The sequence below is a fragment of the Harmonia axyridis genome, chromosome 4 (assembly GCF_914767665.1).
Source record: "Harmonia axyridis chromosome 4, icHarAxyr1.1, whole genome shotgun sequence".
Lineage (NCBI taxonomy): Eukaryota > Metazoa > Arthropoda > Insecta > Coleoptera > Coccinellidae > Harmonia > Harmonia axyridis.
Genome location: NC_059504.1, coordinates 47,467,948 through 47,612,126, shown reverse-complemented (window position 1 = coordinate 47,612,126; position 144,179 = coordinate 47,467,948). Strand labels below are relative to the sequence as shown.

The following is a 144,179-nucleotide window of genomic DNA, read 5'->3' as shown; positions in this document are numbered from 1 at the left end:
AAATCTCTCATGCCCTTTTTCTTATGCGGCGCCGTTTCTGTGCATTGTATATCTATTATCAGATAGTTTTTGACAATGTATTGAAGTCAAGATGTTCTATTTTCTTTTCGCATAAAAACGGCATCCCATACGACAAAAAAGCAAAATACTTTTTTATCACAAACGATTAATTCAAACATTATCATTACTTTGAAATAGCGTACTTATTTACTTGGAAAAAATTGGGTCCCATAACTAAATTTCAAGTTTAAAAAAAAACCCTTACACCCTTTATTTCCCAATAGAAAGCATTTGCGAACAAAAAGTCGTAAATAGGAAAATATCATTACTTTGCATTGTAGAATCACCCCCTGAAGTTGGTCGCACTATTTCACTAACCCCCTGTATATTATGTGCTACTACACCTTTTGTTGGTTGTGGGGATTAGTAAACACTACACTGTCCTTCAATTACAACTAAACTATAGCATGCACAGGAATATAACTGTAGTTGAAGGAAAAAACTTCAAACAGGTAGGTTGTCTACACTTTGTTCGATGCACGTTTTGTCATAATTAGTTTATATATTTTTCGTTCATAAATAAATAACCCTAATTAAATTATCAAATAGTAAATTTAAAATAATCTCCCTAAAGATAGAAGGGAAATTAGGTCTATCGTACCTAATAAAATTCCAATTCACATAACAAATTCTCTTCTCTAATTCTGTGGTTATTCCGTTCATTCTTCCACATCTTGTAGAATAAAATCGTGCGAGAATATATTAGAAACGCACAGTTTTCATGGTTATATTTAATTATTATATGTTGGTACTCCGAACTTTCCACCACGGCTTTATCTGTCAATTCATCAATTTGCCTTAAAGAAATCAGTTCTGCCAACCAACATATTTCAATGCAAAAATCACTAAATGATATTTATGGAAATATTTCTTTAATTTCAATAAATATGCAATGAATTAGAGAAAATAATGTATAATACTCGTACAGAAGGCTCATTCTACCACTCGTTCATTTAAAAACTCGTGGAAGAATATCATTGCCTTCTGCACTTGTATTATAAATAACTATTTTAGTGCTATACGATTGTGCAACGAACAGTGTAGCAATTAAAATTAACAAAGATATCGCATATTACACTTACGGCACACTTGTAGGTCAGTGTAGTAGAATGAAACATATATTAAATGCATTTATCGAAGATGGGGATAAGCTGAATTCAGTTTCCTTTTCATTTGTCAAGGGACTAACGAGATGCTGAAACTCTTGCTGTCAAGGTAATATCTGCACTTTGTCATCCTACACTTCGAGTGCTCGCATCACGATATTTCTTGAAGATTGTTAATCTGCAACTTCCTCCCGTTGCTCCTAATTATCCAAAAAAGATTACCTTTCAACGTGTTTTCGGTAAGGGGACTTAATCTTCGCCGATAATCTGAAGTCGGCAGAAATAATCCTCACACAACCAGGAAGGCCAGGGGATTGGACATGTCGCTCCATCCTTCTCTATCTTTGAGGCCGCCAACTAGTCTGGCGTTGGAATTGAAAAATTCTTCGGGGTATTTCTCGGAATTTCGATTTAAAATGTAAGTTTTACGACATACTTGCTACAGTTGAGCACATTTTATGATCTACCTGAAACGACCCAGAGGAGGGGGGTGGTGCTGGGAAGAACTCTGCTCGCACACAGGATTTAGAAATGTCTAATGTCGAAGGTCTTCTGGACCATTACATTTTTTTGCCCTAATTCTCGGCAGGTGATTTATGGTGTGCTCAGTCACACACGTGTACCAAAATGATTTAAGGTGCCCACTCGAAATTTTATATAGCATCATTATCCGATGGGGTACAGTATTGGCAAAACAATAATAGTGAAAAAAAACCGCTGTAAATTTCACGCAATAAATAGTTTATTTTATTTTCTCCTTTCACGCAGTGCAGTTCCAGTTTGGATTACTAGCACGGAATATCTCTACTCTACTTATATGAACACAAAATATCATGTTTTAACTTTGAAGCTTTGTTCTGAAAGTCAAGTCAAATTTACAATATTACAAAACTTGGGATACTTAACTAAGTCGGAGATTAGAGTCTTTCAATAACAAATAGACTTAAATTAATCATTAAAATGATTGAAATTTCATTAATACATGTTTTTAGTTCAGTGAAAAATTACGGTGTCAAATATTTCGCTATATCTTGGTTTCTGTTCGAGATATTAAAAAAATTCTAAAACGTTTTTATTTCAGTAATTTTTATGGTTGATATGTTACCCATAACAGATCATAGAAATAAATGATCGTTTTAGAAATGTAGAGGAGAGTTGGTGTTTTTTTTAAATATCTACCATAACCTATATATAACTTGATTAAAATTATACAATGGGAATGGACACAAAATGAATTAATTACCGAAATAAATGAAAAATATTTATATATCATATGTCGCATCAAAAAAATGAAGTCGAAAAAATAAATATCTTTGAAACGGATGAGATTTTTGAGAAATCGGGAGAAAGGTGATGCTTTCCGATAAATCTGCGGCTAAAAAACTGCGTTGGAAAATATATGTTTTCCCATTTAAGAAACACCAACTCTTCTCTATATCTCAGAAACGGTAATCAATTTATATGATTATAAGTATTATATAAATAATAAAGCTAGATACTTAAAACAAATTGTCGAGATGCTTCCAGTGAGCATCGAATTTGGAACACCCAGCACAGGTTGTCCTCAGCCTTTGTCTTTGGGCTGTTACCAAGGTATGAGCTTTCGATTGTCATAAAATTATCTCATCTATTATCAATGCCACATAGGGCTATTACTACTGAAAATGAACTTATTTGCACGATAGAACGACTTTTGTTAGTTACCGAGGTTGTTGCTAGATCGGTAGATTATTTTTACTGGTTGCTAAGATCAACAGAACAGTACTTAAGTGAATCACTTACCGTTCGGCGTAAGTGATGATGAATAAATATTCATTGGAATCATGAAATAATTCATAAACAATTTGAATTTAATTTATTTAATTCATCGAACGAAATAAGCAGGCAATTCATTGATTTTGCTGCGTTTTCTCGGAATTCATTTCTTGAAAGTCTTGTATGTACACCCTCGTATAAGGAAGTTTCGATTTCTTACATAACTGCATAACAGCCAATTTCCCAGGCTTTTTGAATTCCTTTTTCTCCAGAAGATTCGATATCGCTCATTTTTCAATTACATTATAAGTAAGTTTTTCTCACATTATAGATACGAGTAAACAATGTTTTTTCGATTACACCCCCTAAGAAAAAAAAAAGATCTACGACCTTGACACTAAAGCCCCGAATGAAAATTTTAATTTTTTGGATAATTAAATTTTAGTTTGATAAATTAACTCCAATGTTAAAATGTCATATACCTGGAAATGTTATTGTCACTTTGACATCGACAAAAAAGGTGCATCCTTTTTTATCGGATAAAAACTTCTCTTCCTCAATATCTAGTACAATTGTCAGATTTTTTAATTTTAAACATATAGTTCTTTTATTTTGAATCGGTGTGGTAATTCTTCAACTTTGAATATTCCACATGTGTGAATACCACAGAAGAAAATTTTCAAATCAGTACACCAAAGCAAACAATTTATAACAGTCTTGTATTCAATAATTGTACTTTCAAATAATCGAATTTTATTGTATTATCATTGTTGTTGTTCATCCATATATTCTGTCGTTAATTTATCTTGCCGAAAAACACTCGAGCATTTTTTTTATCAGATGAATTTCCCTTTAACTCAAAGTTTTGCCAATCACTAAATTTGCTCGAAAAACTGATATTAGATAAAATCGCTCCACCTTCGGTGTCGCGATTTTATTATGTCAGTTTTTCTCGTAAAATTAGTGATTGGCAAAACTGTTTCGTTGAAAAGAGAAATTTATCCGATAAAAAAAAGCTCTTGTGTTTTTACTGTTGATTGAAAAGTGTGTCTATCGTGAAAAAATCTCGAAATTTAACTATTGTCTTCGATTGGTAAAATGTCCTTATCATTCTCGATATTTAATATATTATTTATGGTTACGATATGAGTTAACGATCTCTTCGGGGAATGACCGCTCAAAAAATATTATTTATTTCCTATGATTATTTATATCCTTTGATTCGACCGCCCTTGATTCCCCTCGCAACGCGAAATAAAAGTTGACCGGCCTCATTTTCGTAATCCTGGGAAAAATCAGATCGCACACTCGGTGGCCGGTCAGTCAAGGTACGCGTAGCAATAAGAGGGTGTGCACTAACTGTGCAAGGGGTGATTTCGTACGAACCCGTCTCCTGTGTGTGTGGACGTATGTGATTTTTACCGTGGGAATGCCGACTGTCGCATGTTTCTGCCTTGCCACCTGTGTGTTTTAGGTGGATGTATCAGTGCAGGAAACAACGTGCCGTACAGATTTGCCGTGCATGTGAAAATATGAAATGTAGAAATTGTTTTACACGACCGGGAGGGTCGCGTGGTACAATTTTCGTGGCGGACCTTGTAATTACTGGTTCGGCCGAAATGGTAAAGTTGTGGGAAACAATCGCTACTAAACTTGGTCTACGGGTCAGTGGCGTAGAAGAGCTTAAACGCTATTTTATTTAATCGATTGGTTTCCATTCGGTTAGATGAAGTTATAATGCTATGAGATTCATTAAGATCGTCCAGCTCCTTGCCTTTTACAAATAATGCTGGTTTCCGTGGTACCGGATTTTGACTTTCGCAATAATTTTTCATGTTTCAATTATGTCTATTTTAAAAATGGAAATATACACGAATTACTAGGAAAAAAATGCTTTGTTACTCTAAACAACACCAAGTGAAACTAGCGCCAATATTCAAAAAAATTATTGGAAAAGTAGAACTTTTTTAGTGGTGTAAAATTCTGCGAAAAGTTGCTGAAACAAACACCATATAAATCTTATTTATAAATTTTTTTTTTAATTCCAACATTTTGAATCGAGTTAGATTTATGGGGGGCACTATAGTTAGAACTTATACAGGGTGTTTTAAATTAAGTCGGCACCTATGCTAACTCCGTTATTATTGATGCTACGATGTCGGTTGAATGGGCAAAATAGGAGCATTTTTAGTGGTCTTCTCGATGCCGAAAACAAACAAAAAATTGACAGTCGCGTTTTTTGTACTTATACGAATGACAATATTTTGTTAATAATAGCAAAATAAGACAGTAAAAAGAAAAAAGTGCGATGGGATGTGAACTCGTGGAACCTGTGATCATCATGTAGCACCACTCAATCGACACCACCAAGCTATTTGATATCAATAGACAAAACGATAATTTCCATCTTAAAGCCATTCCGCTAGCCGCATTCATTTTGTGAATCAATAGTGTCAATAGAAGGGCTCAAATATGTGTTCAACAAGAAGGCAGTGTTTTTGACCATTTACTCGATATTTTATAGCGCATTATCAAATCCGTTTGTTATAAATGTTTCCTATTAATACAATTGTTTTATTTTCACCTTTACGAAAATAAGTCAAATGAGCTTTGTTGTTGAAAATGTTATTACGAATCGAAATGCATGAAAAAATATAGGGTGTGCCATTGAAAAAGATATCATTTTATGAAATATTTTGACAACGCGACAGTCAATTTTTGTTTTGTTTTCGGCATCGAGAAGACCACTAAAAATGCTACTAGTTTGCCCTGTTAACCGACATCGTAGCATCAATAATAACGGAGTTAGCAATGTTGCCGACTTAATTTGAAACACCCTGTATATTCTCTGGTTCTGGTTAAGTAAGAAATTAGACACGAAGCTTGAAATTCTCATTCTATATTCAAATGTGAATTTTCACCTCCATCGAACACTGAACCCATATTTCGGTATTCAAGATCCAAACCTGCAAATTTCAAGTTATATATCATGTATAAGAACAGAATCGAATCTGAGGACAAATTCGTTATTGCTATCAGCGAATTTTCGATCATTCCCTCTAAATTTCTTCCTAGCGAGCATTCTTTTGAGGTCTAAGAGCAGGAAAAATTCGCTGGGGGCCAGATCTGGCGAATACGGTGGATGCAAAAGCAATTCGAAGCAAAATTCATGCAATTTTGCCATTGTTTTCATTGATTTGTGACATGGCGCATTGTCTTGATGAAACAGCACCTTTTCTTTCTTCAAATGGGGCCGTTTTTTATCGATTTCATGCTTTAAACGATCCAATAACACTATATAATAATCGCTGTTGTTGGTCTGGCCCTTTTGAAGGTAAAGAATGAATGATATAACTTGCGCATCCCAGAATACTATTGCCATAACCTTGCCAGCTAATTGTTGTGTTTTTCCTCGCTTTGGATTCGGTTCATCGTGTGCAGTCCACTCAGCTGACTGTCGATTGGACTTCGGAGTGAAATGATGGTCGGACTGCTGTCAAATTTTGACACGTATCGTTTGAAGGTTGGTACCAACTAAAAATCATATGGATTTAATACTAACAGCCATATGTGAATCAGACCGGGGACTTTTCAATTGGCCTAATATCCGTGTAGTGTCCAGTACTTTTTCACATAGCAATAATTTACAACAACCCTGGAGATTCTGCAGTGATGAAATTCAAATCTTCGTTCGATCGATCGCAAAACAAACCAAAAATTTAGGTTCGAATTTTCAGCGGACCCTCCATTCAACCTTACTAAGACTCCAAAACGAAAAGAAAAACAGCGAAAAGTTTCGCCACCATTAAAATAAATTAGACCTACCCACCCGACTGCAGCAGCACACCAAACAACGATTCATCAACCGATCGAAGCAATCTTTTTTCCGCCACCTTCCCCATCAGCAGGATCGATCGCCTCGTGGAAGCCAGAACTTACAAAGTAAATTGACTTGATTTAACAAGGTGACAGGGTGGAAATTGAATCGGAACAGAGAGAAACGAACAGGTGGCGGGTTAATATATCTATACGCGACGTTCTCGCGTTATCATCGAGTCATTAGATTATATGTCTGATGCTATTTTACGCTTTATTTAACGCACCCCCGAGACGATGGATTCTTCGGTTTGCGAGGGGTGGTGGAAGGGGGAGACGACGTCACCAGGTGCGAAGATTTCGGTCTGCTTTATCGCGGGTCTTTTGTACCGTGGCTTGAGGAGGAAACAGCTCGTGTTTATCGGAGCTTTCATACTACGCGAGATCAATTTCTTGGAAATGTTGGCTTGGATTGAGGAGGAGTTTACAGTTGTGGCTTCAGATGTAGGGGTTCATCAAGTCAAGTAGCTTGATATTTAAACCAACTACTCGACTCGACTCGAATCAATTTCGTGACAAGTTACATTCTTGACTTGACTTGATTTGGGATATTTATTGCTTGACTTGATATCAAGCTACTTGATATTACTTGTCGCACGGCATATATTTCTGCATTTTCGTAGGTGCTTAGTCAAAATAATCATCTTCGAAGGATGAAAGTTTGACATCAACCTCCTGAGTTCATTTAAAACATGTCCAGTACCTAAATCGAGCAAATGAAATGGCTTGGCGTTATGAAACAGATAAATTCCTGATTGAAGCACTTGCTGACAGTTCTCAAGATATTCGAATGGTGGAAGAGACAGGAAAATGTTTTTCCAAACTTGACCAAAAGGGCCGAAGATTGTTTTTATCAACGCCAGCATCTTCAGCTCCCGTTGAAAGACAATTTTCCAAGGTTAGTCTCAAGGGCATAAAAATGAGGGGGTACTGGGGGTAGTGACCAGCATCCCCTCCCCCTCCCAAAGATTTCCACAATATTAAATTGCAGTATTCTCGCAAAGACGAAGAATGAACATTTATACATAAAATGAACCAATAATCATTTTACTTTCCTTTGGAATCCACACGGCAGTAAAGAATCGGTTTATTATAGCTTTCAAGATGAGTACTTCTATTGCACTACGTCTATGTCTATTATTTTCTTTATCTATCCGCCTTCTTGGCATCGCCCCTTATTTGCCATCTGTGATTTTTGCATTCCTCATCGGTATACACTCACCCGTTTTCGGTTTTTTGTATCATTCTCGTCACAAATGTAGTTATCAAAAAACTGAACTGAGTAATTCGCATAGAAAAATTGTCTAGAACGTATTGTATGATTTATTGTGTTTTATTCAAATTGCAATTTATTTGTGAAGACATCAGTTTTGAATTGACTATATCGGAGTTGCTCAATTAAAGGTATAAGTGAAAAATGACAGATTTCTGGAACCATTTTAGGAAAAAAAGTCCTATAATATGAGTCCTCAAACACTTGGTTTCTGAGACACAGGTGTTAAAGTTTGAGTTTTTTTCTAATGGAATCTTCCCTTCACAAGATATTTAATTCGAATTGGCCATAGATATTCCAATTCAAAAACTTCATCATGTGATATGCTAATTTTGAATGCAAATCTGCAGGGAGATATTTTTTCTGCAAGAGTGACTGCTTCTTTCCTCCAACACTAATTTTAGGTGAACCACTGGTAGTTTGGAAAAATGTGAAAAGAAACTCTGGTCCAATGCTACTCTTTTTGATTTGTTATAATTTAGTCGTATCTGCTATGGATTTCGAAAAGATTATTTCAAAGAGCTCTATAGTAATCCTCAGGAAAATCCAAATTATTATAAAGATCCAGCTAGTAGGCTGTAATGAATGAACTAATTATAAGTTTAAGAACTTATTTTCTCTAATTCTGTGGTTATTCCGTTCATTCTTCCACATCTTGTAGAACAAAATCGTGCGAGAATATATCAGAAACGCACAGTTCTCATGGTTATATTTTATTATTCTATGTTGGTTCTCTGAACTTTCCGCCACGGCTTTATCTGTCAATTCATCAATTTGCCTTAAAGAAATCAGTTCTGCCAACCAACATTTTTCAATACAAAAATCACTAAATTATATTTATGGAAATATTTCATTAATTTCAATGAAAATGCAATGAATTAGAGAAAATAATGTATAATACTCGTACAGAAGGCTCATTCTACCACTCGTTCATTCCAAATTGAATTTTGAACTCGTGGAAGAATATCAATGCCTTCTGCACTTGTATTATAAATAACGATACTCATTCTGTAGCGAAGATTAATAAAGATTTGATAAACTGTATCTCGAAAATAAAGTATTTGCGGGCTCATATTCATAGGACTTTTTATTCTTAAAATTAGCCAAGGAATCTCTAATTTTCCTCCATAACTTCAATTGAGGAACACCCAGTATAAGGTAAGAACAACCGAATAAGTTATAAAAAAAATATTTCGAGAATTTGGTTCATAATCAAACTTCTTTTTCTCACATTACAGATATCAGTACCTAAACGTTGTCATCAAAAAATTTTTTTCGATTTCCCCCTCCAAGAAAGAAAAATATCTACGCCCTTGGTTACACTGAGTGTTACAAAAACCCGCAATAGATTAGTAGAAAAATGACGCATATTGCTAAGATCCTGACTGGGAAATGTAAACAAACATTGCTTCATAGTGATTTTATTTGTGTTTCCATCTAAAAAAAGTTGTTATTTTTGGTTCTTTCTACAATAAGTTTCATAAATAAAAATGTTTTATTTAAGGCTTCTTTTCATTTCATCATTTTTTCATTGATATGCACAGTGCACAATAAAACAGCATAAAATCAAAAAGCTTGATTTTTCAAGTACTCTGCACCACTAAACACAACACATCTGAATAGAGATTCACGGATTGACTTACATTCCAGCTATTTGACTTGGCTTGACTTTTTATCGAATTAAGTAATAGTTTTTCAGTGTCAAGTGAAATAGCTTGAATATCAAGTCAATCCGTGAATCATTATTTCAGATGTATTTAGTGGTGCGAAGAGGTGTTTGCGATCGCCTATATGAAACTTGTAAACCTTATACAATTATGAGCGATTTCAAGCGAATAACTACTAACTACTAATCATTTTTATTATTCAGTTATTATTTACCAAAAACTTTCATCATCCACGCATAAAAAATATTTCTATCATGAAAATAAAAACCTTCAACACCACAATTCCTCATATGAAATCCCCTAGTGTGAAAAACCACAGGCACATAAGAGGAACATCCACCCTCTGCTCAAATTACATGTTTTATTCCATTAAACCACCGTAAACATGACGTTATGCAAGCTCTTAAACAGGTAGGGGAAAAAAAGATAAACTATCAAAGGTCTCTGGCCAGATATATCTGTTTGCCTGATTGCTTGCCACACGCGATCCTAATGGCCTTAAAAAGTATATTAGGGAATAAATTCTCTTCTTTATTGATTTTGTTGTCTGCTCATCAATGCAGAAGTGAAATCAATTAGTTGATACATCAGACATGGGTTTGGCGAAAAAAGTCAATAAGTGAAAGTTTCGGTGATACCTCTGAGTAATAAACATAGATTGAGGGAGCATATATGTCATTTTCAGTAGGCAAATTTCGTCCTCAACATGAATTATCAAATTTGACATGAAACGCGCGGAAATGAAAACATATCAGTTATACGATATTTCTCTCAATTCGCGAGTTTCTCCACAAAGAACGCACTTCTTATGTCCCATAGTAAATGAACGTTTCATATTAACTCAAAATATATTGAAATAAATACCTAAATAAAGAGTGTTTTTTTTTTATTTATCCATAAGATAATCTTGTGGCATTACATTTTAAATATGACATATGATCGCCAGTCGCCACGGCTGGCTCGGATGTAGTCCAATCTGGACGTCCAATTTTCGATGACTTTTTCCAACATTTGTGGCCGTATATCGCCAATAACACGGCGAATGTTGTCTTCCAAATGGTCAAGGGTTTGTGGCTTATCCGCATAGACCAATGACTTTACATAGCCACACAGAAAGTAGTCTAGCGGTGTTAAAGCACAAGATCTTGGAGGCCAATTCACAGGTCCAAAACGTGAAATTAGGCGGTCACCAAACGTGTCTTTCAATAAATCGATTGTGGCACGAGCTGTGTGACATGTTGCGCCGTCTTGTTGAAACCACAGCTCCTGGACATCATGGTTGTTCAATTCAGGAATGAAAATGTTAGTAATCATGGCTCTATACCGATCACCATTGACTGCAACGTTCTGGCCATCATCGTTTTTGAAGAAGTTTGAACCAATGATTCCACCAGCCCATAAAGCGCACCAAACAGTCAGTTTTTCTGGATGTAACGGTGTTTCGACATACACTTGAGGATTAGCTTCACTCCAAATGCGGCAGTTTTGTTTGTTGACGTAGCCATTCAACCAGAAGTGTCGACGATAAAATGGACGTAGTGCGCGATACGTATTCCGCACAAAACCATTATTTTCGAAATAAAATTGCACTATTTGCAAGCGTTGTTCAGGCGTGAGCCTATTCATGATGAATTGCCAAACCAAACTAAGAATAAATCACTTGACAGCTGTTAAATGGGTCGCCATCTTCAATAGTAATGCCAACTTAAAGTTATATACCTCAAGAAAAAACACCCTTTATATCAGAAATTCAGAAAACAAACTTCAAGCGCGCCGAACGACTTGAAACAACCGATGACACTAGGAGAGAAAAGTTGCCAAAACTTGGATTTCAGCTGGTAGAAACAGAAAATAATAAATATTCTACTTATTACAAATTCGACAATTAGGAAAACTATCGGAATATTCAAATTTCATATTCAATCAGGAATCACTCAAATAAATATATTTCATTCGATATAATATACATTCATAATGATATAGAAAAATTGTGGATTTGAAAATATATCACTGTCCGACAACGTACTCTAACCATGTTGGGAACATGTAAAAATTGCGCTTACTTCCTGTATCTATGTTTATTGCTCTATGGATGATACATATGTATTCTACAGAGCTGGAATAAAATGAATTCTTTCAATAATAAGGAAAATAGTTTTCAATAATGTTTTTTTTTAGAACAAGACCAGCGGTGGGAGTAGTTAATATGTGGATAGGTGACCGTATAATGCATATGTCATGAAATCACGTAGTAGTTGATAACAACCTACCAAGTAAATATGCATTCACGTACAATTTTATTACATCTGGCTGCTGCTATTTTCCAATTTCATCTCAGATATCTACCTTGAGCTGATATCTTCGAGTATTTCAGTGATTAATTCAATTTTTTTTCTAGCCTCAGGCTCGACAGATACCTCTCAACTATCTGTGATGAATCAATAGTAACAGATACAACGTTTTGAAATAGGTTAGAAGAAGTTTCTCTCAACACTAACATATTGGAAGATATTTATTTACAAGGCAAAAACCTCCAATTTTTTTTCAACCGTAATTACAGATAATTTCGTTCAATTCATCGGTAATAATCTTCTGAAAATGCCGCACCATCCTATCGTAGATTACACACACTTTCGAAGATTTTCTTCAATACCCGATTCCTAATTGAATTTTATTAGAAATGATTTGTTTCAAGAACTTACCTAGTCATTGTTTTAAACAATCTAACATTTCGAACGGTTTCGTTTCATGATCGAATTTCGAAGAAGGAAAAGGTTAGGCGAACTTTTCTGATTTAATCATGTGAATTTCTCGAAGATTCGAATGAAAATTGGAGCTCTAACAAAATTATTTCTCAACTGGTAGAAATGATTAGAACCGTTGGAATCACCAGATAAAATAATTGCGAGAGAGGAACCAATTTTTTCGATATTCTTGATTTATTACACTCTTGATGGGTTTCGCATTACTTTCATTGCGGTGACGGACAAAATAATATAATAACAGTGTTCAATTTCAGTTGATTTTTTGTTTCATCATAGATTCCTAATTAAAATCTGAGAGTGAATGTTTTATGAAATCCACAGTAGGTTCAAAGATATCAATACATACATGGAAAATTGTAATTGTAAATGTAATATTCATAGTGGAAATACCTAATTCAGAATTTCGTAACGTCTATACTGATATGTTCTAAAATTGATATTTATCAAATTATATGACAGGGATATAGGCTACAAGCATTTATAAATCCTCAATGTCTTCGTTTGTCGAAATTAAAAAAAAATAAAAAGCAATGAGAATTGTACATTTCATGAGTATTCAATGAATACTTTTCTATTCATGAATAATAATCAGTGAATGGTTGGGTATTCATTGAATAGTTGAATATTCAATGACTAGTTTCCGATTCATGAATAATTATAATAATATTTGAGTATTCATTGATTATTCAGTGAATAGTTTTTTATTCATTGAGCAGTTGAATTTTTATGAATATTTGTTACTATTCATAAATATCCACTGGTGATGAGTAGTTATTTGAGTAATTAATCATTCGTGAAGTTACGAATGAAAGTTTGAATGATCGCTTAATTCACTATTCAGGAATAATTAAAACAAGGTTTTGTAATTTGATATAGACAAATCGTTTTATTAATATCGAAAGTACTGGAATTACATGTATTGAAATTGAGGGATACAATTGAATTCAAATTATTCATTTAATAGTAGAGACTGGTATTCATCCAAAGAAACATGAATAAAATTGGAATTTTATGAATGAAAAAAAAAATGGATATAAGATTCTAACGTATGAATTTAGCGATAAAGAGTTCTAATAATAATAGTTTAAGATTCAACGGATGGAAAATACATTCAGAAAGATAAATATGATGGGTACTTAGGTTTTTTCATTGAAATAATTTCTACGAAATTAAGAAAGATAAGGGAAAATGAAAAGAAATAGAATATATCTGTAAAGCTTTGATGGATTTATATACCTGTAATGGGTCCATGTAGATTGTAGTATCCCAGAGGTTTTACCATAGTATGAGGAATTCCTTATACTATGGTTTTACTACGTCTATTTAAGGATCTGTTGTATTTTGTACGTTGTCATGTAATAAAAATAATTGCTGGATTTTCGAAATTTGATTATAAAAATATGATAATTTTTTCGGTAAAACCAGGGTACTGCCGAATTACGAACGCTTTTACATTTATGCATCAGATAACATTGAACTGTGTTCAGTATTTCCTGTTCGTTAAATAGATCTGTTAAATAATTATGCATATTTTTTGCTAGGTTTTTTGAGTAGTATATTCGAATAAGTATTGACTGAATAATCATTGAATACTTACTAAATATTAATTGAAAAATCAGTTATAATATCATAAGAGCATAGACAATATTCGATTATACACCGAGTCACGAGAGCGCAATTCGAGTGGTGTTTCGCGAAATACGTCGAGGTTCGTATAATCGAAATATATCGTCTACACTCGAATTTGTATTCGTTACGATTATATCAGGAATAAAATTTTCAATTTCTTAGTTATTAATAGCTCAACTTTTTTTTTGACGAACGTCAAAGTACGTTACTATGGAAATAATCATAATATGGCAGGAGGCGAAACACCAAAACGATTATACCACGTCGACAAGGATATATTATTCACTTATCAATACGACGTAACCATGGGAAATTTAAGGATTCTATTGGTTCATCAAAACATGAGTTTAATCACTGAATATTCATTGAATAATCACTGAATACTTATTGAATATTCGGCCACTGATATTTTCGGGTTAAGGTTAGGAATGCCAGTTTAATTCCGACTTGGGGTTCTGTGAATAAGGTAGTTTAGTGGGTATTTTGTTTTCCTGCTAATTTCAAAACTACGTATAAGATCGAGATATTTTATAATTATAGATACAAAAGTTTTTACAAGTAAAAGTCACTTGAATGTTTATCCCAAATTGTTAGGGGATCTTTTCATCAGAAATTTTGATTCAGATAATTTTACCTACCATAATGAAATAATAAGAAATCACATGTTCTTCATATGGAAATTTTCATTATTAATACACGAACTGAATTCTTATCAAAAACACGATCTAATATTTTACAGATTTTAGAATCTTCAAAATAAATGTTGCTAGATTGCTAAAGTTACTCAGGCGAAATTAAACCCAAATTTCTTAGCAATTATCCGAAAAATGATATATAGAGATGTTTGTTACTTTAACAATGAAGAAGTTGACTTGGAGACTTAAACCTGAATGAAATCAGGAAGTCAAAATAGATATTTATTGAAATTTATTGTAGTCATTATGAGGCTATATGTCATTTATTGGAATTTATTGTACTCATTATAATGCTATAGAAGGATTATTTTAACAATGGAAAGAATAACTTGGACACTGGAACTTAAAATCAGGTCAAAATAGCCATAAAATTTTTGCGTTCAATATGTTCGTTTTAGCCATACCTAATTTGCGAGGTTTGAATAAACACCTCAAATTTTAAACCTTGGTTCATTAGTTGCTGAGAAATATGTCATTCAGTAACATAGTAGAAATATAAATGACCAATTTAATGGTATTGTATTGTTCCGAGAAATAATACACTCACCCGTTGTTTTTGATTTTCGGTCTTTGTATCATTTTCGTCACAAAATTTTAATACTGCAGTTATCACAGAACTGAACTGAGTTATTTGCATCGAAAAATTGTCTATGCTGTGTTTTAAAATTTAATGTGTTTCATTCAAATTGCAATTTGTTTGAGAAGACACCATTTTTCAATTGACTGTACAGGATGTTCCTAAATTGGAGGTACAAACGAATATGATTCTTCGGATCATTTTAAGAAATGAAGTCCTACCTATAACATGGGTCCGCAAACGAGTTAATTTTTATCCCTCATAGCACCTTCACTTCGCTAGACATTCAACTTAAATTTTGCGTAGATATTCCAATTCAAAGTTTTCATCATGTAATTTGCTTATTTTTAATGAAAATCTACAGGGTGATATTTCATCTGGAATAGTGCTCGCTTCTTTCCACCAAAACCTTTTTTTCGGTGAACAACTGGTAGTTCATAAAAATGTGAAAAGAAACTCTGGTCCAGTACAACACTTTTTGGATTCTTGTCGGTTCTTGTCACAGAATTCTTCAGTAATCCTTAGGAAAATTTCAATTATTATAAGATCCAGTAAGCTGCGATGAATGAATTAATTATAAGTTTAGGTAGTTATATACCCAATATGCAGAAAATATCAATAATATCACCCTGTATTTCGAAAATAAAGCTTTTGCGGGCCCATGCATAGGACATTTTATTCCTCAAAATATTCAAGGAATCTCTCATATTTCTTAGTACTTCCAATTTAGGAACACCCTGTATAAGGTAAAAAGAATCGAATTGGTAATAAAAAAAATGCTTTTATTTCGAGTATTTTTGCTTCAAAATTCGTTATCAAACCTTTCTTTTTCACACTACAGATATGAGTAAATGTTGTCGTCGAAAAGTTGTTTCGATTACCCCCCGAAAAAAAGGATCTACGTCCTTTTCACTTGTCTGTCTGCTCTAAATTCATGAATCATTTTTCCTGACTAAGAGGATAAGGGCGGTAAAACTACCAATTTTTTGATAAAATTTCATTTGAATAATAATCTGCAAGAAGATCTCTGTGCCAAAAGAAGAAACAGTTGAAGATTGATGAATTTGGAAAAAAATTAATCAATAAAACAAAAAAACCAGGATTATAGATGAGTAATCAAGAAAATGTGTTGAGAGAAACTTGTGTTTATGACCATGAATAAACCTATTTTGCTTGCTGGTATCCCCAAATACTTTTCAATTACCCTTTTATTATGAATTTCTGAAGATATTTGCGGCATCACTTGAAACTGTTCCTACATCATAATTGCTACCCATAAACATGTCCATTGTATTGTCTGAGATGAAAAAGGACAGAGTGAAAGATAACTGATAAGTTGAAATCAGAACTAAATAGTAATTTACGTAACAAGTCCGGAAAATAGGGTTTTTTTGGACGAATAGACAAAATTCCAGGACGAGCGTAAGCGAGTCCTGGAAGTCTGTGAGTCCAAAAAAACCATTTTCGGGCGTGTTGCGTACAATATTTTTTCGGCAACCATGTAAAATAACACTATCACTGCTGCTTTCCATATTTTATTGCGATTGCGATAAAAAAATATGCAAATTTTTGACAACTAATTTCATATGAACTGTCAGCCGTTATCTCGGTTGCTATGGATTCTATGATGCTTTTCCGGCCTAGTCCGGGAAGTACGTACTTTCCGGACTAGGCCGGGAAATGCCACTTTCTCAGAGAAAAAGCGTCCGGGAAGTGCTCACTTCCCGGACGGTTGCCGAAAAAAGTACATTACAGACCTTCACTTTTTATTATATTTCTTGGAATTCATAAATTGGATTATTTGAAAGACCTTAGTAACCTAGTTTTAGTAGCAGTAGACAACCGATCATGTGAGATCCGAAAATGTATTGAAGATTTTTTGAAATAATGAAGATATCTTTTCTATATCCCATTTAAACATTATACTATGAAAATTTTACTTCAATAATAGTGGTCTCACTTTTGATATCAGTGTATTTTCACTAATATTGAATTGTGCATCTTGTTAATTTACTCTGCATAATTAGACTACTGTTGAGTTGAGATTCTGGTTCTCTATGAGGATCACCTGAAAAAAAAAAGAAAAAGGGTGCTACATCTCAAGTAGATAAAGAACAGACTTCTCCATACTACAGGTATGGAACGAATTTCTTAGCAACTATCCGAAAAATGATTTTTATAGCAGTTATTTCAACAATGTGAATATTTTCTTTGGATATTAGATATCTAAACCTAAATGAAATCAGGAAGCCTAAGTATCAATTGAATTTGTTGTGGTCATTATGTTTGCTCTACCCTAAGCTGTTCTGCAAGGTTTCTTAGTCCACCTGGATAATTTAATTATTTGTTGAATTTTTTACAAACACCATCTAGACAGTAATTTTAGTTATTAAATGTCAAGATAGAAGTTAGAAAAATATATAAAAGAAATGTACCGACTGCGCTTTGAACGATGACAAATTTTTTTCATTCAAAATATTCCTAGGCAGGAGGCTATAGAATTTTGGGCCGTAATAAAAAATGTTTCTCTGAGCGAAATTGGTTCTACAAAAAGAAACCGCCGGAAGATTTGCTTTTCTTGTTGGTCCGGGAAATTAACCGTCTATAAGAAAATAATATATAAAGAAAGAAAATAAATAATAAGAAAGAATATAAACCTGTATAAATAAATCTTTCTTAAAGTGAAAACTTTAGCTTAAGATGTTTTTTCGTCAAAATAATTATTCAGAATATTACTTCATTCATTGCTAAATTTGCATCGTTTAAAAGTGTGCCTATATCGTAATTGCTATTTCCAAACATGTCTATTGTATTGTCTGAGATGAAAAAAGGTAGGCTTAAGGATATCTGATAAGGGTAAATCAGAATTAGAAAGCACTACTACCTGTACTACTTTACAATGAATAATAATTCCTGGAATTTACAAATTGAAATTGTCTTAATTGATTTATGATTACGTTTTAGTAACCCCAGTTGTATTTTTCTCAAGAATTAAGATCTCTTTCTACTATAGGTATTTTTTTTGTACGTTAAAAGGAATTTTTCTTCAATAAAATGATATGCTCTTACTTCTGATATCAGTGATGTGTATTTTCTGCATATTCTGCATAAATTTTTGCATCTTGCAGAATGTGACCATTATTGGGATTCTGGTGCTCTTTGAAGATCACCTGAAAAAGAAGAGGGTATTTGAATATAATAGCACTCGTTGTTTTTCTTTTAAAAACAATGAAATTTTCTTCAATAATTCTGTCCGTCCGCAACTTAGGAACCTAGAAATGTTCAAGGAGAATTCGGATCCCGTGTGCCGCGGTTAAGTTTGTTAATAGGCGTAATCCTACTAGGAGTTTTATGAATCAGTACGTCCGAAATTTCGTTTGTCTGGTAATTGCAAACCAAATTTTTCATATTTGGCAAGCAAATTAAGAACAACGGTTTCGAGGTGGGTATCTTATTATTTGTCGATCACATTAGAACCACGAAATATTCAACGAGATTATTGAAAAAAAATTAATATTTCAACTGTTGTACCATAAATTCCATGTTATTCGCAATAGAGCCAAAAAGAAAGTCGAGCAAAATATTAGAACATATTCCTACTATGTCTGTAACAATAGATCTGACTAGGTTGAAATTTTTCATCAAGATGAACTATTCCACAACAATCACATCTCATACCTATATAAGTAGTTTTATCTAATTTCTTTAGAAGCAGTCAACTGGTCGTTGACATAAAATCCATAATTACAACAAATAGTTTCATATTTATAAAAATCATCATTGTTTGCAAGTATTCAATGAATAGTGAAATGTGATATCTATTCTTCTTTAAATCTCAAGTAGGTAAATAATAGACTTCTACGTACTATTCAGCTATGGAACAAATTTCTTAGCAACTATATGAAAAATGAATAAATAGAAGTGTTATGTCGACAATGAAAATTTTGACTTTGATACTTCAATCTCAATAGAATCAGGAATCCTGAACATCTATAGAGATTGTTGTCTTCATTATGTTATGTTCTGTGAGGTTTCTAAGGCTAGGAGCATAGTGAAGCGACCAAGAGGAGCGAAGAGGATAGTAGAGAGGATAGAGGCGAATTCAAACGAATATATTCTAATAGGGTAGCACATAGTGCAGCGATCCCGAATGCGGTTGCGCGAGGCGGTTAAGCGAGGATAGAGGCGAGATCGGGGAAGTTTGATTTCTTTGATCGCCGCGCAGCTGCGCAAGTAATAAATAAAATTGGAAAAGGAGGCATTCATAAGTTCGATATTTGTGAAAAGTAATTTGTGGAATCAGAGAGATACTCAACATCATAATTGATATATTTTGGACAAGTTATAGGATGCTGTAGCGGATGAAATGAAACAAACAAGTAATTAATCCGTGGGAGTGATAGGGTCGCGAATGAAATTAGTCCAGTTTTTCATTAATTAAGATTCAATTTTTTCCAGAATGTAGTTGTTGCAATATTCATACGGAAATATAAAAGAAATTTCTCTGGATGATCATGTAATTCTTTATACAAGTGATGAAATTCACCATGTACTTTCCTAGATTTATTAATTTCGTGAATACTATAAGTTCTTCTATTTTCATCATTTTTCATTACATACCGGAGTTTCAATAACGAATTTTCTAACAGTATAAATCCATTTTTCGGAAACGCGCCTCCTCTATAATAATCAAACTCGACTATCGCCTTGATTTCTTGTTCACCTCACTATGAGATGACACCTCGTCATCGCCGCTACTCTTGGGAACCGCTATCCTCTCTGCTATCCTCTTCGCACCTCTTGGTCGCTTCACTATGTTCCTAGCCTTAGTCCTCCTGGAGAATGTGAATAAATAGAATAATAGAATTAAGATTTTAATAATGAAAAGAATTTCTTCTGCTACTGGTGTGAAAAATGGCCTTGAAATTATCATTTACCTGTATTCTGATCGAATATTCTGCATGCTATGTGCAAAAATCATTCAGTATTAGAATGAACGGTTGAATCCGTGCAAAATCATCTCACACATTTTATCTTGTACATAGTGATTATTCACAGTAGCAGATCAATAATAATAGCCTTTTCAAAACTTGAAGCTATGGAATTGTAAGAAATACAAACTTCCAACTTAGGCTTCTTTTGAATAAATCGATTTGACTTAAGCGTTTGTATTTTTTTTATACTAGCTCTAAACAATCGTAGAAAAAAGTATAACGTGCAATAAGTGTGAAAAAAACTATTCCACCTTGTTCATCTACTCTTGCATTAAATGGCAATTGTTGAGATTTCTACTGTTATATTCCTTTTGAAACACAATTAATTTTTCGGCAATATCATCAATCACAACAATGAATTCAATAAAAATATAAAAAACTGAATCTCTGGAACAATAATTCCTCAATATGCTCCTTAATTTGTTGATGTTGATCTAAATGCAGTATTTTATTTCGATGTAATACTTAGTTTTCGATAGGAAGTTTGCTCTTTAACGAACTCAACTACATTATTCTAGATCAGAACCAACCCTGAAAATTTCAGATTTCTAGGTTCTAGGATAGAAAGTTTTAAATATAAGGTCAACCTTATATTAAATCTTTTACCTTATATTTATTACACAGAAGCTATAAATCCATCATTTTCGAAAGTTTTAAAGTTTACGCCGAGAAGAAATGAATCACTAATGACGAATGCGTCCTAAGTAAATCAAACCTTTTCGTTTGAGACCTTCTTTGGCTCAAAATTCGAAATTTACTGCCATGATGACGAAATGATATACAGGATGAGTCAAAAATGTGTACCGAGCTTAATGAGGGTGGTTTTACATTGAAAAATAGGTATAGTTTGATGAACGAATTTGTGGCCCGAAATACCATTTCAAAAATGTGTACCGAGCTTAATGAGGGTGGTTTTACATTGAAAAATAGGTATAGTTTGATGAACGAATTTGTGGCCCGAAATACCATTCAAAAGTTGATGAAATTAAAAAATATCTCCGCATAACTTATTAACGGTGAATGCAACCAGATTGAAATTCCGTGCATAATTGTTTGTTGTTAAAATACATTTTCTATTACACTTCAACATTTCCTATGTTGTTATAACGGGTGTTTTTTGGAAGGATATATCTCCCTTAATACATTTTGGACCATAATTTTATCCACCCCCAGAATGTTCGGAACTCTTTTTTTAATCACCCTGTATGTACTTGGCGCCCTATTCAGAGAAAAATGTGAATAACCCGAATATAGAATATATCCTTCATTTGTATCTTCAAAGTGCTTTCGTTCAATAAACTTTTCGCGCGTGCAAAATATCGCTTTCTGTTCTAGGTCTATAAAAAACTATTTCAAGGATTATCGATCAATTTTTTTTTCATCGCATGTAATAAACCAAGAATAAACCTCATTATAAACCGGTGCATTTCGCTGTTTATAAGCCACTTGTGTGCGGTAGTGTAGTTACACAACCCTTCGGCAACTCAATTGGAAAGGACAACAACATTTCCGACAGCAATGGAGAACGTAATCGAATTCAAAGTCGCACAACTCACTCAAAATGCAATTTAATAATGTCAAATCTAATATTGTCGGGTCAGGTTGCGTACAAACAGTGGACGCTTAATTTCTCCGAGTAATTGCACGTGTACATATGTCGAGGGTTCGTGGAAAAGGGGGTGGATAAGAAAATTAGAGCTCGGAATGGGAAAGAATTAACTTGATTGCTTGCGACTTGATTACGTTGAGATTTTAATTTCGGTCTTTGATCGACTTTTTTCATGGAAAACGCAAAGATATCTTACTTCACTTCAAACCAGACGTATCTACATTAATTATTTACAAATTTGAACATTTGCTGTTAATTGTCCTAAAAATTAATGAGAACAAACCGTTTAAATTAGTAGCAATAACTTCCAAATTATGGCATTTAGGTATCGAGAACACCACATGAAAAGTATACAGTGTTTCTCAAGGATCTCAAAAGGCAAAAAATTCACAGGGTGATCCATTTGAAATAACGAAGTTCATTATTATTTCGGAAAGAGTACCTAAATATCTGATAACATTGAAAATACCAACATGATGTTGGCTATATCATAAGATCAAAGCAAGCTGAAATCTACAAAAATGTTCGTTCCGTTCTATAAAACTCACTCTGTATAATTGAATTTGTTCAGTTTGGCTCAACATTTTTGAGCAAATTACATCTCGTCTGAAAGATAATATCTTGTTGATTGAGGACAAAATATAGTCATGATAAGTTTGTTTTTGCTGCTTTCGATAGGGGGCGCCATTCAACTATTCGTTGAATATTCAACGAGTATTCACCGAATATTCAGGGATTATTCAGCGATCATTCAATGATTATTCAGGCATTATTCAGTGATTATTCTATAAATATTCAATGATTATTCAGTTAATACTTATTTGAATATTCCACATCGAAACCTAGCGACCGTTGACAGGACTGAATTTTCGTTAATCTCTAGCAATAAATATGTATAAATTTTGACACATTTATTTAACGAACACCTAATATTGAACAAAGATTACTGTTATCAAATGTATAAATATAAAATAGATCCTTATCCTTCGAAAAATGGGAATACCCTGGTTATACCTACAAAAAATAATGGTCATATTCTTATAATCAAATTGTCGTTTGAAAAATCCAATAATTATTTTTATTACACTACAAGAGAAGACAATTGATCCTTTAAATTACCTCTTGGGTAAATAGAAGTGGTAAAACCTTCGCTGGGACCCATTATAGGTATACAAATATATAAACCCATTATACAGAGTAATCTCAACCAACTCTTTCAATGATCAAGCCGATAATTCAATCATTATCACGAAATTTCATCGACAAAAAGACTGATCAAACGAACTCTGAAAACAATAACCTTCAAAAATAGACTTGGTGATCAATTCTACGAAAGATTTAACAAATTTTGTTTTTCTGATTCAGTTTTGTTAGGTGAGGATGTAACTCTAGGTGAAGTGAAGTATGTATATTTTGGAACCCCAGATTTGAAAAAATAGAAAAATCCGTTGGTTTGCAATTCAGAATCAAATAATATTTGACCACTCAAATAGAGAAATATTTGGAAATGGCTATCCATACGGAAAAGGAAAGTTTCAAATGAAGAAACTCCGCAATCGATGAAAAAGACGTCATTAGATTTCTTCTTCCAAAACTATTCAGATAAATCCTTAAAAAATAACACCAATTGTAAAAATGAAATAGATATTTACGCCGTAGATTATCCAAAACCCAAAGATTCAAATCCACTAGAATGGTGGAAAGAGTGAAAGAGAATCAAAACAAGTAAAAAAAAATTGACTAGCATATTAAAAATAGTATACAGCTATAAAAAGGAAAACCAATGTAAAAATGAATTACAAAGTAATGTTGAAATAATTATGGATTCAATATTTTTGATAATTCATTGTTAAAAGTCACTTCAAACCACTTTCAAGTATCCAAGTTCTTAAAAACTTCACTTTTACGTTGAAAATTTGTGCAGTAAAACTGTCTGCGCGAAAATTTGAAGTACACGTCTCAGTTTAGATTTTAGTGGTGTTTCCGAATATTAGAACAGATTTTCAAAATTCCGATGTACAGGGTGTTGTTGCGAGAATTCAAACGATTCATAATTTTTTGTTAACCCGGACCTGGATTTTCAAGGCGATTATTGCATGATATGTTTGGGCTCTCAACTAGGAACATATTTGCCAAATATGAAGAAAATATACCGGGTGGTTCGTTTGATATGGCCTCAGAAAGAAACGGGCAAAATTCATAAAACACCCTGTATCTCGGCTACGAAGACAGTAGGACCCAATAAATGGGGTATCTCCAGAACCGCCTTGGTGCCACCTATGCACCTGTGAAGTATTTCCGTTTCCCAATTAAACACCATGTATCTTGACTCTCGATAACTAATAAATATGATTTCAAACCCCGCAGGATAACATTCATTTCAAAATTTCATCAACAGTAGAAAGAGCTTTTTTTTTATCGGATAAATTTGTGTTTGCAACGAAACAGTTTTGCCAATCACAAATTTCAGGAGAAAAACTGACATGATAAAATCGCGACACCGAAGGTGGAGCGATTTTTTCTGATGTCAGTTTGTCGAGCAAATTTAGTGATTGGCAAAACTTTGAGTTATAAAGAAATTTATCTGATAAAAGAAGAGCTCGAATGTTTTTTGGCAAGATGAATTAACGATATATGTATGAACAACAACAATAATTATCTTTATTGATACAACAAAGTCAAATAATTACCACACCGATTCAAAATAAAGCACTATACTTATGTTCAAAATTCAAAAATCTGACAGAATGATTGACAGTTTTACTAGATATTGAGGAAGAGAAAATTTAATCCGATAAAAAAGGATGCACCTTTTTTATCGATGTCAAAGTGACAATAACATTTCCAGGTATATGATATTTTAACATTAGAGTTTGTTTATCATTGACGAACATCCAAACGAACGAAACATTTCCAGATGGCAAGTAGACATAAAATCGCGTCCAAGCACACCTCGCAGTTATCGCGAAACAACGTGAAAAAATGTTTGCAGCCACCTCCATTCACCTAAAAAAACCTATTGAGAAAATATCCGAGAAACGTTGTGCGTAACGCACCTTGCATAACTTCAGATAGGAAACAATAGGTGTCACCAAAAGAGGCCCCCCCCGGTCTCCCTTTCAACCGGTCCGAATCGTCGGTTCAGATAAAACGTAGCGTGATAGCGGACTCATTCATGGCCTCATTTAAATGGAAACAGGAATAGGAAGCACGGTCGATAATTTTATCAAGAAAAAATTACTATGGACGTATCGGCGCGCAGTGAGCCACAATTATAGCAGTGCCGATACGGAAGGTATTCGTCGGTCTGACATCTGGAATTTCGCATTGCTGATTTCATTTCTGGCCGTTTATCGACGGGGGCTTATCTCTCTCTGCTGCTACACTATGAGCGTTTTCCAGCTTCGATCTCTTGCTGGAACTAGAAATGAGACGGGTTTCGCTCTTGCTGAGATATCATATGCAATAAAATATAGGTGAAGTACAGGGTAACTTCGATTTTCTCGAAAACAGCCGAATATGTTTTTGCTACTAGTGTTTCGAAAGTATTACTTTCCACACGCATTGACGTTTTGAAAGTAGTACTTTTCCAAATTTGTGCGGAAAAAAGCCCTGCTATTCACTTTCCGCACGCATATGCATGCGGAAAGTGAATACCAAGGGTTTTTTCCACACGCAAATATTAAAGAGTCGAATCAATCATAAAATTTAACATGTCTCTATGCCCCAATCATAAAATTCAAACGGTTCTCTATGCGGTTGAGCGCACAAAAATATAATTTCTTATAACGTCAGTCGGTATCAAGACGAAAACTCTCCGTGAAAGTGTTTCATTTACGCTAGTAGGAAATATATGGTTGTTTTAACTCATGTGAAAAGTGCCTTTTCCGCACTCGACAGCTTGACCGAACTGCGCTTCGCGTCGTTCGGTCAACTGCAGTCTCTTGCGGATAAGTATCACTTTCCACACTGGTTAGGAAAATAACTATTATTCTATAAACGGCGTTTTGTAGGTACAACATGATGTTGAATTGAGATGCTAGGGAAAATCGGTGAAATAAATAAAGACGCCAAACATCGCATTGCTGTCAATTCTTTATTACCAGGAACATACCTTTTTTATTATGTTATTCGAAAGACGATTTCATTCATAATTTATCTTCCAAATACCTTTTTTTTGAACCGTTAGCCTCCTAAGGAGTGTTTAATATTAATTCTATTCCCTTTTATTTGTATTGTGACAGTAAGCCTTGTTCTGAAGATATAGATACGATTTTGTTTCTTCAAATCAAAGAGGCTTTGTAACAAACCATTTCTCTATTATTATATTTAATAAATACCGAATATATTTCAATAACAATACACGTTTTGTCAATCACAAACGAAATATTTTAAATCATTATATTCTATATGCCCACCATTATGATCCATACGTGAATTTTATCTTTTTCCCATTTAGATCATATAATTTGTCATAGCAACAGGTATTTCTTGGGGGAACTCTTTCAAACGCTGTATAACGCTGAACTAATATTTTTAATTTTCTGCCCCTTTTTTCTAAGTGCTCAACACCGCGATAATCGAAGAGAACTGTATTTATTTTCACTATCATTAATTTGGAGGTAAAAACGATAATAACCGATTTCTTGGATCATATTACGAAAAAAAATCCTATAAATATGGGCCTGCAAACGCGTTTGTTTCGCTTTTGATGACATTTTATTATGCGCAATAACATATAGGTGAAGAAGAAAGTAGCCACAATTTTCTCGAAAACGGCCGAGTATTTTTTAATTCTATCTATTAATGGCGTGTTGTGAGTAAATATTGACTTGAGTTAGCTGTCAATTTCTATTTTCCAGGCACATACCTTTTTTATTATATCATTCGGGGGATGGCTAGCATTGTAATTTTTTCCAAATACCTTTTTTCCCCATTTTCAACAGGGATCTGCTGCGTGTTTTATGTTAGTTTTGGCCCATTTCATTTTTGTATATTTTTTGTTTTCGTAGTAGTTTCACAAAAAAGCAGGACTACAAGAAACAACCTGTATCTCGAGAACAAAGCGTTTGCGGCCCATGTTTATAGGTCTTTTTTCTTAAAATGATCCAAGAAACCTTGCATTTTCCTTTGTATCTTCAATTTAATAATACCCTATTTAGGTGAAGTACAGGGTGATTGACTTATTTTGGTAACCCCAATTTTCTGTAAACAACGTTTTGTATAAGTCAATGTTGATTTTAGATGCGCCTTAAATTGGGCGACAAAAATAAAGGCACCAGGCATCGCAACGCTATCAATTTTTTTTCACAAGAACATACATTTTTTTTATTCTGCTTTTCGAAAGATGATTTAATCAATATATTTTTTCCAAATACCATTTTTTCCATTTTAAACCGCTAGTCACCTGAGGCGTGTTTAATATTAATTCTATTCCATTTTTTTTAGTAAATTGTAACAGTAAGCCTTTTTTTGAAAATATATATATGATTTTGTTTTTTTTTTAATCAAAGAGGCTTTTTTCTCCATCATTATATTGAATTAAATCAAACAATTTCTCAATAACAAACGAAATATTTTAAATCATATATTCTATAGATATGCCCACCATTATGATCCATACATAAATTATTTCTTTTCCTCATTTGTCACAGCCACAGGTATTTTTTGGGGGAACGCCGCATAACGCTTAACTAATATTTTTCATTTTCTGTCCCTCTTTCCAGATTTTACTGGTGCCCTACACCGTGATATCGAAGAGAACTATTGAATTCCACTTTCATCAACAGGATCTTACTAACTTGAAAGTTCAAATGATAATGACAGATTCCTCGGATTATACTAAAAAAAAAGTCCTACAAACATATGACCGCAACGATTTGTTTTCGAGATACAGCGTGTTGAATTTTTAATGCAAATCTACAGGGTGAAATTTTTTCTGGAACGGTGCCCACTTCTTTACTCCAGAAGTCTAGAACTTCATTTTGATGGAACACTATTAATTTAAAAAATTGTTAAAAGACATTTTGGTCCATTGATACACTTTTTGGTTTCTCGTAGTCGTATCTGCTACCGATTTCGAAAAAAAAAATTCAAACAATTCTCTAGTTATCCTCAGTTGAATCCAAATTATTATAGAGATTCAGTTAGTTAGCTATGATGACTTAATTAATTATAATTTTTGGTACTTATTTACCCAATATGTTATATAATTCATGTATGAATCATAATTGTGGCCGTATAGAACATATGATTTGAAATATTTCATTTGTTCAATTTTATTGAAATATATTATTTAATAATAATAGAGAAAAAGTTCAAATCAAACGCTTCCTGATTCAAGGAATAAAATTATATTTTTGCTTTCGAGTCAAGGCATACTATCACAATAAAGAAATAAATGAATTGAATATAATAAACATAGGTATAACACTCTGCAGATGGCTAACAGTTTGAAATGGAAAAAAAAATGGTATTTGGATTAAAAAATAAGAATGAAATAATCTTTCGAATGGCATAAGCAAAAAAGTTATGTTTCAAAAAAATTGTTAGAGCCTGGCGTCTTATTTTGTTCGATCACTACTACTTCGTAAACTATTATTTTGAAAAAGTATCAGGAATTGGTTAATCAACTTAACTTACGCACAAAAGGTCTTCCATATTTTTCTCGTTACAAAATCTGTACTTTGCCAATTATGATTCACTGATGATGAATTGTATTGTCTGTTATTCAAGCAAACACGATATAACTACCTAGAGTTCGAAATGTTCAGGTAGGTCTAGAATGATCTACGAATATATTCCTTAATGGGTATAATACGACTAAGGGTTCCGTAAATATGAACGTTAGTAATTTTGTGTTCAATCGATATTTGATCTAGATGAAAGATTGCTTTCGAATTTCAAGTTTTATGCAGAATTTATGTTAATCGGAAAACCGGCTTCATGAAAAATTTAAACAGATCATCGAAGATTATATTACTATTACTCAATTCTTTGGGCATTAAAAAAAAATAATATTTTAATTTCAATATGAAACTTTGTTATTTCCATATTCAAGTTGCAGAGGTATTTAGAATCTAGTTTGAAATTTCTGTTCTGGATTTTTTTATTAATACATTCTATTCGAATGTATTTGCGAAATCAATTGTGCCACCCTTACGAAAGCAACATTTCTAGATATAACGTCTGTCTATGAGTTGGCATAAAATGTATAAAATATTCAAATCATTGTGTATAGTCTTCAAGATTGTTTCTATCATCACTTCGTATTAGTGAAAGAATCTCAGTCTACACAATGTGATAGAATAGTGTCACATTTCATCGAGCATCAAATGTGTATAATCGTTCTGTCATCGTTATAATAAAGACATATTTACCAAAGTTACAACACAAAGCGTAATTGTTGAAAGAATATAACAAAATGATTATCATTGTGCTATTCTGGAATAGTTTTGTCAACACCTATTGATGTTCTTTCCTTTCATACCAACTGAACGAGTGTTATTATTAATTTATTTATTACCTGTTGTTGATAATGCAGCGGCTGATTATGGAATCACTTCATATTGTTAATTTCGTGCCTATAATAATCATATCGACGCTTTTATAATCTGATGAATGAAATGCAGTCATGAATGAATCTGTGATTGATATCATCACTATAAAGTCATGAAAAGGGGAAGCATAGTTTTGAATGCTATTTCCGGTAACATTTTGAATCATCCAGAAATAAAATATATTAAGCTCCTGAAACTGTTAGCCTGCGTGAAAGTGAGGAAATTGCAACTTTCTCCAACGTGGAATATCTGAAATCTCTGACTTTGAAATACAAATAACGTGTTTACGAGGTAGTAGGATCAATGCTGTATAGCAACTGATTTTTCATTAAATTTCATGGAAAAAGCTCTTCATTTCTATTATTTCATTTCTACGCTTTGTAAAAAGCATTAAAACTGTGACCAATTTCGAATGAGTTATGGAAATGTTTTCCTCATATCGATATCAATTTAATTAATATCCAACGTCCATACTTTGAGTTCTTAATTGAAAAATAAAATGTTATCTATTTGAAATAAAGGATGCATTTCTTGAGAAAAACATCTTGTGTTGCAAGTAATTGACTCTACTTGAGCACAATATACAGGGTGTAACATGAGTGACTGACCATAGCCCTGTGGTGAATGCAGGTCATACAGGCCTTTCAGAAAAGTACCTTGTTTAGTATCCTAAGACTGTTAGTTTCGTATATACAGGGTGATTCATGCAAATTGGCCTAAATTTCTGATCTCCATAACTTGGGAATCACCAGTTCGATTTTGTTAAAATTGCAGCCCTTCGAAACGATTAATGTAATTTCAATATTTTCGGGGCAGTACTCAGATTATTGAGTTTTTTCCTTTAGACTTCGAAATCCATATTTTTCAAACATTTTAGAGAAATATCGTTATTGGCATGAAAAAAAACATAATTGAGTCTAATGAATTCAATTTTTACTTTGATACTTCTCCTTCGATATAATGTTATGAATTGAATAAAAAATAAATAGCTATAAATTTTCTCAAAAAATAATTGTTAAGACTTATTTCTGCTATAAAACAAATACACTCACGATTTACATTTTCCAAGATGGGTACGTCATTTTTAAATTTAATATCTAGTTACAAAATAATTCAGAAAGTTGAATCAAATATACTTCTTATTGGTATTAAGCAGCCTGTCATAACAATAAGTAGGTGCTGAGTGTTTACAATGAAAGAGTGTTGAACAGAAAGCTATAAAATCCGAAAAATCAGATTACATCAAATATTATCACAAAAGGAATAAAAACAGGACCGTATTTCAAAACAGTTACATTACACATGAATTCTTTCGTTTGCTACTCCTTTGAAAAAAGTGTGCCATTCAAGTTGAAATTTGAATTCATTAGACTGAATTATGTATTTTTTTCCAAGTTTAAAAAAAAAACGCAATTATCTGAGTACTGCCCTGAAAATATTGTAATTATTTTAATTGTTTTGAAGGACTGCATGAAGTTAATGAACCCAAAAATTTGAACAAAGTCAGACTGCTGATTCCCAAGTTATGGAGATCAGAAATTTAGGCCAATTTGCATGAATCACCCTGTATCTCCGAAACTAACAGTCTTAGGATACTAAACAAGGTACTTTTCTGAAAGGCCTGGATAACCTACATTCACCACAGTCACTCATGTTACACCCTGTATATTGTGAAACACAGGATGTTTTTCTCAAGGAATGCATCCTTTGTTTCGAATAATTGACATTTCATTTTAAAATTATTTATTTTTTTCATTTTATTTTTATCCTCAGAGTTTGGACGTTGGATATTAATTTCAATTGATATCGATATGGGGAAACATTTCCATAACTCATTTGAAATTGGTCAATTGATGCTTTTTACAAAGCATAGAAATGAAATAATAAACATTGAAACGAAAAAAATCCATTCGTTCTCATCTTGAGTTTTTCTCTGAAGAGCTTTTTCCATGAAATTTGTAGGAAAATTATTTTTTTTTCATTTGAAACACATGATGTAGTTCGAATAAATCAATATGCTTAAGCACAGTGATATTCTCGATTAGTTGATATAACACGAGTGTTCTAAATCAAGAAGAATATTTGAATTGCACTGTAGGACAGTATTAGTACAAAAAGTCATTAACGATATGTTCTGTTGAACATTAATACTGCTTTTAAATAATTATCCAAAGATTTATTCCTCAATGTTTTTGAATTAAGTAATGCCTGAAAAATTCTCGAATTTATGTACTTCTTCGCAAAACATATCCGCTGAATCCTTTTCGCATTCACTTTCAGTTTAGATGTGGTCGTTTCTCTTGTAGATACAAGAATTCGAGGAATATTAGTCAGAAAACTGTAAACTAATTAGGAGTTATTCCCAAGTCGCATCTTCCCTGCTCTCATACAAGTATGATTTATTCAGTGCATGCTGAGATGCTGCTGCTACTTGGTTTTTTAATTCATGACCCGGTTGCAACTGTATACCAAGACAAATTATTTTTAGGCGCAACGTTGTTGGTTATCTTTAACATCTACGTCTACTGCACGGACCCTAATTAATTTTACATTATTTTATGAATTCGAATGTTACGGAGGTATTTCATCTGCAAGCAAATGGAGGAACGTATGATTCAGTTGGAAATTCGTCCTTAAATTTCGATCTTTCATCTGATCAACATATTCCTTATGTACAGGGTGGGGAAATTTCGATGTTTCAGCACTAACCTTTTGAACTGGAGGAGATAGACAAAATCTGATGACCCATTATCGTTCTCTTTTTCTGAGAAACTAAAAGGAGTATTTATTTTTGGCCACCTTCTTTTGTTTTCGAGTTAGCGAAAATTGGAAAAATGGTGATATCGAAAAAAATTTATATCTCCGCTAATACTGATGATAAGAGTTCTGAAACTAAAACATTATAGATACAGCCACTTTTTCACGAAGAATCCAGTGGCGGGCTCTTTTCTCAGCAAGAATTTCGATTACGAACCTATGAACGAAGTTATATATTTTTTAATGTGAACACTAGATTTATGTGCCATTGTTTGAAAGCTTCATTTTTATTGATATCAGAAATATACAACATAGTTTGGTTTCTATCAATATGAATAATAGAAAATGTTCAAAAACCTTTTTTCATCTAAGAGTCCCAATAGTTTTATTGAAATCACTAAAAATTACTCTTTCAAAAAGCGGCACAGATCTAGTGTTCCCATTAAAAAAAAATAATCAAGAAGTGACTTGTTAACCACTGTGTGGTGGTACACCATCCTATCGATATGACATGTGTTGAGCACTGTATCATCAATAATGTCAAAAAGGTTAAGCTCCAAATCTGCATTCAAACAATCATTCATAACATCTACTGAATTCAAATCATTGTTGCAAATCCCACCATCTTGGTTTCTCGAATTCATCAGATATTAATCCTTTAGATTTTTTATTAAAGCAATTACTAGGCGGTTGCAGATAGACCTAGATAAACTGATGGAATACTTCAAGAAATGGAGATTCAAAGTGAATACATCGAAAACAGTTGCAATCTATTTCGGAGGAACAACAGTAAAGAAAGAGAAAGCAGGAAACGTCAAAATAGTAAATCAGACGATAGAATGGACAAAGAAAGCCAAATATCTGGGAGTAATACTAGATGAAAGAATGAACAAACAGATGGAAGAAAACAGAAAAAAGGCAAGGCAATTGGACGGGAGACTGTACTCGCTGCTCAACCCTAAAAGGAAGCTTTCCTCAGAAAATAAGCTGAAGATGATAAAAATAGTACTAATGCCAAGTATTACGTATGCAGGAGTAACCTGGTATAATACCAAAGACAATAATATGGATCAGTTTCAAAGTACGCTAAATACAGTAATCAGAACAGCGGTTGGCACCCCATGGTATAACCAACAAATCAGAGAAGAACTAAAAATTGAAACTATTGAGGAATAGTCAACTAACAAAGAAAGAAGACAATAAAGACGCTGAAAGAGCATGACAATAAGGAATTGAGAAAGATACTACAAATCAAAATAAAAATGACAGATAAGAGGAAATACCTCTTTCGAAGAACCAAATAGACAAAAAAAGTGACATGCAGTAGGTAGGAAAGTCTTCTGATCAGACAACAGTAGAAAATAGGAGAAATTAAAGTAGAGGCGTAGGGAATGACAATACTTGCTAAAACAAAAAGAAGATCTGAATATTTTTGTGACATTTTAAACCATCGAAAATAGTCGGGATGAATGTCAAAAATATTTTATTTATTTAAATTACAGTTAGTATTTAAAGAATTAAAATTGAGAGAATTTTTTCCGGTAAATAGTCCTTCATATAACCCTCGCGCTTGCCAAATTATTGAATATTCGAGTATTTTGGCAAGCACTCCTGATATAACTACTGATAATCAAATAATTACCAGTAGAAGTCGTACATGAGTTCTCATTTAATTCAACATTCTGTTTCCGACTATAGGAAATAACAGAGCTGAAGCTGCTGACGTCAACGTTTGGTCCAATAAAACTACTGGTACCACATATAGGTACGCAGAATTCGAAGCGCTTTTCGATGGTACCGACCGGTAGTACCTAGACAACTTCACTTAACCATATCACCGGTGATCACCTACGCTGTAACCAGTATCGCTTTACATAATATATCCTGGGGTACGGCACCAGAAGGTACTACATCTCGGACGTAACCAGAGCCTGTTGCGGTGGCTGGAGTTACACCCGCATGTAGAACAGGATCGGATCGAGCTCGGGATACAACCACGGGCCAGAGCCGTATAGAGGTATCGGGTGACGTATTCGTAATACGAAACCCAGGTAATAATAGCAATAATTTCGGTTAGATATTCGATATTATGGGGGACGATCATTGTCCCGAAACGCCGAATGGGGAACAATTTGGCGAAGGAAGACTATTACGGTAATTACCTATGCCGGTCGAAAATATCGGTGACAGAACGGAACGTAATTTCGACCTGTCAAACCGTGACAGACGTTACGGAACCCGCTGATAAGGATATATGTGAGAAACATTTATAGCGCATTCGAGTGAACAGTGCTCATTCGGTGCAAGAGCGTTTTAGCGCTGATTCTAACAATTTCGATCTTGGAGCATGCATAATATGCGGACTTTTGTGGCACTGCACTGGCACGATGTTTATGTGAAGAGTTCTGTGGTCATTTGACTGGTATTCGAATTGATTTTAAACATAACACAAATATTATTTGGTTATGAATGTTGAATGCAAAATTTGTACCTAACCTGACATAACTAATGAGGTATGACAGGACCCCCGTACAGCCAGTCGATCACGCTATTGGTGTAAGCCGAAGAAAAGTGCTTTGAATTCAGCATTATATGCAGAAACATCCTTGATCGACGCAGAGCAGACCGACGTTACTCACGAAAATCTGGAGCACTGGTTTCCCTATAAGCGAACATACTATCACAACTTGACGACTAGAAGAGGTTTGCATGCCATCAAATTCCTTCATGTTCTTCTGGGTGGTAGCATTCACTGCTCTTCACCTCTTCACTAGAAGAGGTTTGCATGCCATCAAATTCCTTCATGTTCTTCTGGGTGGTAGCATTCACTGCGTTGAGTTGCTAAGTAAACTAGATTTTCTTGTACCTTGCCCGAATGCTATAACTAACGGGTGTTTTTTTTCGAGATATATAACTTTAAGTTGGCATTACTGTTCAAGATGACGACCGATTTTACGGCTGTCAAGTGATTTATTCTCAGTTTGGTTTGGAAATTTATCATGAATAGACTCACGCCTGAACAACGCTTGCAAATAGTGCAATTTTATTTCGAAAATAATGGTTCTGTGCGGAATACGTATCGAGCCCTACGTCCATTAGCGATGAAGCGCACTTCTGGTTGAATGGCTACGTCAACAAACAAAACTGCCGCATTTGGAGTGAAGCTAATCCTCAAGTGTATGTCGAAACACCGTTACATCCAGAAAAACTGACTGTTTGGTGCGTTTTATGGGCTGGTGGAATCATTGGTCCGTACTTCTTCAAAAACGATGATGGCCAGAACGTTACAGTCAATGGTGATCGTTATAGAGCCATGAATACTAACTTTTTCATTCCCGAATTGAACAACCATGATGTCCAGGAGCTGTGGTTCCAACAAGACGGCGCAACATGTCACACAGCTCGTGCCACAATCGATTTATTGAAAGACACGTTTGGTGACCGCCTACTTTCACGTTTTGGACCTGTAAATGGGCCTCCAAGATCTTGTGATTTAACACCGCTAGACTACTTTCTGTGGGGCCATGTAAAGTCATTGGTCTATGCGGATAAGCCACAAACCCTTGACCATTTGGAAGACAACATTCGCCGTGTTATTGCCGATATACGGCCACAAATGTTGGAAAAAGTCATCGAAAATTGGACGTCCAGATTGGACTACCTCCAAGCCAGCCGTGGCGGTCATATGCCAGAAATCATATTTAAAATGTAATTCCACAAGATTATCTTGCGGATAAATAAAATTCATGTCAATCGAATAATCCATCGTTGTTTTATTGCAATTTAAAGTTCTATAGCTCTAAAAAAACACCCTTTATAACCATAGTATAAGAAATGGTATAACCTTGTATTTTGAAAACTATCCATCATCTGCGTTCCTGTGTTGCCTTATCACATAAAAATCCCATTAAAAGAATAACCTTTTGAAGTTTTATACTTACCAACTAAGTATATTTCTCTTCATATGCATCCACAAGACTAGACTATTTTTTTAGAGTCGAACTTGGTGCTACCTCAACCTCAAGGATGAACATTTTCATGGCTAGAGCTTGACATCAACTGAGTAATTCGTTTCCCCTATAATGAGAACGATTTAATTAAAAACACGTTTGTTCAAGACATATTTTAAATTTGAAGTTTTACACGCGAAAGTAACATTAAATCAGGAATTTAACCCTTCAAGTTCAGATTGTGGTTGGATAAGATTGACCAAATGAGTTTCGATTTTCTGCATCAACCTGAACTGGATGCAATGAACTTGCAACTTGTGGAAATTAGGATCATAGTATGTTCACTTTTGTATATGTTTTCCAGAATGCCGAAGAAGGTAGAAATATGACGCAGGGTTCAGATATGATGGTAGCTGTGAGAAAAGATGAGATGCCTTGCAAAAACTGTTACCTCCGACAGTCCGAGAATATACAGGAGGTATCATAGGTAAGTAATTGAAAATATTTCAACTATAGAATTTTGAGCCCAAAATTTTTAAGGTTTAACCCAAATCAACTCTACATGAAATGTTCTCTTTGTATGAGATACAATTCATTTCATTACAAACAGCTTCGTAATAAATTCTCTTTGAGAAAGTATCTAAACAGTTTTCCTGCAAGTTGTTCCTCTAAATATTGACATCAAACAAATAAGAATCATGACGTTTTGTATCGAGTAATTCGATTCAAAGATGGTATTGCAGTGCCAAAGAAAATTCAATGAAATTGACAGCAAAAACAAGGTATATTCTGCTTGATTTCCCGATCATAAACCCCTTTTATTTCTCAGTTGGATCATTTCAAAAAGTTTCTTCGAAACTATGATTTTACATTGGAGTACAACTTTGCTACCGCCGTTTTTTTTCGGAAATTAGAGGCTTTATTGCAAACACTGGTTATACATTAAAAAGTATTGTCCATCACTGGCCACTACTTCCTCTCATCTTTCGGGCAGTGTACGAATCCAATGTTGAAGAAACTGGTCATCGTTTGAAGCGATCCATGAATCGATCCAATTTGTTACCTCTTCATATGACCGTAAGTGCTAGTCAGCCAGGCCGTATGCCATTGATCGAAACAAGTGATATTTCAAAGGAACAACTTCTTGAGGACATCCATTTCAACGTTTCCAAGTATATCTTTACCACTTTCGCAGACATGTATCACCTAAGCTAATCTAACCTGCACTGAGTTTCGAGGTGTAAAATTCTCAGCGTTTTTCGTGTTTGCATCGGCGAGCGCATGTACCCTTGAATCTCTACATAGGCGTGGGTGGCTCTACGGTCCACCAGGCAAGCGTGATTCCCCCCGCTTCACGAAAAGGGGGCACCTCGGTGTTGACCGGTCACCTGTCCTCGCGGAACCGGAAACAAGGCTCTGCGTATTTCCACGGCCGCCTGAGAATCCACCACGGACTGACCGGCTCAGTTATCAATCATATCGCGAGGCTTCATCAAACGATAAATCACTGCAGTTATGCCGTTTGTTATTATTATTATTATTATTAATTAAGGGGGCCCCAAGCTGTCTCCGTTGACTGACTGGTTGTTATCTGCAGGGAAATGGTAGGTATTGTGAGGGATGATTATGTTGTACTAAATGTTAGCCTGTAATTCATAAGGTGACATTGGAGATCTAATCTGACTGTGTTAATTAGGAGGCATGACACAGTATTGGGCATTTCATCTTATCATGATTGTGATCTAATTGAATCTGTGATAAAAAAATGAGGAAACCAATGATGTTAAGTCAATTCAGCGCTCGTTCATTGCACCCTAGGAGACTACTTAGATACCTATATGAAGGTGCTCTACCATTGAATAAACACTCTATTACGGTTCAGCGCTGAAATTTTCGATCTTTTTTCGACACATCATCACAATTTTTTTTAAATACAGGGTACTTATGTCAAATGAGTGTAAATGACCAAGCATGTGTTTTTATGGATCACCCTGTTTGTTATTGAATTGTCATATTGCATGGCATAAATGAACCCATAAGTTGGTTCGAAGCATAGAGTAATAAACAATAGATAGAGGGAGTATACGCAATATTTATATGTGCCAAACATGGTTAGATTACATTGTCGAATTGTGATATATTTTCAAATCCACAATTTTACTATATCTTTATGAATGTAGGTATATTATAATGAATGAAATATATTTATTTGAATGATTCCTGCATAAATATGCAAATTTGAATATTTGAAATCCGATAATTTTCCTAATTGTCGAATTTATAATAAGCTGAATATTTATTATTTTCTGTATCTTCTGCTGAAATCCAAAGTTTGGCAACTTTTGTTCTCCTAATGTCATCGGTTGTTTCACGTCGTTTGGCGTTGTTTTCTGAATTTCTGATATATTTAGGTATTTGTTTCATATATTTTGACTCCATGTCAAATTGGAAAGTTCATGTTCGGGACAAAATTTGCTTACTGAATATGATATATGCTCATTCTATCTATGTTTATTACTCTGAGATTCAAATTTCCATATGCTCAAAACATAGTCACCCTGTTCTTGAGATATCTAGATCCTTCATAAATTAGGGGGTCTTCGGAAATACCTATTAACTTCGAAATGAGTAAATTTATTTGAATGAAATTTTGGAATACTAGAAGAACTTCATTTCTCGAACCAGCTGTATTTTGCATGCATGTCGATCCTAATCTTCTATCAAAATAGTCCATGTTGTTCTTTGAAGAAATTTTAATTGTTGAGAAAGAAGTGGATACGATAAATTTCGATTTTAGCTTACTCTAGCTGTTACCAAATCCACATTTTCTTGTGTGGTGCACTTCTTAGTCGTACTATTGCATCGAGTAAAGACAATTTTTCTCAGTATTCATTCGAAAATGAGCACTGATTTCGATTAAACAACTTCAATATTTCTAAGCGTAGTTGAAGCGTATATTTTTCTATAACTATTTCCCTCGTCTTGAGTTCGCAAATGCTCAATTTTGTATTAACAATGGTTTATAGGTGGGAAAACTGTATGACAGCAACTGTCAGCAGGTTTTTCGAGTTTACGCACGGCCTCAGAGTAATAAATATAGATATAGGCAGTATATGTAATTTTCAGTAAGCAAATGTTGTCCCCAATTTGACATGAAGCGAGCGGAAATGACAAAATATCACTGATACGATATTTCACTCAATTAGCAAGTTTCTTCACAAAGAACACTTCTAGTGTTCCATAGTGAATCAACATTTCATATTAACTCAAAATATAATTAAATAAATACCTAAATATATCAGAAATTAAAAAAAAAACTTTAAACCCGCCAAACGACGTAAAACAACCGATGACACTAGGATAGCAATAGCTGCCAAATCTTGAATTTCAGCAGGTAGATATACAGAAAATAATAAATATTCTGCTCATTATAAATTCGACAATTAGGAAAAATATCGGATTACAAATATTCAAATTTGCATATTTAATCGAAAATTACTCAAATAAATATATTTCATTAACTATAATATACATTCATAACGATATAGTAAAATAGTAGATTTGAAAATAAATCACAATCCGACAACATAATCTAATCATGTTGGGGACATGCAAAAATTGCGTATACTCCCTCTATCTATGTTTATTACATACTCTATGCCCGCGGCAAAACTTAACAGCTATTGTCATAAAGGATAACAATATCTTTGAAAACAAGGAATTATAGTCTCCTGAAATAATCTTGTCAAATACCATTCGGGAATTTAATTTTTCCTGTGAAAAAATCGAAAAACACAATGCAAAGTGATATTTTTCGTGTAAGTGCAAAAATCCTCGTCTTCGACTCGGATTCTTGTTGTCACCAGCACTCATGATTTTTATTAAAACTTATCAGTGTTTTTTCGATTTTTTGCGGAGCAATTAACTATTAAGTGGCACAATCTAAAAAAAATAATACACAGTACTGCTATTATAACCATTTTAAATTGTATTATTTCTATTGGAAGCCCCGTTATTTTTAGGTAGATAGCAATAATAATAAAGTAGTACTATACAGGGCTGAATTTAAGAAGCGAAGGGCGGAGATCCAAGTGATATTTGGCATTAAAAGAGTATATAATGAACCATTGTGTTTTCTACGACAATTTGAATTATTGAAGAACTATTGGTCAAACCCGTACATAATTTTCCTAATAGGAACCTTAAACCATAACAACTGTATTTGTACAGATGCACCAGGAAGTAACCGCGAACATCATCGTCTTAAACGCTTCCAATCGCCCATGAAACGACAAATCCTTCGCGGAACATCCTTTTATTATCCCTCCAAGATTAACATTTCTGGGAATCGCCGTCTTCCATATTCCTCGCCTTTCACTCTAACCCCTCAAAAAAACGTCGGTTCAATGGAAATCATATTCTGCGGTCGCCGAAGACCCGACCGCATCGGTTAGCGGCTGTACCGCATCAGAAGAAATAAATCCGTTCCCCGAATGGAAGAACAACTTGTAAACTGCCGAGAGGAAGGTAAATTATTCGAGGAATGTCTGGCTTTATGCTCCGTGCGACATGGTGGCTGGTTCCCTCGTGATTAAGTGTGACCACCTTTGCTAATGAGTAACAACGACATAACTCGGCGATTTTTCGACTTGCCGCAATGACACATGCCTACGCTGGCTCGCTAGCTCGGTAGCGGTAGCCGTGCAGTGTGTGCAGATAGCCGGAATCTGTCGATGATTGTGCCTGTCGCGGTAATTTCGGTTTTAACGAGATGGGGCTTTCGTGAGGTGCACGCAACAATCGAGCCAACTGGATTCCGGTTGATATTCGCACGTACCACAACCGCTAATTCTGAATTGGAGGTGTAAATGGGATACAATGAGTTTCTAGTTTGATTTCTTTTCAAGCTTTTTCTATCAGCATTTTTCCTCCTCAAGATATTTATCATAATAATAATGTGTTGATTTCCAACCAAACAGACCAAACCCAAAAGAACGCTAAATAAAGTGAAAATCACAAGGGGGAGTTTACCAATTGGTGCTCTATCACTTAACCCTCGATGCATTGATGGTATTCATAAAAGACAGAAAAATAAATAAATAATCAAACGAATCATGAAGTAATCCTTTAATATACTTTTATAGAATGAAAAATGAAACAACAAAAATATAATCTGAAGCATCCAAAAAAAAAGTCACGCCAATTCAGCCCTACTACACTGGGAGAAGTGTTTATCTGATACTATCCAAAATGCATTATAGTTAATAAATCATTTATTGGATATATTGATATTAATATTAATTATTAATATTAATTTCATGGAAATAAATAATTCATTTGAAATCCCACCAATAATGATCATTTATTATTACACTTCATTTATTCACGCATAACTTATATTAATAATGCTGAAGATATATCCATTTGAAGGAAATAAATATAGTTGAGGTTAATATATCATTGAGTAATAAATAATAAACCTTATTTATATGTAATATGTATCCCTGCATAATAAAAAAAAAGATTTCAATGCAGTGATGGTTAACGTATTTCTTAAATAATTATTTGGTTTTTTCTATTATCCGATTGTTACGGTCTGAGAAGATCCGTTTGCCAAACTAGGTAATTTTTTAGAGTTCATATTGAGGGTATCCGGGTTTGAACCCTAGTCATCTTGATCGCATCTGTTCACTCTTACCACTGTTCTGCCAACATCACTAATTATTAAGCAGGTACAAACGACCTAAACCCAAAATTCAGTACAGATGTGCTAAGCGGCGTTCAATAAGCCCATAGTAACACAGATTTCATGTTTGAAAAGGAAATTAAAATCAAAGGAAAAGTTCAAGGACTGATCCTTCAAGGAGATGCGCTTCTCTTTGAGAGATGTGTCCTTAAACTTTTCCACAGATTGGATCGCTAGAATTATGTTAGTTTGTTAATTATTAATAAATCCTATATTCTGAGTGAATAAATTATTGAATTCTTGTAAGGGTTTATTCATAAATAGCAAATGTTCATTAACTACCAGTTGAAAATTTGTTGACAATGAATCTATGTTATTTGTGGAGGTAACGTTAGTTCATATAAACTATTTATCACCGAAATATATTAAATATTATCAAATACCTTGTGAACAAATATTTTATTCTCTATTAATAAACTTTTTTGAAATCATAATTTAACTATTAATGAATATATTAAATATAAATCTTCTGTAATAGTTGTGGATAAATAACCTCCAAATAAGTGCTTCATTAATTACGCACAGGTAAATATTTCGTGAAATAAATACCTCTGTAATTTTTTTATGTTTATGGTGCATAAACATTATGTTATTATATTATGTATTAATAAAAATTGGGCAACATTTGTCAAAATGGTGACCAGAAAATCCCCTGAAATTATAAAAATTAATACATATCTAAAAATTGAAAAATTTAATTTTGAGTTTTAATTATTTTTGAAAATGATTATTTGGTATATTATTGTATCTAAAGTATTTCCATATGAACCGAATGAAACATTTCGAACAACAGATATCCCCCTTCTCGAAAAAATTCCAACATTCTTGGATCTATGTTGGGGGCCTGATTTACACAAATTACGAATTAATCAAATTAATCAAAAGTTATGTTGAAAACATGCAAAAAAGGGTCAGTCAAACACTCCGACTCGATTCCAGATTCTATTACCTGGCCTCGTTAAGAGAAGACCCGACTTTAATGACATCTAACAAGATGTTCCAACACCTTACAGAGGCCTTAATGGTGATATATTTTAAGAACCTCGTGTAGATTCAGAGATTGTCGGTTTTTATAGGGCCATTATGGAATTTATTCGGACACTAATATTGTAATCACAATGAATTATGAACAATACTTCCAAGTAAAATCTTCGCAGAGGTTTATTATTTTCCTGTTACGTGTTTACCAAACACCATATTAATTTTATAGGTATGTGAATTTATTTATTTAAATCTCATAATTCAAATTATTCAATAGGTTAATCCATCCATTCGACAAATACTGCATATTTTACATTTTTACTGAGTATTGTGTCCTTGCAAACTGCATACAGGGTGACCTACTGAAATAATTCCTCAAGAAGAGCCTGTATCAAAAAATTTTCGAATTGGAAGTTTCTTAGTCTTTAGGGAAACATCGAATACAGACATTCAATCTGATCTTGGAGTTTGATTTCAAGGTGAAGTAGATTTGTTGAATAGGAAATATTTTTATTTTCTTTGCCGAATATTAATGCACTACCTGTTGAAATCAAGCAGGTGAAGAATAATCGTTTGTTCAATAAATCAGTTGAGGAATTTTTGTTAAAGAGGAGCTTTTATACTCTAGAGGAGTATTTTGGGAATTCTTTTTAATTGCTTTTCTTTTTTGATATTTTTGTATTTTTTTTTCCTTCTGGTGACATGTTCTCTGTATTTGTATTTGATTGTAAATATGTGCAGGATAAATATACATTATTATTAATCTCCCAAGAAACTTTTTGTCCCTTTGGTTTTTTCCATAAAATGATTTTCTCCGCAGTGTTTCATGATATAGATGGTCATGACAAAGTATTTTAAAGTTATTTCCCAAATAATAATTTGATCCCATATTCCGTATGAGCATTTTCAAAAATAAAACAGGTTTGTTTTCTAATTTTTTTTCAGCTTCCGAAATAATGAAATCTTACCGAATTTTCAACTTATTACCACTGCATCAAGATGCATCAGTTCATAGTCAAAAAACTTTAGTGAACTTTAGATTGTGCTGAAATTCAAACAATTTTCTGTAGAATTATTTTTTGTCTTATTATTTTTACTCGTTAATTGATGTTCTTATTAACCACCTGAATCTTTGAACAAAGGATAGAACTGTGCATTACTCATCATGTGGAAACTTTTGAAAATTTAATTAGGTGAAATTGTAATGTCCTATTAATTTGATTTCTGTTTCATTGTTGTTTTATTCAGAAATTAATTTTTGATCTGTAATTTGTCTCCTCATGAATACTCATTCCTTCAAATATGCTCAATAGTTTGTCTGAAGAAATGTTTTTTTATCTAACTATTCTAAGCATAAAACATTTCTATATCCATTTTTATGGCAAAAGCGAGAGAGACAAAATATTTCTAGTTTTCTACAAAAGATGTGATTTTTTGTAGGGAAATGTACATTACTCATCAAAAAAATCTGCTTGACTTCGAAATCAAACTCGAAGGTCCATTTCATTTGTTTTTCAGGCTCTTTCCAAGAATTCATTTGAGTGGATCTTTTAAAATTCAAAAATTAGAGAAAAGAAAGCCTCAATCATGATTCAAGTATTCAGCTGTAAATTTAGGCAAAACATCAGAAAGGGGAACTAAAATTACCTTACCCTTAAAATTTCAAGAAATATTAATTTTACCGCAAAGCCCGTAAGTAATGAACCAAAACTAAAAGATAATATCTTTACCTACTGAGAGGTATTTCGAAATTGAGGAGGCCTACGTCCAGCAGTGGACAATAGCGGCTACATGATGATGATGATTTTGAAATTGAATTCCATGAAATTGTAATGCTAATGGGTAGTCTTCAAAAAAATCCATTCCAATCAACAACTATTTTGGTGGAGCAGAAATTGTATTATACGTCTACAGGCAAAATTTCAACACAGTCTCAGATCTGTTCTCACTAAAATATTTAGCAATGCCTCAACGATGTACTTCTGGAATTCAACCTGGAACTGTTATTCTACATTTTATTTCAAAAAAATTATCTTTTTAAAAAATTTTGGACGATTATATTTAGGCAACCACTATTTAGATTTTTTTCCATTAATAAACTTAATTTTGACATTCGAGGTACGAATATACCCTGAAAATTACAAGTTTCTGTGTTGAACCATTCGAGAGATAGTGGATTCACGGACAGTTGAACAGAATTAAATTCGTTATGATTTCGTTATCAGTAAGTCCAAAATTATGATTTGAGACCAATAGCCGCAAAAAATTTTAATATTTTGACATCAGGATGAAATAATACGATACGATTATGGTGCTCTGATTGGGAAACCAGTGCTCGATAAACAAATTTATACTCTGTTAGTTATGATACCGGTGGCAGTTCAAATCAAAGCTGAAATAAAATTAATTAAATTTATAACGGAGCATTATAACGATTTGGATTATCCCATAAGAACTACTAGAAAATTCTCCGAAAACTTTTTCTAGAAATCGAAAACAGATACGACAAAACACCAGACAAACAAAAAGTGTAGTACTGGACCAAGATTCTTTGTCTATCAAAGTCTAAAAAAAAAAGTCCTGGTGGAAAGAAGCGGACACTGTTCCAGAAGAAATATCACCCTGTAGATTTGCATTGAATATTAGAATCTCTAATTTTTGTTTGTATCATCTATTTAGGAACAGTTCGTATATTGATGATCTTTCGTCAAATTCTCTGCTAATTTTTTTTGTAGATTTCCTGAAACTGTTGAGCGTTTGCATTCGTAATTTCTCTCTTGTTTCTGTTGAATTATAAGTTATCAGAATTGTATCATTATTGATCTGGAATTCTCGATATACCTAATTTTTTTTTACTCTGATACAAAAATTTAGTAGTTTAGATTTGACAAGTGAATTAAAATAGAAATTTCAAACTTTATGCGAAATTTCGTGCTGATTGTTACCAGCCAGAAAAAATATCGAAAAAAGAATAAATCTCCAAGGGCGCGATAGGTATGCTCATGAATCAACAAGCATACAAAAATTACTGAAAACAATCAAACGCCATTTACGAATTTCATAGTCAATTAAATAATTGGATGGTTTCGATATCGATTTGTGCTCAAGTTTTACTGTGAATTGTTATGACAAGGTCTCTTCTCCTTTGCTAGGTTGATTTATTCTCATAACAGCTTGAAAAATTTATATTCCGGAAGGATAAGTAAGAGATCATTATCTACAGGTATTCGAAACCCACATTTCATTAGAGGTCTTATAATCTCTGAAGAATCTTTGTCATCATAAATGAAATATTCATGCCTCATTACTCAAATTTTACTGAACTCAAAAAAATATTAATGAATTTCATACTAAGAAAACTAAAGCTGTTTGTTCGAAATGAAAGTTGTTGGTAAAATTTTCGTTCCTTAATCAATGAACAATCAAAAATCAGTTTATTACTAGGATTGATATCCTAATTTAATTATGTATCGATTTATTTTCAGTTAATTACGGGCTTGATAGAACAAATAAAAATGAATCAGTTAAAAACTAAAACAAATTTTCCTAAACTGTGAAAAACAGAAACCTAAATGAAAAACGTGCATGAAATACACATCTAAACGAAAGTTTTTCCAAAATTTCTGGGTTCTCATTGGCTAATTTCGCAATGAATTAACTTTGAAAATTTTATTTTTCATTACAATTAGGGATTCATCAAGCCAAGTAGCTTGACATTCGAACCGACAACTTGACTTGAAAATCAAGCTCATGAAAAATTACATACTTCAGCTTGACTTCAAGCTTGATTTTAGATATTTATTGCTTGACTTTATATTACTTGAGCTTGAGATGCACGCACGGTATATATTTCTGCAATCTCGTGCGCGCTTAGACTAAATGAGGAGATTCCTCGAGCGCCGAGAGAGTGAAGCATTCGCCAGTGATACTTTATTAGTAGTTTTCTATTAAATCTATTGGTAGATTTTGGTAGTTTCAGAAATATCTTTCCAAACTTGGCCAAAATGGCCAAGGATTTTTTATCAACGCCAGCATCTTCAGCTCCTATTGAAAGACAATTTTTCAGAGCTGCTCTTACAGTTACAAAAAAAAGCAATAAGTTAGGCGACAAATCTATAAGATGCCTCATGTGTCTTAGATCCTGGATGGAAAATTATAAAATCAAACAAAGCTTAGAGGTTTCTCAATATTAACTTTATTTTTTTATTATTTTGTTATGATTCAAAGTGAATTAATTTATGTTTTTAATCCAAAAAAGTTGATATTTTCGTTTTTTTTATACAATAAGTTCAATAAATAAAAGTGTTTTTTGCAAGGTTCCTTTCGATTTCATCATTTTTTTATTGATATGACAGTACTTACACAATAAAACTGCTAAAAATCAAGTAAGTAGCTTGATATGATATGATTCAAGTACTTGATAAATAAATACTTGACTTGACTTGAGATTGAGAAACTACTACTTGACTTGAAATAAAGTCAAGCTCAAGCCGTGAATCCCTAATCTCACATCTTAACGAAATTTTTTCCATATTGGTTAATTTTGTAATGAACTTTGAAAATTTTAATTCTCCATTACAATAAGGGGTCACAGCGCTTTTTCTACTTCAAATTACAAATCAAAACACTGTAGAACAGCAATAATTACAAACAACAATCTCACTCACGGACCATAGTCGGTCATTCCCCAAATATTTACAGCTTATGGTTTTCGAAGTCACAGACTCCTGTCAAATTTATGTCATATAATTTTTATTTATGACCCCACCCCGCCGTGAGGAGATTTAGTTTTGTCACACTGGCGACCTTCTCTAATTCAATTTTATTTTCGACCCAAAATTGGTCTACGAGAGAAGCTGTTTATGGCTTTTTCGCTTTTATGAGCTATATGTCTTCTTGTGTGACTTTCGGACAAGGGCATCTCAGTTGGAATGTTGTAAATGAATTGAGACCTTAGTTGGATAAGTCAATGAAAAAAATTGACTCGTTCAATTAAGATCATTTTATGGGAAATAGATAGATACTTTCGTCAATCATAAAATATATTTTCGATTGCTATTATTGATTTATTTTTTCTAAGGAAACTATTGAAAGTAAGATATCATGGCAGACTTTATTATAATGTTAATTATCTTTGAAAATGAATTATTAACAATATCTTTAATTTCAATAACCAGAAGCCCTGGACGTTTAGAACTTGAACTATGTCCCAATATTTTTCAATAATTAAAATATCACGTACCCCCTATAAAATTTTCGTTTCAGAAAGTATTGTAAAATAGAAAATCTACGAGTGGTAGTGGGGAATACATTTTTGTTTCACTTTATTCAGTTTGTAATAGTATTCATTAATTCATTTATGATATTCAATTGATTTTCGACGTAGAATACCTACAAAATTTCAATTGAATTTGAATGAAATGATACCAAATACCTACTAACTGCTTTCAATCGAACCTAACCAACTATTCATACAGCTAATTAATTCAAAGAAAAACGAGGTTTATTTAGGAGCATCAGTATTGCAGACTGCAGTATTTTGTGAGAAGGAAAGAATAGATTACTTATCGCAATATATAAAATTCTTCCTAAAATTCGTAAGTTACTTATTGCTCATTTTTGGTTAACATCATTTGTAAGTAATGTAATATACCTATTGTATGCATTTCCAATGTCAGAAAATAAAATTCAATCATCCAATCACTGTAAAATCAATTTTATTCATTAATAAGATATAAGGTAGGTAGGTCAAATCAATAATTGATAATCTACTCAAAGTATTAGGTACTCATTTGTATTTTTTTAGTTATATTTTTATAGGAATAATTTTGTGTATAATAAACAAATCCTTTAGTATTGCTGTTTACTTGTATTTAGAAAACAATACATTTGAATTCACTTGAAATATTTGAAGAGTATATTCAAGATATTATATTTTGAGAAGGTCAAAACAAAATATTTGGTTCTTACACCATTGTCCAGTCCAGAAAAATTTTATAATGCACCCACTTTCAAGGAAGCAACTGAAATACAAGAATTAATTATACATATCTTTGAATGCTATAATATCACATATTATTCCTACAGTTAACACTGAATTGCATATTCATGGAAACTTGGGATTGAGGCAAGAAGATTTCGAATATTTTCTTTTCAAACATTCGATACTCAGTAGTTCTTATTGTAACATAAACCGTAGATAACTAATTGCAATAGTTACTATTCTAAAATTGAAGAATCAAAAAAAAAAACTCCCCATGCTGATAAAATCAGAAATTGAAGTCCAATTCCTAGACCTGCATCAATAAATTCACCCCTGAAATAATTTGATCTGAATTTGATAGAACTGAAGATTAATAATAATACCTATATATACCTACTTACTTCAACGACACTTCTTCAGTTATGATTATCAAATAATTTTCACCATTTCGATGATTATCATTATAAGATCTAAATTGGAATATTTACATCTCGAGGTTTCAATTTGGTATTGGGCTTTAGGGTTGATTATTAATTTTTTTAGCTAATGATCAAGTGGAATTAAAACACAGAAGAACTTCTTAATTTCAATTATATTTACAGATTTGTTCCAGTCACTAAACACACTGTACAGTTCAAATGAAAGACTTCACAATAATAAATATATACAAAGCTCGTATGTGATACTTAATCGAAACAAACAACACTATCGTAAATTCATAAAAGCTATATATCCGAAAGATCACAGATTGGAAAGGTAATTTTGATATTAACATTGTTTTTAACAATCAACGGTACAATGAAAAGATCAAAATTCATCATTAACATAATACTATACAAAATATATAACGTCGGTCGAAATAACACTGTTGCACTAATTGAACATGTTATATTCGGATTTTTTGATGATTTACAATACACAAAAAAAAGATATAAATGATTTTAAATATTATTACCTCATATAGGTACTCTTGATACTTGATTTGTAAAAAAATTTCGTTAAATACAAAATAAATTATCATTTGATAACAGATCACGGGTTTTTCAATTTTAAAATGTACATAAATGATAATTTTCATTGCGTGAGCCAGAGAAACAAGGTAAAAAGAGAATTTGATAGAGAAATAAGAGGAACTTTATATACATATGACAATTTAAGCGAAAAAAGTATTGATTCACTTTGAGTCTATGCTACCCAGCAAAAATTAAAGCTCTGAAAAGCCGTGAAAACTGTCATCAAATAAATTTCTTATCCTGTGAAGTCAAATGACATATATTAATGAAATATTCTCATGAAGAGAACGAAGCGTACAAAACATTAAAAACGAATATTTTCATGGAGAATATTGCAATTTTCATTTAAATTTTTTAATTCTCGTCTCATGGATGCAAGTCAAAGATAGGTAATCGAAAATCGATTCATGATGACAAGAAATGATCTAAGTATATAAAAGAAGATATATATTCATTTCACGGAGAATATTGCATTTTTTTTTTGTGAGTTCAAATAAATAATAATGGAAAGTGGACTTATGAGGAGAAAGTGTACAAAATGTATGATTAGATGTTTTGATTTTACAAGAATCAGCCTAGTTTAAATGGATTCGAATAAATATTTCATGAGAAGTTGAGCATTGTTCAAGTAAAAACAAAGATAAGTACAAAATTAGGTCAATGATATTTCACCCAATTTCTCCTCATTCATGCCAATTGAAAAAAATTTCGAACTGATTAAATAAAAAACTAGAAGAAAAGGACTAAAAACTCTTGCAACAATCAAGACTAAAAATGTTTCTTCGTACATCTTGTGCTCACGACAGTTCCGATCGCATTCTACTAGAACTCGAGTGTTTGTAGCATCCGAAAAACGATACCATCGAAGTCCTAATTGAACTTAGAACTCGATCCATAAAAAACTTTGTACTCATGAGCGAAAATGGAATATCGCCAATGCTACAAATCACTTACCGGACTTAGTAGAATGAGAGAAGAGAGTGCGATCTTTTGCAACATAAAATCCACGATCAACTTACGAATATTTACAGGCTTGTTACATATTTACACATCCAGAGGTCCATATTTACACGTTTTCACATCTGCGGCATCTCGAGATCGGCCGCGAACATCGTTTCTCACATGTGCGACAAATGTCCGGGACCTAAGGGACCCTGCGAGGACCCGTACTGATCCATGGGTGGCACCGCGTCGTGGGGAAGGTACATCGAGATCATCTGTCGCAAGTCGCCTTGCTGCTGCTGTCCAACGTATTCGCGTTTGATTCCGACGGGGGTTGGAGTGTGTAGACCAGAAGAAGGCGAAACAGGCTCAGATTTTATACTGGAACCAGAAGGGCTGTGCGAGGAACTTGCTTGTTGCATGGCGTAAGGAGAACCGGCACTGGTCGGCACTGTCGGTGCACCGTAATGTCCGTAACCACCGTTCATGTACGCACCGTGCTGCATCTGTCCCATGTCGTATCTTCCATAACTCGCGCTACTGTACTGTTGCTGATACGCGGAAGCCTCATGATGCATCAGATACCCGTTGGGCATATACCCATTGGGCATCGAATAAACGTCTCTGGCCGTAACTTGTTGCACCGCTGACGTTGGCATAGCACGCGAAACGTCCGAATTCTGCAGAACACTGGTAGCGCCAAGAGGGTACTTGTCCTTCTTCAACGAGTTCTTGGTCTTCCTTCTAGGCCTGTACTTGTAATCCGGATGTTCTTTCATATGAAGCGCCCTCAACCTCTTCGCTTCATCGATGAACGGCCGTTTTTCGCTCTCACTCAACAGCTTCCATTCGGCACCCAATCTCTTAGAAATCTCGCTGTTATGCATTTTGGGATTTTCCTGGGCCATTTTCCTCCTCTGTCCCCTGGACCATACCATGAATGCGTTCATTGGTCTTTTCACGCGCTCGATGTTCTGCGGCTTCGGGGTATTGTTATTGTTGTTAGTTACCTCTTGTTGGACTTGCTGATGATGGGCAGTTTGATGCGGGCTCTGATGCTGCGCTTGATGGTGGTGCTGCATCTGAGGGGCCTGCTGATGATGGTGCAACTGGTGCGGATGCTGGCCCAGATTGTGCATCGGTGCTTGTCCTAAACCACCGAGGCTTCCGTACGATTGTAAAGTATGATGAGGGGGCATATTTGCGTGGAGACTACCTCCCTTGAGGTCCGTTTCCATAGTCAACATATCTTCCGTCGGCGAGAACAGTTTGACGGTTTTCACTTGACACTAGCATACAACTTATACACCCACCAGAACAATAACGATCTACTTCTGTTGGCGTCTCACGATATTATGATTCTCACAAGAACTCCCTACATCCATTCTATTCTTGTTGAATCCCCACCACCGCCGGTTCGAAAGCTCCGCCAGTCGGTGCAACTGTCGACCAATGGGAAGGCTGTGCGCATTATACGCCTCCCCCTACGAGAAATCGACGGTGCTGCTAGATGTGGGAGACGGAGAGTTTTCGTACTTAGCGCCTGATTACTAATTATACCTAGCGGTTATTTCTCCTGGTTCATGCGAAATGTAGAGAGCGATAATTAATTAATGCTGCCCATCATTTCGCCTTGAAAAATGCCGTTATTAATTATCCTATTTGCGTATCGTGTAAAACTGGATCGCCTGCAATATCGAGTGATCTGGAATTAAATACATAAATTTAATTAGGTACCCAATTTAGAGCTCTTTGGGAAATATATTATTTTTAATCGAATAATTAAATTAATACTATACAGTGTGTATCAATCATTTGAATGTTTTTTATAATAAATTAATAGAGGCTTATTCAAAACACTCAAAAAGTACTTTTAATTGTTCTTTAATTTTTTCATCAAAAACTGAATGTAATTATGTAATTTGAAAAAAAAAATCATTTTTAAGAAAAAATTTCTGTTCTTCGTCTTGGCAAGAATTCTGAAATTTTATATTCTGAATTATCACCAGTAATATAAAATATCCAAAATTCATGAAAGTAGGTACATAATGCCTGTATTCAAAAAAATAATTATTTGTGATAAAATTCTCAGCATAGAAAACAAAAAACATCAATAACACCAAATTATGCGAACATTTCATATAGTGAATTGAGGATAATTTTTAATCATTCCAGAAAGATATAGGTAGGTAGATTTATTCAATTATTTTAAGAATGTGAAAGGAAATTATTCGTTTATTCCTCTCAATGCATGCCCTCCTAAGATTTCTTGAATAATAACAACTCGATTTCGTAATAAAATAAGAGAATCATTAAAAATGTAAATGCTTAATTAACAAAGACAAAAATAAACTGAATATATCATACAGATATATTATTGTGAAGGATTAGACACAAAGTTGTCAAATTATTTGATTTATAGCTTAATTAGCTTCACAAAAATATAATGGAATTCTCTTCAAAATTTAAATTGATAGGTGAACATAAATAGACCAAATTTTTACAGAATTTTTTAGGTACCTATATATAAAAGAAGGTTAACTGGTGACTAATTTCTATGGATAATTGAAACTTTAAAATTTTAATTACATCGTAGAGATTTAATTATTTAATAATAAATTTCATTTCAATCGAAAAAACGGTATTGGCTCAACGGAATTCACGACTACAATAAATAAAAACTACAAATAAATAAAAATAAAAAATAAATTGATTGATCACATTAACTATGTAACATTACTGATGATCTCTTTTTGAAAAGACGAGGGATAAAATATATTTAGTCATTTTGAACGCAAAAATATAACAAAATATTTCTTCGGTTTCATATTTTTAAATAGAATATTATTTCTCACCTCGCTTATAGAAACACAGATTAAATAGGTACATTCTCATATACCTACAGCGGAAAACGAAAATATTGATATATTGCATCTAAATAAGTAATATAAATATTTCTGAGTACGCACATGACACTTTCTTGATAATTTTTTGTTCATTCATGTGAATTTATTTTAGTCGATAAGAATTTAATGTTCTTCGATTTAATCAAGACTATATCATTACTACATTATAATCTAATTATCGAATAGTAATATATATTTTCTGATAAATAATATTAAATTGATTCTGTCCTCATTTGACGAAAATTCATTACAAATAAAATAGAAACAAAGTTTTTCCATAGGTATACATTATTGGTGGAAATAACTTTATTTCTATTTTATTTATAATGAATATTCGTCAAGTGAGGACCGAATTTTTTTTCATTACAAAATATATTTCACTGCTCATTATAAATAAATTGAAAACAAAGAGATTACCACATACATTTGTGGAAATTATATTGTTTTTATTTTATTTATAACAAATTTCCTACAAATAAGGGAAGGACCGAATCCATTGAATATTCAAATACAACATACCTATTTTATATTATTATTATATAATAATTAATATATGAATAAAATAAAAACTAAGTTAGGTACCTAATTTCACAAATGTTTGTGAAATTTCTTTGTTATTATTTTATTTTCTGATAATTCCTGATGCAAAATTTTTTTTCAACAGTATGTTTGAATTATTTTTGTTTCGAGTTGATACAAAACAGATGAAATTCTAAACTGATTCGTACCAGGGAGGTAGATATTTTCCGAAAAAGTTAAAATTTCTAGGAACTTTCGGACCGATCCTATAAGTAATATTTATGTCATCATAAATGTTTAGACATTCTTGATCGTTTATTGATTGATTTACTACTGCCTTGTCAATATCAGGTACCAAGTAAATGACTGAATCCTTCAAATGAACCAAAAGGATATTAAAAACCTATTAAAAATACTAAATAAGTATTATGTTAACTTGCAATGAGAATCATCGAAGATTTGAAGAATCCCAACAGAATATTGAAGTTCCATACATATTTTCGAAAATTTAAAAACAATATCTAAAATAATTATGTGGATACAAAATAAATAAGTGTGCATTCTGATAGAAAGTAATTCCTTTATGAAATGAAGCATTTGATTTGTTCCAACTATCTCATAAAAATAATGATCTGCATCAATATTTTTGAAGCCATCAGTGTGAAAATATGGAAATGAAGTATTAAGCTCTGTAATCAATGAAAAATGTTAGACTCCACTTGTAATCAAATTTGTTCTATAATATGTACCTACATTATAGCCAACTCTACTACTTGATTCATCTTGATTTTGCCATTGAAAATAAATGAGAAGTATTCAATATAAATATCCACAGTTGAATATCCTGTTTCTTTCAACTCACCTATTTGTTTTCATATTAAAACAATTATGGCACTCTTGGAAGTATGTCAATCATATGCTCTAGGATGAATTTATGGAATAGCAAAAGAATAAAAGTATTTAATCTCAATCACATGAAAATTTGTCTAGTATGTACTTAGTGGTATGTTTCGATGTGAGTTTGAATGACCCTCGAAGAATATAGTATTGTTCGATAGCAGCAGTCTTTAGTGGGATATTGACTGTTGCCATTATAATGGGACTATTTTGTGAAAACTTTTTTAAACATGGGCTTTATAGGAAATCTGGTCTTTTCAAAATAGAATGTTGATTTTAATGAAGTATCTTCTTATTATAAGGGCTGTGTCAAAGTTCAGTAATTTGTAATCAAATAGAAGAGTTGAGGTGAGCTTATTCAAATAACTTCATTTTCAAACTAAGTTGGCTAGTACTTCAATTCTAAAATCTGAAAACATGACATCATAGTAAATATTCATTTCTGTGGTTTTTTTCCACAACAGAACAGAGTTGCATTTAGCCAAAGTACCCAATTTTTCGAATTTCACAGATAATTTTTTTTTTTAAGATCAAGTTACTCGAAAACGGCGTTTTGTAGGAGAAAATATGAAAAATACTTTTATTTTTCAAATTAGCCAAATATTGTTCAATGAACGTTCAAATTATTTTTAAGAGTTGGGTTCTTCGAATTTCTGGTATTTTTATGTGATGTAATGTTCATAATGAAGAAACTGAAAGATGTGTAGGGAATCTTGTGTTCGGATAAGATGTATCACATCAAGGAAAAGCTATATTCCAAAAATCATTTCCTTCAATAGAACCATTTACGAGATATAGCTGAAAATCACATTTTTTATCGATTTTCAACAGCCTGTATCTTTGTAACCGGGCCGAATCGGAAAAAACTATAAAGGAAAAAAGTGTTTTTTTTGACCTCAGGAATCTTCGGTTGAAATATATGTACAAGTCAAAGACTCACCCTGTATATGTTTTTTGAACTCGTCTAGGATACCTCTACCTCATGTTAATGTATGTATATTCAACAATGAAACACCCTGTATAATATATGTGTGTAATTATTTTTAGTCAGCTTATATTTAATTCCGCAATCTATATTTTGGATTTGATTAAAAACTACTTTAAGTTTCACAACATGGTTTATTATTTTGTTTAAATATAAAGAAGAGTTTTTATCCAAAATCAAATATCTACCTTCAGGCTGATATACTCAATTTTTCTTCATCTGGTACTTCCTCAACTTTTTCATCCATGCGTTGAATGTTTGAAAATCCCACAGACCGAAAATATAAACCTAAATTGGCAATATAAGCTTCATAATTATTATATCCTCCCCATTCGCTAACAGATAAGTTTTCGGCTATTGTGCACGATATTTATGTATCAGTTGATGTTATCTGTAGTAATTGGGCCCTGTGTTATTGCTGGCAACCCTTCTGTTAGGCCGATCCATCCAGTTATCTAGATGTTGCTTTCAAGTTGTGTTTGTTCACAGAGATTTTCGAGCCACTTTGTATGGTATGATTAGGGGCGAAGTCGATATGCAAATATGGTAATCGGTTGTGATTATATATATTGATCAGTGAAACGGTAGCTGAGATGTAAACAATTGAATGATATAAGGTATAAAAATACCTTTTTTCTAAAATTAAAGATTATTATTTAAAAAAAATTAATTGAACATGTTTTTTTCGAATTACTTCTGAAATATAGAAGGTTATTCATGAAAAATGTCCAATTTCTGAATTATAAATCCTAGACCTCAAAAAATGATGTTTTGGCCCAAAATGCCTCATACAATTGATTAAATGAAAATTAAATTTTCACTAGTAATACCACTAGAGGTCAAATTATTTCCGGAAATTTCCGGATTAAATTGGACCTCGTGTGGTATTCGGTGGGAAAATTCCACACCAAATGTGTTTATTTCCAACAACATCAATTTTCGTATTCATCAATTACTCTAAATCAATAACAAGCAACTTCCGATCAACCTACTATAGTATATAATAATTGCATTTTTAATATAAATATAAACATTAATTATAATGGTCCAAAGAATTTAGAAAACATCTAATCTTGTAGTTGAAATGAATCAAAATTATCATATGAACAAATAAAAATTAGATTGTCAAAAAAATTATTCTGTTATTATAAACGTCAAAAAAATGTTCAGTATAATTCGCTGTTGAATACCCACGAGGAAACAATTTCCACTAAAATTGCGATGGTGATCTGTCAGAGATGCAAGTTCTGATTGGTTAAAAATCACATGTGTGGAATTTACACAATAATTTTTTCTTTTGAAATTTCTTTTTAAAAATTGGCAACTTAACATTTTTGACCATAAATAAGTATTACCAATTCGTACTCTAATTAAGTATTGCTAATAGAAGAATCTAGTTACACTTGGTTGATTTTAGTAAATTAAATACTTTTTTTTCGGCAGAACTATTAGTGAAATGATTGAAAAATTGAAAAATGTTACATTCTACAAAAAAATAAAACTTCTGTTTGATTTATTTAACTCGAACGCTAGCTGAGATGTAAACAAATGAATATGAGGTAAGCCTCAAATCAAAAATTCCAAAATTCATTTTAACATTCCTATCAAGGGTGTATTACCTTAAAATATAGATAGGAGGAAGGGAAAGTAATAGAATATTCAATAACAAGTTGCAGAATGGGCTCCTATTCCAACACGAATGCGAAATTCGAAAACGAGCGACGAAGAAGCAAGTAACGCATGAGTACTGGAATTGCCTTCTGCAACTAGTATTAGACGATGTTTTCTCTATTTCAGTCAAGTTTTCGGAATATTGTCGAAATTAAATGAAATATTCAGATTATATATCCTAGTGAGTTTTGTATTGTATTTTGGCAGTTGGTATGACTGTTACGACAATTGACAGATTACGGAATTTGAATATGTATCGTACGTTTCGAATTTTGGAATTCAGGAATCCTTTTTTCATAACTTCACAATAGCTAAATCATTAAAATGAGAAAAGCATTGACCTTTCTGATGCACGAAAGAATAAATCACATTGTAAACTATTTTTGACCATTAATTGATCATTTCGAAATAAATCAAATTATGTTACGCCTCTGCTATAGGTAGTATCCCGTCAGACCAGGAGTGACGAATATTGGAATCAAAACAAATGCATTAGTTACAAGGCGATTTCCGTTCCTCTTATTAATGTTCTAAGGTAATTAGGTACTGAGATTTATTTGAAGATGAGTTGTTTTAGTAGTATGAGTGTCAGTTTCCAGGAAAATTTTAATCTTTCAGGTAGCCAACCTTCGTCAATTTTTTGACATCATCATCATAAATGTAATTTGCTGTGTTTACTATCCCTAATCCTAAAAGCAAAAAGCCAGGAGGTGAATATTATTTTAAATGCTTGTTCTAACAATCCATCATGAAATAATATTCACTTATCACGTTTATAAAAGTACTAAATGAAGTTTTATTTAATTTTCACATTTAATACCATCTTAAAAAAACGTGATTAGTGAAATTTTTTTTATGATTCTTTGTTCATCTATGAGCAGTGAGCACTACTCGGAGACCACGGGGTGTTTCACCATAAAGTAGACAAACATATAGGTATTGTCGTGAAGATAATATCAGAAGTTTCATTTTTGTTTTCGAAGCATATGTGAGATATAAATGGGGTTTTTAATGTCATTTTCGAGCAATATTTGGTTGAGTGTGATGAATTATACAGGGTGTCCCATAAGTGGCACGTCACAGTGACACCGGAGGTAGGTCAGCTAAAAAGGGACCTAACCAGCCTAACATGACCCCAGTAAAAGTTGCATGGTTTTCGAGTTATTACCAAATTACGTTTTTTAGTGAATTTTCACCTTTTTTAACATTGTCAGGATCAGAATTCTGCTGGAAAGCTCTCGAAGCTTATTTTTTTTGTTGTAATGGAATCTTAAATAGTTATTTAAGATGACATGAGTATGATTCTGTCAAAAAGTTATGTGGATTTCCGTAAATTAATGGATAAATCTTGATTTCAATTGCTAGCAAAACGAGAACTTCGACTTTGGACACCTGCTGTGAAAAAAAAATCCTTGAAACAAAACGAGCAAGGAACATCAAAAAATTGGGCATTTTAGACAGATTTAGAAATGGTACAATACACGAATCTTATGCCCATAAAACTAGGTATTTTGAATTGAATTGAATCGTAATTTTATAAAACGGTGTCATTTATGCATTAGAGTCCGAGGGAAACAGTTTGAACATTTACTGTGAGTTAGATTTAAGAATTAAATAAATAATCGAAAGTTAAGTCTGTTTTTAATTAATTTACCTTTTTTTTCAATAATATTCCTTTTTCGCTTCCCCTAATCCATCTTTTTCCCTATTGTGACTTTAACAAATAATAACAAAGCCCGGTATCAAATGTAATGTCATAGCAAGCGGCAAAATTACCTGATAGCGGGGTTCCTAGTATCAACTTAGTTAAGTAGGGCATCGGTAAAATGATGAAAATACCTAGTTTTATGGGCATAAGATTCGTGTATTGTACCATTTCTAAATCTGTCTAAAATGCCCAATTTTTTGATGTTCCTTGCTCGTTTTGTTTCAAGGATTTTTTTTTCACAGCAGGTGTCCAAAGTCGAAGTTCTCGTTTTGCTAGCAATTGAAATCAAGATTTATCCATTAATTTACGGAAATCCACATAACTTTTTGACAGAATCATACTCATGTCATCTTAAATAACTATTTAAGATTCCATTACAACAAAAAAATAAGCTTCGAGAGCTTTCCAGCAGAATTCTGATCCTGACAATGTTAAAAAAGGTGAAAATTCACTAAAAAACGTAATTTGGTAATAACTCGAAAACCATGCAACTTTTACTGGGGTCATGTTAGGCTGGTTAGGTCCCTCTTAACTGACCTACCTCCGGTGTCACTGTGACGTGCCACTTATGAGACACCCTGTATATGAAATTTGAAATAATGGTTTATATGGCCACATCTTAGAGATCATTGGTTCCAATTCAACAATAGAGTAGAATTCTGCCAGAATATTCCAAAATGTCGGAGACATCTGCATAGTTCTCATAATTCTCGATTGCGAAATTGGATTTCAATATTTGAATATACCTTCTCGATTTGCTGAAAGTCTCCAAAAAAAAAAGTACAAATATTTAAACAAAGTAAAGGTACATCAGGGTGATTCACTTATCTTAGTAACCCCAGTCTTCTCGAAAATGGAATAATATTTTTTTTATTTGAACAGCGTTTTGGACTAGTTAACTTGAGATGTGCGATGAATAAATAAAGACGCCAGGCGTTGCGACGCTGTCGCTTTTTTTCATAGAAACATATCTTTGTTATTATGCAATTCGAAAGACCATTTTCTGACAGTTCTAACAGCCAATCAAATTTTGTCATTTTGTGTCATTTGAAACAATTTCTTCCAATCATGTCAACATTACACTGATAATTGCATTCAGTGCAATTATCAATCACTAATCACCATGACAACACGATTGAGTTTGACAACTTCATTCCAAATAAATTTCAAAATGTCAAGTTTCAACAAATGCGTAGATATGTTCAAATTGTAACAGAGTATAAATGCGCTAATCAATATTTATGGATTTTTGCTGTGAACGAGAATATGAATTGAATGAACATAGGAGCTTAGAAGAATTAAATTGTTGAAATTTGTTATATATTGTCCATCCTGAATAATATGTCAACATAATTTTTTATTGTAGCCTTTTGAAAATCTGACGCGGAATTCTAACATACATATTTAATTTAATTTTCCAAAAACCGGTTCAACTGAATTCAGTAGGGTTGGTATTGTTTTTGGAGGTTATTTCATAATCAGTATAGGTAATCAGGGAAATGTATAATTTAGTTATCCAAACATTTTAGTTTCTTTCTGTGCTTTCCGGAAGTCACACACTCCACACAGTGAGAAATTGAGGTTTTTCCTCATTTGAAGTTCTTCCTCGATAACTCTTAAAGTATTCATTTTAGGTATAGGGTTTGTTCAAGTAACCCTCCACTATTTTTGTACGTAGAATCGACTGAAATAATGAAAAATATAGGTTCTAATTTGAAAATCTTGAGTTTTGATGAATTCGAGTTGTCTTGAGTTCATAATCTACTGATAAACACCCTGTACATTTTTGTACACACCACAAACAGTCTTATAATACTACGTATTTTCAAAATCGAAAATGAAAAGAAATTTTTCGAAAAAAGGTTTTTCTGCCGAAAAATTGAAAAAAATGTGAGTTCTCATCGTCATTTTTTTTTCATAAGAATCCCATTAACTCATGAACCCTTGAGTTTTCACCCAAGGTAAGGCATATTGCTGAAATTGTGATCAAAAATGCTATATAATTATGTAAAAATATTGAAGATCATTGTTTCAAACCACAATATGCAAATTTTCAGCTCAAAATTATGATAAGTTTTCCATAAACGTCTAATAGGCCATCCCGGTGAATCACCTTGTATTCATTGTGAAGAGTAAGCTTCGTAATTTCAACCAATTTTCAAATACCGAAGAAAGCTTCTATTCGAAAATTGGCGGAAATTTCTCCTAGTGCAAGCCAACACGAGAATCGTCAATCAAATCCCGCAAGATAGACGATTTGATCTTTGGAGCGCTGCGAATAATCCTTTTAGTTACGCCAACAAACAATGAGCATGGATTTCACGTTCCTTGAACATGTCCACGTTATTATACTGCCACTTGTCACCTAGGGACACGTACGGGGACGACAGTCAGCTCTCGTTGAAATGCAAGAATTCACGCTTAATGAAACCCGCTAATACAAGCAATTTTCACGAATTTAACACTTGTCGGACTTCAAATAAAACTAGCACGCAATATTATCTAGTTCGACCGATTGAAGCGAAGATATTAGATTCTAAAGTGGTGGAGTTGATTGTTTATCTACTTCCTCATGTTGCCTTGCGATGGCATATCGAGAAACATATCATTATTTTATACAGTGTGCAGACAAATTCTATGATAAATAAAACACTGCATTGCTCTCTCAACCCAAAATATTTCGAATTGTGAAGAAAAATGATGAAGATATATTATACGTAGTAAAAAGAAATTTTTCATTTTTCCAATATATGGCCTCCGTTCTCGCGTTGTATGAATCCGATCAGATTCCACTAGATTGCGTTGGAAATATGAGATTTCGTACTACAAAAACTTTTTTGACCGTTTTGTGATTAGTTGACTCAGTTTAGTTTAAGCCCGCAACAAATATGCAGCACGCACTGGAAGGCCGATTGTTGAAAATGTCGATAAAATTATGACCTAAATATTAGGCCAATTGAAAAGTTCCCGGTCTGATGCACAGAAGGCGGTGCTAGTATTAAATCCATATGATTTTTAGTTAATACAAACCTTCAAACGATACGTGTCAAAATTTGACAGCAGGCCGACAATTAGTTCGTGAGATATTGCGTTGTGAGTGTAGCTACTTTTGTTATTTGAAAAAAGAAGAAAAAAAATGAATTTCGTGTGCTGATAAAATATTGCTTTTTGAAGGAAAAAAATACAGTTGAAGCGAAATTTTGGCTTGATGAACAGTTTCCGGGGTCTGCCCAAGGAAAATCATCTATCATTGATTGGTATGCTAAGTTCAAACGTGGTGAAATGAGCACCCAAGACGGCGAACGCAGTGGACGGCCAGAAGAGGCTGTCACCGACGAAAAAATCAAAAAGTCCACAAAATAATTTTAAATGACCGTAAAGTGAAGTTGATCGAGATAGCAGACATTGTGAAGATATCATCTGAGCTTGTACATCATATCATTGACGAATATTTGTACATGAGAAAGCTGTGTGCAAAATGGGTGCTGCGCGAGCTCACAATCGATCAAAAGCAACAACATGTTAATGATTCTGAGCAGTGTTTGAAGCTGTCTGAGTGCAATAAACCTGAATTTTTGCGTCGATATGTGACAATGGATGAAACATGGCGAGGAAAAACACAACAGTCAGCTGGCAAAGTTATGGTTAGGTATTCTGGGATGCGCAAGGTATAATATTCATTGATTACCTCGAAAAGGACCAGACCATCAACAGCGATTATTATATAGTGTTATTGGATCGTTTGAAGGATGAAATCGTTAAAAAACGGCTCCATTTGAAGAAAACAAAGGTGCTGCTTCATCAAGACAATGCGCCGTGTGACAAATCAATGTAAATAATGGCAAAATTGCATGAATTGGGCTTCGAATTGCTCTAGCATCCACCGTATTCACCAGATCTGGCCCCCAGCGACTTTTTCCTGTTCTCAGACCACAAAAAAATGCCTTGAAGCGAAAAACAAATTGTACTACAAAAATGGTATCGAATATTTCCCTTCGTCAAAAATTCTATGTAAATGGAAAGAATTATCGAAAATCACAGCGAATATTTCCCTCCGGTCAAAAATTCTATGTAAATGGAGAACAATTATCGAAAATTACAGCGATAATTGCATTGTAGGAAGCGAAACTGCACTGCGATAATTGTTCTGTTCATAGATGCATAGTTTCTATGCATCTTACACAGTTCTCCAAAAATGAAAATGAACTCATGCAGTTCCCGGCTAGGTCATGGATGTTGTATATGTTTGGTGGTGGTTAATGAATTATCGTATATTACTTGATTATGGGTACATAGCATTACTGCTGAGCCCAAATAAAATAGAAAAAAAAACTCATGCAGTTTTTATGACAAAACGCTGTCATGCAAAATTATCGGTAATTTTGATGCACTTGTGCAATTACTTACGATAATTGCATTGTAGGAAGCGAAGTAGCCCTGTGATAATTGCACTGTTCATAGATGCATAGTTTCTATGCATCTCACACAGTTCGAATCTATGGCAATTCCATTCTACATCAGTTTGACAAGTAATGTAACAGTTTATTCGGGAAATATTCCCCCGAATTACACTCGTGCATCAAAATGACCGGATAATTTCGCATTCCAGCGTGTTTTCTTTGAAAAACTGCAGTTTTCATGACAACACGCTGTCATGCAAAATTATCAGTTATTTTGATGCACTTATGCGATTACTTACGAATATTTCCCTCCTGTCAAAAATTCTATGTATCTGGAGAACAATTATCGAAAATTACAGCGATAATTGCATTGTAGGAAGCGAAACTGCACTGCGATAATTGTTCTGTTCATAGATGCTTAATTTCTATGCATCTTACACAGTTCGAATCTATGGCAATTCCATTCTACATCAGTTTGACAAGTGATGTAACAGTTTATTCGGGAAATATTCCCCCGAATTACACTCGTGCATCAAAATGACCGGATAATTTCGCATTCCAGCGTGTTTTCTTTGAAAAACTGCATTCGGTCATTTTCATTTTTGGAGAAAGAGCTCATGCAGTTTTTATAACAACACGCTGTCATGCAAAATTATCGGTAATTTTGATGCACTTGTGCAATTACCTACGAAAAGTTGTAAGATCGCTTCAATCGCCCTCGAAGTCAGCTATGTTGAATAATAAAATCGAATTTTGACAAAAAAAATGTGTTCTACTATGGTAGATTTTTCAATTGGCCTGTTATGATCATTCTAACTAGTAACTATGGTAATTAAATCCTTGTTTTCATCCGTTCCGAAACCATAAGAGCTATGGAACAGACTCAAAATGTCTGAATTTCCTTAACTTTTGTGGAGCAGTATAATCAATATTTTTCGAAAGTTATAATTTTTAAGGTCGAATTGGCATCGATAGGCTCAAGGTCCAATTCCATCGATTATTTCAGTTATCTCCAGCGTCTCACCCATAACAACCAATTAGATAACAGGAGACATCCTCCGATTATATCTAAACATGACAATCCATCTCCTAATATTTGATCAAGGAGCCGAAGTCAATCGGTATCTGCAAATTACAATATTTCATTGTACCAGAAGGGGCAAGGAGGGAACAGGGGAAATACGTTATCGCACAGATTTCGCGACAGCCTATAGAGCAGGCCCATTATAAATTCGCGTTCAAATTTGCCAAGGCTAATGACGAGGTTGGTGCTCAAACATAGAACCCATGTTCTGTTTAAAACTGTGTCAACATGGCAAATTGTGCATATAGAGTCATTGTGAGGCTGCATCAAAGATGCATGAGCGTGCTCGATGCTTGCCGCGCGGTGTTGTCACGTTCGCCGGATTTTCCCGGAATATGTAGAATTTTGTGGAAATTTTGAGAATTTGAAGAAGGGTACTGTCATGAAGTCAGGAGGTGTTGGGCACCTCTTGATCTGAATTTACACTCGAAATCAAACATGGAATAATTTGGCAAAAAACTAAGTTTTTGAATACATCACAAAATTTTTGCAAGATCTAAGTATTAATAACTCCAACAAGAAGCTCTCGATTTTTTACAATGTCAAATCGGTTTTTATGAGATCGAATCAATATTTTTAAACTATTGGACAGATTTCATCTATCAACCAATTAGTTTGTTCGGCAAAGCAAACAAGAAAATTTATGGGATCTTTCTAAAGTTTATGGTCGGATCGAATTGAATTTAGCAATGAATTCTTCAAAAATATTTTCGCACAAAATTATTGAATGTCAAACAATATACTCATTCTGAATTGAATGAGATATTGCACTTTTTAAGTCTATAAACTACATTTGATTCGTCACACGGTAGCTTCTTTAGATTTATCATTTTTAAAAACTACTTAGTTATTTAACGGATTTGAAGTGTAAATAGAATAGAACTGTCATTCAATTTCGATTTGAAGGCTCATTTTCACGGTGATAATATCAATCGAGTAGTTTACATGGTGACAGTTGCTACGAATATTTCCCTCCTGTCAAAAATTCATGTATATGGAGAACAATTATCGAAAATTACAGCGATAATTGCATTGTAAGAAGCGAAACAGCACTGCGATAATTGTTCTGTTTATAGATGCATAGCTTCTATGCATCTTACACAGTTCGAATCTATGGCAATTCCATTCTTCCTCAGTTTGATAAGTGAAGTAACAGTTTATTCGGGGAATATTCCCCCGAATTACACTAGTGTATCAAAATGATCGGATAATTTCGGATTCCAGCGTGTTTTCGGTAATTTTCATTTTTGGAGAAACAGCCCGACACCGAAGGTGGAGGGGGAACTCATGCAGTTTTTATGACAACACGCTGTCATGCAAAATTATCGGTAATTTTTATGCATTTGTTCAAATTCTTCCCAATAAGCCCTCACGTTATGTTTTTCATGTAAAATTATTTATAAAATTGACAAATCATTTGTTATCGTTTCATTTATCATTATAGGTCTTTCACCATATTTTTAAAATTATATTCTCGTGTAACTTAAATTTTATACACTGTGTCCGTAGAGTATGGAACAAACTCATTTTTAGCTAAACAGACCATTTTAAGAAGTAATCCTGAAACACGTCGATTTTTGGTTTTAATTATCCGTATTTTAAAATACTTTGAATAATGATGTGACCGTCTATTTTCTTTCAATGGAACACATGTTGATTCCAATTGGTACAGGGTGGACAAAAATCACAATAGGTTTGTGTGTGCTCATGAAGTAACGTTTAACATTCTTTATTAGTTAAATTAACAATATACATTTTTTTAATCAATAAATTGGTTTGAATGTAACACCCTGTAGTTTGTTACAATTTTAGATTAATAAAAATCTATAAAAATAAGAAATAATTTCTTTCATATTCTATCTGCTAGACCACAAATACAAAACATGTTTGGAAACAGCTCATTTTTATTAATCTAAAAATGTAACAAACTACAACTTACATTCAACCAATTGCCGCTAGGCAATAAGACAATAAGTATTTTTGATGATATTGATAATTTAGCTGATAAAGAATGTTACGCGTTTCTTTATGAGCACACACAAAGCTATTGTACTTTTGTTCACCCTATAACAATTGGAATCAACATGATACATTTTTGGAATCAGCTCAGCTAGAGTAATCGGAAACTTGAGACAAAATGACAAAAACTCGAAAGTAATTCACCCTGTATATTAGATTATTATTTCAAAATACTGTAAATTAAAATAAAAAATCGACATGTTTCAGGATTATTTCTTAAAATAGTTTCATACTTTACGGACACAGTGTATATTCCTTGTCCATGTAGGTATTTCATTTCAATGAATAAAATCACGTTGATTTTTTTCTATTGCAGTAATAAATTCTACTCTATTCGGTATAGAATTTCCCTTAAAATTCCTCCTTCGTGAAAAACCTCCCTTCAGATCTGACTCCGTCTGCAGTCTTGCCAGCAATATGGCCGGTCCCTGGTGGCAACTGAGGCAGCCACCGTTGTTTGGTTTTAATACATTTTCAATGACTACGTGAAAGAGTGTTTAACTTGCATGCGTCTATCTTCAATCTACTATTCGAAATTGCTTTCGGAACTTCTGACCCTGACTGTGCGGCACGTCAGACTCCTGTTTTGACGTCTTACTCATGCTCCTATTTACATATCTCGATGAAGATGCTGATGAGCTCGGCTTCGTAGGTCAGCGGTGACACAGGATGCTTACTTTTTAGAATTGGCCTTTGTGTCTGTCTCCACTTTTGTTTCTTAACAAAGGAGAGAAATGGATTTGATTGATTGCCACTGAATAATTTATGTTTAGGAAAAACGGAGAACGGGCTGTGCTGGGTTTGATTGAAGTTAGAGAGTATACTGTATGTTGAGGGATTCCAGAACCCAGTGGTGAATTCAGGAAAAAAATTATATCTATTTAATTTTTGTTATCATACATTATTTTAAATTCAAAGGCAAGTTAACTAGGCAATTGGACATTTTTCACCTTTGGTCTGTTTCTTTCAGAGTATCTACCGATTATCCTTTCATCAATGCTAATTTGTTATTTTATTGTTATTTTGTTTTAGGTGCCGAGATAAGCGTTGTTGATATATATACTCAATGTGCTTTTATCCAGCATTAAATAACAAATAACCAGCATAATATACTAGGTGTTCCTAAATAGGAGGTCCAAACAAAATTATAGATTCCTAAGATTATTTTAAGAAAAAAAGTCCCTTAAAGATGAGCCCACAAACGCTTTGTTTTCGAGATACAGGTGTATTTTATAAGTTTAATCCTTTTTGAGTTTTTTTTCTTATAGCATCTCCCCTTCAAAAGACATTCAACTCAAATTAGGCATAGATATTCCAATTTGAAGATTCCATCACATGATATGCTAATTTTTAAAGCAAATATCTACAGGTTGATATTTTTCTGGAACAGTGCCCTCTTAGTTCTTTCAGATTTTTTTTTTTTTGGTGGACCACTGATAGCTTAAAAAATGCAGAAAGAAGCTTTGGTCTAGTATTACACTTTTCAGTGTCTTGTAATTTTGTCGTATCTGCAATCGATTTCGAAAAAAAATTCAAACAATTCTCTAACAGCCTTCAGAAATATCCAAATTATTATGAAAGTCCAGTTAGTACTCTGTGAAGAATAAATTTATTATAAGTTTGATACTTATTTACGAAATCTGTAGCGAAGATTAATAAAGATTCGAACTGATATAATCATCACAAAAATGTAGGTATAAGAAACACGCTAGGCTGTATCACGTAAACAAAGCGTTCGCGGTGAAGGAATCAACATTCCAATATGCCATTACTCTCGATATCTGAAAATGCTGTTAAAAATATTTTGATAATTGAAGTATTCAATGCTTTGTATTATTTCCTTTTTCATCTTTGAATTGTTGATACATGTCTAACATAGTCTTACATCTGTTCAAATTTATTATATGGGATTAGGAAATTCAATGTAGGATGGCAGTTGAAATAATCAACATCCTTCCTGTATTCACGAAAATTCTGGAAATGCCGATGGTGGTAGATACAACTTATATTCCTATCCTCATTTCTATCTAGATCCTCTCCAAATATGGATTCACACATGGTCAATCGACTATTCATGGTATAAAGGACTTATATTTTCATATATTGGACGTTTTCGATGGACAACACTAGCTCAATGTTGTTACCTTTCTAAAGCATTCGACTGTTTGGAGTATTAGAAAAACTCTCGCTATCCGTCTCATTTTTACAAAAACGGAAACAAATGCATCACATAACCAAGAAAATATAATAGTTCAATGTCAGTTATTACTCATGGTATGCCACAGGGATCGATCCTGGGACCTCTTCTATTCATTATTCATCTATATTAACGACTGTCATATTGTATTATATGAAGATGATGCTACTCAAGCTGCAAAATATCACTATATCAACAACGTATCTACTGGATTAGAGGATAACAATCAAGCGACCAGTTGGTCTCAAGTCTCAAGAACGAAAAAACTGTAACTTCCACGTCTTCAAACTCCGTATTCACCTACATATTTATAATAAAAAAGACCATCTTGAAAAGAACTATGGATATCTGCAGAAATTAGCTATTAATAATCAATTGTTCAGTTTTCCGTTAACTAATGATCTGAAAATAGATTATACTTGGCAGAATACAAGTCTTATGTTTTGTACAGGGCTAGATATTTCAGAATGGATGATAGAATAACATAATATGGTCATCTTTTCCACCAATTCGTGCAATTTTTCTATCGATTCAAGAGATGTTCATTTGAATTTAGGGTTTTCTAAATACCGTTTTTATGTCAACCACCAAAGCAAGAATCCACATGAAAGATCCTAATAAGTTTTTGATCCTATTTTTTTCAAGACTGATTAGAGATCTGCCTAAGATCTTTTTTCATAATTTGAAACAAATCAAATTATTTTCAATAGACGACCTTTTAAAACGAACAATGGTATATAATAAAAGAACGTTTTTGATCTATCCAATCCCAAATTTTCCGTTTTCGACCTTAATGATCCGGCGAATCAAACTCATATTATTCGCAAAACACGTATCAAAATCCAACTAAGCATCTAATCTAAAATTCTTTGTTCGAAACGCGATTTTCTCCGCATATCTGGTCGCTCAATTAATATCCATTGCTTTCTAGTACCGATCAGAAAAAACTCTCAAGTTCATCAATCAATGAAATTTGGTAAATAACCTATCAATCCGTCCGCGGTGTTGAAATAACACGCTTAAATTATGTTAGACGCATTCTTATCCATCCGTTTGCACCAGGTGTGCTTCCACGGAACGTAGAAAACACCAGGTATCGCCGGAGAGGCCTAGGAAGGAATCCCGAGACAGCAGGGTACCGAATCATGATTGACAGACACTGGTGTGCGGCTGTCTTTGAAGACGTGTAGGTTCCAGTTTCAGCAGAAGGTAATGAAAGGTTGGTTTCGAGTATTTAGTAACGCTGACTGGAGATTTTTAACCGTGTACAAATTATCTAACTGTAAGTGAAAATTAAACAGGAATTTCCATCACTTGTCAGTGTTTGTTTCTCCTTGGTTGAGTTTATCCGTTTCGGTTCTTTCAATTATACAGGGTGGTCCTGGTTATTCGCGTTTCTGCGCCACGGCCAGTATGAGACTATTAACTAGCATATTCTCAAATGTTGTTCTCATATACATACTGTTCCATTATTAAGAGGAATGAATCAAATCAAATCAAATTATTTTTCTTCAGTATACTGAAGAAAAATACCAAAAAAAAGGTCATTGATACCTATGCTGAAGCAGTCCAAGAGGCCTTGGTTAGAAAGTTACTATTTTGAACGATAGAGAAAGAGAATGAACTAAAAAGTTCTAAAAAAATAAGTCTAACTTTTACCGAACAATAGACTTGTTTAGTGATGTTGATAATACTATATTTGACACGATAGAATTAAAATATAGAGCAGAACTGATAAACCAGTGAAAAAATTTTGAAAATCCATCAATAAATGACTGAGAAATAGTTTATTTAAATTTATAGAATTGATGTTTATTATTTTTTTGTATTTCGTAATGAATAAACATTATTATTATATATTATTATTATTATTATACGTATTTTAGCGCGGTACGTCTTTGGTCTGTGACGTCACGGCACTTGCCTGTGATCGCTACACCATAAATTACGTTTAAATACTTAGCCGCGCCAAGGCTCTCGCGCCGTTTGTAGTTGTACAGTGTAGTTTTAAGTCAAGTTTTGTTTTTGTCACCATAATGGAAGAAGGCTTCGTGAAAGGACAAAGTGACAATTTGCCTAAAATAGATATATTCGCAGTGATGGGAGTTTTTTTCTTCAAATCCATCTTATGTCAGTGCTGAAATAAAAGGAGTTGAACTTTTCAAGTAAGTATCTACTTTTGAGTTTGCTTCATCATGGTTCAACTTATAACGATGATTTATTTAAAAAACGTTTCATAAACAGTTTGTAGTTGAGTACTGGTTGTTGAAGTATATTAATGGCAAACCATATTCATGTGAGGGATAAAAAGTAAAAAGAGAAAAAAGTGATTTATATGTATGTATATAGTAAGTTATTTCAGCCATCGTGCAAAACACGACACGAACGGCACAAGTGATTGTACACCAATGAATTCGTAAGCACTCTGCGAATACCAGTCGTCTAGTGTGTGACGTCACGCCACTTATACGTACTATTCTTCCAAGCGCAACTTCTAAGTCCCATAACTTTTTCATTTCTAGAGATATTTCAATGATTCTTCCACATTTTTGTTTCATTTTACTTAAATTTTTAGAATTAATCCTTAACGAAAAAATGAAAACTAGTCCATTGTAGTTGAAAGAACATAGGAAGAAACAAAGCAGAGGCAAGTGCTTATAATCGTTTCTGGACTCGACAAGATTATCTTTGGAAAAAAGGCAAAATGATAAAGAATGGTAATTTCAAGCATCAAATATACAGAAGCTCATGGCATATTTTGGAATATTCCGAGAAGAAGACAAATAATAATGCTTTAGAAGCTGCATGGCGCTTGAGCAACTAGTTGCTAAGAACCTTGAGGAAACATGAGAAATGTTCATTGGAACGCATGGAAGAAAATGCAAATAGTTTAAAATATGCCAGTTAAAGGCTGATGAACGAAACGATTACAGACACTTGTAGAAAGTTTTGCTCACCCCAGAAGCAACGGCAAAATAAAAAAAAAGAATAGATGCGTTGAAAATAAATTATAGTTATCTGAAACTGCTGAGGCAAAAACTGACAAAAGTAACACTCAACAAATATAATAAAATTCCCATATCATATTGATCCCAAAAAAACAAAATAAGCCCTAACCTGAAAACTAAAATTCATCCAACCTGTATCAGCCGATGACCATAATGAGTTCGTTAAAACATCTCCACCGGCAATTTTTTCCGAGGGTGGCCTTTCCTCATGTATTTTAGCGATTATTTGGTATTTGCAATGTAAAACTGCCATCATACATCATTCACGCTGACAGCTAGATCAAGTCTGGTTCCTCTCTTGCTTCTCGTAATCCCAACATCCATCATGCGGGGCATTGCACCCCCGCTGCCCCCCCAAATGTCCTTTCAAGCGTCCGTCCATCGCTCAAGCTCACTGCGGACCGATGTACATAAACACGTCGGTCTTTGGGACACCCTGAGAGCATGCATTGACGCTATTTGGCTGGGGTGTTTTCGAATTTTCGGTTCGGGATCATCCAACCCTTAATTCTTCATAATTTAAAATTTTTGGTTTATTATTTTTCGTATCTTTAGAATTGCTGATGAAAAAAGCTATGCTTATAATTGAATTAGATTCCTCTTTCTTAGAAATCATAAGTCTATAGTACCTTATTTTCGGCTTTTTACCTCAACCTTTGGGTTATCCATGTCGTGGTCTGGATTTCATAGCCCTATTTCAATGACATATGTCAAACAGAACTGTCATCCGAAGTGTCATAGATCTATCTAATGTTAAGTTATACATTTAACAATATTGATCGTTTATCTGAATTTATACTGAACGTGTGAAAATTGTGCTCGATGCATGCTCGATCCAAAATTTTGCAGATGCTGGAGGAGGTCCAAATTCATCCATTTCTCGGCGCGCACAACATTTCGGTCTTCCTTATGGCACGCTATGGAGTAGTTTGCATCTGAATTTGCATATCCATCTCTATAATGTTCAGTTGACACAAGAACTAGAGCCAGTTGACCACAAAATTAGGGATTCAAGTAGCTTGACAAAAATGTCAAGCAGTTGGTTAAAAAACCAAGTACTTGACTTGAAAATCAAGCTCGTGAAAAATTACATACTTGATATGCTCGCAGAGCATATATTTCTGCAATCTAGACTAAATAAACTTGGCCATAATGGCCAACGATTTTTTATCAACGCCAGCATCTTCAGCTTTATGTTGAAAGACAATTTTCCAGAGCTGCTCTTATAGGTACAAAAACCCACAATAGGTTAGTCGACAAATCTATAAGATACCTCATGTGTCTTAGATCCTGGATGGAAAATTATGAAATCAAACAAAGCCTGGAGGTTCCTCAATATTAAGAAACTTTTTTTTTATTATTTTTTATTTTATTATGATTCAATTTATGTTTGTATTAAAAAAAATGATATTTTCGGTTCTTTTATACAATAAGTTTTATGAATAAAATTGTTTTTTTGCAAGATTCCTTCTCTTTCCATAATTTTTTTTATTGATGTGATACTACACAATAAAATTGATAAAAATCAAGTAGCTTGATATAATTCAAGTACTTGATAAATTAATACTTGATTTGAGATTGAAAAACTACTACTTGACTTGAGCTTGACTTGAAAATCAAGCCAAGCCGTGAATCCCTACATGGAATTAGTAGAACATTACATGCCGATTGGGTGCTTGAACAACGTTTGGCTACTGATTTTTCGCATCGAATTTTCTTCAGCGGCGAAGCATATTTTTCAGTCGATGTCTATGTAGATGAACAGCCAAATTAACGCATAATATGGGGCAGTGAAAATTCAATTTTCATCGCTATAGCAAAATGTTTTTTTGCCTTGAAATTTATGATTCGGAACCACAAAATGCATAACTCTTCATTTCATCAACATATTAAATTTCAATCTAGCCGGATCTATTTTTATGGAAATATTTTTTTTTAAACTATATATTTAAAAGAATTATTGATATTGACTTACCATCTTGTAGTTCAGCTTCATACCCTGTCGACTTTTTACTTTGAGATTCTCTGAAAAGTAAAATTTATATTACCAACTAATATATTTATGAAAAAATACAAAGTATACAATGGCATGCAGATGACTCAACCATTAATTAACCACTTTTGAAAAATTGTGAAAGGAAATGAAAAACTGAAAATTTTGCTCTATATCCTATTATTTACTTCCAGCTGAATCTAAATGATCGAATAAAAGCCTTACAAAATGAAGAATTCAGCCTCTAGCCATTGTAAACGTATTACATACTCTTTGTTTCAGAAGACAAAATTGAAAAATTGTGTGATGAGGATTTTACGATAAAAAAATATTTTTATACAATTGTTGCAAAATACAAATTCGGGGTCTATGAAATTGTCTACGAAGTTAATGTTAATTTTGTCAATTGATTTTTGGTCCTAAAAATGACAAGATATTGTCACGAAGAATTTTGCGAGCATTGAATTGATGACGATTCAAACGAAATTATGCTTGCTTGTCTTAGAAGGATAATAGGTAATGGACTAGTTTAGTGATGTTGATAATACTATATTGGACACGATAGAATTAAAATATAGAGCAAAACTGATAAATCAGTGAAAAATTTTTGAAAATCCATCAATAAGTGACTGAGAAATAGATTATCTAAATTTACGTATTTTAGCGCGGCCCGTCTTTGGTCTCCGACTCGTCTGTGACGTCACGCCACTTGCCTGTGATCGCTACACCATAAATTACGTTTAAATACTTAGCCGCGCCAAGGCTCAGGCGCCGTTTGTAGTTGTACAGTGTAGTTTTAACTCGAGTTCTGTTTACATGTCACCATAATGGAAGAAGGCTTCGTGAAAGGACAAAGTTATTTTTACTCAATAACTTATTTCAAACCAACTTACACCTTAGTATTTTTATTATCAGAAATAGACAGCTAGTACTGATAGGTACCTACATCAAAATGATCTTCACACACATATGAAGTAGTTTTAGGTCCAATTAAGTCACGCCTCATTAATTTGCACCACTTCTTTCTTTGATTCATGTCATTTGGTACATGAAAAAACAATTTATTGGGGTTTTTAATTGTCGTGCTTGCACATATAGGCACAATACAATATTTGTAGAATTTTTTTTGATTTCAGCCATCGTGTAACGAACAAAACACGAAACGAACGGCACAAGTGATTGTACACCAATGAATTCGTAAGCACTCTGCGAATACCAGTCGCCTCGTGTAAGTGGCGTGACGTCACACTCTAGACTATGAAATTATTCTTCCAAGCGCAACTTCAAAGTCCCATAACTTTTTCATTTCCAGAGATATTTCAATGATTCTTCCACATTTTTGTTTCATTTTACTTAAATTTTCAGAATTAATTCTTAACAAAAAAATGAAAACTAGTCCATTATCAATATGCTTTATCTAGGCGTCTTTCTTAAGTAGGCGGCTAGGATCTTCTGATATTTAGCATAATGAGTTTGTGCTCTGTGTGAAGCTATATAGAGGTATCGGTAAAACCAACTTTAGTGTAACATTCGCCTAGTTTTCGCCTTCTAAACTCCCTCCGATTGGGGATAGGCCAGATTCCATCGAATTTCAATTCCAGCTCAGTTCTAAATTCAAACCGACCGTGGAGCGGAAAGTCCTCCGTTCCAGATCTGACACTTCCGGAAATGACGTGTGTCGTCTCGTTCCGGCAGTTCTGGGCGCCACTTCCTACGTCCGTCCGCAGATAAACGTATTCAAGTTCCGGAAACTGGCGACTGTCCGTCAACCGGTGATTCTGTCAACTTCACAATCTCTGCACACGCGGACGGTCAACCCATCAACCGCGATTCTGTTCCAAATGATTCAAATGGGAGATTATTATAAATTTGGGATGATTATATCGGGTGAAGAGATCGGGATGAGGAAAATCCTTCAGAACCATACCCATTCCTAGCTTCTTGAAACTCGAACAATACAAAAATTAACTGATCGGATGTCAAAAACTATTTGTAACTAAAAATTGAACTGAATATTTCCCTCCTGTCAAAAATTCTATGTATATGGAGAACAATTATCGAAAATTACAGCGATAATTGCATTGTAGGAAGCGAAACAGCACTGCGATAATTGTCCTGTTCATAGATGCATAGTTTCTATGCATCTTACACAGTTCGAATCTATGGCAATTCCATTCTACATCAGTTTGACAAGTGATGTAACAGTTTATTCGGGAAATATTCCCCCGAATTACACTCGTGCATCAAAATGACCGGATAATTTCGCATTCCAGCGTGTTTTCTTTGAAAAACTGCATTCGGTCATTTTCATTTTTGGAGAAAGAGCCCGACACCGAAGGTAGAGGGCTCCTTCTCCAAAAATGAAAATGAAGTCATGCAGTTTTTATGACAACACGCTGTCATGCAAAATTATCGGTAATTTTGATGCACTTGTGCAATTACTTACGATAATTGCATTGTAGGAAGCGAAACTGCACTGCGATAATTGTTCTGTTCATAGATGCATAGTTTCTATGCATCTTACACAGTTCGAATCTATGGCAATTCCATTCCACATCGGTTCGACAAGTAATGTAACTGTTTATTCGGGAAATATTCTCCCGAATTACACTCGCATTCCAGCGTGTTTTCTTTGAAAAACTGCATTCGGTCATTTTCATTTTTGGAGATAAACCCCTCCACCTTCGGTGTCGGGCTCTTTCTCCAAAAATGAAAATGAACTCAGGCAGTTGTTTTGTCCAATTATCTGTATTTTTAGAATATTAAGTCGAGGGTAGAGTTAAATGATTGGGTTGTACTCAGTAATGATGAATTCTTTCTCGAATTCTATTACGTTTGTTCTGTCGTAAATATGATAACTTTTGAAAGGAAATGAAATTCTCAGTGTAAGTTCAGGGTTCGAATTTTTCATTTCGTTAATGAATAAATATCTTTTTATGGTTCCTGAGTTGAACTATTAAATTTCGGTTCACAATTGAAACAATACACAACTGAAATTTAAAAATCAGTTCATGCAATATGAAATGGGTAGCACTCTCAGACAAATGAAAGACTTAAATATGCCCTGCCTTCTAATGGGTGTTTTTTTAAGACCTTGAGAAATTTAAATTATAATAAATTACCTAATTTTTATTGAAACTTTTTTCGTCTTGTTTTTTGATTTGCGAATGCCTCAATTATCGTATCTGAGCTGGGATCCCACTAATATTAACTCGCTAACAATGGAATAGTTATTTGTTTTAGTACGCAGCAAAGTGGTAGATTTTTTCTTTGATTGTTTAGAATGATATACATATGTAGGATATTGTAAAGGGTGTTTTTTTTTAGAGCTATAGAACTTTAAATTGCAATAAAACAACGATGGAATATTCGATTGACATGAATTTGATTTATCCGCAAGATAATCTTGTTGCATTACATTTTGAATATGATTTCTGGCATATGACAGCCACGGCTGGCTCGGATGTAGTCCAATCTGGACGTCCAATTTTCGATGACTTTTTCCAACATTTGTGGCCGTATATCGGCAATAACACGGCGAATGTTGTCTTCCAAATGGTCAAGGGTTTGCGGCTTATCCGCATAGACCAATGGCTTTACATAGCCCCACAGAAAGTAGTCTAGCGGTGTTAAATCACAAGATCTTGGAGGCCAATTCACAGGTCCAAAACGTGAAATTAGGTGGTCACCAAACGTGTCTTTCAATAAATCGATTGTGGCACGAGCTGTGTGACATGTTGCGCCGTCTTGTTGGAACCACAGCTCCTGGACATCATGGTTGTTCATTTCAGGAATGAAAAAGTTAGTAATCATGGCTCTATACCGATCACCATTGACTGTTACGTTCTGGCCATCATCGTTTTTGAAGAAGTACGGACCAATGATTCCATCAGTCCATAAAGCTCACCGAACAGGCAGTTTTTCTGGATGTAACGGTGTTTCGGTACACTTGAGGATTAGCTTCACTCCAAATGCGGCAGTTTTGTTTGTTGTCGTAGCCATTCAACCAGAATTGCGCTTCATCGCTAAACAAAATTCGCTTATGAAAATCGGAAACAACGGCAATCTCATTTTGGGCCCATTTGACGAATCTCCGCCTTACTTGATGATCGTTTGGCTTCAATTCTTGCAAGAGTTGGATTTTGTAAGCACGCAAACCAAGATCCTTCCGCAAAATCTTCCATAAAGTGGATGGACACAGATCCAATTCCTGTGCTCGATGGCGGATAGACTCATTCGGGTCTTCCTCAATGCTACGCTCTACAGCAGCAATTGCTTCTTCTGTACAGCGTCTCTAGGGATGCGAGTTATCAATAAGAGTAAACGTGGTGCGAAAACGTTCCATAGTTATTCGAATTAACTGCTCAGATGGATGATTTTGTCGACGATAAAATGGACGTAGTGCGCGATACGTATTCCGCACAGAACAATTATTTTCGAAATAAAATTGCACTATTTGCAAGCATTGGTCAGGCGTGAGTCTATTCATGATGAATTGCCAAACCAAACTGAGAATAAATCACTTGACAGCTGTTAAATCGCTCTCCATCTCGAACAGTAATGCCAACTTAAAGTTATATATCTCGAAAAAAACACCCGATATTCGTTCAGTGAACCTGTCAGTATATTTATTATTTCATTATTATTAGGTCCAAATATGAATTTGCAGATGAGTAGGAATATAATCAAGCGCACTAAACGTCCTGAATTCACATCATCTCTTGAAATTTTCATAGTTGACGATATCGAAACACCAAAACACGCATCAAATTCGATTTAAGCCACGTTTTTCACACTCTCACTATCTCCGGTCTCATTCTGCACCAAAACCCCACACCATCAGGTGGGAACCGGGAGAGTCTTATCGTAAATGGCCTTTTGACCTCCCCGCACAATGATTCGCTATCCAGTGGTTGAAACGACGTAACACCCCCCAAGGCCTCGGCACAAAAGTCCATAGATAACGTCACAACCGCAGGTCGAACTGTCAAATTCCGGAAATAGTCCGGGTTCCGGACGCTTTAAAGTGCCGATAAAAACGACAATGTACGCAGTGTATCCGAAGGTAGGAAGGAGCTGGAAGGGCCATCTGTGTTTTCGAACATCATCGTCCTCTATGGCTGGAGGGAACGATGTTTCGGAGCCGACTCGTCTTCCGAAGATTGCACCGGTGACCTGATAATAATCGGTACCGAAATAGACGTGTAATAACATGTATGAAGGAGGTAAATATTAGGTGTACAAATTTGCTTCCGCCGTTTTGCATAAGATGGTTGAAGCGGTAAGTGGTAGTTGAAACAAATAGATCGTAGATGTCATACAATAAGCTTAGGTATTTATAAACATAACGCCATCGAAATATTGGTGGATTTGAGTCTGCATCATAAAGCTATTCTCGATTAAACATGTCAGCGTACGAGTCAAATACTTGTCATTTGCGGGAGGCTTCAATTTTCGGCTTTAATATGAAGAAACCTGCGGCTGGGGCTAATATAATGCTCTCAAATACCTGGTGAGGCAGCTATTCGTGACAGAACGTGCCGAGAGTGGTTTCAACGATTCAAGAACGGTGATATTGACGTCGAAGACCAGCGTGGAAGAGAGAAGGTTTTTGAAGATGGAGAATTGGTGGCACTACTTGATCAAGATTCGTGTCAAATGAAACAAGAATTGACAAGATCAATGGGAGTGACGCCACAAGCCATTTCAAAACGCCTGAAAGTCATGGAAATGATTCAGAAACAAGGAAATTGGGTGCCGTACGAGTTGAAGCTGATAGATTTTGAATGGTGTTTGTTTGCTTGTAAACAGCTGTTTACTAGGTGAAGACGGAAGGGATTTCTGTAGCGCATTGTGACTGGAGACGAAAACTGAGTTAATTACGGTAATCCTGAGCGCCAATACAACGAGAGACATGATAAAGGGATTTTACAGCATGACAATGCTTGACCCCATGTTGTGAAAGTGGTCAAGACATACTTGAAAACGTTGAAATGGGAAATTCTACTGCACCCGGCGTATTTTTCAGACATTGCTCCCTCGGACTATCACTTGTTTCGATCAATGGCACACGGCCTAGCTGACCATCACTGACCGGTCTTATGAAGTAGTAATAAATTGGATCGATTAGTGGATCGCTTCAAAAGATAACCAGTTTTCTCTACGGGGGATTCGTACGCTTCCCGAAAGATGGGAGAAAATAGTGACCAGCGATGGAGAATACTTTGAATCATAAAGGTATAACCAGTTTTTCACAATAAAGCCTTGAATACCGGAAAAGAAAGCAAAGTTCTACTTCCATGTAGTTTGGTGGCATTTTCATCTTCTTGAAGTTGGCATCGGCCAATGACTGTGGGTCATCCTATTTTATTTGGTTGAATAGTGCTCATGTTCATAAAATTGATGCACTGCTTAACGTTTCTGTGGACCATTAGATCTACATCTTTACATTTGTTACCAGTGCTACCACATATTATACTTGCGCTTCATATTCGTAGAAATCGCTTTATATATATCGACCCAGGACTGGTCATGGTCGTTGCAATAGTATGCTCTTCGAATTCTATTGGAAGTCCACGATGTGACGTGTACGGTGCAAAATAAACTATTGACCATTTGGTGAAAACTTTTCCAATTTATAAATTTCATGGTGGTTTCCAAGCTATCCATTATGTTTCAGTTTTTTTTTTAGAATGGGCCGCTAAGTTCAAATCAATATAATTCTTTTCCTTTTTGTTTTCGGATTTAATTGAAATACGTCATTAATTTTTGGTGGAAAAAAGGATGGCAAATATTTTGTTTGGATGAAGAAATATGTCAGCTTATTTTTTTTTTTTTTTTTTTTAACGACTTTATTCTTCAATTAGATACAACAAGGCGACATTTAGCTTGAAGCTACTCTTACATGTAACCTCATCATACCATAACATGTACAACACATCCATGACCTAGACGGGATCCGAACCCGGTACCTTAGGCATCACAGCCGTCTCCCAACCCACTGTGCCACCGAAGGTAGAATGTAAATAAAACACAAACCAATCACGGGCAGACATAGTTTCTGCTGAGATCATACGTTGAAATGTACATTTCCTCTGCTAATACTGATATTTTATCAACACGTGCATTATTGTTCGAATTTGATAATTTTTTGTATTGCTATATCTCAAAAAAATAAATAGTCCATTTGGAAGTTATTGACATCCTGGGCGGCAGTGGAAAATCGAAATTAAGTTGGTACATAATGGCTCATTCAATAATATTTTGAATTGCAGATTTCGAGTTTGTTTTGGAAATGTCATTGAAGAACCTATTATAGCCAAAAAAGAAAAAAATAGATATAAACGATCTTTCCATGAGACATTTGAAATTTATGCTGTGAAGACAGAATCAATATTATGATTGATTCATATAGACTAAATCAAATTTACACGTATTTACTTCACGCCATAAAGAAAGACTGAAATGTGATCTTTCGATGACGTTCCAACTCAAGGTTGTGGTTGTTCCTTGTTCTTGAATATTGTGTCAATTCAATATGATAAAAGTTTTTTGACGTAATATCCCTAAGAGCTAATACTAAATGAAAAATCGTGTTTTCCAAATAAATAATCAATTCCTTGAAGCATTTTTAACTCCTCAACATCTCGAATTGTTGTGAGTGCTTTGAGTCATGTTTGTTGTTGTTTTGTTTTACTAAATGTATAATATTTTAGCTCCCTGAAGATGGTCACAATGATGATCGAAAGCTAGGATGATACAATAAATGAGATAGATCTTATAGAGCTTGACTACCACACCCGATATCCCCGAATTATCATTGACAGAAGGTTAGATTTATTTCAGTTTGTGTTATTCGTTTTAATCCAAGAAATAGTTAAACTGAAAAGTTGTATCAATTAAGAACACACGTTGATTAGTTAATTCGAGTATTTCTCTCATTACTGTTAGAAAAACAGTGCAATAAAATTTCACCTTCAAAGAATCATTGAATGATTTGATTGTAATCAAAAGCAATGAATATATATGTCTGGATCACATTTGACCAAAAAGCATCTAGGTTTTGATCGAACAAAGACAACTTTACATGAAATTAATTGGTTACAAGTTCAAATCAGTTGATAAAAAGAAAATTCTTATTGATGAATAGAAAAATATAATGTGTAGACTACGATTTTATGGTAAATACAGAGAATATTTGCAACAAAATTAAAAAATTAAATCATCTGGAGAAACTTTCGAATAATATTAGTTGAATATTAGTTAGGTTAAAATCATTCTCTCGGATAGCCTAAAAATTCTAAAAATCAATATCCAAATTTTTCAAAATTTTCTTATGGTTGATGGTTGATTTTTGAGATGAAACAGAAAACCATTACACCACGTATGTCAGTACATAGTTTTCCAATGAGAGATTTCATTTTGAATAACCTGCTATCTGGGCAGTTGTCAGATAACGGGCTATTCAAAATTGAACATCTTATTGGAAAACCATTTACATTATCCGGTGCTATAATCTATATAATTTTTCAGTACAGATAACGAATCCACCCTCAAATTTGATTTTATTAATCGAACAAGTATACAAGATACTTTACGATCAAACTAGTGTTTCGCTAAATATGGACATCTGATATATTGTTTTTTTTTGTTAATATCAAAATTGCAAATCACGAAAAAATATTTCCCACTAGTTTATAATCATGTTGTTAATCTGATTTCGTAATGAATGATCTTTAATTCAAGTTGATCTTTATTTGGTACGTCATGATTTATTGTTATAACACATGCTACAAAAGGAAATAAACCACATTGTAAATATGTCGAGTTTATGTATTCGATTTTCATTTCTCTACTTCAAAATTGAGACAACTGAAGTTAATTATCTCTTTCTTATTTTTCAATCATTGTTAGATTTTATAATTGCAAATATCAAATCATTGGGAAAAACTCAACTGTTCTAAGTGAGATATTTTCTCTTTTCTATTCTATTAACACTTGTTCGAAAATTGTTATGTCGCCTCAATAGAATTATGTGTTCAAATCAATAAAGACTTTTAAGGAAACTATTCTGTTTTCGAAAAGTGATAATGATCACGAGCCGAAGTCAAAAATAACTGAAAATATGTTTCTTTTATCTTCCTCCTTCAATGACTCATTGTTTTCGTGTTAGAAATTAATGCATTCTTTTCAGATTCCAAAACATGATACGTCTTTATCAGTTGACTTCTCTTCCCGAAATAGGTTAATGATATTTTCGCAGATTATGCTCCCAATTACTTGTAATTGAGTCTCAACATGACTAAGTGACAGGAATCAGGATATTTATATCTTTTCTATCATAATTTTCAATCACACCAGTTGAAGATTCGAGAAGTAGGTAATTATGTTGTTTACAAGAGATTATTTAATCAGGTACTAGATACATATAGAATGAAAGTCAATTGCAAAAATCAATAAACTGTAGCTACTTATTTACCGCATTGCTGAATTATCTTACACACAAATCAATACTTCCAATCACTATTTTCGTAAATATACCCTTTTTTTAATATCAAAATGGAATCTCTCATTGGAAAACCTTTTGCATTAATTGTGCATAAATCAAATGTGAAAATTTTTTCGAAAAACTGAACATACAACACGAAAATTTCATGATAATGAAAATCTTACTTTAATCATTGGACTTTTGAAACCTGAAAAACACCAATATTCCATTAAAAACGAAAATAAAATAATTATTAATATATATTCACATATTCGAATAAGATTTGCCTAAGACTTAATCTAAATTGAAGTACCTAAATACTCAAATACTGTTGAATTAAGTTGGTTATGTTTGGTTTTCTTTGTCCATTCTGCTCTATTGTCGAGATTTACATAATTTTTCTATCCCTTGCCTTTTTTTATCAATCTATATAAAAGTCAATTCATGGTTTTTTCCCTTTATTGACTCGGCCTTCTTGTCATTGTTAAAGTCGCACCTCAAACACCCTGTTCAAAACATTGTTGAAATTCTTCACAGAGGTTGAAAATAAGACCCTTACAATTCTTTATGCTCAAGGATAATGTCTAGTATTGTCCCAGTGGATTTTACACTTGTGATCTGTACTTCCACGTGCTTTTGCAGACTGTTGAGAATTGCATTATAAAAACAGGTACGTTTCATTGTATTTTGTTCGGGAATAAAGCAAGGTGGTTCTTTCTCATTCATCATTGATGATGGTAATAGTGTAATGTTATCTCCATTCATATCGCATAATGGAGATAGAGGCTTCTGTTTTCAAGAATGGATTTTATCATTGTTACATTACAAGTGCGATATTGAGATGCAAGATATTGTTCAAACACATTGTTCGGTGTCATATTATTGACCATATACTTTGTTTCATATATTCAATTATCTTGGTCTTTACTTGACGGAAAATCATCTCAAGTGGAAAAAAGAAGAAATGACCAATAATGCAATATTTTCCGATTTATCCAAAGGGTTTTACAATAAGAGGTTTCGAGTTGAATTGCCCGCTATCTGGGTAGCTGTCTTGTGATGTTCTTACCAGGTACCAGTCTTATCGTTCATGCAGGGTGAAATAAGACACACACTCAAGGGAGTAACAGATGAGGTTTATTCATATTATCACCAACTTTTAAATTACACGAGATCGTGTGAAGAAACAATAATGTCGAATCTAGAACTATCTAGCACATTTCTTATGGAACTGCCTATATCGGCTTATATGCATATTTATATATGAGAATATAGTTTACAAATTATCATTGACGACATAGTAACAAATTATTGGTAATTCAACAATGAATTCCAATAGTAGCTACCTTGCGGAAATATCGCTACTGAAATTGATATTGGAATTTGACCTACATTACACCTCCCCCGCTTGAAAAAAAAATTTTTTCTTTGTTAATAAAAAAAAAATTTCTATCTAAGGCTTACACTTAACTATATACATTATCTTAAAGCTATATTACTAAATTCCCTTAATTTCTTATTTACATATACTATTACTAATACTATTATTATCTATGACATGCCTATTAAAAAAAAAAAATACGGTTTAATCATGTTCTTATGCACTTCTTTCACTTTATTGTCTTTTTTCAACACTACATTAGAATTCTTGACGTCAATTATTTCGTATGGACCGCTGAACAAAGCGTCCAATTTATTTTCAATATTCTTATTTTCTAAAAGTACCTTATCGCCTATTTTGTAATCAACTTTCTTACACTTTCTATCAAAAGTCTGTTTCCTTTTGATTTTTACCTTCACCAAATTTTCTCTTGCATCTTTCCAAGCTTTTTGCAATCTGTATTTCAATTCAATGGGATAATTATCGAAATTGTATATGGGATCGATTTGGTTTTCGATATTTTGTGGAATTCTACTAGGTTTTCCAAAAACAAGTTCATAAGGAGTATAAAGAGTGGATGAATTCACGGTATTGTTATATGAAAAACAGAGGATTGTGTTATTTTGAACGAACAAATTAGCAATGGAGTAATTATTGCAAGTACGATTGCAAAACCTAAAGCAAATAAAATTCCAGTCAGAATATTAAACGTGAATGAAAGAGAGATAAAAATCAAGAATTTTCAACCAAAACTCGAAATTCTTTCAAATTTCGAAGTACTAAATTATGGTCGAAATTATATATCGGTAGAAAGAGTAGATAAAGTGTTGGATTCAGTTAATATGAAGTCATTGAATGAAGAAGAGAAAATATCTATCCAGAAAATTTGTGCTAAATATGCGGATGTTTTTCATCTTGAAGGAGACCCTCTAACAGTTACTAATTTATATCGACAAAAAATTTTACTCAAACCTGAAGCGCGACCCGTATATGTAAAACCATACAGGTTACCACACTCACAGAGAAGCGAGATTCATAAACAAGTCGACAAAATGTTGCAAGATGGAATAATAGAAGAAGCGAAATCAGAATGGTCATCACCATTATTGATTGTACCAAAGAAACCGGATAAAAACGGAGTTAAGAAATTCAGAGTAGTTTTAGATTATAGGTTATTGAATAAGCAAATTAAGGATGATAAATTTCCTTTACCGAACATAACTGAAATCTTGGATTCTTTGTCAGGAGCAATGTATTTTTCACATCTTGATTTAGCCCAAGGATATTACCAATTAGAATTACATCCCGACAGTAGACCATATACAGCTTTCACTACAGAAAGAGGTCAATATCAAATGAAAAGATTAGGAATGGGTTTAAAAACGAGTCCCAGTGCATTTTCAAGACTCATGACAATAGCTATGTCAGGCTTAAATTATGATTCATGTTTTATATATTTAGATGATTTAATAGTTTTTGGACATTCTTTGCAAAATCATAATCAAAATCTTTTGAAAGTTTTACATCGTTTGAGAAAAGTTAATTTGAAATTAAATCCCATCAAATGTGAATTTTTGAAAAAAGAAATATTATATCTAGGGCATATCATTTCAGATAAAGGTATATCTCCAGATCCTGAAAAGATTTCCGCTATTTCAAAATATCCTGTACCAAAAAATTCTGACGAAGCGAAACGGTTTGTGGCATTGACAAATTATTACAGAAAATTTATCAGAAATTTCGCCGCAATTGCTCAACCTTTGAATGACTTGTCCCGCAAAGGAAAAGTTTTTCAATGGAACGAAGATTGCGAAAAGGCATTTCAAACTTTAAGAACGGTTTTGCAAAAAGCACCTATCCTACAATATCCAGACTTTTCAGAAAGTAATGAGTTTATCCTTAGGACAGATGCAAGTGGATTTGCTTTAGGCTCAATCTTATCAAATTCTAATGACCATCCAATTGCTTATGCTTCAAGAAGTTTAAATTCAGCAGAAAAGAATTATTGCACAATTGAGAAAGAGCTTTTGGCAATTATTTGGTCAGTAAAACATTTTAGGCCATATTTATTTGGAAGGAAGTTTAAAATCTTAACGGATCACCGTCCACTAATTTACTTATTCAATATGACAAACCCATCTAGCAGATTAACGAAATTCAGATTAATATTAGAAGAATATGACTTTTCGGTACATTACGTCAAAGGTTCGGAAAATGTTACCGCAGATGCATTGTCGAGAATAAAATTAGAATCAGAAGACCTGAAAGAAATACAAAATCGTTCAATCGAAAAATTGAATGTCATAACAAGATCTCATTCAAAAAAAGAAAAACCTAGCGAACAATCCCAGACGAATATTTCACTCGAAAGGACTGATCACCCTGTTGTAGTCGAAGTATTGAAACGTTCAGTAGAAAGTGTAGAGTTGAGGCCACTTTCTAATGAAGAATTTTCCAAATTGAAAATAAATCAACACAAAATTCAGTATAACAATTTAGTATACGATGTGAATTCACATATTATTTATTTAAACCAGAATATCCGATCAACGCATGACTTAGGTATATCGTTGAGGAATCTGGAAGATTTGTGCACAAGAAATAATATAAAAGAATTATGTTTACTGAAGAGCTCGCATAATATTCAATTTTTAAATGTGTTGATGAAATACAAAAATCAAATTTTAGGGAAATCTTTAACGATAAACATTGTTAGAAATGTGAAACGGATTGAAAGTAGAGAAATGAGACAAATAATTTTGAATGACTATCATATGTTACCTACAGGAGGACATGCAGGTATAAACCGCATGTACAATAACATAAAAAGGGAATACTTTTGGAATGGCTTGAAAGAAGACGTTCAAAATTTTGTGAAGAAGTGTGATGATTGCCAAAGGTATAAATATTCCTTACCGCGGAAGGAACCAATGACAATTACTTCAACAGCATCTTCTGCATTTCAAAAAATATTTTTAGATTTGGTAGGGCAGTTACCCATCGATATTAACGAAAATAAATATATCCTTACAATTCAGTGTGATCTTACTAAGTTCATTGAGGGATATCCATTGCTGAATAAAGAGGCTGAAACAGTTGCAAAAGCTTTCATAGAAAATTTTGTACTTAGATATGGTATACCCTCTGAAGTTGTTACGGATCAAGGTACGGAATTTTTAGCTAAAGTTTTCAGGGAATCGTGCGAGTTGCTTCATATTAGTCATCTGAATTCAACAGCTCATCACCACGAAACTCTAGGTATGATTGAAAACTCACATAAACACTTAGGAGCTTATCTCCGTATGCGTGCAAATGAAGAAAGTAATAATTGGAGTAATTGGGTACCCTTTTGGTGTTTTTCATATAACAATACCGTGAATTCATCCACTCTCTATACTCCTTATGAACTTGTTTTTGGAAAACCTAGTAGAATTCCACAAAATATCGAAAACCAAGTCGATCCCATATACAATTTCGATAATTATCCCATTGAATTGAAATACAGATTGCAAAAAGCTTGGAAAGATGCAAGAGAAAATTTGGTGAAGGTAAAAATCAAAAGGAAACAGACTTTTGATAGAAATTGTAAGAAAGTTGATTACAAAATAGGCGATAAGGTACTTTTAGAAAATAAGAATATTGAAAATAAATTGGACGCATTGTTCAGCGGTCCATATGAAATAATTGACGTCAAGAATTCTAATGTAGTGTTGAAAAAAGACGATAAAGTGAAAGAAGTGCATAAGAACATGATTAAACCGTATTTTTTTTTTTAATAGACATGTCATAGATAATAATAGTATTAGTAATAGTATATGTAAATAGGAAATTAAGGGAATTTAGTAATATAGCTTTAAGATAATGTATATAGTTAAGTGTAAGTCTTAGATAAGTAGAAATTTTTTTTTATTAACAAAGAAAAAATTTTTTTTTTCAAGCGGGGGAGGTGTAATGTAGGTCAAATTCCAATATCAATTTCAGTAGCGATATTTCCGCAAGGTAGCTACTATTGGAATTCATTGTTGAATTACCAATAATTTGTTACTATGTCGTCAATGATAATGTGTAAACTATATTCTCATATATAAATATGCATATAAGCCGATATAGGCAGTTCCATAAGAAATGTGCTAGATAGTTCTAGATTCGACATTATTGTTTCTTCACACGATCTCGTCTAATGTAAAAGTTGGTGATACAATGAATAAACCTCATCTGTTACTCCCTTGAGTGTGTGTCTTATTTCACCCTGCATGAACGATAAGACTGGTACCTGGTAAGAACATCACAGTCTCTTTTGGAGCTGTCATATTGTCCTTTTGACATTTGATAAGTAAAACCTGCGTTATAACTAAATATGAAATGATTAATTACTATTATTGACACTTCATAATTCAAGAAAATAGACAAAAAATTTAATAACTAAATGCACTAGTACCTTAAGGACGTAGGTGTGGAGGATACTGGGGGTACTTAACTTCCCCCCAGACTTGCAAATCAAGAAAATCGAAAATTCTCACCAATACGAAATACGAACATTCAAAATAATGAAAATAAAATTTATTTTATCTTTATTTGAAAAATCCGACATCCTCAGGGCTTACGTTTTTTTTTATCGATTCAATATGACTTCTTTTCTTATACTTTTCTAAATTTTCGGGAATAAGTAGATACTTTGTTTTTCTTAAGATATTTCTTGCTATGTATACAATGTTTTATAAGTATTTGTTTTCGATAAAATAATGTTTTTTTTCGAATTCGGTCGACAAAGTATAAAATTTCGTTGGATTGTGTTGTATGGTTCATAAGTTTTCAATCAATCCATCGATGTGAAGTTTTTAACATTTTGAGATATTATTTGGAAGAAAGAATTAAGAGTTCATAATGAGAATTCAATTTATACTTTCTTGAACAAAAGAAAGAGAACTGTGAAAATTTAATTGGGTGTGGAACTTCTATTGTTTTCAACAATTTCCTCAAATAGTGGATACAATATAGAATAGATACCATCCAATCTTTCTACACTTTGTGAACATTGGGAGTAATAATTTAAGTTATTCTGATAAGAATCTTTTGCTGGAAAACCGCTCATGACAGTTGATTATGCTTCGATAATTCGAAAATTATCATAGATGATAATTTTTTTCTACTAATACTTCGTTTTATGGGTGCAAATAGAAATAATGCAAATCACGACTGATTTATATTTGTTTAGTAACAGAATAAATACCCATTTAATTGCGTTTATATATGGAATTAAAATATTTAATGAGAAATAGGCTAGTGATCAGTAAAATTTGAGTTTGAATTGGAAATTCTTCTTCGTGATATACGTAGGAATTTTAATTGTTTCATTCCAGATAACAAAACCGAAGATTACTTCGAAAATATACAGGGTGTCCTGTAAGGACCACGTCAAACCGAGGGAGAATGTAGATCAAAGGATAACCCACCTGCTATGACAAAATTCCTATAATAAAAGTCTTACAGTTTTCGAGATATTTTTTTTTTTTTGAAAATAATGAATTTTTGCCTCTTTCAATAATTTTGCCCTTACGGTTGGTACAATTTTACATCTTTCTGGTTAATTTTTTCAGTAAAATATTGCTGAAGAATGATTTTAACGTGTACATTAAAAACATCCCCCGAAAATTTTAAAGGGGGGCTATGAGAAATATTTTTATTGGAAATTTTGGTAGTGGATTATTTTGTTCATGAAGTTTAGCCCATCGTAGTGGAAAAAAAATGTACCGAGCTACTGCTGCACATTACACCAATAAATTGTCTATTTTATAGTGATTTCAAAGAGGTATCACACAAATCATTTGTTATTAAAAAAAAAAAGATATGGCTGTTTTTATCCAAATGGGTACGTTTCTGACAAAATCCAGTTTGTCAATTCTGTTAAGAAATCTTCGATGTTGCATTACTTAGTGAACAATGGCAATTGTTTACGTGCGAAAATATCACTCGCATAATTATTCACCTCAACGAAATTCAATTTTGCCGGCAAATTTTGGAAAACATCATGCAGATCCAGATTTTTTTAATGAGATCATTTGGAGCGACGAGTACATGAATCTCCACAATTTACATAGCTAGAATATCATAAATCCACACGAGGTGAGAGAAGGTAGATCACAATATCGATTCAAGATCAATTTATGGACTGGAATATTTAATGGTGCAATTTTGGGCCCGATAGAACTGCCGCCATCACTGAACGCAAACAATTATTTGGAATTTTTAACCAACTTGCTGCCCATTTTATTGGAAGATGTGCCACTGGCGCTGCGATGTAGTCTGTGGTTTCAACATGATGGATGCCCAGCACATTACGGACTCGAAGATACCGCACATTTGAATAGAACTTATCCCCACCGGTGGATTGGAAGAGAAGGTGAAATTTTGTGGCCTCCTCGTTCACCTGACCTAAATCCTATAGACTTTTATAATTGGGGCTGCCTAAAAAACAAAGTAAACGCAACACCCATACGTGATGAAGCCGAATCGAGAGAACGCATCCGCAATTCGGCTTCAACACGTATGGGTGTTGCGGATACTTTGTCTTTTAGGCAGCACCAATATTGAAAGTCCAGAGGATTTAGGTCTTCATGTACCCATCCTTGGTACAGGAAGACTCGTCGCTCCAAATGATCTTATTAAAAAAATCTGGATCTGCATGATGTTTTCCAAAATTTGCCGGCAAAATTGAATTTCGTTGAGGTGAATAATTATGCGAGTGATATTTTCGAACGTAAAAAATTGCCATTGTTCACTAAGTAATTCAACATCCAAGATTTCTTCACAGAATTGACAAACTTGATTTCGTCAGAAACGTACCCATTTGGATAAAAACAGCCATATTTTTTTTCTTTGAATAACAAATGACTTGTGTGATACCCCTTTGAAATTACTATAAAATAGACAATTTATTGGTGTAATGTGCAGCAGTAGCTCGGTACATTTTTTTCCACTACGAAGGGCTAAACTTCATGAACAAAATAATTCACTGCCAAAATTTCCAATAAAAATATCTCTCATAGCCCCCCTTTAAAATTTTCGGGGGATGTTTTAAATGTAAACGTTAAAATCATTCTTCAGCAATATTTTACTGAAAAAATTAACCAGAAAGATGTAAAATTGTACCAACTGTAAGGGCAAAACTATTGAAAGGGGCAAAAATTCATTATTTTCAACAAAAAAAAAATATCTCGAAAACGGTGGGTTATCCTCTGATGTACGTTCTCCCTCGGTTTGACGTGGTCTTTACGGGACACCCTGTATATAATGTTTCGGGTGTGATGCAAAATCAAAACTTATTTCCAAAAATTGTGAATAACAAAAATTATAGTGTCTTTATTTTTGAGGAAAATAATAGTATACTATATTAAACTCGTAAGCGCTCCTCCCACCGAAAATCGAACGATTTTGGACCGATTTTGCGGTCGAGTGTTCTCGGCTTTGGGAGAGATACGAGAAAAACTAAAAGTACGGGAAGAAAGAGAAAATGTCGAATTAACTCCCGCGGATATTCCCGTTTCCCGATTTTTCGGGATTACCTGGGAATGAACGGATAAAGTTTGGGAAATTTCCCGACGAATTTCCAGATTCACGTCGACGTGAACGACCAATAGGAAAATACTACGATGTCCTTGGGTAGCAACGGGCCTAGCAACGTCCGCGGCAATTGACGTTTCTAGAATATTTAGGTTTTATATTATTTTTACTGTGTTCATTAGAGGGCTCTTGATGAATAGAACTATTTGAAATATGAATAACTGTATAATAAAATCAAGGATCAATCTAATAATCCATTCAAAATATTCTGACGTTTTAACCAATTCTGTGCTCATTCATGAAATCGTCGAAATACAGAATGAAAATGGGAAACGTCAGATGATATTTTAATGGAAATGTTGAAATTTGGACGAATCGGGAGGAAATATGCAAGAAAAGATGAATCAGATGCGATTTATATCCCTTTTTCCATGTATATTTTATGATATTTTCAAGCGAAATCGTTTTGTGTCAGTGGAAAGCTTTGTTTGCCAGAAGCCTCTACAGGAGTCATTTGGTTATTTGAAAAGTTTTTAACGAGAAACTTGAGGAAATAATAGACTACACCTGTATGTACCACCCTTTTATGATGGTATTTTTGCGTTTTGTTGATATTTTCATGGAAATTGGTCAAATCTTGAAGCATTCCGTTTCATGTGAATTGTCAAGGTAAATATATCATTTTGGAAAGATATCAGCATTTGAGGCGAAGAAAACTGGTAGGTAGAGATATTTTAATTCGATTTCCTTTATATTTAACGATTTTTTAAACGAAATTCATGAAATTCATCAATTTATAGAATCTCTGTCACCAGTTATTTTGACATTATTCCTATAAGAAGCACAAATGCACCTAATTATGCAAAGGCATTGTGGCCGGGTCGTTAGGGATGCGGTCGTACAATCTGAGGTCTCTTTTGGGATGCGAGTTCAAATCTTGCAGCAGGTGATAATTTTTTTTTTCTTAATTTTTCGCCAGTTATTAATTTTTATATTATTTGGCGGTGAATGCTTCGGATTATTGAAATGGATCAATTTTTTGTTCAGTCTATTGTGTGAATGATTTCGTAGTATACACATATAATTATGTTTTTCCGATTTTCAAAGTACATATAAGAATAACGATTATACATTGTTTTTTTTCAAGTTGCCTATTGAAGGTTTTTCGATAAATTGACCATATTATACAGGGTGTACAATTTTCGAGCGCCAATTATGCTTTTCTGTAAAATTGAAAACTTATGAAATCTGAAAATTGAAATTTCAAGTTAGATTTCTCTCACATAATTTGCGAAGATATACGTGCGATGAATAACGTTTATACAGAGTGTACAATTTCCGAAATGTCTCTGGAGAACTGAAAACTTTTCTTATAGTTGTCATGTTAGCTCTATAGGTTATCATTCAATTTCATAATTCTTGAAGGTATACAGGTGGGGATTGACGATTATATACAGGGTGTACAATTTTCAAGCGCCAATTATACATTTCTGGAAAATCGAGACCTTATGAAATCTGGAAATTGGAATAAGAGCTTTAGATTTGTTTTCTCTTGCATAATTTGCGAAGATATACGTGCGATGAATATTTTTTATACAGTGCGATATCGATTTTACAGGAGATATGGAAGTATTTATGAATGAATTAAAATATGGATCTATGGGCTATATTGATCAACCTAAAAGGTAGATCTATGGGCTATGATGATCTACCTACAAGGTAGATCTATGGACAACATTGATCTACCTACAAGGTAGATCTGTGGGCAACAGTGATCTACCTACAAGGTAGATCTATGGACAACATTGATCTACCTATTAAGTAGATCTACAGGATATATTGATCTACCTACAAGGTAGATCTATGGGCGTACTAGTATACTATATTAAACTCGTAAGCGCTCCTCCCACCGAAAATCGAACGATTTTGGACCGATTTTGCGGTCGATTGTTCTCGGCTCTGGGAGAGATACGAGAAAAACTAAAAGTACGGGAAGAAAGAGAAAATGTCGAATTAACTCCCGCGGATATTCCCGTTTCCCGATTTTTCGGGATTACCTGGGAATGAACGGATAAAGTTTGGGAAATTTTCCGACGAATTTCCAGATTCACGTCGACGTGAACGACCAATAGGAAAATACTACGATGTCCTTGGGTAGCAACGGGCCTAGCAACGTCCGCGGCAATTGACGTTTCTAGAATATTTCTAATTGTCGATCGAACCAGAAATAATGATCAATTCAGTTAATTATATCGATTCAATTACAGAAATTCCATATTTGACTAAAATATCGATACTAAATATGCCCCGATGGATGCTTTTCGAATTTTAGAAGCTGCAATAAGTCAATACTTGGACAGAAGACGACAAATGTCAAAATTTATTCATGCCGTGATTTCTTTCCATAATTATGATATAAATACGAAACGTCAGATGATATTCGACTAGAAACATTGAAATTTGGACGAATTCAGAGGGAAAATTCAAGAAACGATGATTCAGATTCGATTCAGATCCGTTTTTCGAGGTTTATTTGATGATAGGTATTTTCAAACAGAATCATTTTGTGGCAGTCGAATACATTGGTTTGCTGAAGCTTCTATAGGAGTCATTTTGGTTATTTGAAGTGTTTTCAACGAGATATTCAAGCAAATAATGAACGGGAATGGTAGGAAACGTCCTTTTCTGATGGTATTTTTGCATTTTGTTGAGATTTTCATGGAAATTGGTGAAATCTTATAGCATTCCGTTTCATGTAAGTTGTCAAGGAGAGACTTGAATTTTTCATATAGGACTGATAAATCGGTAGGTTCAGATATAAATATTCGATTTCCTTCATATCTAACGGTTTTTTAGACGAAAATCATGAAAATTATTCATATCTATAGAATCTCTGAAACCTGTGATTTTGATGATTCCCTATAAGTAGCACAAATGCACCTAATTACGCAATGCCATTGTGGCCGGGTGGTTAAGGATGCGGTCGAATGATATGAAGCTTCTATGGGCTGCAAGTTCAAATCTCGCTGCTGGTTGAAATTTTTTTCTTATTTTTTCGCCACTTATTAATTTTTATATTATTTGGCAGTGAATACTTTGGAATAGTGAAATGGATCAAATGAAGTCAATGATGATTTTAAAATAATAGGGATTCCCACATTCCCATTTCATACAGGGGGTACAATTTTCAAGCGTCAATTATACATTTCTGGAAAATCGAGACCTTATAAATCTGAAAATTGGAATTAGAGCTTCAGGTTAGTTTTCTTTTGCATAATTTGCGAAGATATACGTGCGATGAATATTTTTTATACAGAGTGCACAATTTCCGAGTTCCAATTGGACGACTCTGAATAACTGAAACCTGTTGAAATCTGATTGTTGAGGTTTTGAAACATCGGATTATCAGCTTAAGGTTATTCTTCTTTTGCATAATTTGTGAGAAAATATATAATAATTCTTTTAAAATTATATAGGGTGTATAAAATTGGGATACCAATTTGATATTTTTGGAAAAATAGGCAACCTGAAATCTATAAATTTGGATAACAGCTTTAGGTTAGTCTTCTTTCTTTTACATAATTCGCGAAAATAAATATGAATGAAGTTAATACAGTGTGTACAATTTAGAATGTCCCAATTAGACATTCCTGAAGAATTCATTCCGCATGGAATTCGAAAATTGGTTTCATAGCATTTGCTTTTTCTGCCATCTTGAAGGTATTCGATTAACGAGTCGGGCATGTCCATTGGTGTTTTTGGTTCCTTTTTTGTGTTTCAACAATAACTTCATATACAGGATGTTTCATGTCGACTTAATCGAAATTATTCCTCAAATTACATTCAGACTGTGCGTTGATAACGCGTATTTATGGAATTACTGACACCTTTGAGTCTCGCTGTATATTAGTCCGATATCGATAATACAGGAGGTATGCAGTATTTGAATGAATTTTATATAGGGTGTACATCTAGATCTGTGGCCAATGCAGATCTATGGACAATGTGGATCTATGGACAAAGAGGATCTATCGGCTATGTAGATCTACCTACAAGGTGTATCTACGGGCAAAGCGGATCTGTGGGCAACATTGATCTACCTACAAGGTAGATCTATGAGCAACATTGATCTACCTACCTATTGATCTATGGGCTACATTGATCTACCTACAAGGTAGATCTACGGCGCGTACTAGTATATATGAAAAATAATAATCTACAAAATATAGTGTCGAAGTTCAACGACATTCCACTCAACTTAAAAAACCAAGAATAAATAAACGATAACTATGAAGCAACAATATATACACTGTATTCCTCACAGCTCAATGAGCTCACTGAAAGCATCCCACATGAAATTAAATAAACCTTATGTACCTTTACTGTATTATAAGTGAAAGAGCGCTCAAAAATTTTAAATTTTTTTGGAAAATCTAGAATGATTTGAAAATTCGGCTTAAATCATATCAAAATACTTCGGAGGTAAAATTCAGGACACACTGAAGCACTCAAGTAATAATGTGCTAACTAAAACATACAATAAGTTACATTATAATAAGGTGTAATGAATATTCTATTATTTCGTGAAGTTTACAACTCAGTGGTATAATTACAACACATGGACAATTTTTCGATAGTTAGCACTTCAATTGATGTTGATTCTATAGTACTGAGACTTGTGAAGTAAATTTGCATTTAATGAGAAAGTATAATTAAGATTGTGAAACAATCTGAAGACTGCGCTACATGAAGAAATTCGACATTTTTGGAACCTTTTATGTAGTTCAAAAAATATCACTCAATTTTTATAAATTGACATTCCTAAAATTAATTAAGTGCATGCAATCCATGCCTATCTATACAAATTACTTATTACAAACTGTATATTGCCATATTCTCTTGTGGATAATATAAATTTATTGAAGGTATTTATTTTGGGAAGTCAGTATTCGAACGAATATCTTTTGTGCAAAACTTTCCTTTGAATGTTTGATTTTCTTCTATAAGTTGAGAAATTTTGTATCCACTTCCAATAACTAAAGCACCTTTGAATCAGAAAAAGTGTAAAATTCAGCGATAATTCGTACAAGAAGGTCGCAAGCCACGTGACGCTGATTTTTTTGGGTATGCCTTATAATTGATGATTATTGAATTTGTTACCCCTTACCAGCATTCTCGCTTTTGTAAAAGGTCTGTTTTGATGCAGCAAAGGTAATTGCTGCTAGGGTCGAAACCCAGGTACTAGATCAATATTCTATTATTGCTCAACCAGAAATCATAACACATATCCTTACCTATATTGAGAAATAGATTTTTCTCATCAAACTTCACATTTTGCAATTTCACAGTGCATTGCACCGTTTATTTCAATCCCGATCTTTTTCCAACATAAATAAATCCGTATTTATCCCAATTTAAAGCTAGGATCGTTGAATCCCCTTACCTGATCGCGCAGTGTTGCCAGATTGATGTTCTAGACAACAAGAGAACAGAACATCATTTCTGAACATTTTTTCTTTTTTTCTCATTGCGATATCTTAAATTTTACAGAAATAACAGCACTTCTATGCAACCGTTGTTACAAGAGATTGTTTTGATTTGCATAAAGTTAGAAATAAATACATTATTCAGGAAAGGTAAAGCTTTTTGGGAAAAATCCGCGGACACGAGAACGTTTATTTCAATAGTCATTGACGTTTCGGCTATAACATCCCTAACATTTTTTTCAAATTGCAACCGCTATTTTTGGTAGTGCTAAATTTATCAATAAATTTAAATTTTCTTAGAATGATCCGATATAATATATCATTTTCATTTGTACCTCCAATTTAGGAACACCGTTCAGGTATTATCTATTCAAGACTGATATCTGCAGAAATAAATCGCAATTTGAATGAAACACAATAAATAGTATTACACAGCCCAGATAATTTTTCGATGTGAATTACACAAATTGATACAAAAAATTAAAAACAACAGGTAAGAGTATATCGATAACGAATGCAAAAATCACAGATGGAAAATAAGGGACCGATAAAGCGGATAGATAAAGGAAAATGATAAATCTCAAAGAAAGACGTGCTCGTAGTGCAATAAAAGTACTCATCTTGAAAACGATAGTAAACGCAAAAACCGTAAAAGGGATTCAATGAGCCATGTATATTTTGGTAGTTTCAGAAATATTTTTCCAAGGATTTTTTATAAACGCCAGCATCTTCAGCTTCTGTTGAAAGACAATTTTCCATAGCTGCAAAGACTACAAAAACCCGCACTAGGTTAGGCGACAAATCTATAAGATGCTTCATGTGTCTTAGATCCTAGATGGAAAATAATGAAATCAAACAAAGCCTGGAGGTTTCTCAATATTGAGAAACTCATATTTGTATTATTTTTTATGTAGTTATGATTTATAGTGATTTAATTTATGTTTCTTTTTCAAGAAAGTTCATATTTTCGGTTCTTTTATACAATAATTTCAATAAATAAAAGTGTTTTTTGCCTTCTCACTTCATCATTGTTTTATTGATGTGACACTACACAATAAAACTGCTAAAAAATAGGTAGCTTGATATGATTCAAGTACTTGATAAATAAATACTTGACTTGAAATTGAAAAACTACTACTTGACTTGAAATCAAGTCAAGCTCAAGCCAATCAGCTTGAAAATCAAGCCAAGTCATGAATCCCTAATTCAAACAGTAAATTCCATTGTTTAACCAGAGTACATCGAAAAACTGCAAATCTCCTGCCAAACCCGAAGAAACGGCAACCCCCCGATCGTTGTCGGGCCTTTCAATTTGGGAATTTAGCGGAGTGTAAAAAATCGCGTTGCGTAAAAGCATACCTTGGATCCCTTTCGGCCTGGCCCGTTTGCACTATCGAATTACCGAAATAGAAATCCCAAACTTTGAAATAACTACACGTACTAGTTATTGCGAGTTTAATAAGCGTGTAAACTCGGCTTGTGTTTCCAACCCGGACCGCCGTTCGAGTGGCCGGAGTTGTTCGAAAAGCTCAGATGTGAACAAGGCACCAACTTTGAAATTGACCAAACGCTGCCCACCAGAAGCAATCGCTGGAGCTATTAAGCCTGTGGGAGAAAACAAAGGACGCGCCGCCACGCGGGTTTCAGTCAGAAACAACGTCCTTGTATGTGTGCCTTTAAATACGTTTTGATAGAGTAGGGTGCTGCTCTAGATATACATTTTTTATTGCCCAAATTTTTAGTTGTTCGTATTTTTAATTGCCCCTATTTTTTTGCACTATCATTCAAATTCGAAATTGACTATGTACTATGGCAAGGATTTTTTTCCGATTGACAGCAATTATTGATTTTGCAAACACATATCAATCAGCAAAGTAAAGGGTGTTTTTTTTTGAGGTATATTACTTTAAGTTGGCAATACTGTCAAGTGATTTATTATCAGTTTGGTTTGGCAATTCATCATGAATAGACTCACGCCTGAACAACGCTTGCAAATAGTGCTATTTTATTTCGAAAATAATGGTTCTGTGCGGAATACGTATCGCGCACTACGTCCATTTATCGTCGACAAAAACGTCCATCAGAGCAGTTAATTCGATTAACCATGGAACGTTTTCCCACCAAGTTTACTCTTATTGATAACTCGCATCCCCAGAGATGCCGTACGCACCGTACAGAAGAAGCTATTGCTGGTGTAGAAGGTAGCATTGAGGAAGACCCGAATGAGTCTATCCGCCATCGAGCACAGGAATTGGATCTGTGTCCATCCACTTTATGGAAGATTTTGCGGAAGGATCTTGGTTTGCGTGCTTACAAAATCCAACTCGTGCAAGAATTGAAGTCAAACGATCATCACGTAAGGCGTAGATTCGTCGAATGGGCCCAAAATGAGATTGCCGTTGTTCCCGATTTTCATAAGCGAACTTTGTTTAGCGATGAAGCGCACTTCTGGTTGAATGGCTACGTCAACAAACAAAACTGCTGCATTTGGAGTGGAGCTAATGCTCAATTGTATGTCGAAACACCGTTACATCCAGAAAAACTGACTGTTTGGCGCGCTTTATGGGCAGGTGGAATCATTGGTCCGTACTTCTTCGAAAACTATAATGGCCAAAACGTTACAGTCAATGGTGATCGGTATAGAGCCATGATTACTAACTTTTTCATTCCTGAATTGAACAACCATGATGTCCAGGAGCTGTGGTTCCAACAAGACGGCGCAACATGTCACACAGCTCGTGCCACAATTGATTTATTGAAAGACACGTTTGGTGACCGCCTAATTTCACGTTTTGGACCTGTGAATTGGCCTCCAAGATCTTGTGATTTAACACCGCTAGACTACTTTCTGTGGGGCTATGTAAAGTCATTGGTCTATGCGGATAAGCCATAAACCCTTGACTATTTGGAAGACAACATTCGCCGTGTTATTGCCGATATACAGCCACAAATGTTGGAAAAAGTCATCGAAAATTGGACGTCCAGATTGGACTACATCCGAGTCAGCCATGGCGGTCATATGCCAGAAATCATATTTAAAATGTAATGTCACAAGATTATCTTGCGGATAAATAAAATTCATGTCAATCGAATAATCCATCGTTGTTTTATTGGAATTTAAAGTTCTTTAGCTCTAAAAAAACACCCTTCACTACTAAGTCGTTATCTCTGTCCTTAATATAAATATATCTGATATTTTTTCAAAAAACTGTCAGATATTTCATAATGCATATATTGTCAAACTATAATTATTATAGACATGAACATTTCCATAGCAACCAACCATTCCAACGATTGCGATTTCTATCAAATTTCATTTCAATTCATCACTACAGGAAAAATAGAAAAATTGTGAGAATTGTTATAGTTTGCAAATACAATATCCTACATATCATTATGAACAATCGAAGAAAAAATTTTATGTTTAATTCGGCAGCAAAGTAGATGCATTGGCTGTCAGCTACCAGCCGCGGCAGTCAATCTACTACTTTGCTGCCTAGTAAAACAAATAACTATTCTCCGGGTGTTTTTGCGGCATGAGAAGTTTCGATGGTTGTTGTCGATTTGATAGATTAAAATGTCAAACTGTGTTTTCAGTAAGAGTCATCAAGATTCATTAAACGCCAATGCAACGCTTCCAAATTATGGAAATTTACTTTGAACAAAATTAATCTGTTCGCGAGGTTCATAGAGCATTTCACCCATTTTACGGTTAACATAGGTAATCAAGCATGAGCAAGCAATTCGTGTAGTTATTGATCGTTTTCGTACTAAGTTTACTGTTCTCAATTCAAAACCTTCAAGAGAATATTGCTCCTGTAGCGCGAAGTGTTAAAGAAGATGCCGAAATGTCGCCGTTTTCAACTTGTTGGACTTAACTTTGTCCTTCTACTACTTGGGCTAATTTGGAACTGGCATTTTTACCGAATGATTGAGTTTAGTGATGAAGCTCATTCCTGGTTAAATTGCTTCATCAATATGCAAAATTGTCATTTATGGAGCAAGCAATTATCGAATCACCATTACATCCAATGAAACTGTAACTCAAGAACTAATCAAGATATTTATGATCTGTTTTCTGAAATCTTATTATTTCGACAAAACAAATCGAGAGTCCCTGAAGATTTTTTCTCCAAGTCTTATAGTTCTCGAGATGCTTCCAGTCAGCATAAACAAGTCCCAAGTTTTTCCACACCTCCTTCAAATAACCCACATCTACAAACTCCGACTATAATTGCCGAGGAAAACAATCGATTAAAAACCAGAGAGAGAGCAGGTAGACCCGAAAACTCCGCAATCGACTCGAGATAAGTGCAGCCCCAGTGCAAATACCTGCCATTATCATTGACACAATGACAATCAAATCTGAATATGGTGGCGCTCGAATAAAGCTCGAATCGATACAGTACAATAGAAATAATTCATGAATGAGCTAAGAGCGTTAAGGTCACACCGTCGTACTCGGCGTGGTGAATAGAGCTTTTTTAACTTCATAAAACGCTCGACAGAAAACGTCAATGAAATACGAAACGGGCCAAAATCGTGGTGAATGATATAAATAAAATGTGGGGCGTGTCGACCCCCATTTGAAATATAACGCTGGGGATGGAATATCTTGTTCGAAGAGACCACAATGCTCGGTGTCCGGAAAAAAATAGGTTTGGTTAAACCATTCATAACGTTGGACTTGCTGTGTTCTAAACAGCGTAAAGGTAAAAACTAGGAGCTTTGCCCCCTGTGGATTTATTGTGTTCGAGTCCTGTTTAGAAGTTCACTATGTATCAGCGGTACCAAAACGATGGATTTGAATTTAGGTTTCTAGTTTTTTTCAGCGAATTATCCAACACATTTTCAGAGATCGACATCTGTACTTCTAGGCCTAGAATCGTTATCACTCAAAATCCATGAGATATTTGATAATTGAGGTATTTTTTCGAAGAATTATTTAACATATGCAGAGCTTCATAACACGCATTTCTTTTTTAATACAAAATTTGGGACAACTTGATAGTTTTGTCCATTGTTAAAAAAGAAAACGTATTAGAACAATGTAAACAATGTAATTGACAAACATTGATAAACATCAACTCCGCGTGAGTATAAAGAAGACGTGCGGCAAAAATTAAACAATTCCAATCAAGCAGGCATTTTTGAATGAATTATTATTGATACCTTGTTTATATTGAACGAAGGAATAATAACACTATCTTACTGTAGTATTGGGCTTTCCAATAAAAGGTTACATTTTGATAGCCCGCTACCTGAGCAGCTGTTATTTTTTGACATTCGACAAGTAAAAAATGCGCCATAACCTATTAAAAAAGGGACAATAAACACTACAATAATGCATTGAAATTGTTAAAATTCTCTACAAAAATGGAGATAATTTTGCATTTACAATTCGCAAAACTAAAGCAATGAGTTCCAATGAGTTTAGTTCTCGGTTTTTGTTTTGTATTTTGAGATCTATTTAGTTCCGGGAAAACATGATTCATGTATAATAAATGTTTATCGAAACTAGAATTCTCCTGTCTGATAAAATTTAGGGGTAAAATGTGTATGTATCTCCTCAATATTCCCAGAAATTATTATTATTATTATTACATATATTATAGTAGTGATTTTCAATTTGTTTTCACTAATCAAAAGTTCGAACTTGTGGCCTAAAGGCTACTTCTCTAATTTTATTTTGTTCCATGTCTTGTGGTAATTAAAAAAAATATCCCCAATATGTAGTGCAAAATGGAGAATGCGTCGGTAAATTTTATTTCAAAGGTTTTCGCATGTTTCATAAAACGATTAATTGACAAATGATTTTTTGATGTAGAACTTATCATAAAATTGTCGAACTCTAGTCTATGACACCAACACTATTTTCGAAGCTCCTATGTCTTGTGCAGAAAGTTTTCATAAGAAAAGCAAATAAGTTATTAGGTGTCTTCCACCGTTTTGCAATTGATGGCTGTAACGGTAAGTGGTAGTCGAAAAAAATAGTTCGTAGATGTCATACAATAAGCTTAGGTATTTGTGAACATAACGCCATCGAAGTATTAGTCGGTTTGTGTCTGCATCATGAAATTATTCTCGATTAAACATGTCAGCTTACGAGCTAAATCCTCGTCATTTGCAGCAGGTTTAAATTTCTGCTTTAATATGAAGAAATCTGCGACTGAGGCACATCGAATGCTCTCAAATCGCCATGGTGAGGCACACTTCAAGAACAATGATTTTGACGTCGAAGGCCAGCCTGTCGGTGGAAGAGAGAATGTTTTCGAAGGTGCAGAATTGGAGGCATCAAGACATCAAGACTCGTGTCAAACGCAACAAGAATTGGCAGGATCATTGGGAGTAGGAATTCACAGCTTGGCCTGATATTCAAACTACTTGGCTTAAGCTTGACTTGAAATCAACTCAAGTCAAGTAGTTTTTCAATGTGAAATCAAGTTTTGACGCAAAGTAGTCTACAACCTTAATGAATAAATACTTGACATGACATTGAAAAACTACTACTTGACTTGAACTTGAGTTGATTTCAAGTCAAGCTCAAGCCAAGTAGCTTGAATATCGAGCCCAATTGGGAGTGACGCAACAACTCATTCAAAACGCCTGAAAGTCATGGAAAGGATTCAGAAACAAGAAAATTGGGTGTTGAAGGGCATTTGTTTGCTTGTGAACAGCTGCTTGCAAGGCAAAGACGGAAAGGATTTCTCTATCCCATTGTGACTAGAGACAAAAAATAGGTTCAATTCGATAATCCCAAGCACATACTATCATTGGGATATTCCGGCCATGCTTCCACGTTGACGGCCAAACCGAATATTTGGGTCCAAGGTCATGCTCAGTATTTTATGGGATCAGCTCAGCAGCGATTTTCGATATATATATGCAGTTGTCTGGTAATGAGGGCACATTTAGCGTATGAATTAATGAACGTAGTTTTTTATTCCATTACATTTTTTTGACATTTTTTTGAATTGCCGCAAAAATTATAGATATACATTACTGATGAAAACGAATATTTTCTAATGGATTATTGGTACCATCACCTTGAACTGTGACAATTTCAGTGAATTAAATTTTTCACCGAATATATTGAACATTCGCGACTGAAAATAACAAACTAAACACCTGAGAAACTCGATTAGTTGCGTACAGTTTTGGTGTCCCTCGCACAGAATCCATTGTATTCCCTAAACTACTCCTTTTTGTATCTCGGTGTCACACGTGGATTTAAATGGGACCAGCCTGTCTGTTAGTGTGGACTTTAAAAACCCCGTGAAAGAAATAATCCCCTTTCTTCTGCGAGTTACCTTCGTTTCACAAGTTTTTAGTTCCCAATTTCGCAGTCAGGTATTTGGCGTTAAACTGGCTCGTTAAAATCGGTCCAGGGGACCTTTCTAGGAATTTCTAGTTCTCTGTAATGCAGTCAAAGTCAATTGCGTTCACGGTATACGAGGTTTGCTACCTGCCCTAACGTGATCATTATTTTTTTTTCATTTGGTATAGTCAGAATTAAGCATTTATGGAGTTGGTCAAGTAGAAGTTGAAAGGTTAACTGTTATATCGTTATGTGACAAATTATATGAACTAAATAGAGAAGATTCAATGATGTAGCTGTTGTGATACATATCTTTCAAATATAGAGCTTTGAAATTGTTTTCAAATTTGATATCCCTCATTTGAATTTTATTCACAGGAAATTATTTGCCGAAATCACTTGCATCTACTATAATGGGAACGAAGAGTCTTAATACCAAGGACACATAATCGGTTATGAACAACTGAAAGGCATAAAAAGAAAAAAATAGGATTGCTTCCGCAGTTTGTTTCCGAAATTCGAGGCTTTATTGTGTAAAACTGGTTGAACAATTATATTTCTAAGTATGTATTTTCCATCGCTGGCCACTTCTATGTCTCATCTTTCAGGAAGAGTACGAATCCCGTATTGAAAAAATTGGTCATTTTTTGACGCGTTCCACGAATCGATGCAATTTTTTACTTCTTCATATGACCGGAAGTGCTGGTCAGCCAGGCCTTGTGCCATTGATCGAAACAATTGATAGTCCAAGGGTTCAACGTCTGGAGAATACGGCAGGTGGGGTAGGACTACCCATTTCAACGTTTCCAAGTATGTCTTTACCACTTTGGCAATATGGGGTCGAGCATTGCCATGCTGTAAAATCATCTTATCATGTCTCTCGTTGTATTGCGGCTCTTTGTCTTTCAATGCTCGACTCAAACGCATTGATTGTGTTCGATAACGATGCCTGTGATTGTTTCAGTCGGTTTTAACAACTCATAATATTTTACGCCGAGCTGGTCCCACCGAATACTGAACATGACCTTGGAAACGCGAATATTCGTTTTGGCCCTCGACGTGGAAGCATGGCCGGTATATCCTCATGTTTTTCTGTGCTTGGGATTATCGTAATGAACCCATTTTTCGTATCCAGTTAATCCAGAAATCCCTTCCGTCTTTTCAGTTCAAGCAGCAGTTCACAAGCTTGTTCACAATGACTTGTTGCATCACTTCCAAAGATCCCCCAAATCTTGTTGCGTTTCACACGAGTCTTGATTAAGTAATGCCTCCAATTCTGCATATTCGAAAACCTTCTCTCTTCCACCGTCAGCTGGTCTTCGACGTAAAAAATTACCGTTCTTGAAAAGCTGAAACCACTCTTGCCACGTTCTTTCGCTAATAGCGGCCGCACCCGGGTATTTGAAAGCATTCGATGAGCCTCAGCCGCAGATTCATTCATATTGAAGCAAAAATTGAAACCTCCCGCAAATGGCGAGAATTTGGCTCGTAAGTTGACATGTTTAATCGAGAATAACTGTATGATGCAGACACAAATCGACTAATATTTCGATGGCGCTATGCTACAAATACCTAAGCTTGTTGTATGACATCTACGATCTATTTATTTCGACTACCGCTCACCGCTACAACCATCTACTGCAAAACGGCGGAAGCAAAGTTGTTCACCTAATACAAAGTTGAAATTGGTATGATGAGGTTACATGTAAGAGTAGCTTCAAGCTAAATGTCGCCTTGTTGTATCTAATTGAAGAATAAAGTCGTTAAAAAAAAAAAATTAGAAGGGAAAAGAATATTTCAAGAGTTCATGACATGAATAAAAAACACTGATCATTCAACATATTTTTCATTTTTTTCCTACCCGAAAAAAATTCCAATACCAAACCTTATAATTTGACGAGAATATAGAATTAATCACATTCCTCCCACATATTTTTTGTGAGGACATAGCTGCTGCTGCTTTTTCTAACTCCAAATCAAAAGAAGTTAGTACTGTTGATTTGGATTATGGTGTACTCGTAATAATTTGAATCAATCAATTAATTCAGTTTATTTAATCAAATTTAGTTGAGTAATTTTCAAGAAATACTGTCAATTAAACCTATGGTTTGTGTCTGACAGTAACAATTTTTATATCTTAACAATAGTTTCAAAATAACTAGTGTGCTCACAAAAGTGAATTGACGCGTCGAGTGTATGCACACAAGATCAATCGACGCGTCGATCGGGTCTAGCGAACTGTTTCTGCCTTAATTATTGTCTCCTTCTTTATTTCTATTTTTTAAGAAATTTTCTATTCATCACGGTTAATGTTATCTATAACAAAATTCTTCTAAAAGATTTGAGATATGTTGACTCATAAAATGAAACATATTGGGACTTATGAAGTTTTATTGTATTTAATAGAATCAACATGAGGGGACTCAAACACTTTTTGAATAACTTTGATTGGACAAATTTTTACACGGGTTCTGATGTTCTTGAAATAACCAAATATTTCATTAAAACAATATCTGATGCAGTTGCGTCGAATACGGTCAAGATCGTTCAGAACAGAAAACTCGTTAAGAGAAAAAAATGGATTACACCTGGAATCATGAATTCGATTTCCCGCAGGGACCGGTTATATCAATTGTCGAAAAAACAACCGAACGACAATATGTTGAGGCAAAATTTCGTATCATATAGAAATATTTTGAACCGTCTGATCAAGAAATCGAAAGATGCCTACCATAGGGAACAAATAGAAAAAAATAAAAGTAATTCGAAAAAGTTATGGGAAATCATAAACGAAGTTGGTCCAGTAAGTAGGGAAAAAAACGCGGTTACCATAAAAAAAGTATTTAACTCTACAGGTCGGCTAACTGAAAGTACTTTTGAAACAGCTGAAACTTTCGTTGAATTTTTTACGAATGTAGGTCCTAATCTCAGAGCTCAAATAGTTAAACCTGAAACTGCGCCTCCAAAGAGAGTCATAAATGAACACTCCTTGTTTCTCAGCCCCACTAATGAGAAAGAAATATTAAATATAATTAGTTCTTTAAAAAACCATAAGTCACCTGGAGTAGATAATATAACCGCCGAGACACTGAAGGAGATATCCACTGAGATAGCTTCACCTCTTTCATTTCTTATGAACAAAATACTGGAAACAGGTATATGCCCCCCGGAGTTCAAGATCGCCATTATCAAGCCTGTATTCAAAAGAGGTGATAGGGAAATCGTGTCTAATTATCGACCCATATCTCTCATAACAAATTTTACTAAAATTTTCGAGAAAATAATTAAAGTGAGAATAGAGTCATTCATCAAAAAATATAATCTAATCTCAGGGAGGCAATACGGTTTCCAAGCTGGACTATCCTCGGAGGACGCTATCTCTGCGCTAACACGGAAAATGTATGATGCCTTAGATAAGGGACAACCTTCCCTGTGTATGTTTGTCGATCTTGCTAGGGCTTTCGACACTGTAGATCACTCGCAGCTGTTGGGGGTCTTGGAGGATTTTGGCTTTCGTGGCGAAGTTCTTGGACTCTTTGAGAGTTACCTTAGCAGTCGTCAGCAGTTGGTTCAGATCGGAGACCAGAGAAGCGAAACTAGGTTCGTTAAATGCGGTGTGCCTCAGGGTACCATTCTTGGTCCTGTTTTTTTTATTATTTATGTGAACAGTCTCTTTTCATTGGAGACTTGTGGTGAGGTCATCAGCTTTGCGGACGATACTTCTGTGTTCTATACCTCGGACACATGGTCTAGTCTAAGAGAAATGGTAGAGGCGGACTTCGGTATGGTGGTCGATTGGTTCAGTCATAGGTTGTTAACAGTTAATGTAGAGAAAACGAAATACCTTCCTTTGACAAATCACAGAAATCTCCTACCGGACTTCGCTTCGATAGAAATCCGAAATCAAAATAACAAAATGGTTATCAGCCCGGCAAACAGCGTAGAGTACCTCGGGATTACTATTGACTCTCACCTGCGTTGGAATTTTCATGTGAACAGGATCACAAAAACCATAAGATCCATGATTTATAAATTCAAACACCTGGCCAGATTCTTGAACTTCTCTCATATGAAAATGATATATCAAGCTCTTGTTCATTCGCGTCTTATGTATGGTATTCTGGGTTGGGGTGGCGTGGCGGTTAGTTATTTGCGGAGGTTGGAGGTGGTTCAGAAATTAATCTTGAAGATTATACTTCGTAGAGACCGGCGGTACTCCTCCGATCTTGTGTATCGAGAATCGAAGGTAATGGATATCCGACAGATATTTTTTTTCAAGCTCGGAGTTTACTCGTTCAAAAATCGACATGTATTTAGGGGAATATCACATGATTACCAGACAAGTGGACGTGCCAAAAAAAACCTTTTAATTCCGTCGTCCCACAGGACTGTAGGTCAAAGATCCCACTATTTTCTCGCACCCCGTGTATATAACTTTTTACCACCAAATATCAGGGAAGAATCCTCTATTAATAGGTTCAAGCCACAATTGAGAGAGTTCGTATTTTCTGTTGATAGGAATACTGTTGTGGACATAATAGATGTTAAAAATAAAAGATTATAAGATACTTGAATTCATACACATCAACACACCATCGTTTCTGTTCTGTTGTTGGCCAACAGGAAAAAAAAAAAAAAGGTAAATGACTGCAAGGGCTTAAAAGTAGATTGGAAAGATTGTGGAAAGAGTAGGGAAGTCAGCAAAATTTTCGAACAGCAAAACGAGCTTTGGTATGAAGATTGTTTTTTTTTTTTTTTTTTTTTTTTGTACTTTGTTGTAATTGGCGATGCGAGGCACTGATCACCACAGACAGTCCACACGGACTTTGTGGTTATTAAGTTTATTTGTATAATTTTCTGTCAAATTATTTGTAACTTAATGTATTATGTATTTTCCCAAATAAACTATATTATTATTATTATTATTGTATCAGTAATAAAGAACTAATGATCTACCTATAGTGCAAAAGGGTAGTGTTGTACCTTGGTGGAAAGACACAAAGCAAACTTCAAGTGTTCAACAATTTTGTTTGTACCGACTACTGATTATATACCTTCAAGCGAAATACTTTCGGGGGTTCAGGTTTCGAAGTAAGGCACATCACAACCCAGGTAAAAATACGATTCACCTATCCGGAGAGGCTCTCATGTCAAACCGACATCGACATGTACTTGAAATGAAAATGATGTTGGTGTTAGGTGCTCCCATAACATTTAGTATAGCTACCTGTTTTTTTAGATGGCCCGAATATTAGAAAGAGATCGTGGGAGACATTCCTAACACCCGAGATTGAATGGGCGATCTCACTGAACCATCTTTCCATTCAGGAAATCGCAAAATTGTGCTCACAATCGAACAAAGAATTTTGTTTGAGGGGTGGATTCCGGTCAAAATGGGTTGGTTGATTTGCTGGCGGTAAACATCTATTATGAGCGCTTGTTCTCTGAACACATCGCGGAATTTCAAGAAGGGAATGGTCTCAAATGATAAGGTTCGAGTCGCTGATAATGAAAATGAACTCGGCTATTTATCGGTGAACGAGATCTTGAATGCCGCAGTTAGGTAAGGTTGGGTTAGGTTAGGTTCGTTCACCGAACTGAACGTTCTAATTGTGACAATATCTGCAATTTTCAAATTTTGAGTTGGATATAGTGTCAAACCATGACTGATGATTCTATCTTTTCATCTGATCAAAACTACACACGATAATTTCCAAAAGGAAATTCAATTAGAATAGCGTTTAATAAGAATCTGGATATTTCAGTGAATATTTCCCTCCTGTCAAAAATTGTATGTATATGGAGAACAATTATCGGATAATTGCATTGTAGGAAGCGAAACAGCACTGCGATAATTGTCCTGTTCATAGATGCATAGTTTCTATGCATCTTACACAGTTCGAATCTATGGCAATTCCATTCTACATCAGTTTGACAAGTGATGTAACAGTTTATTCGGGAAAGAGCGTTTTCTTGTTTTTTTTTGTTTTCTTTCTCCAAAAATGAAAATGAACTCATGCAGTTTTTATGACAACACGCTGTCATGCAAAATTATCGGTAATTTTGATGCACTTGTGCAATTACTCACGAAAACAGATCCGACCAAATTGAAATATTGGTGCCTATAAAGGGTGTTTTTTTGAGCAGATTTCGATAGTTGTTGTCTATGATTTAACATTTGATAATGTACAAATGTGTTAACATTTCTGTTCATAAGGTTTGGTAAATCATTATGAATCATTTAACGCTAGAATAACGCTTCCAAATTGTGGAAATTCACTTTGAAAAAACTAACTGCAATTTGTGCAGTTTTCGAACTAAATTTTCTCTTCACGATTCAGAACTATCAACAAGACAAAGAAATGTACCTAGTAAAGAGGATATTGCTGCTGTAGCTGTAGAGGTTAAGTTAAGCTCGTACAAGAATTAAAGCCAATTGACCAATGTTTACATCGCGTTTTTGCTGTTTTGGCCAATTTGAAACTGATCAAAAATAAATATTTTGACCGAAGAATTGTGTTTAGTGATGAACCTCATTTTGGCTATATGACTTTTTCAAAAAGCAAAATTAGCGTACATGGAGCAAAGACAATCCTTAAGCCATCAACGAATCACCATTTCATCCATTTGTTTCCAACAAGATAACGCAACTTGCCATACATCGCTCTTAATCATTAATTTATTGCAAAATCAATTTGGTGACAACTTCATTTCCAGAAGGGGTCCTGTTTAATAGCCCCCTCGTTCCTGCGACTTAATTTTTTATGGGGCTATGTTGAATCGTTGGTTTATGTGGACAAACTCTTGAAGCATTTGAAGCCAATATTCTAGCCGTCATTGACGCTATACGGCCAGATTTAGGGAAAAAAAGTAGTGAAAAAGTAGGCTGATCGAAAGGACTATGTAACTAGTAGCCGCGGTGGGCGTATGAAAGAAATCATATTAAAAAATAACTGCTATGAACATCTCGACCATATTATAATAGGCATGTTGCATCATATAATAAAATCAAATTAATTTAGGTTTTCCACTTTTAAGGCCGTTTTTAAAATACTGAAAAAGCATTTTCATTATTTCATTTCTCGAATTCAATTCAATAAAATTGATTTACATTGTGTTGATTCTTATCGACTAGCAAGTGACTGTGAACGCCAATCAGGGCAATTTGACGTCATAGCACTGAAACGTTTACAACATAGACAAACTAATCTTATCTACAACTAGTTTATCTATGGTTAAGAACGTCAGATGCTATGATCAAAACGACTTGACTGTCAATATCAGCTGATATTAGTTCAGTTTGACAGACCGTTAGCACGTGGTGACCATAGATAAACTAGTAAGTTCGACTATGGTGGTAACTCTATTATGCAGTGACGTCACCATAATTTTGAAATTTTTTTTTATTTACGTATTTTTTATTGGTACTTTCTATATTTTTCCATGAAAATATTTCTTATTTAGGGCTCATCTAGCAATTTCAAAATATAGGCAATATCCCTATAATAGAAAATTAATTCCAACAATATTTCTGTTTTGCATTATTATTTAAAATTGTCAAGCTTCCAAAATACACTCATAACAATGAAATCTCGATTATTTCTAGCTTCGATCCAACCTTCAACCGTGGTGGAATTCACCAACCCGTCTATAAAAGAAACCGAACGGTAAGGAACAATTTCTCCTATTCCGTACCTCGTTCTCTATCTCCCTCTCTCTCTCGGGTATGCACCCGTGTGAACCTGGTCACCGGAAACCGCCCCTCAGGTGAGGTCACCGCCCCCCGGTTACCCCTGTGGGAATCTGGCTAGTACCCCAAGTGCACGGATTATTCGACGTAGACCTGAGAGGACGAGTCTCGATTTCACACACTGCAAAAAACTAAGCCGAATATTAAACTGCATTGCGGATGCTGCCACGTCCCGTTTTGGCAGAGAGATGAGGAACGCGAAGGGGGAATAGGTAGGTGAGGATTCACCTTGAAAAGGCATTAAATTAGCGTTATCGACGTCACAATGGGGGCATGTTGAACGTTGTTATGAATACGATTTCAATAATTTACCATATTTGATTATGTTGTTATCTGTTGAATGATGGCGTTACTCTGAAGTCTAAGTGGTCCACGGTACTCATTTAGACATAGCGTATATCTATTTGGCACATATAGCGTAATGCCTTTGATCAGATTCTAATTTGAAACAGCAGCAAGAACATATGAATACGCGAAGAATATCTTACCAAGTTTAGGTACATTATGTTCTCCTGGCTAAGGAAAATATAGAAGAGAAGCAAAAATATAGGTTTGTTAGTAAAGAAACTATATTTCTTCAATTCTAATATTGCTCCATAGTGCAATTTGTAATAACTACCATAGACATAGTAACGGGTGTTTTTTTTTCGAGGTATATAATTTTAAGTTGGCATAACTGTTCAAGATGATGACCGATTTTACAGCTGTCAAGTGATTTATTCTGAGTTTGGTTTGGCAATTCATCATGAATAGACTCACGCCTGAACAACGCTTGCAAATAGTGCAATTTTATTTCGAAAATAATGGTTCTGTGCGGAATACGTATCGCGCACTACGTCCATTTTATTTTGTTTAGCGATGAAACGCACTTCTGGTTGAAGGGCTACGTCAACAAACAAAACTGCTGCATTTGGAGTGAAGCTGATCCTCAAATGTATGTCGGAACACCGTTACATCCAGAAATACTGTCTGTTTGGTACGCTTTATGGGCTGGTGGAATCATTGGTCCGTACTTCTTCAAAAACGATGATGGCCAGAAGGTTACAGTCAATGGTGATCGGTATAGAGCCATGATTACTAACTTTTTCATTCCTGAATTGAACAACCGTGATGCCAGGAGCTGTGGTTCCAACAAGACGGCGCAACATGTCACACAGCTCGTGCCACAATCGATTTATTGAAAGACACGTTTGGTGACCGTCTAATTTCACGTTTTGGACCTGTGAATTGGCCTCCAAGATCTTCTGATTTAACACCGCTAGACTACTTTCTGTGGGGCTATGTGTAAAGTCACTGGTCTATGCGGATAAGCCACAAACCCTTGACCATTTGGAAGACAACAGTCACCGTGTTATTGCCGATATACGGCCACAAATGTTGGAAAAAGTCATCGAAAATTGGACGTCCTGATTGGACTACATACGAGCCAGCCGTGGCGGTCATATGCCAGAAATCATATTTAAAATGTAATGCCACAAGATTATCTTGCGGATACTTAAATTTAATGTCAATCGAATGATCCATCGTTGTTTCATTGCAATTTAAACTTCTATAGTTTAAAAAAAAACACCCTTTATAAACAGATTTGTAGATATACCGAAATGTTCCACAAAGCATTTTGTATTTTTGCTCTTTTAGGATAAACGGCTGTAGATAATTTTGAAAAAGATATAATCAGCGAGCTACCACTAAAGAATATAACAGTACAGGTATACGATAATGCAAGTAATATAAAGAAACAAGACAAAGGTATATTTCTTCTACCAATCTTAAAATGAATTCAATTATTTGAATTAATTTGAAATTGTTGGTGTTTAGTTAATCAATATTTCTCATACCATCCCTCATAATCAACAGTTTTCAAAGATTTGCCTTCAATTTTATCATCCCTCGGAAGGAGACCCCCATTACCCAATATCAATTTTTCGACTTCTGATGCTAGGGAGGCAGTTCGGCTAGCTACAACTCTGAACCCACCCCTTTTAGGCAAAATTGGCCAAGTTATTAGAGGATCACAGGTGCCTCCCTTATTCCTCCCAGGAATTTCCATATACCAGAATTGATAACACCCCATCGTCGGTCGCTAGGTGACATTTTTCCCGAGCAAATCAACGGGAGGACCGAGGCGAGAACAGGCGATGATATCAATCTCCGAGAGGCTGCACATAGTGGTAGGCAGCGGGGGGGGATGCGGCAGGGCCTGTTTTAATTATGTCGATGCCCAAGAATTTCGATATTAGGGCTTCACTTCGTTTCACACTCTGTGGGAGCCGTAGATCCGATCAAAGTGTAATTAATTTGTCGGATGTAATCCCTAGAAGTAATAATCTGCTGGTGCATTACATTCTGCTCTCTCGGTGTATTGAGTGTTGCGCAGAGTGAGCCGTCATTGCTTAATGAAGAAGGGACAACGTGCACTGGACTATTCAACCTTGCACAAGGTTCGTAATATCTTCGGATTAGAATGAACTTGGGTCATATTGAATTGGATTTTTCAGAGTTCGTTTCCCGAACGAACACTGAGCTGCATCATTTTGTCACGATGACATTCTTGTCACGCTGTCATGCGTCAACACCATAGAGTATTAAACATAGATAGAGGGAGTGTACGCAATTTTTACATCTCCCCAACTTGGTTAGATTACGTTGTCGAATTGTGATATATTTTTAAAACCACAATTTTACTATATCGTCATGAATGTATTTTATATTGAATGAAATATATTTGTTTGAGTGATTAAATATGCTTGAATATTTGGAATCCGATATTTTTCCTAATAGTCGAATTCATAATAAGCAGAATATTTATTTTTTTTATTTACCTGCTGAAATTCCAAGGTTTGGCAACTTTTGCTCTTCTAGTGTCATCGGTTGTTTCACGTCGTTTGGCGCGCTTGGAGTTTGTTTTCTGAATTTTTTATATATTTAGGAATTTATTTAATTATATTTTGAGTTTATATGAAACGTTGATTCACTATGGGACATAAGAAGTGCGTTCTTTGTGCAGATTCTCGCGAATTGAGTTGAGTGAAATATAGTATCACTGATATAAATTCATTTTCGCGCGCTTCATGTCAAATTTGATAGTTCATGTTGGGGACAAAATTTGCTTACTGAAAATGACATATGCTCCCTCTATAAATAGAAAAGCCTAGAACCCTAAGATGTTCATGCAGGCTAGGTTCTGATTTCGAATGCTGCAGTTGAAGGAAAAATCCGAGGATAATATTAATAATAATCCTTATTGGTCTTTTCAGACATATAAATATTGTATGAGATAAGTCAACAAACTGTGTGATTAGAAGCAATAATAAAATTTCAATAAAACCATATATGTATTAACATTTAGGTAACAAAAATATCCCATCATTCAGGTACCTACACTTCGATATAATTGAAAGTTTCAGATGGATTCGACGTTTTTATCATTTTCAGATAATATTAAAAGTCCTGATAAAAAGATGTTTGATAACGAAGATAAACCAAATTACTCAAAATAATAGCATTTTTTTGATTACCGATTCGATTGTTCATACCTTATACAGGGTGTCTCTTGATTAAAGGTATAAAAGAAAATTAGTGATTGCTTGTATAATCCTACATGGATCCACAAACTCTTTGTTTACGAGATACATCGTGCTTCTTTTAGTCCTTCTTTTTTTTTTGTTTTGCTTGTACCAGTTTATCGAATTTTTATTAATATACAGATTGGGCTAATAAGTACCAGAACTTTTAATTGATTTATTCATCACAGCTTACTAACTGGATAATTATAATATGTTGGATTTTCCTAAGGATTACTTGAGAGCTGTTTGAAAATTTTCTCTCGAAATCGATAGCCGATACGATAAAACTACAAAACTAAAAAGTATAATGACGGACCAGAGTTCCTCTTTACATTTTTTAAGATGCCAGTGGTTCTTCCAGAAAAAAGATCACCCTGTAGAATTGCATTCAAAATTAGCATATCACATGATGAGAACTTTAAATTGGCATATCTTTGCCAAATTTAAGTTGAATATCTTGTGAAGGGAAGTAGCTATGGAAAAAATCTCGAAAAAAAGCGTTTGCGATCCCATATTATAGGTTGGACTATTTTTCTCAAAATGACCCGAGGAATCTGTCATTTTCGTTTGTCTCTCAAATTCAGGAACACCCTGTAAAGTCAATTCAAAACTGATGTCTTCACAATCACAAAAGTTGCAATGAAACACATTGCATTTTTCCATGCGAATAACTCAGTTCAGATCTTCGATAATTGCAGTATTGAAATTTGGGACAAGAATGATGTAAAAAAATGAAAACAACGGGCAAGTGTATACCTACTGATGGGCGATGACGAATGCAAAATCCACAGATTGGAAAAAATAAAACTTCGGACATAGACGTGCTCGTAGTGCAATAAAAGTAATCATCTTGAAAGCGATAATAAACTCATAAAACTACGATTTTTTACTGCCGAGTAGATTTCAAAGTACCTACAGTAAAATGATTGGGTATTCGTTCATTTCATGCACAAATTTTCATTCTTCGTTTTTGCGAAAAGTCCGAAGTTTTAAATTTGGAGGGTAAGTAATTACCCCAGTACCCCTTATTTCTACGCCCCTGGAATTAGGTTACTTTTATTCATTAGGTTATCCGCTTATATAAGTGAGAAATCAACATCTCAACAACAACCTTCGATAGCTCAGTTGGTAGAGCGGTGGACTGTAGAGGAAATGACAAAGTAGGCATCCATAGGTCGCTGGTTCAAATCCGGCTCGAAGGAAACTTTTTTTTTTGACCATTCAAATTGTATGATTATGACATTGCCGATTAGTGATGCAGAAAGATTTACTTTTAATTATCTTTTAAAATATTTCACAACCAAATGATTTTCATGTGATATATTCAACCAAACAATTCGCAACAGAACTATTAGCATAGCACTAAAGACTTGAAGTTTTTATTTGACGTGTAGTACTTTATCTATTTTACTTCGAATCATGAACAAAAAAAATGTAGGAGTAGGAGCAAAAATATCATTGCAATCTCATGAAGTCGAAAATAAATCTGTTAGTTAGCAGAAACTGAATTGTTTCCCCCTAAACTGAACACATTATTTTTTCGATATGAGATACTAGGATGATGAGAGCGTATCGTGATACTTAATGGTATCTGTCAGGAAAAATTAATATCAAATACATCACGGTCTATGAAATATGAACTCATGCACTTTGTGGGACTATTGCAGATGTATTATATCGCAGGGCTACTGGCAAGATTCCCTATAATGTTTCGGGTCAGTTCTCACCCCATAATGATAAGATACAGAGACGGATCGTGAAATTCGAAATTTTTGTGAAGAAAATGTCGAGAAAAAAGTCATTCATACATTTGATTCATCCTACTTTGAATTATTTTCGAAATTACTTAATGATTAAAAAGGTATGAAGGGATTCATCACAGTTATAGATCGACAGTATAATAGGTAAATAATATGGTGAATAGTTTTTGAATTTCTAGGTCTTTCCTAGGTTAAGTATGGGCTGAACTACATTCAACAACAAATTCTCAGTTATTTTGAAAAACTGTCTTATCCAGCTTCTCAAAAATACCTCCGAAAATACGAATTTTAGAGCAGTGTTATTCACTTTTATGAACTATCATCCAACTTAGATTTCACCTGTTAGGTCTTCTGATAAGAGCTAGAAAATAAGAAATTTTCATACAAACATCTCAAAGTTATCAACATAGGAATGGAGCCTTATTTGCGAGAATTTGAAGATTTTTTCATATCTCAGGCAACTTTTCTGGGAAAAATATACAAATGGTAAATTAAAGCAAGGCGGAATTGAATGAGTTATCTGATTATGAATAAAAAACTGGGTGTTATATATAAAAAACGGAAGTTTTTTCTGAAAATTCATCTCTGCCAACAAAGCTTAATTATAAAAATTTCAAGTGTTTACCTCTAGTCTTTCTTTGAAGTATTCTAACCAACAAACCAACGTTCTAAGGGACTTAGTTCACATCATAATATTTACATCCTTGATTAACTTATTTTCTTTTATAATATGCTAAATGTTGTTGTTATTGTATATAGGTTCTTATAGGTTGTTATTGTATTGACCAGACATTTCTGACTAGAAGTACTCAATGCATTTCACGTCCAGTAAACTCGCTGGCCACTACATTCTTGTTAATCTCATGGTTAAATACCAACGTTTACAGTAAGTAGATATTGGTGGAGACGGACATTATCATCTATATAAACAAAGTCGACACCTACTAATTGCACTGGAGATCAATACATATTACATTTCCATAATTCGTTGGAAATCACTGCAGTTTTTGTATTATTAAAATTTCAAAGAAGGTAATAACCTCTCTCCGGATAAAAACCAAAAAGAATGATTGTACAATTAAAGTGTTGTTATATAACTGTCTTTTTTCTTTTGACACACATACATATATGGGGTCTTTATGAATGATTGTAATATCCCAGTTTCCTTTGAATTATTCTTATTCAAGAATACTGAACTAAAGTTATAGATTAATATTTCTCTAATTCTGTGGTTTTTCCGTTCATTCTTCCACATCTTGTAGAACAGAATCGTGCGAAAATATATCAGAAACGCACAGTTTTCATGGTTATATTTCATTATTATATGTTGGAATTCCGAACTTTCCGCCACGGCTTTATCTGTCAATTCATCAATTGGCCTTAAATAAATCAGTTCTGCCAACATTTTTCAATGCAAAAATTACTGAATGATATTTATGGAAATAATTCATTAATTTCAATAAAAATGCAACGAATTAGAGAAAATAATGTATAATACTCGTACAGAAGGCTCATTCTACCACTCGTTCATTCGAAAACTCGCCACTTCGTGGCTCGTTTTCAAATTTTGAACTCGGGGAAGAATATCAATGCCTTCTGCACTTGTATTATAAATAACTATTCCAGATCAAATTTCTCGAAGCAGGAGTGCCCAAAGGGTCTCTCCTTGTCCAAGACCTACTACTTTACAATACTTATACCCAGAAATCCCAAAAATACGGGATACAGAAATAACTCAACTGTCCTAGAAATAGCGAATTTTTTTTGTTCAGTATAGTAAACGATTTAATCGATAAAGGCTTCTCTTTTCCTTTTTCATGCTCCAAAGAATGATGCAGTTCCTACACTTAAAATATTTTGTGCAAAATTGAATTGAGGTGAAAAATATGAGACGAAGTACTCATTTTTCTAGTTGCTACATTGTTTATAATTGTTGTAAGCAAAAGTTAATGGACAGTGTTATTTCTGATAAGAGACAAACTGAAGAGAAGACGTTATCTAATATTTCTACTATTTTCAGTAGGGAGATATCAGAACAAAAATAAATATATAACTATAACTAAAATAAAGATCATATTTGCATATTACCTGCTAGCCAATATATTTTCAATTCAGATGAAAAACTTATATCCATGTATAAATAAATCTGATACTACTCTGCCGCAAGCAGTTGCCCTAAGTCATGGACCTTTTCTGGATAAACGGTCAACCCAAGGAGGTCTCGTGCCAAAGGTTTCGCGTTACTATATCAATATGGGGGCATTTGTCTTAAGAGTTGTTAGTTCTGACAAGTTGCCTTGTTTATTTGGTGTAACTGTCGGTTAGTGATATTGGGATATTCATCATTTCTGCCTCTCGTCGGAGGGGACAGTATTACATTTCACAATATTTTATTTGGAATGAGGGTTTGGCTCTACTCATTTATCCAAAACATAGAAGTATACAAAACGTAAAAGTTTGTTTAGAAAAATTAAATAATAATTCAAAAAATTCTCATGTTCTTGAATAGGCGGATAAAAGCATGCTAATTTTTCGAATTATTGCGATTTTTTTTTATCAAAAATATAGGTACGTACTCTTGATGGGCTCCTCGTTTTTTATCTCTTTCATTTGAATCTTCTGCTCAAGCGTTCAATTTACTTAATGTATGTATATAATCATAAGTGTAGATGTGTATGATCTGCCAACTTTGAGTTTTCTTATTTCATCTTCAAATACTAATTGAGATTATACTGTGCCGAAAACTTTATTCGAAGAAGGAATAAATTTTTTTTTGTCTTAGTTGAAAACGAATACAGAAACTAGAAATGTCATGTTGTATTAAGTTTACCAATAGGTAAACTTAGAGAAAAACTCAAAGTTTATCGTCACAGCAGATCATACACATCTGCATGAATGATTATACAGGATGAGTCTTTGATTTGTACATATATTTTAACAGTAGATTCTTGAGGTCAAAAGAAACACTTTTTCCTTTACCATTCTTTCCTATTCAGTCTAGCTGAAACGATATAGCCATTTTAAATTTTCGAAATAGCTATGCCACCCCTGGAACCTGCTCAATGAAGTTTTAAGGTTATGTTATACATGACCTTGTTTATTGAATAAACTTCATCAAATTTGAAGAAACCCAACAAAATATGAGCTTCCATACATAATTTTCATCAGAAATTTAGGATACTACTACCCAAGAAATTGTGTGCATTGTGTTCAAGATCACTCACAATGACTCCAAAACAGCGCATTGTACGGGAAATGTATGAGAAATACTTTTATTTTTCACATTGGCCGAATATTTTTCATTCTGCTTTCAAATTACTTTTAAGAGTTGGATTATTTGAATTCCATTTATTTTTATGGAATGTAATGGTCCTATGAAGAAATTGAAAGAATTGGACTTTCCATTTCAACTTTTCCCAGTATGTCTTGACCACTTTCGCAACATGGGGTCGACCATTGTCATGCTGTAGTCACTCGTTGTATTGGGGCAGTTTGTCTTCCATTGCTAGGCTCAAACGCTTTATTTGCTTTCGATAACGATCACCTGTGATTGTTTCAGTCAGTTTTTATAACTCCTAATAGACTACGCCGAGGTGGTCCCACCAAATACTGAGCATGACCTTGAAACCGTAAAAATTCGGTTTGGCCTTCGACGTGGAACCATGGCCGGGATATCCCCATGATTTTCTGAGCTTGGGATTATAATAAAGAACCCATTTCTCGTCTCCAGTCACAATGCGATGCAGAAGTCCCTTCCTTTTCTGGGCTTCTCTCTCTCTCTGAGCTTCAACTCGTACGGCACCCAATTTCCTTGTTTCTGAATAATTCCCATGATTTTCAGGGGTTTTGGAATGGCTTGTTGCATCACTTCCAAAGATCCTGCCAATTTCTGTGGCGTTTGACACGAGTCTTGATGAAGTAATGCCTCCAATTCTGCATCTTCGAAAATCTTCTCTCTTCCACAGCCATGCTAGTCTTCGACGTGAAAATCATCGTTCTTGAAGCGTTGAAACCTCTCGTACTTTAGACCGGATGCCTTTCATCGTATAAGACCATTCCCGGGTCGAATTTCCCAAGTACAAGATAATATAATGAAACGGTAGTGATCTCTTCAGGGTACGTGTGTTGAAGGATATAATTTTAGCACAGAACCTTGAGTATCAAGGATCAAATCCGGGAAAAGTAATGATCCATCCCAAAGGACTTTCCAGGACTAAATCCGAAGCAACAGGACTTATTATTCAACACAGAACGGTCGTTACGCAAAAAACCTCAGGCCAAATCCTCCTCCCATATTGAACGTCATCACGTGACACGTCACAGAGAAGAATATTCTCGCAGGCTGTCACTTGACCATCCAGGGTAATAAAATCCCGGAAAAATCGTGCCGTCCCCTGGCCTGGGATGATGAATGGCCCCGGGAAAACTGTTTAGATATTCGCGATAAGTATCAGGCGTGTCGCGTACGTGCGGGGACAGTGTTGTTCGGGCGAAGAACGCCGGGCAACACGCCACCCCCGCTGTTTGGCAATCAGAAATCCATTAGAACGGCTCTGCGAGGACGATGTGCCATGTCCACTGTCGGGAATCGGGAATCCGGCTAAAAGGAATACTCGGACATCTATCATTCCGCATGATGGCAGACGTGGCCGACCGCAAATCTTGTATATTTTTGGAATAAGTTTTTTTTTATCCACCCTCCCTCATTTCGCTTTTATGGTCTGATGAAAAATTATCTTTTTTCGGTTGGTGGGAGGGTAGGTTGTTAGTTTGAGTTGCTGATGGTGTTGTGTCATATTTATGCACTGATTCTGTAATTAATTTACTATTTCCCAATACCTACTGCATTTTTATTAATTTTTTTGATGATGTGAACAGCTTGAAATTTGCTGGATACTTGAAATTTCTATTTGACATCTATGTATTTTACAGGAAAAGACGATTGTTATTAAAATCTGACTCTTACCAGGCAGAGTTAACTGTTACTAAGAAAGTCAGTAAGAATTACTTGAAAATAGGTGAACATTCTCCTAGGAAGTATAAGTTGTAGCAATAATGTGTTCACTCTAAAGTTGATCATAGAAAAAATAGATATAAACCAAGACGTTTACCTTATGGGCCTACAATAGTGTTCCTACCATTAAAATCTATGGGTTCTCGAACAACGACTGAACCATACCCTTATAACAGCAGTACAGAAATTCACGATCATCAATAAATAGCATTTTATGGAGTAGAGCAACAGGAAAAAAAACATAAATTGAAGACTGTTAGCAACAGAAATGCACTGCGACCTAATGGTCTATTGTGCCCTCCATCAGATCTATTCTCGCCAAAGCGTGATCAATAGCTCTTCTTCCAGAGTTCCAGAGTTCTGATGAACTGGGATGGCTTCAAAGAGGCTAGTTTCTCACTTCTACAAGGTTCTTGTCCAAAGCATATTTTACGTTGGCTAGTGATGGCGAGGCATTGCGTCACCAGGTGATCCAGAATCTGGAGTCGTCATTTGCTACTGGACCTATCGTTATGAGGTGTTTCCTAAGGTGACAATGCCCTGTTTTCACATCCAGTGAGGATGTGTAGTACATTCTTACTTAGATCCAGATACTTTTTGGATCTCGAAGTGTCAAAGTTTCAAAGGAACTTGTTGGAATGATCCTACCCAGGAAGATTCTGCCAGTGTGTTTCTCTTTCGGTTTTCTACTTCTCCTGAAATCATTTCTGGTATGTATATTTGCCTACACAATAGAAAGGTTCCGGAGAACGAAAGGAGTTTGTGTCCTTTTTTTGACACATATGTTGGCCTCTTCATTCCCTTTCAATTCCCGAGTAGCCGGGAATCCAAACTAAACTAATATGTGAGCTCAGTGCTTTGATTGCAGCCTGACTATCAGAATGTATCGCTATGTCACATTTCTGATAGTTTCTTGCTACTTTAATTTCCACACATCTTTCGATTGCCTTGGATAGCGTTTGAATTCCTTCAAATCCAACTCAAGCATCAACTCCCGGTAAACATACTCTCATGCAAGTCCTTCAATTCAGTCTGTTCATGCCAATTTGACCTGATCCAGAACCTACCAATTCATACACTCCCAAGAATTTCTATAACTCTACTTCCCACAATGCTCACAACATCGACAACATATCACATATACAGCCCCAAAACGAAAAACTGAATAGTAATAATTCACGACGACAAGTCACCCTCGCACTGCCGTCTTGATGTTTGCTTATCAAAAAGCCGTGAAACATTTCTTCTCCTCTCACTCCAGTTAATAACACTTGTCACACGAGACGAGAAATGAATTATCAAAACGGCAAAAGTGAGTTAGCATCCTCTAGGAAAAGCCCGACTCTCACAAAGAGAATATGACTTTAACAAACGACGGTTTGATGTGCTAAATGAGGCAAGTGTGAGACAATGTTACCCTATCGGAACGAGGAGAGAAGAATAATGATGATGACACCCTGGACGTACGATAGAGTGATGGTAACGTGAGGATGAGCTTGCAGAGGGAATGCAATCGCTGTAATATAGGGGGTGGTCGGTAAATTATAGAAATTAGATGTGGGTAGCGATGATTGCATTTGGAAATCATTGCTTCATTGTGCAAGACGTGCGAAATTTTATTTGATTTCTTGGCTGATGAAGTTTTGTTTGCTGCTTGGAAGAGAGGGTGTTCTTTCTCCCAGAAGGAGATAGTTATGGCTTTCCTGGTATTTGTAGTTTCGAGGGTAGAAATCATAGAAGACAAATACTGTTTCAGCTCCTTCCGTTGGAACTTTTATAGTTACATACTACATTGAGCGTTATGCTCTTGTTTATTAATGTTAATAATAAATTGAGAATTTTTATACCTTATAAGTTTTATGTATCGGGTGTCCCAAATGTGTTGCCTATTGGGCGTATCCCAGAATCTCTTTAAGCTAAAATAAAATGAATACCACACTTTCGGGCTCGATTTTTGAGAAAATTAATTTGGTGTGAACTGCAACTTCATAAATTCAAGTTGAAAGATAAAATTGAAAAATGACGTGAAATGCAAATTGCTCATAGCTTCTTTATTACTGGCGCAATGAACATGAAACAAAAATATTCTTGAGGTTCTTTTTCAGTAGAATTCATTGGTGTAGTCATTTGTTTTAATTGCAATTAGTTTTCAAGTTATAATAAGAACTTTTTTTAAGGGAGTTCGAAATGACTGCATATTTTCAGCTGAAAAAGTCTCATCAATATTACTCGTATATAATTATTTATTATTATTTTATTATTATATGATTACGTATTGATCATATGATCTGTTGAGATGCCTGTAAACTTTTTTCAAATCGGACAGCACCTCATTTCAATCTTATATTGAAATTATCAAAAAAGTTTGCAGACATCCGAGCAGACAAGTCGAAATTTATCGATTTTTTCTTACCTATAAATTGGATAGGCTATAATTAGAATTTTTATTGTAGATGAACAGGTGATTATGGTGGATCCATATAATTTTCTGTGCCATTTTTGACAATGTTTCGCTTCAAGACTTGTGGTGAATTCATATGGGCAAGGCAATTCCAGTTGCGTTTGTCTAACTTGTACACAGGGTGATCTAGGTAAGTCATGCCTTTGTAATGTAATCGTATATTGAAATAGGTGAAATCCACGATGATCAACGAGGAAAAAACGTCAATGTAATGCGCTTGCGCAAATGTCATGGGTCAACGGAAATGTGAAAAATTCAAAAGATTGCAAAGTTATATTATCCATTGAATATTGATGACTTATTCTGAACAAGTTTGAAACAGTTAGGAGATTCTCGAATTTACTTTCAATTGTGTCTCTCCCAGAATCCCAGAAAACAGATCATATGAGAAGAAACGCCAACAGATTCATGAGAGGAATCGCCCATCAATCAGGGTCGCCATTGTTCTAGAGCTGTCATCTACACGATTGAGACACATGACATAATCGCAGGGGCGGGGTTGGCAATCAACTGTCTGATTTAATATTCACCAGCGTGCTGACATTGACGCCGTACCCACCCATAGAATACCGGGCGTTCCCCGACTGATCTCCGATTCTGTGAATGCCGTTGACAATTTGACAACCCCGTTGGGGTAACAGATTACGTATGTGTAGGGGGATATTATTACCCCCAATGACTATATCGCAATCATTTGGGATTTATGTTATGGCTGGGGAGCAGCTGTAAAAACGCAAATGAGGTGTTTAGAAGAAGGAATCTGGAGGGAAAATTCAATTTTGGAACTGTGGGAGTCGGTATAGTCAGAGAAGTATGTTGTAGATTTGTTTCCCAAAATTTGTTTTTTGTTGTTAACTGGTGTAGCATCCATGATATCATCAAATAAAAGATTAACGGGCACTTGGACGAATTTATCCCGGCGTGTGACGGCGCAGCATGTCACACAGCTCTTGCCACAATCGATTTATTGAAAGACACGTTTGGTGACCGCCTAATTTCACGTTTTGGACCTGTGAATTGGCCTCCAAGATCTTGTGATTTAACACCGCTAGACTACTTTCTGTGGGGCTATGTAAAGTCATTGGTCTATGCGGATAAGCCACAAACCCTTGACCATTTGGAAGACAACATTCGCCGTGTTATTGCCGATATACGGTCACAAATGTTGGAAAAAGTCATCGAAAATTGGACGTCCATATTGGACTACCTCCAAACCAGCCGTGGCAGTCATATGCCAGAAATCATAATTAAAATGTAATGCCACAAGATTATCTTGCGGATAAATAAAATTCATGTCAATCGAATAATCCATCGTTGTTTTATTGCAATTTAAAGTTCAATAGCTCTAAAAAAAACACCCTTTATTTACCAATATGGTCAATAGTTTGTATACCACACTCTCATAGTGAGCTTCCAATAGAATGCCATTTGAAGAGCATACTATTGCAACAACCATGACCAGCCCTAAGTTGATTTAAAATTCTAAATTTTCCTAGGGAGATTGAAACCTGGACTTTTCTCTGAAGGATCACCGATTAAATTTTTGTTGAAAATATCACAAGAACTCCATTCCAAACGCCAAATTTCCCCGTCACTTTCATATTTTTGAAGTGAAGTATTAATCCATAAAGGTTTGCGTGACTTTAATCTAGCAGTTCTAGTATCTGGAAGCTAGGAAAGAAAGTATCATGGGATAAATAGAAATATATCCAGATGAACTGCATGGATTTAGAGCTTGACTCAGAACCAGTATAGAACCGACAAGAATAATAGGAAAAATTACGAAAGAAAAACAAAGTAGATATTATAATACAGATGTTGCAAACGCCTTCGACAAAGTATGTCAGGAAGGAATCAAATACAAGATATTAATTGAACATCCCTACTGCAGGACAAGCAACTGATAGTGCAACGGAAAAACTTCGATAACATTTGGATGAATAGATCCAATGGGTCACAAAATGGAAAATACATATTAACGAAGAAAAACGCCACATATAAAGAGAAGAAAGGAAATCCAGACCTAAAAATTCAATAAATTCAATAGAAAAATGAACGAAATGAGCTTGCTCTAATTACAAAAGAAAGGAACTCAAATTCAAAAAACACATAGATGAAACCGGGTTGAACCCAGAAGAATTAATGGATACCTCAGCCCTTCTACCCAAGAGGGTAGGTGGGTTGATATTTGATGAATGATGATTAATTCTGTTGATAAGAATCGACTGAAGAAGTATAGAAGAAGAAGTAAAGAACTGAAAGTCAATAATTAGGCTCATAATGACACATAGAAATGAAGTTATCATTACGAATCAGAACAAATTAAAATGAATACAGAAACAATAATTGCACCTTGGTACATTAGAAATAAGGAAATAAGACAAATAACAAAGACATCAAGCTTGAAGAGTTTTCAACGGATCTGGTAAAAAAGTGTATGAATGGATGAACATTCACGATAATAAACAAAAGAAAGAAGCCATATACTGCGACCCCGGAGAGAACAGAAAAATAAAAAAAACGAGAACAAAACTGAACGAACTATTGAAGAGAAAATTGATAATTATGAACCATAACTTTCACAAAAATTAAGACACATACACCGAGAATTAAAAATGATAATAGCAACAAAAGAAGATGATTCTAGAATCTAGACTGCAACTTCAATGACGATGAACCTGAAACTGGATGAAACACCACAACCTCCGAGAGAGGGCGCACCATAAACTGGGTCAGAACGTCTCTCCAATCCAGGAACTAGTTTTCAAAAAATTGTAGACAGCTGATCAAGATCAGAACTCAGCATCATACATCCAAGTGCATTACTGACTTCTCCAAACAGCAGAAAACTTCCGACAGGCTCAGTTATCACTCCCAATGGATTGCAAGCGAATTTAACTTCAGACCAAACTCAATAAATTCTACATTTTCATCTCGTAATTAATGCATGATCATGACATTCTGATAAGCCGGCCTGAATCCGGCAGTCCCCTTTTCCATTTCTGGGGTCGATTGTTCGAGTGTTCGATTGCGTTCAGAGATAACAGCGAGAAATTTGATAGTCCTACCTTATGGAGAGCGGGAGGAGACGTATGGAGCCTCGAAATGAAAAGAGGGAGGAAAGATCGATGGAACACACGAGGTCATCTATATGTTTTCCGCGTACGGAAGGAATTTTTCGATGAGATATTCAATCGAAATTGAAAGTTGGATATAGTATCACTTTTGCAACGACATTTTCGTCGAAATTGATGTTTGGGTGGCCTTTTTCTTGAATGGAATCTGACTTGGGGAATATTGGTCCACTACTTAAAACCTATACCAATCCGATTGAACTCTAAAAATATCGAAAGGTACTTTACATTGTATCATATTCTGACTGGCTAATTGGAAAGTACCTGGTCTACCATAGTAAAACACATTTTTGTTTGGCAAAATTCGATTTTATTATTCAACATAGTTGCCTTCGAGGGCGATACAGCGATTATAGCGATCTTACAAATTTTCGATACCATTTTTGTAGTACGATTTATCTTTCGATTCAAAATAGGCCTCAGTTTCGGCGATAACTTCTTCATTGGCACTAAATTTCTTTCTAGCGAGGATTCTTTTTAAGTCTGAGAACAGGAAAAAGTCGTTGGGGGCGAATACGGTAGATGCAGAATCAATGCGAAGCCCAATTCATGTAATTTTGCCATTGTTTTCATTGATTTATGACACGGTGCATTGGCTTGATGAAACAGCACATTTTTTCCTTCAAATGGGGCCTTTTTAAACAATTTCACCTTTAAACTATCCAATAACACTACATAATAATCGCTATTGATGGTGGCCCTTTTGGAGGTAATCAATGAATATTATACCTCGCGTATCCCAGAATGCTGATGCCATAACCTTGTGTTTTTTCTCGCTTTGCATTCGGTTCATCGTGTGCAGTCCACTCAGCTGACTGTCGATTGGACTCAAGAGTGAAATGATGGAGCCATGTTTCATTCAGTGTCAAATATCGACGCAAAAATTTAGGTTTATTGCACTTAAACAGCTTCAAACACTGCTCAGAATCATTAACACGTTGTTGCTTTTGATAGATTGTGAGTTCACGCGACAATCATTTTGCACACAGCTTTCTCATGTACAAATATTCGTGAATGATATGATGTACAAGTTCAGATGATATCTTCACAATTTCTGCTATCTTGAACAACTTTACTTTACGGCCATTCGAGTTTATTCTGTGAATTTTTTTTTTTTTTCGTCGGTGACAGCCACTTTTGGGCGTCCACGTTCGCCGTCTTCGAAGTTCATTTCACCATTTAGCATACCAATCAATGATGGTTGATTTTCCTGGTGCAGACCCCGGAAACGCTTCATTAAGGCAAGATTTTGCTTCAAGCAATATTTTATCAGCATACGAAATTCTTTTTTTTAAATAACAAAAGTAGCTACACTCACAACGCAATATCTCACAAACTAATGGTCGGACTGCTGTCAAATTTTGACACGTATCGTTTCAAGGTTGGTACTAACTAAATATAATATGTATTTAATACTACCACCGCCATCTGTGCATCAGACCGGGGACTTTTCAATTGGCCTAATATTTGATCCATGATTTCGAATTTCGGCATAAGATGACATGTCAAACATGTGTGCTGGTAGAAAATATTCAAAAAACAAATTTATTTTTGTTTTTGAATATGTTCAAATGATTCTATGAAAAATAACATCTAAGTGCTTTATCATAGCCATCTTAAGCATGAAACACTTGATAATTTTAGAGAAATTCATTTTTGGAAAATAATTTTCTAACATCTCATCTCTATGAAATACATAAACTACCCAGCTTGAAATGAAGGATATGGAAAGTCTATCGGAAGACCTCTATCTTCTGCATGGAAAAAACTGGAAGAGGCCTATATCCGACACTGGATGAAAGAGGGCTGAAGAAGAAGAGAAGATGTTAAAAATTTGATTATAACTTATAAGTAGGTAAATTTTTCTCTTTTTATTTTCTTAGCTTCCTGTATAACCGTGTATAAATAGGACAAGATTGCAATGCGTAACTCGCACAAACAAACATTCTTTTTACTATTTTGTAACCGATTTCTGTACCGAGTAGTCGTTTTGCAATTGTAGAGAATTTATTAGTAAATACTTCTTTTTGAGAAGCGAATACTCTGATGGGATAGAGGAAACTGGTATATAAATCCACCAAATTTTGGTCTATTATTTCCAATAACATTATACAAGTTCCCACAGGGCACAGATAGCGGGACACCAAGGTCAAACAAACATTTCTAGTTGGCGATGGAAATATGTAGTTGATTTCCTCCCATTCAGGGTACATGATTTACCGTTCCAGTACGATTTGCCTAATGGAAACTCATCAGACTATAGATCCAAATGTATCTGATTTGAATCAATCAAAGTGATGCAGCAGGATGCCTGGTGATATGTCGTTCAAATTACGGTTAGCTGTTTGAGCGGATGACGTCGATGAATTATCGATGAGTCTGATTTATGGTGATATATCGACGATGATTATTTTGCGCTGCAATTGGAAATATGCATCGTTTAGTTCATTTGGTGTTTGGTCAAGTTGTTCGGTTTGTTTCATATAGATTGCCTTGTTTCGGTCTTAATTATATGTGGCAACATGCAAGGGTGGGCTATTTGAAATTTGCATTTTTCCAAGGGCGTAAAATTGGGGGGTACTGGGGGTAAATACCCCCACAAGATTTCCAAAATATAAAATTTTAGAATTCCCTCAAAGACGAAGAACGAAAATTTTTCCATAATATAAACCAATACATAATCCTTTCACTTTTCTTCAAAATCGGCACGGCAGTAAAAATCGGACCCTTTTAGATTATGAGTTCATTATTGCTTTCAAGATGATTACTTTTACTGAACTATGAGCATGTCTATGTCCAAGGTTCATTATTTTCCTTTATCTACCCGTTTTGTCGGCGCCCCCTTGTTTTGGCATCTGTGATTTTGGCATTGGTCATCGGTATACACTAACTTGGTCTTTTCGGTTTTATTGTATCATTTTCGTTACAAAATTGAAAAATTGACTGTGCTGTGTTAACAATTAAATGTGTTTCATTTAAATTGCAATTTATTTGTGAAGACATCAGATTTTAATTGACTATATCTACACGGTGTTCCTAAATAGGAGGTACAATCGAAAATAACAGATTCCTTGGATCTTGTTAGGAAATAAAGTCCTATAACATGGGTCCACAATTCTTCAGTAATCCTCAGGAAAATTCAAACTATTATAAGATCCAGTAAGCTGTGATGAATAAATTAATTATAAGTTTTGGTACTTATTTACCGAATCTGTGGAGAATATCAATAAAGATTCGATAAGCTGTTATAAGCATAACAAAAAAGTAGGACTACAAGAAACATCCTGTATCTTGAAAAAAAGCATTCACGGGTCCATGTCAGGACGTTTTATTCTTAAAAACAATCAAGGTATCTCTAATTTTTCTTCGAACCTCCTATATACGAACATCCTGTATAAGGTAAGAACAATGGAATCGGTAATGAATAAAAATGCTATCATTCCGAGTAATTTTTGGTTCAAACTTCGTTATCAAACCTTTCGTTCTCACATTATAAAGATATTAGTAAACCATGTCGTCAAAAATTTGTTTTCGATTACCCTCCAAGAAAAAAAAAAGATCTACGACATTGTATTTTTGATTATTTATAAAAGAGACTAATGGAAAATTCTTCAAAGCTATAAGTTTATTAAAAAGTTCGAATCTTGACATTTACGAATGATAAACAATAGTTGCCAGATCGATTGAACGATCAGTAGAAGTTAGGAATATTGAAATAATTTCAACTTTCGTCGAAAGGAAGTAGGATAAGAATCTTTTTATTAATTTTTACAAAATTAGGGTTTTGTATTTTTTTGTTACGAGTTTTAGAAGGATTTTTCAGAAATATTTTTAAAATATATCAGTGATACCAAATCATAAATTATTTTGCGAGAAACAAAAAGTTATATTAAATTACTACAATGTTAGATTATTGTTTAAATAACTTATGTGCTACATAAAAATAATTGATTTGTAAAAAGACATATCTCTAATTTCTTTCTGAGCTGAGCAGTCACGTGGTGGTGTTCCCGAGGGATTTCTCCCTTAACCTAAATTTCGATAAATTTTGCAAAATTTATATTTTATCCTTATTCCCACTGAAAATGTTTCTCACGCAATTCCGCGTAATCATTCATATTTATGGGTTATCAAGAACAACGGCACCCCGCATATAAATTCATTATGAGTCTGATATAATTAATTTCTGGTATGAACAATTAGGCAAGTGAGGAAATAATTAAACATTCGTAAAGCAGTAGCAGCCCCAAGAAAACGGGGTGCTTCCAGAGGCGTGTCTTCGATTAATTACGCAATTAGTATGCCTACCTTCCGGTAGACCTCCTTGGGCGCCAAAACCGCTGCTACTCGGAGGACTTCAACCTACCAAGACGGGACCATCAGCTCGATTATTTAAAAATATTCTTCTGGAATTTTGGAACATGGTTGTGATGATAGGACCAACTTGGAATTTTGCATGGAAAATTGAATTGTTAGTTCATATGAACATCAGAAATCTCAACTCTGTCCGTTCCGTGGTCACGGAAATAGGGGGTAATTTTTTTTTTCGATATTCAACAGCATGACATTTATTTTATCCTCAAAATTATATAACTACTGACGAAGAGTTTATTTAATTGACCTATTATGAGAACCATAATCTGCAAGTCATTCTATAGCCAAGTAGATATCATATATAGGGATTCATCAAGCCAAGTAGCTTGACATTTTAACCAACTACTTGACTTGAAAATCAAGCTCGTGATTTTAGATATTTTTTGGTTGACTTGATATCAAGTTACTTGATATTATTTGAGCTCGATATGCACGTGTCGCACGGCAAATATTTCTACAATCTCGTGCGCGCTTAGACTGAATAAGGAGATTCCTCGAGCGCCGAGAGACTGAAACATTTGCCAGTGTGACTTTATTAGTAGTTTTCTCACATTTCTATTATATCTATTGGTAGTTTTTGGCAGTTTCAAAAATATCTTCCCAAACTTTCCAACCAAGAATTTTTTATCAACGACAGCATCTTGAGCTCCTGTATTCCAGAGTTGCTCTTAAAGTTACAAAAACCAATAGGTTAGGTTAGGTTAGGTTAGGCATCTATAAGATTTCTCATGTACCTTATGGTTCTTGGATGGAAAATTATGAAATCAAACAAAGCCTGAAGGTTTCTCAAATTGAGAAACTTTACTTTTTAATATTTTTGATTTTGTTATGATCTATAGTGATTTAATTTATGTTTCTATTTCGAAGAAGTTGATATTTTCGGATCTCTTATAGAATAAGTTTGAGAAATAAAAGTGTTTTTTTTGCAAGATTCCTTCTCATTTCATAATTTGATTATCGATGTGAGATTATACAATAAAACTGCTAAAAGTCAAGAAACAATTGATATGATTCGAGTACTTGATAAACAAATACTTGACTTGACTTGAGATTGAAAAACTACTGTACTTGACTTGAGCTTGACTAATCCAGCCAAGCCGTGAATCCCTAGTAAATATTAAAAATTCGAAAATGTGTTGAATATTCCATGTAATTTCATGGAAACTTACCTACAAGACTGTGTGTAGAACTGAATGTACAACACATGAGTTACCAAATTTTCATTGGCAATAAATATTGAATATTTTTCTTCCGATTTCTATTTCCATTTCGATAATAAGAAAGAATTGAAAAAATGATAAATAATGATGAGACTTTTTTGTTCGGAGAAGATTCGTCACATGAATGTTAAACTTCATTCCAAAAAAGCGAAATTTCCTTCGATAAAACCAGGAGTTCTGACCTCAGGAATCTTTTGTTCGAATATATGTCCAAGTCAGAGACTCACCCTGTATAATCCCCGCACGTTGTTGCAAATAAACGAAATAACGTTGACATAAAATCCTCGATTGAATGAAGCATCGCTGCCTTTGTCCAGACGGATCCTCCATAGCTGGAGGAAGGTAATTAACCAAACACGCCATTACCTTTCGAAATCAATCATCGAAAATTGTCCCGCCATAACGTTTAATGTCCCATCAAAAATCAATAATTTTCCCGTGCATACGTAACTTTGGTTGAAATTCCCGATTTTGAGACAGCTCGTAACTCAGCCCAGAAGACATTCGCGGGCCCATAAAATGATAAGGCCGTTTAGTGGTCTGAAATTTTTACGATAAGGCTAATAATAATTCACCGTAAACAGCTCCAGAAGTCAATAATTAATAACAGTCGTAAAGCACGGCCTCCTTCGCGTTATTTACGGGACGTCTTGGCGTCCATAAAACGCGTCTAGTCTTCTTGAGGCAGGACGCGAGGGGGAGGCGAAACAATACATCTCGTCTCTGAACTGTCGAAAACACAACTCGCGAAAATTTACAACCGTTGGGCTTTTATCATCGCACAGTCGTTTTTCGTCCCGTTTGTTGTTTGGTTTTATGGAACTGCTACCAAGATGGGGTGGAACTAATGGGTTGACTAAGTGGAGAAAGTCCAGCCTTTCTGGGCCTGATGGTATCATGGGGAAGACGCTGCATAATTTTCGGGTTAACATCATTTCATATATTCGGGATTATTTCAAATAGTATAAGAAGAAGACACCAAGAAAATAAAATACAAGATTTTATCCATTTGCGTTTGTTTCCGAAAGCGCTTCAAAGCACAGAGGGAGAAACTGGAGAAAGCCTTCCTGAGGAGTATATACTATTTTATGCACGATCTAACTATGATTAACACGATTAACAACAATTGTGAATATCACATTTCAAATTAACGAATATAAGATCTGTATTGCATACTGATAAATAAGAGTAACCATATTGCTCAGTGTTTAGTTGTCTCTTTGATGTTAAGTTGAGGCATTTCATCACTAGGTTATCCTGAATTTATTTATCCTCCTCGCAGAACCTGTACTCGTCCTTTTCTGATAGATTCATTCTCATGAGGTGCTTCTTGAGGCGGCCAATAAGGAATCCATTGAGGAGGTAGAGCATATTCTTGCTTAGATCCAGATACTTCTTAGTTCTCGCAATATCAATGTTTCGTAGGAATTTTTTCGAATGATACAACCAATGAATATTTCGCCTGTGTTTCTCTTTCGGTTTTTTTCCCTGACACCCTCCTTTGTAAAAGAGGTTCTGTCCCAATGAAAGGAATATGTGCTCCATTTCTGGAAGTATGGTGGCCTCTTCATTTTATTTAATTCCTGAGAGACCGGGATTCCAAACTAAACAGACCTTCTTGCCTATTTCATTGACGTTTCTTCTTTAATACCATCTCAGAATCGATGATATACGAGATCAATGCATTGATTGCAGCCTGACTATCATGGAATTTGGCTCCTTCACATTTAAAAAGTGCCTTACTGGGTTCATTTCCCCACATCTCCATATCCTTGAAAGGCTAATGGGACCCACAGACGAGCAACTTAGTCGCCAACCAAGTTGCCAACTTGTCAAGTTGGCGACTAAGTTGCCCGTCTGTGGGCTAATTGGTGGTTGGTATTGCAAGTTGCCAACTTAGTTGGCAACTTGGTTGGCAACTAAGTTGGTCGTCTGTGGGCCGCTTAAGAAAAAGGTGAAATCATTACAACGCCCGATGTCACACTACCCTCTTTCACCCTATTCACCCGACCTTTGTAATTGTGAGTTTTACTTCCCTGTAAACTAGAAAATGTCCTCGAAGGATGTCATTACGAGACTTTAGAAATCAGCAGTGCGACTAACAGTAGAAGCAACGTCTCAATCAATTAGGGATTCACGGCATGGCTCGATTGTCAAGCTACTTGGCTTGAGCTTGACTTGATTTCAATTCAGGCTTAACTTAAGTAAGAGTTTTTCAATCATAGGTCAAGTCAAGTATTTATTTATCAAGTACTTGAATCATATGAAGCTACTTGATTTTTTGCAGTTTTATTGTGTAGTGTCACATCAATAAAAAAATGATGAAATGAGAAGGAACCTTGCAAAAACACTTTTATTTATCAAACTTATTGTATAAAACAACTGAAAATATCAACTTTTTCAAATAAAAACATAACTAAAATCACTATAAATCATAAAAATAATAAGAAATTAGAGTTTCCTCATATTGAAAAACATCCAGGCTTCGTTTGGTTTCATAATTTTCATCCAGGATCTAAGACACATGAGGCATCTTATAGATTTGTCGCCTAACCTATTGTGGGTTTTTTTTAACTGTAATAGCAGCTCTGGAAAAGTGTCTTTCAACAGGAGCTGAAGATGTTGGCTTTGATAAAAATCCTTGGCAATTTTGGCCAAGTTTGGAAAGATATTTCTGAAACTACGAAAATCTACCAAAAGATTTCATAGAAATGTGGGAAAACTACTAATAAAGTCACACTGGCGAATGATTTAGTCTCTCGACGCTCGAGAAATCCCTGCGTGCATATCAAGCTCAAAATATCAAGTAGCTTGATATCAAGTAAAGCAATAAATATCTAAAATCAAGTCAAGTCAAGCTCAAGTATCTAATTTTTCACGAGCTTGATTTTCAACAAGCAGTTACTACATAGTTACTAGTTGGTTAAAATGTCAAGCTACTTGGTTTTATGAATCCCTACCATCAATGTGTAGATGCCAAAATGAAGGGGATAACATTGATGTTCGAATAAAATAAAAACTTTGTCTCAATACTTTTCTCTACATCCCATATATCACCAGAATCATTTCATCACGATTTTCATCCGAGCTCAACCCATTATGGCAGCAGCGTCTTTATAATCTATTAGTAACGTATTCACCTTGTTCCATCAAAACGCTATTCGCGTTGTGTGGATTAGGAACAACATGCCTCTAATTTACATATTTCATACCGTCTTCCAAGCTCACGTCCTCACCTTTCGACAAGACACGAGGGCGTTAGTGAGGCGTGAATTCATTCACCTTTTCCTTGCCGGAATAGTAGCAATTTGTCAAAACCGAAGCAGTTATTCACGTTCAACCTGTAACGTATTCATCTCTAGTCCTAAGAACTCCTTTTTAATGATGATTAGTTAATTATTCTTCCATTCAGCGAGCGGAGACGCTGAATAATACCCCGCCAAATTGATCATTAAAATTTCGCCACCACTGTTGGTGGCCCCAAATAGGATATTTTCATCATTTTATTTAATTATTTTCCACGAGGCGCGAGCCTGTCGGTACGTCGACCGCCCGAGGCGAGTAAATTACAGAAATTAATAACAAATATAACTTCAATTTTCGTGTTTTATCCGGGCTCGATACCGAACCCAGCAATTCCGCAGATTTACGTTTGGTGCAGAGTGTAATGGAGGAATCGATAGTTGGGAGAGGAAAAAAATAAAACTGATTTTAGGTCTATCGAGAATGACGTTTTTCAACGAATTAAAAAAAAGTATAATATTTAACGCCGAACGCGAAGCTATGCAATATAATAAATAAAATGGCTGATACTCGGTAATGAATGAAGAAAATACAAAAAGAAAAAGAAGTAAAATTTCAAGTATGTAATAATATCATACGATATCATTCAGCGTTCAATAAGGTGCCTACTTTCTCGTTTGTTTGTCATCTTGGATTGAGTTATGCGGTACTGATGATCCCTAACAAGGCTGAAACCAGTATATCGCTACTCTCCCTTGATGACATGCAATCTCCTTCAGTTACTTTCGATTATGATTCCTACGTAATATCGTGGAAGCCTTCTGTTTGACAATGGTTATGTTGATTGCATTTTAGCTGATACATTAACCTGATAGATAATTAATATCATATGATAATATTATTACATACTTGAAATTGTACTTCTTTTTCTTTTTGTATTTTCTGCGAAGCTATGCGATGCGTAACGAAGTGCTGACCTGTGAAAACGGTGTGAAATCCGGAGATCTTGGTGGCCACTGAACATTCTAATTAATATCTGAAGTTCACAGATTTTCAGAGATATCTACCTAAAAAAACTGGTTTATTCGCAGTGTGAAACTCAAATTTTTGATGATTTTTATAGTTCGATGAGAAATTTATAAATCCTGTTATACAGGGTTAGAAGTATTCAGAGGGGCACTAAAGGGATATCGAAACCGTAAGAGATACAGGGTGGCTTAATTAATAAAAAGTTGCGTTATTTAGGGATCAGAGTGTTTGTGTTAATAGATCCAAAATATCTTCACTAGTTCTCGAGATATCTCGAAAAAACTAAAAATAGAGTTGTTTTTTTGTATAACTCATTCGTTTCTGGAGAGATTCTCACGAAATTCGGTTTGTAGACATTATCCAATATAGAGATTCTAATGGTGTCTTCAGTTTTTTCTGTTTTCCATTGTTTCAGAGACGCGATAGTCAATTTTTTTCCTATGGACGCCATATTGGTTTACCTTATGGGCTGATAAAGAAAAAATTACAAATTCAATAATGTAACACTCCCTACAAAAATATCGAGTCTAGCTACGCAAATTTGAACTTCAGTTTCATTTTTTCGTTTGAGTAGTAGGCTGGTGCCGGAATTGTCAAATTACTTGTTACTTTGTTAAGTTGTTATGTGAAACATCATTGAGTTGGTAAACACCTGAATCCTAGAACCTAGAAACTTCATATTTTCAGAGTAAGCACCCGATTAGAGGTTCCGTAAATATTGCCGTTCGAAATTTTGTTCTCGTGTAAATTTGAAGAAGTCAGCTATTCTATTCAAATGGAAAATAAAAATTTCAAACTTCTTGCAAATTTAATGTAGATTGGGTGAATTGGAGAAGAATATCGAAAAAAATCTCCTAATATAATATTCCTGTGACCACAGTAACAATGGAGTTGATATTTCGACTTTCGAGTACAGTTGAATATAACAATTTTGAAGTTCTGTGCGTAATTTCTACACATCATCATAACCATAGAGAATTCGAGAAGAATTTGAAAACAAATATAAAATATTTTCGTGACCACAGATCCAGTAAAATCATAATTTCAATCTCGCACGATTTGGTTCTGCAAGTTATGGCAGAATGAACGGATTTGTCACAAAATTACAGAAAAGCATTCATATCCCTTAAAATATAACATAAACATGAATAAACATTAGAACTATTCGTCTGTAATTTCACGAAATAAAAATACGCCATTGTATATCTTTGAAAACGCTTTAGAAACTCATCTGCTCAGCATTGCATGGCATTATTATTCAATTGACAGTGTGAGTGCCGGTATTATAGGATGGATAGATATTTATTCTCAAAATTGCAATAAATAACAATAAAAATAACAGGATAACCAACGATTGATTGAGCCCTGCGTCAACTACCAACTTTCCGTATTTTGGTTGAACTGTCGTTTGAACTATATATGTAAGCAACGGTTGAACTGTCGTTCATCCTTTAAATTACTGGCCCTGAATGCAACAGAATAAGTGAGTACCGTTTTTCGATATTGGAAATTGTGGAAATCAAAGTTAATCGCCAATTTAATAATTGAAAAACGTCATCTTCCACATTCATTTCCAATAATAACCTATCCACTATCCCATTTTTCTTATTCGCATTCCCCAAGCGGGAATTACAGCATTCCAAATAGACATCCGCGTGACTCGACTGAATTCTGATAGAGATGCCTTGTCGGGCCAAATGCCGTAAATGCCTATTAAATGATCATTTAACACTCCATCTTCGTTCCATATATATCTGCATGACTACGAACTTTCTGGTCACCTACCTGTGCATTTGCAGGACCAGGGTCGACTTTGGGACCTGATGCTGTGATCATCATCTGAAACAAAAACAAAAAATGTTATATGTGTGAATATCTGAAAATCCTTGTTTTCGCTATGCTCCTGACGTTTTTGCAAGGGGAATTTGTATTCTCTAATTTTCTGGCAAATCCGTTCATTCTGCCATATGTCCCAATCCAAAAATAACTCAACAATATTTATGGAAATATTCTATTAATTTCAATGAAAAATTAATGGATTAAAAAAAATTATGTATAATATTTGTTCAGAAGGCTCATTCTAACACTCGTCCATTAAAAAACTCGTGGCAGAATATGAATGCTTTTTGCACTTGTGTTATAAATGACTATCTATTCCCAATGTCTCAAATCCATCAAATACATCTGCACTATCAACACAATTAAATATCTATAGATCCAGTAAATTCTTCAGTAGGTGATCCTAGTTTTATTTTAACTAAATATTGAAATATCCAAAAATACAAAAGAATATTAAAAATAATAATTCATGAGGCACAAATTAATTAATATTCTTCAAAGATATTACGAAATACACTCAGAGAAGGTATTGAAAGACTGAAAGAGTATTCAAATATAAAATAGATGAATTTCTACAGTGCTCCTAAATTGTAGGAACAGAGAAAAAATTAGAGATTTCTGGGATAATTTGAAGAAACAAAGTTCTATAAACATGGGTCTACTACGCTTTGTTTTCGAGTTACAGGTCATTTCTTATAGTTCTTCCATTTTGTGATGATTATACCATTTATCGAATTTTTATTAATTTTCACCACAGATTGTGCGAAACTTATAATAAATATATTCATCACAGTTCAGCAAGTGGATCTTCATAATAATTTAGCTTTTCCTGAGGATTACTAGAGAATTGTTTAAAATTGTTAGCCAGAATCGGTAGCAGATATGACAAAACTACAAAAAACCAAAAATTGTAGTAGGTACTGGACTAGTAGTCTCTTCTTTAAACTTTCTAAACAACCAGTGAACTATTAAAAATAAGTTCTAGAGGAAAGAAGCGGGCACTGCTCCAGAAAAAATGTCACCCTGTAGATTTACATTGCATATCATAGAATGAAAAATAAAAACTGGAATATCTACCTATGCAAAATATAAGTTGAATATCTTGTGAAGTTTGCGAGCCCATGTTTAAAGGACTTTTCGTTCTTAAAATGATTCGAATCTCATTTTCCTTTGTATCTCCAATGCGAGAACACTCTTTACACATCAAAATTAATACAATGAGGAACTGATCGTTGACAATTGGTGGAAGAAATTGGGTTGTAATACCAACAGGAAGGAGCTGAAATTTAATAGTAGAAAGTGGATCTAAAATCAAACGATGGCATTTCAAATAATCGATATTGATTCAACAAACATAGTCTGGATATGAAACCAACTAACTATAGAAAAATCATGGAGAAATTCCAAATTAAAGAAACGAAAAGAAAACTGAAACATTCAACTGTTGTCGAAAACATCAAAGGTGCCGGATTCTACTCATAATTAATACAGTTAGCCTCCAATTCTTGCATGGGTGGCTGACTATCAATTTGCTTTTTCACAAGTTATAAATCTTTCATTATAGCTTATTGACAATCTTTTCGATGAAGTTCACCGGTTACTGTTGAATTTTTGGCAGTGGCTTCTTTGATAATTCAGATGTGATTTTTATTTAATATGTTTCAATCAGAAAGGCCCACTCTTCAGAGCGACCAATGGTATCCTCCCTGAAATAATCCGCCAAAATTATGCATTATCATCGACGCCATACTTTTACATCTTCTTCTTCCTTTAGCTAGGGAATTCTCCCTGTTTGCTAGACCTTGGCTTCTACTCAGTGGATGAGGACAACCAACTTTATCCCCAGCTCTTCGGTGGGCGTCCCGGTTTTCTTTTTCCATTGGGTCGTCCATGTTTGCAGATGTATACTTACGCCATCCTATCAACATGATCTCTCCATTCCCTCCTTCTGTGCCTACTCCACTTGACAGCATCCTGTATACCTAACCTTTCTCTTATTGACTTGCTGGTCTGTCTATCTCTCAATGTTACCCCCGAAATTCTCCTGAAGATCTTCATTTCTACCATTCTGAGCTTTTGTTTGGTTCTCTCTGTTTCTGCATGGGCATAGGTCATAATTGGGTGTACCATTGCTTTTTAAATTCTCACCTTAGTTTTTTTAAGAATGTATTTGTTTGTGCCAAAACATTGTGTTCAGGTATTTGCGCTGCCTTAATAGGTTTTTCTTGGACTACTGCATAGAAATATCTCTAGGTGGTGATTTCCACTCCGAGATATTTGAAGCTAATTGTTTGTTGAATGACGGTGCCTTCCATTTCTAGTTTGCATCGAACCGAATCCTTTTACTATCTATTTTTATTCTGATCTCTGACATCCTATTTTAGATATTAGAAGCTTTTTCATTGAATTCGCCAGAACCACATTCTAATAATCAAATATCGGCCCATATTGTTCATAAATAGCGTAATAGCTTTTATGAGAATCCAATAAATGATGCTGCTAAGGAGTTTAACTTCTGTTGCACTTATTTTAATTATTTTGGTTTTATTCTTAAAATTTTTCAGAAATATTTCCAAATTTTAACTGGCCCACCCTGGTCCCTGACCTGTTCATTTTCATCCTTAGCCCCGCAACTGCAGCAGCATCAGCTTCAACAATCGCCGATGTGCTCAAAATGCATATGCCTCGGGAATGACGCCGCTTCAAAACTAATTTTATGGTAGCAAACAGCCAATTATCGGACGCGGATTTTTGCTTGTGATTTTTTTTTCTCTCGCCCGAGCGAAATTACGGGCAACGCAATTAGGTGTCAGTCGCTGAACAGCTGATATGTGGAACTAATTTGCAACAGTTTTTGTCTCGGCATGCAGATTTTTCGCGAATGAAAATGCACGATGAAATTGCCGATGCATACCCGTTTTGTTGCCGGCCCCAGTCACGTGAGATCCAATCTGGCACGTATGAAATCAATATAAATTGAACGCCGTTAATCCCATCTCGGTGTTCTGGGAATCTTTTCGATTAACTCGAAAACGATGGAACAATCATCGGGCTGCAAGCAGCGGTGAAACATAACACAGGCTGACCATATATTTTGGTGCCAGCGATTTTTTAATTATTCCTGATTAATTATAGTGTGCATAATCCGAAATAGATGTCAGATTTTGTGTTTCAGAGCTGATTTTGGAGATATACCACATTAAGCCATTTTTATTTTCATCTTGCGTACAAGA

General features: G+C 34.4%; 1 protein-coding gene and 1 non-coding gene across 3 annotated transcripts; one reads left to right on the top strand and one right to left on the bottom strand.

The window, feature by feature from the left end:
• Positions 1–49,556: 49,556 nt before the first annotated feature.
• Positions 49,557–140,946, bottom strand: LOC123679200 (transcription factor Sox-2-like). Of its 2 annotated transcripts, XM_045616639.1 has the most exons (3): positions 140,893–140,946; positions 74,307–74,356; positions 49,557–52,642 (listed from the first exon to the last, which is right to left on the bottom strand). In XM_045616639.1, the coding sequence occupies exon 3, from the start codon at positions 52,182–52,184 to the stop codon at positions 51,114–51,116; it is 1,071 nt and encodes a 356-aa protein (XP_045472595.1). In that variant the 5' UTR covers positions 52,185–52,642; positions 74,307–74,356; positions 140,893–140,946; the 3' UTR covers positions 49,557–51,113. The 2 variants fall into 2 exon arrangements, with proteins under 2 accessions (XP_045472595.1, XP_045472594.1); XM_045616638.1 differs by lacking the exons at positions 74,307–74,356; positions 140,893–140,946 and adding an exon at positions 53,793–53,827 and having other exon boundaries at positions 50,958–52,642.
• On the top strand, positions 117,983–118,074 carry Trnay-gua. The gene is given in 2 exon segments: positions 117,983–118,019; positions 118,039–118,074. It is a non-coding gene; the product is annotated as a tRNA-Tyr (tRNA).
• Positions 140,947–144,179: the final 3,233 nt, after the last annotated feature.

Bases quoted from the DNA above. Each gene is read 5' to 3' on its own strand.
- LOC123679200 (XM_045616639.1), bottom strand. From the start codon at position 52,184: ATGTTGACTATGGAAACGGACCTCAAGGGAGGTAGTCTCCACGCAAAT.